General features: G+C 40.9%; 1 protein-coding gene across 1 annotated transcript; it reads left to right on the top strand.

The window, feature by feature from the left end:
- The first annotated feature begins 508 nt into the window (after positions 1-508).
- mrpl23 (mitochondrial ribosomal protein L23) lies at positions 509-52,537 on the top strand. The gene is made up of 5 exons (XM_086298172.1): positions 509-654; positions 2,311-2,433; positions 14,353-14,435; positions 22,966-23,039; positions 51,550-52,537. The coding sequence occupies exons 1-5, from the start codon at positions 635-637 to the stop codon at positions 51,712-51,714; spliced, it is 465 nt and encodes a 154-aa protein (XP_086154298.1). The 5' UTR covers positions 509-634; the 3' UTR covers positions 51,715-52,537.
- The last annotated feature ends 69,359 nt before the right edge of the window (positions 52,538-121,896 follow it).

Genomic DNA, 121,896 nt, shown 5'->3' with positions numbered 1-121,896 from the left:
GGTCTTCAATCATCTTTACCCTTGGTGCAGGCACATCGTGTTGTAAGAAGAGACAACAAATGTGGAGTCTGAAGCAAAGATAAGAAGATGCAGAGATGGGAGGAGGTCTCCCTCTGCTGATGCCTAATCATATATGTCCTGAGAATATACTCAAAATCTTCTTCTTCTTCTATCAACTGCTCCCTTTAGGGGTCGCCAGAACAGTCATTTTTTGCACATGAACAAACCATTGCAGGCTTTGTCTTTCTTTCCTTTCTGTCCAAACTGCTCAACCCGACTGTTTCTCTGATATACTAATTTCTCAATATGCTCACAACAATGACATTCTCAAAAATGAAACCGAATGCGTGACAAAGTAATTGAATCTTTTCAGTACTTTTTTTTTTTTTTTTAGCTGCATAACAGTCCGGTATAACATGGGGATCTTTTAGTTTATTATTCAATAAGCTGAAACAAGGAGCACACATATCATACAGCTCACTAACACCCTAGCATCACAGGAAGGTAGTATATCCAATGCGCTTGCGCATTGCCAATGTTCCCGGAAGCACATCCCTGCACGTGTAGGATTTGACAACCTTGAAAAACTATAAAGTAACTATCAGCGTATGTCTGTCAGTAAGAATTTCTAGGGATGCCAGTAACACGACTGCTGTGAGTATCAAGTGTTTTGTTTAAATAAGAAGCCTCAGTTTTACTCGTGGATACATTGCTAGTCATCTTTTCTGGCAGTTTAACCTAAGAAAGCAAGCTATTGCTAGCATGTCTCCCAGCTGACCTGTATGCACTCTGTCCTGAATGCAGTCGGATTAGTCCACGTTGCTGTCAATAACTGTCAGTGTATTTTAGACTGCAAGTTATGTGCTCACTGTGAATTTCAGATAACTAAGCAACAAGAACTTAGCGGGCGCTAGCCTGCTATGCTAAAAACAAACGGCATAACATGATGTTGGAGTTGTTGTGCAGTCACTTTGCAGGTTGGTGAAATTGCAGCAACTAATCTGCCGCAATATTAAATCATCGTAGGGGTAATGTGACTGTTTACGAGGTTTAACCCACGCTTATTAATACAGGGTGCTGTTATTAGTGCACCGTAGACATTGCACGGGAAATGTGTAGCTTGTATTGCTGAGCTACGTAAATACAAACGATCTTGCCTAATGGGGGACCACCGCTAAACAGAAACATCATAAACACATTTTTTCTATTTGCTCAAGATCCAATAAAATGCTACACTGCTAATATTTGATCATTTAGGTTTGGAGACTTGGATTTGTCTGTTTTTCCAAGTTTCATGGAGAAGTTATTATAAAGCGTGGCAGTGCAAAACAAACTCTGTGTGTGTATTTAATAAAAGATTGTTTCAGTGTCTCATATTCCTTTGAGTCTCCCCCATTTACCGGCTGCATTTGTTTGTGTCTGGAGGAAGACACATCTTTGACCTCACATCCTTAGGTATAGACCAGGAGTGCTAAACATAAAGCCCCGATCCTGGCTGCTGGATTAACTGTATTTTTATAAGTTTTACAGCTTTTCCTGCTGATGACAACCTCCCCCATAGCCATTCATACTATACCGAATCAATGTAAGCAATAAAACAGTTAAATGACAGAAAAGCTCCGTTAAAACAAGAAAATTTCAAACATCGACAGTACTTTTTTAAGTTTTATAAATAGGGACAGTTTGGGCAGTGAGCTGCCAGAACTTTTCTGTAATCTTTCACATTTTTCATGTAGAAAAACTGCAATGTGCTGTCGAAAATGCACTTCTTTATTTTATATTAAGATATCTCAGGGATTAAATGTGTAGGGAAATCTGTTTACACTGATAATAAACTGAGTTTTATTCGGCCAGCTTAAGATCAAAGTGGACCTTATGTGGCCCTCGATGTAAAATATATTTGACATCCCCGGTCAAGACCTCTGTAGTTCAATGCTCTTGATTTCAGACAAAGTTATTCTTGCCCATCCTTATTTCTATTTGTTTTTTCAATTTGTCTTAACTAAGTAAAAGGAAAGATGCGCTACCTGCTTATATGGCAGTGAGTAAAATCTCCAAAGAAATTCCGTTCTACGCATTTGTGTGAGCTGAAAGTTTAAGGAACTGTTCCAGATATTTTTAGTAGAAAAGGGAACCCTCTTGGTGCTGGACTGACCTCAGCTGCTTATCTTAAATCAAACAAAGATTAAAGACATAATTTTACTTGATTATCTAGGTAGCAGTTATTGTGCTTTTCTTTTAGACAATATTATAGGATTTATGGGAACGATATCAAGGATAATAAGAGCCAGCCTGTGCATATCTCCTCAGATATCCTCTCTACCAGCTGGGCAATCCCCAGCTGAGGATCTTCAGACCTAGCTGGTTTCTGACCCTGGTGAGGCCGGGAAAAGAGCAGCCTCAAGACACTGTCCAGTTTCGCATCCCAATGGAGTAAGTCTTTGATTATAAACGTTAATATGTATGAGTTCATTACCATACACCTTTATTTATCACACCGTTCTCAGGTAAATTGATTTTGCAGCACATAATACTTGGAGAAACTTTTACTATGCACGGATTAGTGAGTCTGTATTTATTCTCAAGGTTGCCTCAAGTTTAGACATGGTTATTTGTCCATAAAATATAAAAGTGTGGTTTGCAGTCCATTTTTTGTTTAAGCTAATGGATGCCTATTATTCTTTGAGTAGGAAAACATAAAGGTGATTGCTGGAAAACTAAATTACAGTCTCTCGTGTGTTATATTCTTCTCTATTTTAACCTCCTAGGACCTGGCGTCCACTATTTTGGGTTATTTAGACCAAAATACTAAATTTTGCTCTACAGGGCCTGATATCCACTTACGAGGACATTAAACTGCTACTGTCCTATCAAAATTTTAAACGAATTTCCTGATATGTGGCTCTTATTTTTCTTAAAAACAAAAATAAGGTAAAAAAAAAAATCTGGTAATTCTTTTTTTTTACATTCATCGGGCCCCAATATTCCCAAATATCAAAGAGAACTTAAAAATGCATGCCATGGAAGAGTTCAGGTCTTAGGAGGTTAAATGTGTTTGTGACCCAACATCAGTTCACTGAGGCTGAAAATTGTCTTTTAGTTTACATTTAGGTATTATGCTACTCCTTTCCCTGATGTAAATAACAAAGACCTCACAATGTCTCAGCTCACACCCCCCTTTCCCCCAGCCCTAAAAAAAAAATCAACAAAACTCAATATTTTATTTGTCATTCACTTACTGCATGCATACTTGATTCATTTCAGCTCCGTGTGAGACTCAGGGAAACACTGCTAATATGACTCAATGTGTAAAACAGCCAGTAAATCCCACGCTTAACTTCCTGTTAATACTACTTTATTTAAATGCATAGTTACTTTTTCAAGCAAATTGTCTTTTATAATCACCAGCACTGGCCTCTAATCACCTCTTTCTGAACTGTAAATGAAAAGTCTTGAAAAAGTCTTTTGGGAGAGATTTGAGTATTTCCTAACATATTAATTTAACAGATCTCACGATAGAGCTTGTTGTACATAATTATTATAACTTATATATCAGATATAATGCCTCTGATCTAAAATACTTTTACGTCAGTGGAATATTTCATTTATAGTTTTATTGCCACAGTGTTTTTTTTTCCTGTCTTTTTCCACGGCGCCATAAATTACATACTAGTCCATTTGTTTAGTCCTTTCAGGCTGCCGTTGCCCATAAATGCAGGTGCTTATCGTTTGAAGTCTGCGTATTGTTCCAGTTGTAAATTTGTACACACATTAATCAAAAATCACAAATGCTTACTTGTACATACTGGCCCTTTGTAAGCATTCACTCTATCTATCTCTCTCTGTTTAAGTACAAGCTGTTCAGCTCTAGAGCAGATTTCCTTGGATTGAGGATCCTTTTTTCTTTTTTTTCTTTCTCCATATGCGATTGATAATGAACACAAAACAAATGAGTAAGAGTGGTCAAGTGACTAATCCAAGAAGAGAACAAAACAAAACTACACTAAACTTAAAAAAGATATAATGAACATAAAATAAACTTTAAAAAGACCCAATCATTTTTTGCCCTGTATAGGCTGTAAATTTATTTTAGAGTTTAGACTATAGTAGTTTCAGTTGAACGTATGGTACAATGAACATATGTTTTGCATTTAGTCTGCAGTAATTTATTTTTACTGCCACAGTAACGGTCTTGCGGGACCAGTAATATGTCCCTGATGTTTGATATTGTGGCCACCAGGTGGTGTGACAGGCTCAAAAACAGAAAACGGAGGCCTCAGTCTTCCACAGTGTAGATAGTGTGTACCACCTCATGATTATCCTCTAATGAGCTTAGTTGCAACAATGACTTGTGACAGGCCGTCATTTCACTCTCACATGGAGAGTGACGCATGAGGTGAGGTCAAAAGTACTTTTATTTGGCTTTGAACTGGGGCATTTGAATCAGTTTGTACACATCGAGTCTTCACCATTAGTCTCTCAGAGAAACTGCATCAACAGTGAGACAGAAAGGGAAGGCAAAACTAATCTTGTCTGTGTAGATACGATGTTCTTATTTTGTCAAGTTTCTGCTGTATCTACTGCGTCACTAAACGTGACAGGAGGTCCAGTCATCACTTAATAGTGACAAGCTGATTTTGACTACCGCTACAAGCCAAGGTCACTGAGGTTACCAGCACTCCTGAGGCAATGAGAAGCCCAGAACCCACACTGGGGAGAAAAATTGAAGTTTGAGGCAGATCATCTATGTGTCTCTGGTGGGGTTTAGACCATAATCTGTTCATCCAGGTGCCTGGCCTCCCACTCTGATTCTTGCCTCTTCTCTGCCAAACTCCTAGGGTGCTTATGTAATTGTGTGTCTTTGTGTGTGTGTGTGTGTGTGTGTGTGTGTGTGTGTGTGTGTGTGTTTTTCTGTATATACTTGTAAGTGTGAGTCCGTTTGTGCGAATGGTGTGTTTCTTTGTGTATATATGCACAAAACTGGGTAAGTGCAGGGTGCGTGTGTGTTTATAAGGGTGTGTAAGGTGTTCTGTTTTTTTCCTCACAGTCTTTGATGCTTGCGAGAGGTGCATGGCTGATTGATATGCTGCTGGGGCCTCAGTGTGTGCTTGGAAACACTGTTATTTTTTTCACTTTTCTTAACAACATCGTAGTAAATGGACCCACACAGAGAGACAATGACAAATGTCACTCCCACTCCCAGTTTATTGATAAGTCTGAGTCACTGTGGCAGTGAAAGCTGTTGTAGTTATGATTCTCAAGTGTAGGCGGTGTAAGCGTGGGTAAATTTTAGAGCCGAGCAGCTGTTAATGAGAACTGGTAACTGTTGGCGTTCTCAAGAGAATAACACAAGGTGGCCTTTATCTTGCTGACACCTGGGAGCTAGATATCCATAGTTGTTTGTCTTGCTCTCTTTTGCTTTTCTCTAGTTTTCGTACTTTTTGGCAGTATCACTCACTTTCTGGCATGTCTTCCTCCATCCTTTCCCTCTGTCCCACCCTGGGCCTGCTGTTTATTGTGCTTTTCTTAAGCACTTTGCTATGTGTCCAAAATCAATCCTCCTTTGACACTTGTTTTTTGAGACACCTGGGCTGTGTTCTCTGGAAATTCTCTTTCTACCTGCCAGAGGGAGGTATTTGTTGGTCTTTTTGATTGTTCTCAAACCTTTTGTGCTATGTAAGTATTTCCCCTCTGTTCTATAACATCATCAAATTTCTAGGCTCACACCCACGCACACCTTCTTGTACCTCACCTGGCATGGCGAGAGGCCAGTACACTCTCTCTCACACACATGCACACAAAGAAAAGAGCATGCCATTGAACTTTCAGTTGAGTCTGCTACACAGTCACATTTCATGCTATGCAGACTAATAACTATGAAACCAGACCATGCTGTGGTTTCTCACTCTAATCAGACTTGAGCGAACTGACCCTGTAGTACTGCACCTCACGATTTCTTTTGCCAATGGTTCAGTTCCTGGACCTAACAGCGTTGGAGTCACCAATATATCTGGTCACCTCTTCAATGTAATAAGCACACGTTTGAAACTGTGCCATTTTTTTTTCATGCTTGTAAACCCAAGTTAATGTCATATTAAGTCATTTAGCCTGTAGATTTGTGATGTAAACTCTATTGACCTGTTTCTCGGTAAGAACTTTTGTGACTTTCAATGACCGGCTCTTTGATCTATTTTTGTTCTATTGTCAGGCTGCAGGGCAAATAAAAAAACTCTAATCCTTCACATGCTGCTTTTATGCTCTCAACTTCTCAACTGTCTCTTTTCTCCTCAAGTCTCGGGTTCCTTGGCAGCTTTCCCTCTAAACAAAGTCGGCTACTATGATCTTGATACTTAGTGTTTAGCACTTTATGTGTGTGTGTATTGTCTCTGAAGATGGGAGGGTTAAAGTAGAGACTGTACGTATCTCAACCTAAAATTGACAATGGGCAGGTCAACAATGTGGAGCGGCTTTCATTTGCCTTTCATCTGTGCAAAAGATACTCTCCTGTTTCATTCTCACCGCTAAACCATTTTGACGCAGTGCACTTTGATGTTCATGTGTGCATGTATGAGTATGTATGGGCTGTGTAGTGTACCTTCGATGTTTAAACTATTGTGTGTGTATATAAAGGCCTTATTAATTTAAGCTAGTTTAATGTTTCCCTGACATTCACCATAAAAGTGTGCTGTTTGTCTTTATTAAGGCATTTTTCTTCAGTGTATAATCCATGTATTATTTCTTGTAAGACCACCACCCCCCCCAAAAAAAAACCAAAAAAAAAAAAAAAAAACTGTTAGATTCACAGTTGATGCAAGAGCAATTCAGACAGCAAACAACCAGTGCCTGAGATTTCTTTCCCTAACTCGTCAATAATTCTTTCCATTGGGTTCTGGTGCAGAACCAGTTCTCCTTGATTCTGATCCTCTGGACTGAACGTTTAATAGTTTTACTATGTAAAGCTCGGATATTATCAAGTCATGGTGGATGGAGTCTGTGGGCTGTATCGGCTGGTCATTAGTGACTTTCTTGATGTAACCCCTCCCAGAACCATTAACGTCAGTGGTTCGAATAATGTCTCTGTGGTAGCTTTGTTTTTACTACCACCAGTCTTCTTTTTTTGTTTGTTTTGTTTTGTTCTTGGTGAATAAAAATAATGATGAAATACATGAACTGGTTCTACACTGGGTGCCACATCGGGGTCGAGAGGGTTATATGTGATCATAAAAAGCCTAATGGCTCCTGATGAGATCATAAAGGAAGGGCAATTTTTAAACTGTAATGTGTGTCTGTTACTTGTAAGCTGTAAACCAAAAAGACTATGAGCAGCCAAATATTTAATGCAGCTCTTTTTTTCTTTTTTCTTCGTCAAACAAGGGGCCAATTAAATGTCTTTTAGTAGTTTCTGAACAAAGTAATCTTTCTATGGTTGTGACAGCAAAATCAAGCTTATACAAAGTGATGTTTATCTTAAAAAAAAAGGAAATAAAGCACTATAATATACTTTCCTACTCTAACCTTTGTAGGCCACAAGCCTAATTCAACCCTTCACACAGCGCTTTGCTCCTAGACATTTGGGTTTGGTCTCAATCACAGACCTCCAGATTAGCAGATGACCTACTCTTCCTCTTGAGCCAAGAGCAATGCCATATTCTTACAATGTAATGTTTTTAGAGTGGAATCAAAATCAGTTGGTACATTTTTGTGTTCATAATTCCATCAATTTTGGCAAGATCCCCAACTACACTTTGTCTTACGGATGACGATCATTTGAGCCACAAATTTTTATTTTGGATTCATCGTTCTGTAAGACTTTCAGGCATTGATTTGTTTTTGTTTTTTTAAAGATAATTTGGCATGCTTCAGACTTTTCGACCTGTTTTGATATCCTTTAGAATGGCTTCTTGACAGTCACCCTTCCATTTAGACTATGATGATAATGCATCTATTATTACTTAAATTAACAGGTTGCGGATCAATGGAAAGGCCGTTCATCTGCTGTAGACAGAGTATAAGTTGCTAAGTTTGCTAAGTTGTCTGTGTAGACCCAACACTGGCCCATCCCTGACTAAGGTGCCTCTTTTGCGATTGAGTGATTCATATGTAAGTATTAAGTAGCTTAACAAACAACGAATATTCCTCTGAAAAAAATAAAGTACTGGAGTGAAAAAGCAGCCAATGTCCAGAAAAACACTTTGAAAGACTTTGGGAAAGCCTGGAAAACTATTGCTCAAGACTGTTTTAAAAAACTGCAAGATGCTCAGAAACAAAATATAAAGAAATGGGGCTGGTTTAAGACTTTTGCACGGTACTATAGTGGAACTTAATACTTGACATATGAATCACCATGACTAGGGATGGGTACCGGTTAGGGCTGCTCAATTAATCGAATTTTAATCATGATTACGATCTGGGCTTTCAACGATCATTAAAAATGACTGAGCCGATTATTAGCACCTCCCTCGTGCTTTACTCTCGCGCTGCTCCGTGTGGCAAATCGAGCGCACCTCTCCGCATTTCGAACAGCGTCACAACAATTAAGAGGACCCGAGGGAAGCTCGGAAAGCTAAGCAGAAGTTATTTGGAGAGGAGAGTGACTGCCGTTGGTTGAAAAGAGAGGTAAAAAAAAACTTCAGTGGTTTGGAAACATTATGGGTTCGCGGAGTCAGATGTGTCAAGTAGACATAGTTTGTAAACTTTGCTATGGTGTCGTAGCTGCACCACAGAGCAACACTGCAAAGTTCACTAAACTTAGATGTTTACATTTTTCATTTATTTTTTATATTGCAAACATATTATAATTTTTTTAAGTCATTATTCAATACATTGTTATTGTTAACCCTTTAAAGCCTGTCAGAGCAGCACGCTCCGTTTTGTGTAACTATGTTTAAATCCCTGTAGAACCTGAACCATGTAAGCTAGCGCAATAATTATTTTGCATATGAAACTTACATCTCATGCCATCAGCTTGTCCTCGGTCACGGTTTCCTTCCATAAAAAGCGCTTGCAGGAACAAAAACATAATATTCCAGAAACACGCTTTGCCGATCCTATCAGCTGTTCGTAACACTTCCCACAGTGAAACAGACGTCAGCGCAAACTATCGCACGTCACTTCCTGCCCGAAACAGGAAGTGACGTCATTTCGCGGAAAATTTAGTTTTTTACTTGTAGGCCTTAAAAGCCTATACTGGTGTTTTTATAAGTCATGTTTGACTTTTCTGAATAGTTTCTGTGATGCTTAGAACTCGAATTGCACTGCTGGAAATAGTTTATTTTGATGCACATGCTGTTTTCTTTGCATCATAGGATTGTTTTTTTGTTTTTCCTGCAGTATATAAAAATTGCTATATCTCCAAAATAAAACTATGAAGACACTCAAAATAAATTTCCTGCTGTTGTAAACTATTTTTTGCAACTTTTTTGTATTTAAAGTTTTGAGGGATAAACCTCTTAAATTTCTCCAAGTAGAAATATATGTAAAAAAAACCAAAATGATTTTACATTTTTTTGTAGTTTATTGCACTTTTTTGCAATTAATGTAGTTACTGTGGACTTAATGAATACATATTATTAAAATATGGGCTATAACAGTTGTATTGATGTATAGCAACTTGAAATGCTCCCACAAATGGCACTACAACATGTAAAAAAATAATATAAGCTCTGGCGGACTTGGTTCTATAGTAGGTCTTAAAGGGTTAAATATCGTCAAATAATCGAGATCTCAATTTCAGTGAAAATAATCGTGATTATCATTTTTGCCATAATCGAGCAGCCCTAGTACCGGTATCTGGTGCCATGATGGCACCGATTCTGACATAAACGGTAGTAACCAGACCGAAAAACAGCGCACATTTCGGTGCTTTTTTTTCCCTGAGATGTGATACACACAGGCGAAGTGGTCAAAAGTCTGGCTGTACTTCACAGCAAAATATGCAAACTCAGCAGCCTGCAACAAGTGCTTTAAGCTGATACTGTGATACTGTCAAAGGAGGTAACACCTCGAATCCGATGAAACACCTGGCGACGCATAGCGTTTTTTTTTTAAAGCCGAAAAATGCGCCGTATTTGATAGCTTGCTGCGAGACCTCACACCGAGCGCATCTACTGCGGGTGTGGTGCCTGTTATCGGACCCGCAGTTAGCAACATCCCCCAAAAACCCGAAGAGGAGAGTCCTGGCCCCTAGCCCTGCCAGTGTAGCAGAAATGATGACGGATGATGATGCAGCAGCAGCCGTTCTTCTCTGCGTGAGTAGCTTAATGTTGTTCGTGTGTAATTTACGTTGAGTAGACTAACCACGTTATTAAATTAATGCATGTAAGGTGAACTAGCAAACACCGTCATAGTTACATGCGGCTGTCTTCTTGTTTGATGGCAGATACTCCCTTCACCCTGGCCAAAAAGGCTAAAATGACCAAAGAAAAAGTGGAAAACAGTTAAACATGAGAGGTTTTTGGACAAAGTTTGTGTTTTTTCCATTGTTTAAGCACTGCGTCCAGCCAAGAGTGATACCATATATGCCCTATAGCTGCAGAAAAGGCTAACATTGTTATCTTTTTACAAAAAAAAACAGCTGAACATGAGAGGTTTTTGGACCAATTTTGTGTTCTCCATTCTTTAAGCACCGGTTTGAGCACCGTTTAAGCACCGGCACCGTTTCAAAAGTACCGGTTTGGCACCGGTACCGGATAAAACCTAAACGATACCCATCCCTAACCATGACCCTTCAATATAAAGGCAAATTGAAGGGACTCTTATTGTGAATTGATGCTATATAAGTAGAACTGAATTGAATTCAACTTGGGTACCAGGTTGTCATAGCTTATTACAGAAAATTGAGATTTTGTTGACACATTAAGGATAGCAGTTCTAATGGGAGTTTTTCAGTATTGTCATACACTGTCAAAGCCACCTCTTGCTCTTTTTCAAATGTGTCCTTTCACCTACTTCTTTCATGCTTTCAGAGCACAGGTGTAAATTGACTACCTAAAACCAGTGGATGTGATACTGATAATCTTTTTGGCTCTATGCGAGTTAGCCCACATTTCAGAATAGGAACGATCCAGAAGCTTGTAGATTCTTTGCAAGTGAGAGATTACATCTGAAAGCAACTGCAAGTAGGTTAATCTGCAGATTGATGAATCTGCTTTATTGTCGCACATAAACAATCGTGTCACAGCCAGACAGAGCAAAAGCTTCAAAAGCTTTACCTCGTTTATGTCATCCTGCTTCCAGCCCTTCTTTCTTTAACACTGCATGATATTAGATCAAGGTCCCATGTCTCCCTTTACACTCCCCCTTTAACAATGCAGAACAATATAACTTTTTTAAACTGTTTTCTGACAATGAAGCTAGTGTTCCTGAATTAAACCTGCTTGGCAACAACGGACCATAATTGAACCTAATCCATCGTCTGCGTCATCTGATGCCCTTCTAGGTTTTGTGTTTGGAGTTCTTTCATCGTCTTGGCTGAGGAATCTTTGTAGCATGAGTGTTTGCGTATAAATATATACCAGTTGCTGAGGAACGATGCCGTTAGCCTTAGCAGTTGCTGGAGACAGGTTTTCATTCTTCCTGAGAGGCAGAAGTGCGAAAGGTTAGCTTGTGGAGTCAGATGGGTGTTTATACTGGGATGATGATCAGATGCTGCCTGCATCGCTGCTGGAGACGCCACGCCCTTTGTCTAAGTTTAGCCTTGTTTATGTGCACACTTAACTTGACATTTTCTCCTCAGCTTTCAGCCCAAGGCTTTCTTTCAGATTGGGTCCTGGTTTGTAGCTGAGATGGGAGTTATGTATTGACTCAGGTCACAGGAAAAACAGCTATCTCATGCAACCCCTGTCAAGTGTGTGTATGAATTTAGAGTACTGTATAAAAATGCAAAGCAGTTAGATATACAACTAATGCCATAAAGTGATTTTATTTATCAGTTAACTCCACACAATACACAATGAACAGAAAAAACACAACCTCATCAGTTTTTGTCTGCTTGTGGTTACAAATGAGTGCCAAAAACTTGGATAACAGTTTTTCTGTTTGTTTGTTTGTTTGTTTTGGTACATGAAGTGACTAATGTCAAATAAACAAACTCATGTTGGTGCTTGATATGTCACATTTCTGCCGATCAGTCCACATAAACAGGTACCCTCATTACTTCAGCATGGCTGTTTCACAGCGAGCTTCGGTTTCAATTTAGGTTCTGTTCATTTGCTCTTTTCCACAATGGCCAGTTAAAGCATTTTGGGCTTTAAGAAGCAAACACAGAAAAAAATAATAAGAGATGGCCCAAACACATGGTGGGACAACCATTTGTTTACACTAATCACAGCAATTTGTGTATGAATGGTTACAGTTAGCAAAAGGTGATACAACACACAAAGCAACTGAGGTCAAATTAAAGATGTGATTATTAAAAAAGAAAAGAAATGGTAGTGTATAAAAAGTAAACGGAAAAATATCCACCGTTTCACGATTTTACATGTTGTCTTTGCACTAGTTTTAATTAAATATTCAATTTGAATGATTTTCGAGTCATTGCAAATTTTTTTTATTTTTAATATTTCCATTTTACATGTATCACAACTTTTTTGCAAAGAGTTATAGTTTGGAAGACAGTTGTTGCAAAGTACATAACATAATACAAACATGAATCGCGGTTTGTAAATATACACTAGAAGCTCTTGTATCCAGCAGCAGAAACTTTAGCTCTACCCCCCCAAAAACAGAAATTTATATAACCTGGTAATAGAACTCTTTTTTTCTATGATGGATGCCATTGCTGTGTTTGTGGTGGCGGGATAATTTTAGTTGTAAAAGCAGTTGGGATTTAGAAATATTCTCCTCATTAATCAGGATCAGTTCACTGTGCTAATGATCCAGAAGAGACCTCAGTGGCCTCTAAGCCACTTTCTTCTCTTCCAGTTCCACGCAACTGCTTTCTAGGAAAACCCGACTGTGTAATCAGTCTTTCTTCCCCTCCTGATCTGACGTACCCCTGGTCACTTTGCTGTGCTTCACTGCCCTCTGGCACACACACTGTGAGACAGTAGTTATGGTGGAGGGGGGGGAGCGTAAATGGAGCAGAAGACGAATTTGCATGCCACATCTTTTTCCTCTTGACAGTAGAGACAAATGCATCTAGAAATGCTCTCAACGAGATCCTTTTTTGTCACAGTAAAGCAGAAGCCTCTTCACACTAATGCCCCTAGTGGACCAGGACCACGATTGAATGTTGAGAGGATGAAACTCACTGCCAAGTTGGTTCTCACTTTTCATAGCTGGGCAACTCTCTGAAGTTGATGTTTAGTAGAAACCCTGTGATGGTCAAATCACTATATCAAGCCATATATTTTGATTAAATGGTGGATTTGAATGTGGAAATTCTTATTCAAGTATCAAAAAGAGCAAGGCCTCAATGCACAAATCTTAGAGGGTCAAAGAGAAGGTTTTACTTCTGCACCAATGTCAGGTTTGCCAAACTTTAGTCTATTATAGGGGGAAAAGGCAATTGTTTGTATAGCATGGGAACATATATTACATCACTCTTAAGTACAAAGAGTCTTTGTATTCACAGATGGGGTTTTCTCATGCAAATGTTTGCCTCAGCTAATATTGTTACAACAACTCAAGGTATCGGGCCGTCACCTTGGAAAAACGGTGAATATTACATTATCCTGTTCTATTAAAGAAACGTATGAGGTGATAGAAGATGCCATATCCGAGGCACTCATGTCAGACCACAACGTCGCTATTAAGCACTTTGTCAGACGCATTTGGGAAGTGCTTTCTACCAGGCTAATCCAATTGGCTTGATTGATTAGCAGTTAAAAGCCTTTCTTTCCCTAGTCAGAGGAATCTGCTTCAAATGCTGCCCAGCAGGCTAGCTTTAGCTAGGCTGGCCTGCCGGATCAGTTGGTGCCAGGCCCACTTCCTGTGTAGGGTTTCACAGGACGCGATCAATACTTGCAGACAGCTAATTGGATGAACACTGACACTCACATTTCTCCTCTCCACTTTACGGTCCATAGAATAAAAGCTGAATATGGGTTTGTACGAGAGTGTCCTGTCCGTTACATTTGATAATATAACAACAAAGTTTATGGGAATGCAATGTGGAAATGAGCTGCATCATTTCTATGTAGGTGTCAGTTAAGTGAATGTGGCATTATATGATCAACAGTGATCCAGTATGTAAGCCTGCAAGGGCTCGACTTTAACCGCAAAGATTTTTTCTCGGCCTGTTGTGTCTCCAAACACACGTCCAGATTAATCCTTATCATATGCAACGCCTTATTCTTGGAAGCCTCCATAACCTCTGTTCTGTTTTCTATTTTTCTGGGTATATCTGGACAGAATGACCAAGTACGATATAAAGAACTACTTGGAGAAGATCTATAATGTCCCTGTGGGAGTTGTCCGCACCAGGATACAGTTTGGTGAGTCTTCTCATTTCTTTGCACTCAAGCACAGAGGGCCTGTAACTTTTTCAGAATTTGGAGTGATTGTACTGTTTCGCAAAATATCATCATGTTATTGCCAGGGTTGGCCTTATCTCTTTGTTTTTGTTGTTTGGGATGAAAGTGTGTTTGCTCAGCTCTAAATGGGATACAAGCACCATCGTTTTTTTGGGTGTTTCTACTCTTTCTTATTTTCATCTTCATTGTAATCTTCTGCTTTTCTTCTGATAAATGCGGCCATGACAGCTAATTTAAATGGAAAAAAGTTTTTGATTGGGATGTTCTTTACATTTGGTGTTTGAGCCTCAAGTACTATAGTGCTAAAATGGGCTCCTTCTTTATTTATATATATATATATATATATATATATATATATATATATTTGGATGAACTACCAGAAGGCAACATTGCAGACATAGAGGACAGTTACAAGTACCTGGGGATCCCGCAGGCAAATGGGAACCATGAAGAGGCCGCTAGAAAGGCTGCAACCACCAAGTACCTGCAGAGGGTCAGGCAAGTCCTGAGGAGTCAGCTGAATGGTAAGAACAAGATTCGGGCCATCAACACATACGCCCTGCCCGTGATCAGGTACCCTGCTGGGGTAATAAGCTGGCCAAAGGAGGAGATAGAAGCCACTGACATAAAGACAAGAAAGCTCCTGACCATGCATGGAGGGTTTCACCCCAAGTCCAGCACCCTGAGGCTGTACGCTAAGCGGAAGGAAGGGGGCCGGGGACTGGTGAGTGTCAGCACCACAGTCCAGGATGAGACAACGAACATCCAAGAATACATTGGGAAGATGGCCCCAACTGACCGAGTGCTCAGTGAATACCTCAGGCAGCAGAAACCCAAGAAAGAGGAGGGAGACGAGGAACCATCATGGAAGGACAGGCCCCTGCACGGTATGTACCACCGGCAGATAGAGGAGGTGGCTGATATCCAGAAATCCTACCAGTGGCTGGACAAAGCTGGACTGAAAGACAGCACAGAGGCACTAATCATGGCAGCACAAGAACAAGCTCTGAGTACAAGATCCATAGAGGCTGGGGTCTATCACACCAGGCAAGACCCCAGGTGCAGGCTGTGTAAAGATGCCCCAGAGACTATCCAGCACATAACAGCAGGGTGCAAGATGCTAGCAGGCAAGGCATACATGGAACGCCATAACCAAGTGGCCGGCATAGTGTACAGGAACATCTGTGCCGAGTATAACCTGGAAGTCCCGAGGTCAAAATGGGAGATGCCCCCAAGGGTGGTGGAGAATGACCGAGCTAAGATCCTGTGGGACTTCCAGATACAGACGGACAAAATGGTGGTGGCTAACCAACCGGACATAGTGGTGGTAGACAAACAGAAGAAGACGGCCGTAGTGATCGATGTAGCGGTTCCGAATGACAGCAATATCAGGAAGAAGGAACACGAGAAGCTGGAGAAATACCAAGGGCTCAGAGAAGAGCTCGAGAGGATGTGGAGGGTGAAGGTAACGGTGGTCCCCGTGGTAATCGGAGCACTAGGTGCGGTGACTCCCAAGCTAGGCGAGTGGCTCCAGCAGATCCCGGGAAAAACATCGGAGATCTCTGTCCAGAAGAGCGCAGTCCTGGGAACAGCTAAGATACTGCGCAGGACCCTCAAGCTCCCAGGCCTCTGGTAGAGGACCCGAGCTTGAAGGATAAACCGCCCGCAGGGGCGTGCTGGGTGTTTTTTTTTTTTTGTTTTTTATATATATATATAATATATATATATATATATATATATATATATGTGTGTGTGTATATATATGTGTGTGTATATGTATATATATATATGTGTGTGTGTGTGTGTGTGTGTGTGTACTGATTTTTTATTTTATTTTTTATATTCATGTTATATTTATTCGCTTTATTTATTAAACCATTTAATTACGCTCATCATTTAATGTAATCATTTACCTTTATGAGCTATTTTCTTCAGTGTTATTGTATTTTTTTATTGAGCTAAGTTGTTTTTCAAGTGCTTGGTGCTGTAACTCAGTCATTTCCCAGTCTTTTTGGATGAATAAAGTATTTATTTTGAGTTTATAATTGGCTTTCTTTTCCCTCATCACATTTTAATCAGTTTCTATAATGACACTAGTGCATCATAAATATGATGTTGTACGGGCAACACCAACACAGTTGATGCCAGTGGTGGAAAAACATACAAACATCATGACTTTGCATGCGTCTAAAGGCTTAGTCAGTCCAAAACATTGGGAGAGGGTGGTGAAAACACTTGATTCCTGGTATGCAATACCAAGCCACAAATATTTCATCCAAATTAAAATCCTAAAGTTGTAATGCAGCTGTTCTGAGTCAGTGGGGTAGATGCGCTCGCACACACACACGCACACATGCATACGTGGTATAAATATTTTGATTTCAAACCGAATGCATGACTTAAGTACAACATAAAAGATTTGCATATAAGTAATGGACTATGTGCAAACTAAATATGAAACTTTTTTTTTGTGATGTGTAACTCGGTACACAAATCTTGTTACACACTAAACACAGTTCACCCTTACAGTGAAGATGTACCGAAATGGACTGTTCAAAAAAATAAAGTAACAGTTTTTAATCAGAGTATAGCATCAAGTCAGTTAAACGTCTGGAAATATGATCTGATCAGTTAAGTACCACAGGGAGTTGGTAATCAACCCCCAAAACAAGGAATGGTTTTACAGGTGGAGGTCACTGACATTTTTATATCTCTTGGTCTTTTCTGACAGTTGGACATAACCGTAGGTCCTTAACCTGTCAGCAGGACTGGCATTTGGTCCTTTTGTGCAAGGGGGACAGAGTGAGCAGTGTTAAAGCCCTACAAAATGACCTTCAGCAGGCCACTGTTGTGAATGTGTCTGACCAAGCGATCAGACTTCATGAGACTCTGACATCCTCTAGTGTGCCGTGTGCTCACTGTCCAGCACTGTAGAGCTCGATTGGCATTGAACATACAATACCAGAACTGATAGGTCTACCACTGGCGCCCTGTTCTTTTCACAGAGCAGATTCACCCTGAGCACATGTGACAGATGTGAAAGGGTCTGCAGAAGCTGTGGAGAATGCCTGCCACTAATGTTGTTCACCGTGACCGATTTGGTGGTGGAGAGGCATATCCATGGAGGCATGCACAGAACCCTACAGGGTAGCCAACAGCACCCAGACTGCCAGTAGGTATCAGGATGAAATCCTTGGAACTATTGTCAGACTCTACACTGGTGCAGTGGGTCTTGGGTTCCTCTTGGTGCATGACAATGCCCGGTCCCATATAGGGAAAGTAGACAGGCACTGACGCTACCATGTTGCACTTTAGACTGTGTAACTGCTCAGTGATGCCCTGGGCCAGATCCCAGGACAGCACCCGTCGTCTCATTAGCAGCATGCTCCGATGTTGTCAGGCATGCATAAAAGCACTTGGGGCCACACAAATTCCTGTGAAGCATTTTGACTTGTTGCACTGAAATTTCGGCAAAATGGAGACGCCCACGGCATTTTATTTATTTGGATTTTTGTGGTGTCTTTGAATTCAACCCTCTCTAGGTTGATGATTTTCATTAAACTATTCACTTGTCTTTTGTTCCTAACACATTACCCAGTCCATATCAGTGTAGATATCAACATGATTTTTCCCATTGAGTTCTTATGTTTTCAGTGTTGCTTGCAATGTATAAACAAGTCTTGTCTGTAACTAGCAGGATGTTTGATCAAAGCATTGATTGAAACTTGCAAAACTACTTCTGTGTACTTTCTGCCTGGTGCTATCTATCTGTACGGCCCCATATTTGGTTATCTGGTGTAGTGCTTAATGTTATACCAAATTACTGCCATATTAAAAATGTAATGCATTTACTTAATTAAATTATGTAAATGTAATTTCATAATTTTTAATAGGGACAAGCATTTCAAAAACATATACCGTAATTGTCGGGCTATAAGCCGCTACTTTTTGCACAAGCTTTGAACCCTGCGGCTTTTAGTCAGGTGCGGCTTTTCTATGGATTGTCCATGATTTTTGTCATATCGTAAGACGATTTGTTTTGTTTGTTCCGCTGTTGTACGGCACTACGTTGCCTGGCGGAAGGGCATGTGATCAGACACACAGTATCGGGGTTCAAGAGTGGTATGTTGGTCACATGTCCATCCGCCAGACAAAATAGTGCCGTACAAGTAGCGCGAAAAACAAACTTCAAAGTAGCGCTATGCGTTCAGTGGGAGTCGTGGATGACGAGCGGCGATAAACTTGCGAAAAGCAAGTTATGCTCAACTCCACCGGTGGAATCTGACAGCGTGGAAAAGTGTGAAAACATCCATGATCACCAACGGATTTCGAAGGGCTGGACTGCTGCATGATGGAGAGGAGGACTCCGCCACGGCCCTTCTGAGGGTGTTCGACTCTGACACTGACAACGAGGATTTCTTTGGTTTTGAAAGTGACAACGAAGGAAAGGAGCTGAGAGTGTAGACGTAGCCATCCTGAGCCTGTTCGTATCCGACACTGGAGAAGAGGACTTTGGTGGTTTTAGTGCGCAGAAAGATGGTGGTGAATGACTGACTTTTCTTCTTGTTAAAGCCGTGTCACTGCACCTGAGCCTAAAAGGTAGTCCGGATCTATTTTTCTGGTGTGCTGCAGGTTATTGTTATGTACTACATTTGTTACTCATTTATGAAGCACAGTACATGTTTCGTACTTGTAATTACCGCTACTTGTACATATACCTAAAAAGTTATGCAAATGTGTACCCATAACTTGTTTTTCAAAATATTAATAAAAGGGGTGTGTCTCCAAACAGCCATCTCTTTCCTGACAATTCCCTATGTGCATATTCTCTTACATATGATAAGTCAACATTGAAACACCTGCGGCTTTTAGTCAGGTGCGGCTAATGTATGTACAAAACAGGATTTTCCCCTGATTTTAGCTTGTGCGGCTAATATTCAGGTGCGCTTTGTAGTCTGGGAAATACGGTACTTTGATGTTCACTGGAAGTTATTCTTCAGAGATTACCCCCCCCCACCCAAATTGCTCAAATAACTGAGCATATTCATAGCAGACTTGTGACATGCTGGTACTTGTGACATGATGTTACTAGCTCATTACGTCCTACAGGGTAGGCAAAAAATATTTCTATAAAGTATTTAAACACGTCTACATTTCTTTAAATAATTTATCAAACGTCTAAAAATTTAACTTGGCAGCGATTCATTTTTGTTTAATTTATTTTTTTTATTTAATTCACAATAAAAGCCTCAAGAGTTTGCAAAACTTTTCAAAGGAGCTAAAAACCATAATATAAATCTTTTAAAACTGTTTCTGACTTGTGCTGGTTTTACTGGAAATTATTTGTAATCATGAGGTTATATTGTTACTCTTCTTTTCCCCCATGATAATTCTAATTCTCTATTGTGAGAATTGTTTTAATTGTTTTTTTTATATAGCACTGAGGTTCACAGAAGCAGGGTTTTAGGAAACATAAAGTCTAATTGGTTCATTTTTGGAGACTGTCAGCAGTGGTTAGTGGTGATTAGCAATTTAAGCTTACAATGTAGACGGCCTTCCACTGACATGCAGCAGCGGGAGTGTTTTCCAGCGGCTAGTTGCGGTGGTGGTTAGCGTGCCTGGCTCTCCTTTCTCCTTAACACACACAGCTGCTTATCTGACGATCTGCTGCTGCAGCACTCCAGCTGTCCCAGGACACCCCATGCTCCCTCCACATAAACACATGCTATTCACTTATAAACTTGCTGCTTCGTCCCCTCCTCATCCCAACCTCGAATCCCTGAGTCCTGCGCCCCTGTCAGGGATAATTTCAGAGCCAAAACCAGTTTTATCATTGATTTAGTAATCCTATTGGCTTTTTATGGGTGAGTTAATGGCTTAAGTTTTTAGGGGCTCAGTATAATTCTAGGAATCTGCAAGTTCATGATAGAACAGAGGAAAAGGAGAATTGAATTGCTTGAAGATGGAGAGATGCTAAGACCCTTCTTTGCTAGCTCTGAAGGTCCAAGAGGAGAACACCCCTCCACTTCTGGCAGAGAGAGGTGCCAAGCTTAGCCTAGCCTGCAGTCTGAGGAACCAATTAGAACTGTTTATTTGAGTTGTGTCATTAGAAGCGAAGAGAAAAGCTCCTTGGTTGAGAAGAAGGAAAGAAGGGAGATTTTGGGGGATAGAGTCGGTCAGAGAAGTAAGACTAGCTGAGGGCCCCGGTTATCCTTAGGTACGTCAGAGAAGGTATCCCTGTCTGCGTCAGGGGTTCCACTCCATTTGCAGTGTAAAGACGGGAGCAAGCTGAGGAGAGTAAGGGGCGCAAAACAACCCTTTCTTCCCTCCATATGCGGCAGGGGTATTTTGGAAGGAGTTGCCATGGTTACTCCTCTGGTCTGGGATTTGTAACGTGATAGCTGGCTGCCAAACCGCAATCTCAAAGAGGGAGGAATTGTGCTTGCGTTTGCGAGTGTTGTATGAAAGGTCTGTCTGTGTGTCTGTATACGTTGGGAAAGGAAACCAAGGGAAATATACTTTCTTTTATATCTTTTCGAGGTATTATGCACTTGTTTGTGGGTTTTCAAAGACCTTTCGATGTTTTATGACAGAACTGGTCAGGGTCGTACCTTGCTATTTCAAAGGTTGTAGCATTTCCCTGTGGATTTCCTCAGCAACCTAATGGCAAACATATACACACACACACACACACACTTTTTTTTTTTACCTTCATCTCCCACCCACTTAGGGGCCTCCACTTAGCCAGCGTGGTGGAGGTGGTGGTGGGGTGTGTTTTACAACCCTGCTCAGGGAAAGCCCTGAGCAGTGGGCTGCCCGGCTAGTGATTACTAGCTACACATACCACACACACATAGGCATGGACACACACTCACGAATGACTCACTACAGGGGAATGTTTCCCTTGTTTTTGAATGTCATAAACTGTTCCCATGGAAATGGCAGTTACTCAGAGGGCCTGTTGACTTGACCACTGGGGTCTTATTGAGATTAGAGTTCTATGGGAGAGATGGACCATTTGATGCGCTGGTTAGTATCCGTCATCATTGTAGTTTTTGTTGTAATGTAAAGATGTGTATACCTGTATCTAGGGCCTCAAAAAATCTCTTTGATTTATTTGAAGTTAAGTCCCTAGCCTGCCTCCACACACATGTGGTATCCCTACACATGCACACACTCAGCAGTTACCCGGTTCCCTGACTTTCAAACCCAGAGAGGTCTGAAAGGAATGAGGATGATGTCATCATCACCTGCAGTTGTGAAAGAGGTTAACCAGCACTACATGGTAAACAAGATTGGTTTGTCCTTTTCCACACATTTTCAATTATAACTTTGGCTTTTAGCCACTATGAAGAGAAGATAACCCTTTGTTCGTTTTTTGCAATAGTTCACTTTCACCTCGTTTTCAAAGTTCAGACAAACCACTTTAGTTTATCTGAAGCCAAGATTCCAGAAAGGGAACCTTTGGATAGAATCAGAATCAGAATACTTTATTGATCCCTGGGGGAAATTATTTAATTAATTTAAATAATTAATTATAGCAAAGATCCATCCAGAGAAATTGAAAGAACACATAAAATTATTTTGTTCTTTCAATGACTTGAAATTGTGTAATGCTGAAGTTAAGGATCAGCAGTGGTAATGCACTGGAAGTCTCCTGGCAGTCCATGGACAGCTCATCTACCTGTAGAGAGTGTCTGTTGTCGATAGGGACAGCGTACAAAGTATGTGGTAAAACTAGTCTGTGGGAAACTCTTGCTTGTACTGTTGTTGGTCAGTCAGCCAGCTGCTGAAAATATACAAAAAGCTTATTTTTTTTCCCCCATCTCCTTTTTGTGGTGAACTTCACTGTCACTGCTTTCGCCGTTCTGGCTCACTTGTCAACCAATTAGTGTTCAGCTGACACATGTTGTCATCCTCGTCCAGCAACGTGCAGTTGGGATTTTTGAGGACTGCATGGGGAGTACGTTTGCTTTGTTTAAAACCCCTCTCCATACCACTCCCTAGGGAAATGCATACGCAAATGGACATATTTGTGGTAGCACAAATTAAGCTCAAGTCCACTGCTTCCTGGGCTTTTGTCACCCTGTGCTCGTCCCTTGTTGTTTGATGTAGCTAGAGCTTCTTGCTTAAAAAAAAAAAACAAAAAAAGAAAAACACTCACTAGACTCCTTAGTGTTGTTCAGAAAGGAATGGAGCACACTGTTGTAATTTCTGGGCAGATAATTAGTGCTTTACACGTTTTGTTGACTGACTCGTAGTACAGCTAAAAATGTTGCAACACTGCCCACAGAGAATAATACTGGTACCATACTAGAGACTATAAGTCTGTAACTGATAAGCCATAATGATATTCATTTCTTTTAACATTATACTGTTATTTTTGCTTAGTCATGCTCTCACTATATTCATAAATATCATCACTTTGTCCCTATGTTCTCTTTCTAGTTTACCTTCAAAAGTAATACCTGCTGCTCTTTCTCTTTTTCAGGGTCCAACAAGAAAAGAAATCATCTAAACCAGAAGGTTAAGCAACCAGATTATAAAGTAGCCTACGTTCAGCTGGTGAGAAAACATAAACACACACACTTATCCTTCTACTCCTATCTCTTCTGGTTAGTGTGTAGTGTAGCTATAGCTCACAGACTCCTACCCAGTACACAGTGCAAGGCAGAGACCTCACCACAATAACGCTCTCTTTTTTTTCTTGGACGGCCAGCTGTGTGTGTGTGTGTGTGTGCGCGCTCGTGTGTGTGTGTGTGTTTCTTACTGTGGGGGCATTTTGGGGGCATTGAACTTTAATCTTTTTTTCTTGTGGGCTTTTTTTAAGGGAAGAACTGGGGTTGGTTGAGATGGGTATGTTGCATTGTCCTGCAGTTGGCTTTGAAGGCTACATCCTTAATTCACTCTTCCTTATACACATGCTTGAGAAGTACAGTTTCTTTACCTGACATTCTTCCTTTGTTCTTGAGAATAAACCACGCGCATCATATTATCTCATATCTATAATTTGAATCTTTTTCCTGTGCACCTCACCAGGGCTTTGCCATATCCTACTGTACATGGTAATCCTGGAATAAATGTTTACGTGATTGAAATAAGTGTAATTTAAATTATAAAGCTACACCATGAACCGTGAAGAGCGCGCAAAACAGAGCAAGGCCAGATATGTCTGAGAGCGAGAGCAGCATGTCATTTTTTTGAAGAAAATTTACTACCTGAAAGGAGAGATACTTCAGGAGTATGGAAGCCATTTGGCCGCAAGAGGTCAAGCCTCAATCAAAGCAAGGGGCTTTGCAAAATATGCAAGAAAACTGTAGAAATAACAAACTTATAATAATTTTTGAGGCAGAAGCACACCATTGAGTAGATGAAGCTATGATGGCATGTGAGGGGGAGATACTACCAGCTGGTGAAGTAAACAAATGAGTCAACCGAGCATCAGGGGAACACTCGCTGATTGTGCTCCATGTGACAGGAAGAGCAGACGGTGGATGAAAATTACTGATGCAGTTGGTGCATCAGGTGGACAAGGAGGGATTTAAGCAGCTGGGCAAAAAGCTTGACCCAAGTGGCAACATTTTAGTTAGGAAATAATTTTTAATTTCCGTTTTATTATGTGATAATGTTGTGCAGCCTCTTGAAGAGTTACAAGATGAAGTTACTTTAGTTATTGTTAGACTAAAATGTTAAGCCATCATGTTATACGTTTATTTGCAATGTCCAATGAAAAAAAACGATCTATGCTACTTTTGTGCTTGCTTTTGATTTGTGCTTTGTCATGTTATCAATGATGGTAGCTCATTCCAAAAGGATGGATTGCAAGTTGTTATCGCAGATTAAATTTACGGTATTATCACAAACATCCTTGAACAGCTACATCAGCTACAGCTCCCACCCGTACGGCTCACACGCTCGGGCAGCCTTCTTGAAAAATGGGTTGGGGTAAAAGTTAAGCGCAAGACAGTCTCTTTGGTTTCATATGAGACTTTTTACAACAAATATTGAGATATGGTTGGATGGAGCAGTCATGTTCACTTAGAAAGCTGTTGCCTCCAGACCTTTACGTGAGTATTCTTGATCATTTCACTAAAGCTTAAAGTCTGTTAGTATTTGTACATCCCTCACCCACCACTTGCAAAATAAAACATCACTAAAGTCACCTTATTAATGGCCCTTTGATCTGTATGAAAAGCAAGTTTTGTGCAATTTTTGTTTTGTGACTGCTGTTTTGATCTTGCCCAGGTAAATCAACACTGGGGTAGACACTTGTATATACTGCACCGCCCACCCGACCGGGTGCCATCAATCTTGAAATGGATGAATAATGAAAACTGTCTAAACATGACAAAAGAGGATGAAAAAGAGGATACATAATTGAAGCAGCCATGAATCTTTTAAAGGGGAGACTTCCTCTTGTCTAACACTAAGGCAGTGGCTTGTGATTTTGTGTGTGGCAGGAATTCCCAGCACAGTTAGTAGTGACGCTTCTGTCTCACCAGACATGCACCACCATTGTAGGTAGGAGGATGCAGAACACTGCGCACACTTGGGTACACACACCTGTGACATGTGCATCATTCATGCATAATGAGCCCTAGAGGATAGATGTTTTTCTTTGAGTGTCATTTGCTCCCTAGTCACATTCATGTTGCAGGTTTGTCAAGTCGTGCACACTTAACTGCATGCAGAAATGAAGATTTGCTGTCTCTTTGCTGCTAAATGGCTAGATATAAAAACCAAAACCCTGTCTAAATTCTCTGGCTGATTTTTGTAAAAAACATGCTTTCTCCTCACCCTTTCCTATAGTACTTAACTTTCTTAAGTATACACGTACGCACACGTTCACACACTCTCAAACACAAAGGCCCAGAAAACTCTTGTTTCTTTTGCAGCAGTTGGTAGAAAACAAGATTGTGCCTAATTGACTCCACATGTGGAAGAGTTTTCTGTGGGTAGATGCTCACACTGTGGTACCCCCGTTCTACTACCCTCATCCTTGGCTCCCCCCTCCTCCCCCTGCACATCAGCTAATATTGCAGCAGTAATACGTTTGCCCCCTCTCTCATTCCTTACTCTAGGTTTGTGGTTGAGGGGAGGCCTCCCGTTTTGCAGGGTTCCGTGACGGCCATTTTCCTTAGGCTTAGGGGGCACCCCAGTACTGGGGGGGGGGGGGCTGTTTCTGCATGTGTGAAATGTGCATTGTGTGTGGGAAAGTGTGTACAAGTATGAGGGGCTTTAAGGGTGAGCTAGGGAGGTGACCAAGGCCATGATGGAGCCGTGCCAGAACAGGGAGGTCCAGAGACTGGGCAGAGCAATCAGGGGGAGGGGAAAGAGGCTCTATGTGTGTGAAACTGGGTGGTGGGTGCTGGTGGTGAGGTGACAAAAACAGCGGTACAAATCTTCAGTAAATCAGATTGCTTTTAAGCCTGACTGGCTTTCAGTGGGACTAATGTGTTTAAAATCAGACTGCTTTTATGCACCACTTGGCCCAGTTGAAGGCTAACTCAAGCCGATGTGCTCAGGGTAGGGCTGGGCGATATGGCCTAAAATCCATATCACGGTATAATTTGAAGCATGTGTGGTAATGATATATATCGCGATATATTCTTTTCTTCTGTATAACGTATTTTACACACTATAAGGCACACTTAAAATCCTTTAATTTTCTCAAAAATCGACAGTGTGCCTTATGTATGAATTCTGGTTGTGCTTACTGACCTCGAACCGATTTTATGTAGTACACGGCGCGCAGAAATCTGTCAAAAATGTTTTAGTACGACTTTGGTAAGCTATGAAAGCACACCGCTTGATGGATTGCCGGAGCATTACAACTGCCGCAGTCAGGAGCCTCGCGGAGTAAAATGAGTCCAAAACTCTGTCTGCTTCAGGTCCCAAAGTCAAACAAACACTGCGGCATCACTGAGAGTTAAAAACTGTCTAAATTCTTTCATCTTTAATAAAATGATCAGTGTTGCTGCTTTACCAGGTGTAACAATTAAGTTTAACATCCAGGCATCCATGAAAACAGAATTTATTAAATTCAACGGAGTTAGAAGTTAGCAGGAAGTTAGCTCGCTAATTTTCACCTAAACATGATATAGCATGTTCTGACTGAGAGATTTCTGAAAAAAATACAAACGTACAGCTCTGCTATCACTTCCAACATAAACGAAGAGAGAAAACTAAACAGCAGTGACGTTTGCAGGGTTACTGAAGTTGGACTTGCTTGTATATAATGATGTCCTACGTGATTGCTATCAAAACAGCTACGTTAGCATAACATTAGCGCAGTGAAGCTGAAGGATGAACGCTAACTTTTTCCACTCGATGAAATTTAACGTGAGGTTTCTGGTGGTTAGGGACAAATGCAATTGCATTGCATTAACATGAAACTTGTTCTTTGAAATTTTGCGTTTCACTTGTCCATTTAGAAAATTCACTGTAACCATTTTAATAGTTCATCTGTGCTGTTATTTTCCAGCCTAGATTGTATTCTGTAAAATGTTTCTTAGAGATTTATTTAGACATTTAGTTTCGGGGTGTTTAGTGATTTAGTGATGAATGCTGTCATTTTTTTGATTTGCATTTGCCTTCCTAACTCCTATTCATCTTTCCACTGGATTGTAAATCACTTTGTGAAGTTTCTTAAAATAAGTCATCTGTAGCTAAAGCATTGGTCATGATTTGGATATTACAGTGATAGTTTACAGGTACCTGTTAAGAATTACTGGTACAGATGCTATAAATGATGTGTTAACAGTTGTCTGTAATAGTGTCAATGTCAATTTATGGATAATTATGGGGGTGGAAATGAAAACATGCAGATTGATTGAGATTTATAAAAAAACAGATGTAGATTTTATTGAGTGTTTTCAATAACAACACCATATTAACAAACATATTTTTTGTCTCTGAGTCAGATTACAATCCTCAAAGTTGGTATTTAGTTAACATTATAGTGACATTTATAGTGTTTTGGTGAATAACTCTTTAAGTCACTTACTTGTCATACAAGATGCATCTTGCCAGCTTTTTAGGAAATGTTATTCTCTCTTCAATTTGTACTGAGTGGTTGTAAATTTAGTTGCTTTCACACAAAATCTTCAGATGGTTTCGGGGAAATAACACTTGACCTTTCTTACAAGTGATACACAGCAGGAAGTACTCTGCTACGTGGCTGCACAGTAGTGCCTGGAAAAAAATGCAACTGAGGCTAAATGTTGAAATTGCTGTTGAAATTCTTGAGAGAACTGTTTTAGTTCTTTAGCTTTTCTCTGCATTGCTTCACTCTTCCTGGATGCCAAAGGCAGAGGTTAACAAGAAATGCAAGTACAAATTATTATATTTCACTTACATGAGTCATGTATAATGCTTACAGAGATTTGGGAAAAAAAAAATTAATTAATTTTTATGTTCATAGTTGTTTGATTGCATCTCTTATACAGGAGAGGAAATAATTCTTTGATCCCATGCTGAATTTTGAAGTTTGCTCACTTACAAAGAAATTAACAGTCTTGAATTTTTATGGTGGTTTCTTTTTAATTGATATATTAGGCGTGCAACGATACACAAAATTCACGGTTCGGTTCGATACTTTGGTGTCACGGTTCGATATTTTTTCGATACAAAAAAAATGTTCATGCCTTTTTAGTTTGTCATTTATTAAAATTATAAATATATTTTTTAACTCAAAAATACAGTTTTTAAATTTAATGTTGCTGAAAAAAGTAATAAAAAATAAATCTATCTGATTGAGAAATCACTCATCTTTGGAAAAGAGAGTTTATTACAGAGAAATGGCTCTTTCCAAAATAAAAGCTATACTATCCGCTTCTTCTGGGCTATATTCTCAGCAGCATAAGGAGAATCATGTGCTAACAGCTGTCTAAATGACTCGGCTAAAGTTAGTAGCATGCTTGTTGTTTTTGTCTTTGCACTAGGATGATGTCGGCGTAAATGTGCAGTCATATTCGTTGTGTTCCCACTAGTGCTTTCAGGTTAATCTCGTTGAAATGACCTTAACGCCACAACACGGCAAATCTCCGTTAACAAGCTACCGCCGATTGCTCCGTGCATGGGGCTAGACGGCCAACACGTTAACGAGCTAACTGCGCTAACACACTAGTTCACACCAATGTAATTGAGCATTGCATGGCACATCCAACATACTGTTTTACTTTAGTTCATGACTCGCTTACCTTCAGGGTCATACGTCACATGAAAACCAAAATAATTCCAAACACCAGATCTGAATGAGGTTCAATTTGCCTGTTACAAGGAGAGCTTAACTTCTGTCTCGCTAGCTTGCCCTGCGCTCTTCCTTCTGACTATGCTGTCTGTGTTGAGCGCTCAGTGGATCTGCGCTGGACAGTGCAGCCTAGGCGGAGTAGTCGAACACAGATTCACTGAGCGCTCAACACAGACAGCATCGTCAGAAGGAAAATTGATAAAATAAATTACAAATGTTGTATTGTTCGATACATATGCGTACCGAACCGAAAGCACTGTATCGACGGTTCAATATCGATACGAATATCGTTGCACCCCTAATATATATATATATATATATATATATATATATATATATATATATATATATATATATATATATATATGAGAGAGAGAGAGAGAGATCTCAAAGAGCTGTCAAGGATGTCAGCAGGAGTGCCCCCCCCGAAATAAAAACATTTACTTTTTATTTCAGCATGTGCAATTTCTGGCATTTGTTGGTCCCATCATTACTCCCTACCCAGCACTGCCCCCACCCCCAATATGGCCACCCCTGTGAAAAAATTCTGGAGGCACCTCTGGCTACAAGATCAACAGCAAGAGGCTTTGTGAGAACGACCATTAATTGCGCTTGATCATGCCTGGTGGGGTGAGAATCAGGGCCGGCCCGTGGCATAGGCCGTATAGGCAAATGCTAAGGGCGCCGTCCATCAGGGGGCGCCACGCCAGTGCCACAAATGTTGAAAAAAAAAAAAAGTTGGTACTATTATTTCTAAATACAAAAAATAATCCCACGTTAATTAAAATGCAAAGTAAAGCTTATTTAATAGAAATATTATTTGTTACAACATTACACTACACTGCTGATGTAGGGGGGGCGCCACCTAAAATCTTGCCTAGGGCGCCAGATTGGTTAGGGCCGTTTCTGGTGAGAATGATTACAGGAAGGTACGGATCAGCTCAACACTGCACAGAAAGAATTATTAAATGAACTGAAGGCAGTTGGGACCACAGTCTCTAAGAACACCATTTCTTAGCACACTATGTCATAATGGTTTGAAGAATTGCATCACCCACAGTGTCCTCCTGCTCAAGAAGGCACATGTACAGGCCCATCTTAAGTTTGCCAGGGAACATCTAAATTATTTACAGAAGGCTTAGGGGAAAGTAATGTGGTCAGATGTAACCAAAATCAAGCTGTCTGGCATCAACTTGACCTGCTGTGTTTGGAGAAAGAGAAATGCTGAGTATGACGCAAAGAAGACCATCCCTACAATCAAGCACGGACATGGAAACATTATGCTTTGGGTTGTTTTCCTGTTAAGTGTACACTGCACTGAGGGCTCAATGGAAGGGGCATGTACCATAAAATCGTGGATGAGTACTTCCTCTCAGCCAGAACACGGAAGTGAGATTGCGGATGGGTCTTCCAGCATGACAATGACCCAAAGCAATATTGCTAAGAGAACAAAGGAGTGGCTAAAGAAAATGCACATTAAGGTCATGGAGTGGTCTAGCCAGTCTCTGCTGTTTTCCAGTCATTGTAACCTGATAGAATCAAAGATGGCATATCCATGTGCATTAACAGTCATCCAGACTCACTGGCAGGATCTAAGTGTTGATGTAAGTTCATGTTTTTGTTGGGTATGATTGTGCAAATCCCACTCAAGCTCAGAGTTTTATCTGTAGACAAAAGCTCACTTCATACAGTCAGAGATGGTCTGCATAAGGCTGAGAGTAGTGAAAGTAGGTGATGAGCAAAAACTTTGCAGCAGAAGGGAGAGCAGGAACACAGATGGTACAAGGTATTCTCACGATGCCGGCCTTTAGTCGTCATGAAATGAGCAGCTTGTTTTGTTTACACATAAGCCAGTGATTTCACTGTTAGCATAGTAGTGTCAGTGTAATTTTCCATCTGAAAGATTCACTTACACACATGCACATTTTTGTAAAAGTTAAAGGCAGATATCTTTAACCCATACAGTCATCTCATTTAACAGGTGAAAGGTCTCTACTATTGTTTATGTGGCTGCTGGCCAAGATCTCTTTAAAGTAGTAAATAAGCTGTCAAAGTTTCTCTCCTTGGCCCCAGTCGCTGACAGCATTGGAGCAAACCAAAACACTGTCCTGACCCGACGACCACAGAACAAAACAAGATACGGGGTTGGACCAGCACTTGTAGAGTAAGTGGTAGCTTCCTTGAAATCGAAATTGCTCATTTCCCATGTTTCTTTCAGTCGCTTTCTCCACCCCGCTCAATCCACATGGAAGGCATCTCTCAAAGTGAAAAAGCGCAGGGAGAGACACAAACAAACTGAGTTAGACTGAGTAGCAACTATGGAGGAGTTGTGACACAGCTGGAAAAAAAGGAACAAGAAGAGAAGAGGAAAAACAGCTGTATTCAGAGCGATTATGTGAAGGAAGCTATGGCCAAGTATGGCTCTCTTCTCTGTTTGACTGACACTAGATGGCAACGTTTTGCTGTATAGCTTCTCTTACTAGTCTCCCTTTTTTCTTGTATCTGTTATTGACTCCTTGTTGCTTAATAATAGACACAGTATGGTTGTGCATATATGTGCAACTGTGTGTATCTGGCTAGGATAAAGGGTGGTGATGGAGGGGGGGTACAGGATGGGTTGCTGCAAACCCCTCTGACCCCCAGCCCCTCCCCTCCTGTTCTCCACTCTGAGTGAAGCCCTGTTCTATGGGACTGGAGGTGCTGAATCAGGCAGTGAAGCTGAGGGAAATCTTGCTTATCTGTGTGGAATTTTATTATTTTCAACTATTTGGATCATGATAGCTCCCATTCACCTTCCCTCCCTCTTCCTCCTTTTCACCTTGTCACGCAAACACAGGCTTTCCTCACACAGCCTTGCCCGTCTGCCGCTTTGCTTCCTTCCCTTCTCTGTACGGCCTCACCCTTGCTTATCACGCCAATTAACATTTTTAACTTCTGCACTTTTCCCTCCCGAGGCGGTCTCATCTTCCCCCTTTGGGTGGGATGATTTATCAAAAATGCAATTTCAATTCAGTTTGTACCTCTAGTAATTCTTGTGAGAATTTTCTCCTTTATGATAGGCCATGGAGCACAGAAGTTAACTTTAAACGCATACCGAGGCCATAGGTGCTATACTGAATCATGGTTTCTTACCAAATATTCAATTTAAAGAATTGTATTTTATTTATTTTTTTAATGGGCTATTCATTTTTTCACCTTTCTGAGGAGAGTTGACCATTAATTCTCCGATTGACAGCTGAAATAAGAAACCGGATTTGTCCAAGGATTTGTCCACACTTATTTAGAATGGCATTGAGGGTTTAAATTAAAAGCTCACAGTGAGTCATATACAGTGCCACTAGGACTTTTGTCATATTCCTACATATGAAGCACAGATCTGCGCAATTATTCAAAACATAAAGGAATCGACCGTCTGAAAGATTGAATCGAGAATGTCAGATATATCTAATATTTTTAGTGTATCGCAAGAGTGCACTGAGCTATAACAGAGGCTTTTTTTAAGTCTTTATAATAATTAAAAACAAACGCGATAAATTAATTTTCAATTTATCTACAGTCTTGCATCCTTGCGTGTGCATAACTGTATCTGTCAGCATTGTAGGCACATAAATCATCTAAAGGAAGGCATAAGCTTATCCACTAATTAGTGTGTTTACATATATATGTGTGCACAGACATGTGTGTATGCTGGTGGTGAGCATTATGAAAGCAGAAGCTTTTCTTGGCAATCAGGCTTCTCTTTAAGGCCCCCCCATCTCCCTGTATGTCTTGATTTGGAAAATTCTACCCCTAAGCAAAATCTTGTGCGAGAGTGTGTGGCTGTGTGTGTGTGTGTGTGCAGGTTTCATAAGAGCTCAGTAGAGAGAGAACATGAATTATAGAGAGCAGAGCAGGGTCTAGGAATCTCACACGCAAACCTTTTCTTTTTTACTTTTTAATTTTATTGACCGTAGTGGAGGCTCTTAGTTGTGCCTTCACATGTTTGACTCTTATGTCCAATTCATTTTAGATGCTTTAAGTGTTAATGCAGTGACTGTGCTGTAGATGGATTTGCATAGGGCAGGTTTAATTATTATCACGAAAACACAATGGAAACTCTCAAAAGCACAGTGCTATAGTAATTTGGTGTGACAAACAAATCTCACAACAAATCAACGGCTCACTTGAACTATATGAATAGTCTTCAGGGCTCTTACAGCCTCTCTGTCTCCTGTCTTTTCTTTTGTTGTTTTCTATTTACTTTTGCTTTATCTCTCTCTGCAGCATCTTCTCTCCTCACCCTCATTTCCTTCCACATTCTCTCCAGTTTCCCCTTATTTAGATAGCCATGGCAACACAGACATACACACTGACCCATACACAAGCGCGCATGCTCGTAACCTTTTCTTGATTACCCCTGACCTCTAGACCTGTAATGACACAGCTGCCACTTTGATCCGCCAATCAGCACGCGGCGCCACCCGTGTTCTCAGCGGTGCTGCCACCGGCTTGATAACATGTTCTGATAGGCCTGTGCTGATGTATTTCCTGTTTTGGTATGCTTCTTCATTTTTATTTTTTTTTCTCCACCAGCTGGTCCCCACATTCCTCAGAGTGAGGGAGGGGGGCAGGGGCAACGCCGGGATGTTTATGTTCATGTGCATGTAGGGGTGAGTGTGTTGTTTTTTGTGCAAGGGTCTAGCTGTGTTTGTGTTTGGTAGCCTAGATAGTTTGGTCTAGGGCTGGGAGGGTGTGGAGTAGGTGGAAGGGATGCTTGAGAAGGGGTGTGTGTGTGTGGTGGGGTTGTTTACAAGTATTGGCAATCGAAATGGGGTACATTGTAGGGGGTTGTGGGGGTGACTGACATACATGCAGGGGATAATGATGGTGAACAGCTGTTTATGCATATGCTTCTGCGTGTCTGTAATGGGGAACAGTAGAGATAGGCAAACTTTAGGCGTAATATGGCTTTAAGGTATGATGGAGGATGGTGGAAAAACTGAAGAAATCGAACTCAGTTGTTGGTCATTATTGTTAATAATGGACAGATATATTTGTGTGTGTGTGTGTGTGTGTGTGTGTGTGTGTGTGTGTGTGTGTGTGTGTGTGTGTGTGAGCGCACGGTTGTTGCTGCTACTTCTGCTATTATCATCTGAGTGTCCAGTTTGAGATCAGATTGATGTGAACGTCTTTGTGGGTGGCTGGATGTGTATTTAGGTAGTGATGATATTTTCCTGAGAGCTCTGTTACCAGGCTCCAATGTCTCCAGTAGCAGGCTGGGAGCAGACATGCCCAGGCATGAAACCTATCATGCATGCGCACGTGCACACATGCACTTTCTCACTCACGCCCTCCATTTGTCTCTGGGCAGAAGTATGTGCTTATGTATTACTGGATGTCCTACACTAGTATGTCAGAGGGTTTCAGCGATAAATCTTAAAGTATTTTCAGTTGGACACTAGAGGCGATGTTCACCAACGTTCTTTACTCCTGGTCCACAAAGTCAAGTATACACAAGGGTTTTAGATCTCTTCTTATCCAACAAATGAATTTGACATTTTCTGTATGGTTGAATTAAATGGTAAATGGTAAATGGCCTGTATTTATATAGTGCCTACATTGTAACCACAGCCACCCTGGGGCACACTGACTTTAACAGTCTTGCATCCTTGCGTGTGCATAACTGTATCTGTCAGCATTGTAGGCAGTAGAGGTAGGACATAATATTAGTAGGACTGACAATGAGGCACGCAAGGACATATACTACTGCTTGCCAAAGCTGACCAAGTTATTTGGCCATTACAGGGCTGTGGAGGAGATGTTATTGTAATTGGAGGGAGGCTGAGGGTCATAACCCTAAATTAAGCCATAGCAAAGTACTCTTGGTTTCTACACTTCATCTGTTTTTTAACTTAATTTTGTTTGTATGTTTTCACACAAAATCATTTTAATTTCGCTGTCTTTCCTGGGTGCTATTTAATTTGTCTTTTAATACGTACTTCTTTTACATCCCCACTCTCCTTACTTAATATTACTGTTCCTGGAACTGTTCATTGCCAAGACATTTGGACAGAAGAGTGTGTATGTGCGCGCGTGTGTGTGTGCGCGTGTGTGTGTGTGTGTGTGTGTGTGCGCACGCGTGTGTGTGTGCGCGCGTGTGTGTGTGTGTGTGTCAATGAGATAAAGTGAGAGTGAATGTGTGGCACACCCAGGAGCCAGGCAGCAGGAGCCATTTACAATCATCTGGCTACATCTCTTCTCCTGCCCTGTTCCATTGCCTTTCCTGCCTCGCCTAGTTTGCTTTGACCATTTACTCTCTGTAATTGCAGATGAAAATGCACTGTTCATCTTGTGTTTTATACATGAACTGTGGAATTATGTCCGAAATGTTTGAAGTTGCCATTTCTTACATGTAGAAGAAATATACCAGTAGAACTGTGATATTCTTGATACCCAAATTGATACCATGATGGTGGCAGACTGTTTATTTGGAATGATAACATTATATTTTCACAAGTTAAAGACACAGAAAATGTTAGGGTGGTTGCAGAATATCTCATTAACATTGCCACAACGTCTAAAGTATCTATTTTTACATTAGCTGTTGCAAACATTTTATCTCTTAGAGCATAGCTGATTTCACAATGACAGTGCCAATTGTCGAAAAAAAAAAAAAAAAAAGTCATGTCACCATAACCCAAAATATGCCTTTATTGCACTAGTTGTATTTACCATGTGTAGTTTTTCACCTGTGGTATTAAAGAAAACAACAACAAGAGAGAGACAACATTTTTTTGGCGATTTTGGTATTGAAAGGTATTGTAACTAGTACTTCAGGTGATTTCCCCTGTTCATCTTAGTAGAAATGCTTTTTATGCTAATGATGCTGCCTTGGACGTTGCACTAAAACACTAACAGTTGAACCATTTAAACCATACTGTGCACGTGGGAAAACATACTTAGATAACACATTGACCTACTATAGACCGACCTACTGTATTTAGGCACAGCCAAACACAAAGAAAATATTTGCAACACTATAGATGTCTTGAAGGCTTTCCAAGTTGGTGTCATTACTGTTGGTCTATTACAAATGAGTTTCGTTTTAAGTGTGTGGGGTTTTTTGTTTGTTTGGTTTTTACAACCTGACAGTGTTGTTCTTTTATATAAAACAATAGGAAAAGTATGAAGCGTTATTATGAGAAGGGCTATGTCAAATCATATCATCTGCGATCATCCATCCATCGTCTTCCGCTTATCAAGTTCAGGGTCGCAGGGCAGCTAGAACCTATACCAGCTACCACACGGCGAAAATTGGTACACCCAGGACAGGTTGCCAGTCTTTCGCAGAGCTAATGCATAGACAGACACGGGCAATCTAGAATCTCTAATTAACCTAAGCTGAGAGTACCTGGAAAGAACCCATACATGCATGGGGAGGCGCCGGACACATTCAAACCCTGGACCTTCTTAATGTGAGGCAACAGTGATAACCACCATGCTACCATATCTATGATAGCACAGAATGTAAATTCCAGGTACCGTAATTGTCGGGCTATAAGCCGCTACTTTTTGCACAAGCTTTGAACCCTGCGGCTTTTAGTCAGGTGCGGCTTTTCTATGGATTGTCCATGATTTTTGTCATATCGTAAGACGATTTGTTTTGTTTGTTCCGCTGTTGTACGGCACTACGTTGCCTGGCGGAAGGGCATGTGATCAGACACACAGTATCGGGGTTCAAGAGTGGTATGTTTGTCACATGTCCATCCGCCAGGCAACATAGTGCTGTACAAGTAGCGCGAAAAACAAACTTCAAAGTAGCGCTATGCGTTCAGCGGGAGTCGTGGATGACGAGCGGCGATAAACTTGCGAAAAGCAAGTTATACTCAACTCCACCGGTGGAATTGACAGCGTGGAAAAGTCCATGATCACCACATTTTAGCTTGTGCGGCTAATATTCAGGTGCGCTTTGTAGTCCGGGAAATACGGTATTTACATTCCCAAGGACACATGTCCAGGCATGTCTAAAAGCAAGAGCCATGTGATGGCCTCAAATGACCATTTGGCAAAAATGGACCTATTTCAACTCCCTCTAACAAAGCAGAGTACTTTTCAAAAAGCTGGAAACAACAAAGCACTTGAGGTAAAAAATAAAAAATAAAAACCCCACCAATGACTTCAACCAGGCTTCAAAGGAGGAGATTCTAACAGCTGGTGATCTGCAACCCAAATGTAAACAGATGACTCCACCGAGCATTGCTAGCTGCACTCCATATGACAGGAAGAGCAAATGGTGCATGTTATTCATTACTGATGCAATGACTTTAAGCAGCTGGTTGAAAAGTCTTACCAAAGATACAACTTCACAAGTAGAAAATATTTTTTCCGTTTCATTATTTGATGATATCAAGAAATCATTAAACAGCAGTCATGGTATACCTTTACTTTTAGGTGGTTAACACTGTGGCAGTGGATATGTCGCTAATACTACAGTATAATGCTTCTGCTGGTATCTCATTTCAATAGTGACAGTATTGTTTGTTTTTTCCATAGTCAGAAATTAAACTATAATTATTATCAATTATACTTTTTTTACTTAGTCTAAATTTTGTTTAAAAGCCCCTTTTCACTTGTATTTATGAAGTGGGAATTATATCGGCTGTATTTAAGATGAAAGAAAACAGGCTCACAACTCTTAAATTCCACCTTAAAAATCACTGTCAGCCTGTTTGGATAGTGTCTCTTAAACGCCTTCTGCGCACATGTACACACACAACTATTAGAGATGTCTGTCCTTTGCTACAGTTTACCTCATCATGGTATGTGGTTTACCTCACATCACCACATTGTTTTCTAGCCACATAAGCCACTGCCTCTCACCGTGTTGTCAGCACCTCTCCGCCTCTTCATGGCCCAGATTTCTCTCTCACTTTATTAGCATCTGTCTACATGTGTTTGATTTTTGATTAGCTCAATATCAACAAGCTGCAACATTAAATTGCATCTGTGGTACATGGCAACATAAAAGCGACATGCCCTGGTCTAGGGTTTCTCAGCATTGTAATTAGATGATCCATGTTATTCTTTTCACTTGTAAGTGATTTTGTAGCTTATCGGTTTATCTTTGTGTCCCCTATCAAATGAGGGGATTGTTTTTCTGGCAGTGTATAAGAGCTGGCGTTAATGGCTCAGTTTCGATTTTCAGACCATTTAAAGCCCTCTGAGGCTGTATAACCACCTGAAGAACTCCTTTTTCTTTAACTCGGTCAAGTGTGGTCATCCAAGAAGTTGGTGTACTTGACCCCCACCTCGCAGTCACAACTTATTTAGCTCCATAATAACTCTTGGTGCTTGATGTTTTGAGAGAGCACAAAAGAAATGCTGATCTCAGGCTGTAAAAGAGTGGTTAGAAGGTCTTTTCACATGGATTTTATTGAGATTATCTGAATGGAAGTCACTATTTGACCTGGAGAGTAGTTTTACAGCTGTTAAACAGTCTTTAAAGTAATAAAATGTTGCTCCATGCTTCTTTCATTTCAGAGGACATAAAATGTGATATGAAAAAGGCTATTTTGTGGATTTGTGATATTGGAAAATGAAATCAAACTTACCTCAATGGAGTTTAGTAATCAAACCTCTTTATTATTATTATTATTATTATTATTATTATTATTATTATTATTAGTCTTGGAATAGTTCTTATTCTATCCTTAGCAGTCAGCGGGATCTAGATCTTAATATATCATCTTTCACATCATGAAGTCTGGTCACAGTCCAGAGAAGCAGGTTGAATTAGCCTTCGCTGCCTTCAGTGTGCGACTGTGCCATAATGTTCTATTCAGCTCCAGGCTGGTAAAGTGTCACTTTACTGACCTGGCACTTTCCTGTTTTCATCAGACACTTGAACATATCCACCCAGAGCAACTGTGACTTTCATATTTTATAGTTAAATATAACAGCCATCGTTTTTTCTTGAATTAATTTTAGTTTTTTTCTCCCCCTCTTCTTACAGGACACTTACTCCAACTGTTTTAATAATGCACCCATAAGGAGTCAATTTTAAAAACAAAAAAAATTCTTAGAGCTGTTTTTAAGCTATGACTGCATGCTCAGTTTGTCATAGATCAGTGGGAAAGGTCGATCGAACTGAATAATTGTCCTTTATGAGTTTCTTTTTGTCTCTCGCCTAGTCTTCTGTTTTCCCATCTCTGGGGTCAGCAAAGAGGGTTACTTAGGTCGTGTGCATGACTTTGTGTATGTGTACGAGCACACATATGGATTCAACAAACTCAGGTTTCAGATGGGGTCATTTCACTCGAGTACAGTGTTGCCTGGGAGGCTTACACGAACTACATGCAAGCAGTTCAGTTCCTCCTCAATGTAGCGGTTAAGAAAACATGTTCACACCAGTTGTTTTCCTAATTTGACAGCTGCCCCCACCAACTGGTTAAATCTCTGACAGTGGTCCCGAAATGTGACACTGGCCAGACTGACAGTCTAAATGCACATTTCCTGGGGCAAAACAAGGCACTGAATTAGAGCTTAATAAAGAAGTATACATGTACCTACAGATGGGAAAAGTGAAACGGTGTGGTAATGAGTCAATGACAACATTTACCCCCCCACCACCCATTTCTTTCTTTTCCCCATTGAGAGGAAAACTGTGTTGTAATGGATTGTTCATGTGCGTAAGAGGAGTATGTTTACATTGCATGGCAGTACGGGATCGCTTCCCAATATTCCTGGATGGCAGCTTGAGTCAACTGGGAGCACGTTGAAGATGGCAAAGATGTAGGGAGAGGGAAAATACGCCTCCTTCAGTTTGTCATCTAGGAACAAAACGAGTACCAGAAATAAAAGCCTTAGAGGAACAAATGTGGAAGAGAAATACACATAATAATATTGCCTCTTTCTCCACTTTTGTCCTTTTTGGCCAGGACTGGGTCATCACCATAAATCACTCAATATGCAGTCATACACACACTCCCTCTCTCACTCAGATACACAGAAAGTCAGACAGACACCCAGGACAGATCATTGTAGCTCAGCGCCAGGAGATGGATGAGACTGGGGTTTGCCTCTGCTGTGGTGCGATGTATACATTTCAAACAAAAGTATGAATCCTCTCTGCCAACACTTTCTCTCACTGCGAAAATGTGTCCAGCAGACGGTTGACATACATGCACGCACACACTCAGGGCGCGGCCTGCTGCCAACAATAAGACTTGTTTAACGAGTCTCAGCTCTTTGTTGATTTCAGTCTTGCTGCTTTGTTGTTTTTGTGAATCGCGCTCTCCGAGGCTGGTATTAATCTTCACTGTCTGTATACATAAGGTACCCAGAACTGCTCTGTATAACTGGGAATTGTCATGCGACAATGTTTGGTTCAGGTCGGGTGAAGTCTTGTTTCATTCACTGCTTCATTGTTCATGTTGTTGTGAGCTCTTGTGTTTATAGGACTGGGGTAGACCCCTTCCTTCGTCACCTCCTACTTTCATCTTTCCTGTCACGTTTACTTCCTCGCATACTCTAGCCCCATTTTTCTCCCTTTGACCTCCTTTCTCCTTCTCTTACTCCTGGCCTCATCCAGTGTTTGCGTTCTGGATTCTGGATTCCTCGATGGCAGTGTGCGAGAGTGCAGCGAGACACTGAAGACCTTGGCGTTTTCCAGGTGTTTCTCTGGTGTTTGGCAGTTCTCTGCCTGTGCCTGACTTATTTTGCACAGTCATCTCTTACTGTTATACTGCACTCACTAGAAAACCTCCTGTAGTTTGAAATTGAAACAGAAGAACAGGGTAGCTTTTGACTGAAGGTTGTGCATGTTTTTCTCCAGGCACTCCTCAAATCTGGTATCAGAATTCAGACCCAACTGGCCACATGTTGAGAGTAACATGAATTCAGGCCTGTGTGAAGTATCCTACCAAAATAGCAGTTTCCATAATGTGTTTTGGATAGTTGGATGGAGTTACTCAGGCTTTTCCAAATACCATTTTCTGGGGTTTGGTGCCTGAGTGTTAATCAAAAACAGGGGTAATGACTTGGGCAAGACACGCCAGAATTTAATCTTGTGACACTGACAAAATTACCATATACACAAAGAAAGACCACAGCTGTGCTTTTGCTGTTTCAGCTGTAACTCTACACATAACACAATCACTGCAAACTCAAGATGCAGGAATTTGAACAAATTTGGTAATTTTTTATGTCCAGTGTTCTGCAGTTGAAATCGTTTTTGATTTACTAGTCTGACTCATTAAAACAATTCATTTAATACAGAATTGTTGGTACCGCTTTACTTTTTGTTGCGTTAAGCATCATAAGTTTGTATCTATTATTGTACGATCTACTGTACATTATAAAGCACCTTGAGGCGACTGTTATTGTGATTTGGCACTATCTAAATAAAATTGAATTGAATTAAGCAGTGTAAGGAGTTGTACACGGACACTTGGAAATCCAGGGTTTTGTCAGGTAATGCCACGGAGAACTCCACAGGTTCCCAAAGTGTGGGGCCCGCCCCCTAGGGGGGGGGCGCAGAACCATTGCTGGGGGGCACATATGAAAAGAAAAAAAAAAAGAATGCTTGGACACTGCTAGCATAATTGACAGGTTTTTGGCGGGATTCCCACACAAACGCAAAGCAGGAGATGAAGCATCGCCAAATATGTTTCCAAACCAACTTCCTTCCAAGCCAAAGACTATAAAATATGGTGAAGCATATCTTCCCTTTGGCTTCACCTGCACAAGTGCCAAGGTAGGTCTCTGCGACAGAATTACTTTCCCCTGCAGATAGAGACAAAATACTGTTAATCTATCTGCCATTATAGAAATTCATCTCATGTAATGTTGATCCAACATGGCGGCGCGTGCACACGCAGCGGCTTCTCTCTCTCCCAAACAAACTACTTTTTCGTGTTTTTCGTCCTGTAAGTTGCAGTGTTTTTGTAAGTCTTTGTCGCGTCTATCTGTGTGCAAGCGAGGATATGCCCGAACACTTCTTCTCGACATCGGCAGAAACAAACTTTTTAAGTTAAACTCTGTGGACACCGAGAAGCTGAAAGATCTGGGTCTGCTCCGAAGGCCTACTCAATCACCGACCCCCACTCCCGCACTTCGCCCACAATGGATGCGCCTCAAGCGGTGTGAGAGGAAGCAGAAGAGGGGTAAGCGCGGTGGCATCCGAGCTAGGCTAGCGGCTAGCCCACACAAACCCGCCATCCCCTCTATCGTTCTGGCCAACGTACGCTCGCTAGAAAATAAACTGGACGACATCCGACTGCTACGTTCATCTCAAAGGAATGTAAAGGACTGCTGTGCTTTTGTGTTCACGGAAACATGGCTCAGCGACAGTGTCCCGGACCGCGCCATTCAGCTCGACCAGCTAACATGCTACCGTGCTGACAGAGTCATCGTCGCGGGAGGTAAGACCCGCGGGGGAGGACTTTGTGTTTACATCAATGATGCCTGGTGTCGCGATGCTGTTGCGGTCTGCAAACACTGCTCACCAGTGCTGGAGTTAATGGTTATTAAGTGCCGGCCATTCTATCTACCGAGGGAATATACAGCCATACTCCTGTGCGCTGTGTACATCCCTCCCTCCTCCAATGTCAACAACAGGAATGAGGCACTGAATGAACTGTACCAGCACATCAGTGAGCAGCAGACAGCCCATCCTGATGCTTTTCTCATCCTGGCTGGGGATTTCAATCATGCAGACTTAAAGTGCGTGTTTCCAAAAATACAACAACACATAGACTTTCCAACAAGGGGAAATAACACACTGGACTTTGTTTACACCACCCAGAGAGGAGCTTACAAAGCTTTTCCCCTCCCCTACCTCGGCGCCTCAGACCATATCACTGTCATGCTAATGCCTGCTTACAGACCGCTCGTTAAAGTGACCAAACCGGTTCGTAAGCGGATACAAGTGTGGCCAGAGGGGTCTTCAGAGGCTCTACAGGACTGCTTTAATACTACAGACTGGAACATGTTTAAGCAGGCTGCCACCTATAACAACACCACTGACCTCCAGGAGTACGCAGAGACTGTTACTGCCTACATCAACAAGTGTATTGAGGATGTAACAGTCACGAAAACCATAACTGTCCGGGCCAATCAAAAACCATGGATGACAGGAGAGGTCTACAGGCTGCTGTAAGCTCGGAATGTTGCCTTCAGAGATGGAGACGAGGCAAGCCTGAGGACAGCTAGGGCCAACCTTTCCCGTGGCATCAGAGAGGCTAAGAGACAGTACTCCAGGAAAATATCTCATCACTTCAAAGACAGCAGAGACTCACGGAGCCTGTGGCGGGGCATTCAGACCATCACAGATTACAAGCCCCCACCACAGACCTGTGATAGCACTATCCCCCTGCTGAACGAGCTGAACACTTTCTTTGCTCGCTTTGAAGTCCAAAACAGCACCACTGCACAGAAGACCCCACCCCCTCCTGGTGACCAGGTGATGACTCTGTCACCGGACAGCGTGAGGAGATCCCTCAGCAGGATCAATGCACGTAAAGCTCCGGGTCCTGACAACATTCCTGGTCGTGCACTGAGAGACTGTGCAGTGGAACTCACTGATGTCTTCACAGACATCTTCAACATATCACTCATCCAGGCTGTCGACCCCACATGTTTTAAAGCCACCACAATCATTCCGGTTCCAAAAAAGTCATCTCCCTCCTGCTTTAATGACTACCGTCCTGTTGCACTTACTCCCATCCTGATGAAGTGCTTCGAACGACTAGTCATGCAACACATCAAGACTGTCCTGCCCCCCTCCCTGGATCCCTTCCAGTTTGCGTATCGGCCCAACCGCTCAACCGATGATGCCATCTCCACTGCACTCCACTCGGCACTCACACACCTGGACAAAAAAGACTCATATGTTCGAATGCTGTTCATAGATTTCAGTTCAGCATTCAACACTATAATCCCCCAACAGCTCATTCAAAAACTGGTCCAGCTGGGGCTCAACACCTCACTGTGCAACTGGCTGTTGGATTTCCTCACCGGAAGACCTCAAGCAGTACGGGTTGGCAGTAATACATCCAGCACCATCATTTTAAACACAGGGGCCCCGCAGGGATGTGTGCTGAGCCCCCTCCTCTTCACTCTGCTGACCCATGACTGCACTCCATCATACAGCTCCAACCTCTTCATCAAGTTTGCGGACGACACAACGGTGGTGGGTCTCATTAGCAACAGGGATGAGACCGACTACAGAAGTGAGGTGAGACGCCTGGCCACGTGGTGTGCTGACAACAATCTCTCTCTGAATGTGGAGAAGACGAAGGAGATTGTTGTGGACTTCAGGAGAATGCACACCCAACATGCTCCTCTGACCATTGACGGAGCGTCTGTGGAGAGAGTGAGCAGCACCAAGTTCTTGGGTGTGCACATCACAGAGGATCTCTCCTGGACGTACAACACCACAGCACTGGCCAAGAAATCACAGCAGCGTCTCTTCTTTCTCCGCAAACTAAGAAGAGCAGGAGCACCAGCCCCCATCATGTACACTTTCTACAGAGGCACCATCGAGAGCATCCTGTCGAGCTGCATCACTGTGTGGTTTGGAGCCTGCAATGCGTCCTGTCACAGAACCCTCCAACGCATAGTGAGAGCTGCAGAGAGGATCATTGGTGTCTCTCTCCCCTCCCTCCAGGACATTTACAGCACCCGTCTCACTAAAAAAGCCCTTTGCATAGCGGCTGATCCCACGCACCCAATGCAAAGCTTCTTCAAGCTGCTGCCGTCGGGGAGGAGACTGCGGAGTCTCCAGGCCAGGACCAGCAGGCTGAAGGACAGCTTCATCCATCAGGCTGTCAGGAAGCTTAACTCCCTCCCGATTCTGCCCCCTCTCCCCTCTCTCCTCCACGGTCTCACTGAACTCTGTCACACACACACAAACACACACACACACTCTCTGACTCACTCACTGGCCTGCACCAGTTACCAGTCACTTTGTGGAGCATTGGACTGCCATTACCTCATAAGACTTTGTTGTTACACTTTCTCTTACCGTACATTACTAAATCTCCATTTGCACTATTTGCCTATTTGCACTACTCTGCCTGGTTTACACTCAATGTCACTTACCCATTATATTGTATATTGTATAGCTTTCTTGTTATATGTAAAATTGTATTTATTTAAATTTTTACTTTTTAATTATTTTACTTGCATTTTTAATCACTTTTATATTTAAATATATTTAAATGTTCATTTGCTATTTATCTAGGGATTGAGAGTAACGCAATTTCTATTCTCTGTATGTCCTGTACATGTGGCAGAATCGACAAATAAAGTTGACTTTGACTTTGACTTTGACAATAACGTGGCGCACAGCGTGACGTGAAAAAAGGCACATAGCTTTGACGTTGCGTGACGAACTCTGTATTCCTCGTCCACACGTAAACGCAAATACGGAGTTTTAAAAAATCCTCCCTTTTCGGTGTTTCGAAACGCCGTTTATGTGTGGATGAAAGGCCCAAACGCATAGAAACAGTTGCATTTTCAAATATACCCGCGTAGGTGTGGACGTAGCGTAAAAGAGTTAGTAGTTTATTTCATTGCTACCTGTAAATTTATTGCAGTTTATTCATGTAGTTGTCTACTAAATGTTTGAGGTGTGAAATAAACCACAATAGAGTTTGAAAACAAAATATGGGTGCGTGTGTGTGGTTGGAGGATGTGTTTGTGCGGTTGGGGGGGTGCGAAGATTTTTCTTGTAAAACAGAAGGGGGCCTAACGAAAAAAGTTTGGGAACCACTGATACAGTCCAAGTCGAGTGCAGCAGAACAAAGACCATTGTGGAGGGTCTATTCTCATGTCCAACAGTATTATGAACTAATAAACTTACTGGAGCTTGTACTTGGTAAGCTTGTTGTTTGTTGCTAGTTTTTCACACCACTGTGCAGACTCTGAGATCTATCAGCAGTTACCAGTTGCTGGACTATGTCAAATTTTAGCATATTGCCCAAAATGCTATAGGCTGTCCTTATTCGCAGCTATTTTTACAGTAGACACAGTCTGATTCATTCTGCATCTTTAGCTTCATGTTGCCTCTCCCTCTGGGAATTAAACTATGCTTTGCAGTAGGGCTGCTCGATTATGGCAAAAATGATAATCACGATTATTTTCACTGAAAATGAGATCACGATTATTTGACGATATTTATTTAACCCTTTAAGATCTACCATAGAACCAAGTCCGCCAGAGCTTATAATATTTTTTTTACATGCTGTAGTGCCATTTGTGGGAGCATTTCAAGTTGCTATACATCAATACAACTGTTATAGCCCATATTTTTAAAATGTGTATGTATTAAGTCCATAGTAACTACATTAATTGCAAAAAAGTGCAATAAACTACAAAAAAATTGAAAATCGTTTTTGTTTTTTTTACATATATTTCTACTTGGAGAAATTTAAGAGGCTTATCCCTCAAAACTTTAAATACAAAAAAGTTGCAAAAAATAGTTTACAACAACAGGAAATTTATTTTGAGTGTCTTCATAGTTTTATTTTTGGAGATACAGCAATTTTTATATACACTGCAGGAAAAACAAAAAAACAATCCTATGATGCAAATTTGCAAAGAATGTGCATGTGCATCAAAATAAACTATTTCCAGCAGTGCAATTCGAGTTCTAAGGCCTACAAGTAAAAAACTACATTTTCCGCGAAAATGACGTCACTTGCGATAGTTCGCGTTGACGTCTTTTTCAATGTGGGAAGTGTTAAGAACAGCTGATCGGATCGGCAAAGCGTGTTTCTGGAATATTATGTTTTTGTTCCTGCAAGCGCTTTTTATGCAATTTTTGCAAAGCTATATGTGGAAGGAAACCGTGACCTAGGACAAGCTGATGGCATAAGATGTAAGTACAACTCCTCTGGTTTCATATGGAAAAAAATTTATTGTGCTAGCTTAGCGGTTCAGGTTCTACAGGGATTTAAAAATAGTTATACAAAACGAGCATGCTGCTCTGACCGGCTTTAAAGGGTTAACAATAACAATGTATTGAATAATGACTTTAAAAAATAATATAAAATAGTGTGCAAATACTGATAACAGTGCAAATGTTTGCAATAAAAGAAATAAATGAAAAATGTAAACTTTGCAGTGTTGCTCTGTGGTGCAGCTACGACACCATAGCAAAGTTTACACACTGTGTCTACTTGATCCACGTCTGACTCCGCGAAGCCATAATGTTTCCACACCACTGAAGTTTTTTTTTTTTTTTTTACCTCTCTTTTCAACCAACGGCAGTCCACTCCTCTCCAAATAACTTCTGCTTAGCTTTCCGAGCTTCCCTCGGGTCCTCTTAATTGTTGTGACGCGTGTTCGAAATGCAGAGCAGTGCGCTTGATTTGCCACACGGAGCAGCGCGAGAGTAAAGCATGAGGGAGGGGCTAATAATCGGCTCAGTCATTTTTAATGATCGTTGAAAGCCCAGATCGTAATCATGATTAAAATTCGATTAATTGAGCAGCCCTACTTTGCAGCAATTATATGCATGTTTCTCTTGGTATTTTGGGGGTTGGAGACAGACAAAGTAACATTCACATCAGAGCCAGACCATTCCTTAACGCCTACACACTGACCCCATACAGAATGTTTCACATATTTAGTTGATTGACAATTGTGTTCATTGAAACAATTTATTTTTATTGTAGCAGGCCTCTACACATAATAATTGATCAATCGGAGTCATTTAAGTGGATTTTATTATGAAGAGGAAGCTGATAGTGTAAACTACAGTTTTAATGATCCTTATTTTCATTTTTTTGGAAACCCCAAACAGCATATCATAAAGATACATGAGACTTACAGAATAATCTATTAGTATAAATATTTACAAGTGTGCATAAACTCTGCCTGGGTTTGGTGTGCGTGCTCTGTGGTCATCTAGAAATAAGCACTTGTAAAGATGGGACAACAATGTTATCTGTATAATTACATGATTTTCTTCATAATTTCATGGTGTTAAAAGAGCAAATATGGAAGAATAATATACATCAGGTGGGGAAAAAAGGTAGACGGCAAGTGGTAATGTAGATTTCTGCAAAAAATTTTTTAACTGGATCCAATTAAACCGTTTGTTTCACTGTTTTACTGTCACACTTGCTCAGCTTTTATGTGCAAGTAGATTTGGTTAATTTGATGACAACAGCAGCTGCAGTCACAGTAGCAATAGTGATGGATAGTACCAGTAATTAAAGTAGTAAACACAGTAACAGCAGCAACAGTAATAGCAGTGGTGGCAGGAGTAGTAAATTCTTGTATGGCTGAGATGTTTCTCCTGCTTTGGCACTAATCCTGTCACACCTCCGCCACTCCTAGAATGTCAGTTGCAGGGTCATCAGCTGGAGGCAGGAGGACATATAGGTGATGTTTCCTTGCCATCCCCTATAGCTGCCTTTTGGTTTTTACCCAAACTGCTATCCTTCCTCTGGAGCCACAACCAAAAACTTGATTTCTCAGCCACCTCCTAGCTCCCTCAAAGCTATCCACAGGTTTGGGCTACCACAGAGTAGTTGGATAACAAATGACCTTTTATAGCAAAACACTTTAAGATCGTCTGTCTACAGCTTGTTGAAGCATTACATCATAACAGTATCTTTGAAAAGGTTAGGTTTTATGTAGCATCAAAGAAGTGATGTCGTGCTTATTAGGATTACAAATGATATCTTAACTGCTGATAGTAGTGAATGTTCTGTTCTAGTACTACTCAGTGCAGCAGTTGATACAGTGTTTTGTTTTATCACTCCTCTGCAGCAGTTTTGGCAAGCAGAACCATTGTCTGAATGTATCGTTGTGCCAAACACATTTTTTGTTTTCATTGGTGACCACAGCTCTCAATACTGTGCACTGAACTGTGGAATCCCCCAGGGGTCTATACTGGGACCTGTCTTTTTGTGTGTGTGGCCGCTGTGTCACATTAGACAGGGAGACAATATTACATTCCACTGCTATGCCGATGACGTGCAGCTCTAAGTTCTACTACGTTTTTAAAGTTTTAAAACGTATATAATGTCGAACGGTTATTAAGAAATGGATGAGTGAGTTTCAGACAAAACAAGAATTTGAGTAATTGGCACAGACGAGCTGCATCCAGGTATCGTGTCTTCTTGCCCGGATGCAGGGGTGGGTACAGTGCTGGCTGTAGCTCAGGAGGTAGAGCAGGTCATTTACACAGGTTGCTGCTTCAATATTGCCGTATGAATGTCTGTGAATGTTAGATAGAAAGGCACTTGCTTAGAAAAAGCACAAAAAAGTGCTTGTATGAATGGGTGAATGAGGTAAGTTGTTTAAAGCTTTGAGGGCTCAGGTAGAGTAGAAATGCCTTTCCTGGGAAATTGTCTTTATGAAGAAATGCTCCTGCTTCACCCAGACGGCATCATCTACCACCATGGTTTTCTGCTGTTTCTGGCTAGCTTTAAAACAGAACTGTCACAGTGCTCCCAGATCAAACATTTAGTTTGATCTGTATGTACTAGGGCTGCCACAAACGATTATTTTGATAGTCGACTAGTCACCGATTATTTTTGCGATTAGTCAACTAATCAGATCATGCATCCATTGGACATAAAACGTACAGCTTATTGCACAAGCATGCATCTGCTCTTATATAACTATCATTAGCTTACAGCTTTAAGTGTTTAAGGTATGTGCTAACTAAAAATAGAGACAAGATGATAGTTTATGAAATTTGCCGATTGTTTCGGTGAAATTTAATAAACTCCTTGCTATCTAAAATATAACAGGACACTCGAGTATATTCTCGAGCATCTCACACTTCTGATAATCAGAAATGTGAAAACTATAACTTTAATCTCAGCCAAACCGATTTACTCAGGAACAAATAAAATACTAAAAAAAGCCAAAAATAAAATTTTTAAGTTATCTAAGTGACTTATATATATTTAACCTGAGTAGCGAAAGACGGCGGTGGGTTTGAAAACAATTTGCCGGGAGTCCGGTGTTCTCACGGGCTCTAGTGAGCCTTGCCCCCGGCTAGCTATCGAGCTAGTGGGTAACAGACGTCTCCGAAAATGTCGGAGCGCTTTTGAAAATATGTGGTGTCTTGATAAACTGAGCAGATATTTGAGGTTTACACAGCTACATTCTCGCCTGAAAATATGTTAAACGTTTATTTTGTGACCCAGAAAGAATAATAAGAGTAATATTAAAACTAACTAGTTGCCATTGTTGGCAACGGAGCTGGGCTGCGCTATGAATTCTGGGACACAGCTTCTTCTTCTTCGGGGTTTAACGGCAGCTGGCATCCTTGTACATGCAGTGCTGCCATCTTCTGTTTCAGTCCGTTATTACACTCTTAAATCCTACTACTTATTCCTGCATCGACTATTAAATTAGTCGTCGACGATTTTGATAGTCGATGTAATCATGACTAGTCGACTAATCGTGGCAGCCCTGGTATGTACTGTAGTCATGTTCTAACCTATAATTTAGGTTTGTATGCACTGTTTGAGGTTAGTGAAAAGCACCTTTTCGCTAGATTTTAATTATTTTTTTATCAATTGTAGTTACAGCAGTGGCAATACAGTCAACCACCTGCCTATTCGCGGTTCAGTATTTGTGGATTCGCGGATTTCTATAGCGCTAAAATATTTTTTATTTTCATTTTATTTTAGTGACTAAATACATTTCTTATGATTAAAAAAAATTGACTAATTTTCAAATATTAACATTAATGTAAAAACACCAAAATATCAGTAAATTGTTTTGTTTTGTTTTTTTTCTTAAAAAAGATTTGCCAAACAACGCGCAGATTCCTAACACAAAGCTCACGGGAAAATTAAAATAGGCATTTTTAGAGGTATTTGCAGATTTCAGCAATTCGTGGGCAGTTGTGGTCCCTAATCCCCGCGAATTCCGGGGGTCGACTGTAGTGGTGTGGCCTTAGCCCGAGGTGTCTGGGTTCAACTAAGAAGAGTTAAGAATGGGTTTCAGATGTAACTAAGCACAGATGTATAACTCTTGTGGGTGAAGGTTATTTTCTCTGTGATTCACTGTAATTTGATTCTATGAGAGAATTGATCATGTAGGTTCTTTTAGTGTTTTAGATGTATTGACAAATATATTGAGGATTGGGTTTTTATATTTCTCTGGTAGATGTTCTACTGTTGTTGGGGAAACTACTAAGTTATAGCACTTTGCTTAACATGTAAATGCCCTGTGATAAAAATGACATGTTCTTGCATTTTCCCCTCATTTGATCCTTTGACTCTATTGTTATCAGTCTCAACTGAATTCTTGTTGCCAGGTGTCCACGAGGGACGCTCAGAGAGACAGGCTGTAGATATGTTTGCATGTCTGCATGCATGACCTGTCTCTGTGTGTGAACGCACTTGTGTGCAAGTGAGTGTGCATGCATGCATATGTGTGCTGTCTGTACTGTACTCTATGTCAACATGACACAGGCTACATTTTGCCAGAGATGCATTAGTTATGGCTAGAAATGGGTTAGTATGGAATAAATAATGGATACCATCTTTTCCCTCTGAATAAATCAAGACCAGAGAAATGGACAGGAGAGGAGAGCTAAAAAAACTAAAGACAAGAGAGTGAGTGAGCATCTGTGTCATATGAAGAGTAACAGAGCAAGAATGGTGACACACTCGCCTTCATTTTTGCAAAGAACTGTGATTTATTTTAGGAAGGTGCAGTTTGACATATTTGTTACACAGAAAGTGATTTACAAGATTGATGGTTTTTGAGTCTTAACAAACAACAGATTTCTCTCATTAAGTAAGAACACAGTGTTTTTTAAGCTAAAACTTTTCTCTGTGCTTTCTGTCTTTGCCTCCTCATCAGGCGCTGGGCCAGACATTTACTTTTCCTGACATCTTCCCAGAAAAAGAGCGGGCACCGGCTGAGGGCTCTATGGAGGAGATGCAGGAGAAGTTCATGGAGGACGAAAAGCAGAGGCAGAAACTCGACCCCAGGAGAGGAGGGGTCACCGAGTGGTTTGGACTCTGAGACAGACTGACAGACTATGCGTGTATGTGTGCATTTCATAGGGATCAACATGCATTGACTTACAATATTTTGATGATACTTCTGTTTCTGTAAGAAACACTTATAAGTGTGCATGAAAGAAGAACGAGCATGTGCGTGGGAGACTGCAGCCATGTGTTTCGTGTGTGTGTGTTTGTGTTTGTGTTTGCGAGGCGTCAACTGAGTAACCCGAGCCAGAACAGAATCCGAGGAGGAGGAGAGTGGCCAAGCTCCATCTTTGATGAACCCAACTCACCAAATTTCTATCACCTCAGATGACCTCTTCTCTTCCTCCTCACACTCTACTTTTCCCACCTCCTCTCCTTTTTACCACCATCTCTTTGGCAACAGTGTAATTGCACCTCCTCGCTTTGTTTCTCTCTCTCTTTTTTTTTGTTTCAGAGGTTTTCTCCCTGCACCCCTACTGTGTTTTTCCTATTATGCTCATCCCTCCACTATGATCTTCTTCTTTCCCACCAATGACTGTGATGTCCCTAGTAGCCATTATTCTTAGGCTAGTTGGATCTGACTATCTGGGCAGCCCACAGCCTTCTCTCTTTTATGAGTTTGCCTTGGATTAATTGACCACTTAAGGTAAACAACAATTAAAATGTTTGAGCAAAGCGAGCACATGGAAATTACAGGAGGGTTATATTGCAGCATTTTGTGGTAGCCCATCTTGCCGTAACTCTGGAAAAAGATTGTACTCTGTGTGTGTATCTTTGCCTACCGCGCAAGACTTACCAGTGAATCTGTCCTATTGTACATGCTGTTGGAATAAGACCTAATAAACAGTCACTTGCTCTGCTTTGTCTTGTGTTGTCCTTTCTTCATCTCCCACGACTGCTGTGTTGAAAAACAGCCACCTTGAGATTCTGTTTGCTGCACAAGTTTGCCTGCGCAAGTGCCAATGTGGTCTGGTAGCTGTTTTGACAAAGTAATGATCTGTGTTTGAATCGGGCCAGTGGAGGATGGAGCTCCGTTACGGTAATAAAGCCCATAAAAGGGAGGGACTTCTCCTGGGCACCCTCAGACCCTCCATTATACTGAAAGGCCAAGGTTACTGTAAGTGTCCCCCAGCCGTGACCACTAATGCTCTCTGGCTAATACAAAGGTCCAGTCCCTGACCTCACCCAGCCAACTCATCTATCACTAAGGAGAATGTCAATATTGATCCTGTTGGCCCTTTGTCTGCTGCCTGGAACCACTCACCCCCTGTGTTACTATAAAGCAATCTGATTTGGAATGAAACAAGCCTCCAGTTACACAGCCCCTCCGTTTCTCACTCTTTCCCTTGTTCTCACTTTTTCACTTTTTTATTTTCTTCTTTCTTTACTCTGCTCTCTTGTTGCCCAACCTGAACCTCCAGAGAAACAGCTGCTTAACCAACTGAGAGAGAGTCCAAATTCCTTTTCTCGCTCTCCCCCTGGCCTGAACAGACCCCACATGAAAGTTGGGAAATCAAGTTGTGGTGTTTTCCAAGTAATTATCTGTTCCTGTTGTCCTCTTGTTCTTTGTCACGGGGAAGCCCTGTTTGTTCTAAAGTCACATACATGCATTGGTACATTAACAGCAACTGTCAACAATAATCTGACAGTGAGCCGCTAACATTAAATCTCTGTTTAAGGCCTGCTGACAGTGGTGGTTATGTAGTGTTGGGGATACATTTTTATTTTTTTAACTGCAGAGACATTGCACATTAGAATAGAATAGAATAGAATTCAACTTTATTGTCATTGCACATGCACAGGTACAGGGCAACGAAATACAGTTTGCATCCATCCAGAAGTGCTTTAGTGATATAGATATATTACAATATATATTAGCAATAATATAGATATGTGAGTATATTACAGAAATGGTAGATGAGCAGCGGTTATCCAGCCGGACATGTTGGGGGCGGTTGGTCAGGAAGTCCAGTAACCATTTGCAGATGAGGGAACTGATACCCAGGTCTGTCAGTTTCCTGATGAGTTGTGAGGGGTGGATTGTATTGAATGCTGAACTGAAGTCTATAAACAGCATTCTGGCGTAGGTGTTGTTGTTGTCCAGGTGTGAGAGGACAGAGTGCATTGCGATGGAGACTGCATCCTCTGTGCTCCTGTTCCGGCGGTATGCGAATTGGTGGGGGTCCAGGGTGGGGGGGAGACAGGATTTGAAGTGTGCTAGGACCAGTCGCTCTAAGCACTTAGTGATGATGGGGGTGAGTGCTACTGGGCGGTAATCATTGAGGCAAGATGGGTTGGAGTTTTTGGGTATCGGGACGATGGAGGTGGATTTGAAGCAGGCCGGTACCACAGCGTGGGCCAAGGACAGATTGAATATGTCTGTGAGCACTCCTGCAAGCTCCCCAGAACACGCTCTGAGAATACGCCCGGGGATGCCATCAGGGCCTGCAGCCTTGTGGACATTGAGACACACTCGGTTAATGAGCTCATCTCTTGCTCACACACTTAAATGTCTCTGAGTCATTTCAGCTCTTTAAAAAAGACAAGTAAACAGGAACAACTCATTAACTGATAAACAGAAAAAGACAAAGTCATATGCTAGAAGGAGTGGGTTATTGATGTAGCGTCCTCTGAACAGTTCCACCATGACTTACATTTTTAGGGCCAGATTTCCTGAGGGCAAAACCCTATGTCATATTTCCTAAAGAGGTCTGTCAATTTTGTAACTGAAAACACTGACAGTTATTTTTTTATACTGGGCTTATTGCATATGTGGGCCTGTTTGTAGTTTACGTTTCAGAGTGCACACATTTTTCTGCAGGCAGTTTAATGCAAAATTCCACTATATTTAACACTGAAAGAAGCACGCTTCAATTTGTGATTCTGTGACACTAAGAGTGTTCCTTCGTTTGAAACAAATGCATAATTAGTGTGCATGGATCGCTCAAAGGTGTAAGCATAGTGCCAAAGCTGTAGCCCTCTCCTGTGGCTCGTCACCTCACACCGCACGTTTAGAGCCGAGCTCCACATATTTCTACTTCTCAATAATGCTTTGATGAAAGAGAGCAGACCTGAATTGATATCCAGGTGGAGCAACAGAGACAGATATACATATAAGGATGCCTCTTTTATTGGGTATCACAATTAAATTTTAGAAGTGAGCAAAATGTTTATAGTGGTCCACAATATAAAGAGTGGTTCAAACTGAAATGGGATTTAGAAAATAAAATTGATGAGTGCATTTACGTGCATGGCACAGTGACAGCAAATCCACTCACGCACGGTCGGATCAGGATCTGATGGTAAATGATGATTTTTGTTCTTCCGCACGTCCTGCAGGTCAGCTGTTAGATTTCAGGTTCTACGGTTGAATAGTTTGATATAAAGCAGGTCTCTTCTGCATGGATCCCCTGAGCTGACACGTTTGGGGATTGCAAACATTTGTCCACATGGTTGCCAGCAATTTCTAACTAGCATTTAAGAGTTTTCCGTTACATCAAAGACATAGATTCTCAGTCAGCGGAGAGACAGAAACACGTGCATAAAACCTTTGCTCACCTGGTCTCATATGCACAATTTGTGCAGTTGCAGCTTCACTATTGCTGCTGAGTAAATATGTACCCTAGGTTGGTAATGTATTTAGCACTACAATGCAAGCACACTACAATTGAAAATGAATATCTGTATGGCACCCACATTGCTGCATTACAGACACCACAGAGTCTCTATTTAAAAAAAAATTCATAGCTACATACATCTGTATTGTAAATAGACACTTCCTTCACCTTTTGGTGCCTGAGATACAGTGTGTATATAACCCTAGCACCACCACCTCCCTCCTTTCACCCTTCTACTTCACATGCAATAAAAACCTACACGCGTTCCCCCATCTGGTTGTGTCTATGCTATCCCTTGTTTGTTTGTTTGTTTGTTTGGTGTTCTCGTTGTGTGTCAGCTGCCGCAAGGTGGCTGTGGTGTAAGGAAAGGGGAATATGGAAGTGTGCAGGCAAGCTAGCTCTGCACTTGGGTGCAGCTGAACTTGGGATGACTATAAGCAGCTCCAGATTTATAAGGATCTTGGTGTGCTTAAACATGATGCTTTATGTATTGTAATGCACCTCACGTTGTGTAATTGCGGCGGAAGGGAAGATGAACATGTGTGCGCAAGACACGGAAAGTTCAGTAAGGGTGGAGGGAGAGAGCAGATGGAGGTGAAGGAGAAAGCAAAGTGAGAGTGAAAAAGAGATGACATCATCAAGAAAATGCTGAGCTGGATTTAAAGGCAACTGGATAAAAGAGGTCTGATCCCACATTGCACCATCTCTCTTCCTTCTTTTTCCCCTCTCTCTTCCACTCTCTCTCTCTCTCGAGATGTACAGTGCAGGTCGTGTTGCCATCCCTACACGGTTAGTTAATGGAAGGAGGATTGAATATTTTAAGCAGCACATCACTCTCTTCCTTTCCCTCCTTACCCCTCTCTCCTTTTTTCTTGTGCGGTTGTGCATTAGTCAAGTGCACACATGACCCTGTTTCTTCTACTGCAGTCCACAATTGGAATCTGCATGACATCATGCTGTATTTTTGGCATGAGTGGTGGTATAGTGAGTGTCCTCTCTGACTCTGTAGCCTCTCTAGGGACCTAGATCTCCTTCTTGCTGGTTGTAGTAACTGCCCATTTGCAAGTGAAATCTTTGCCTGCAGATGCTTCACTGCATCCTGTAAATGCTAAGGAATTTAGATGAAGCATCCCACAATAACACTGCAGATAACTTTATCTCATCAGTGTGTTGTCACTGGGGTTGTCTTGTGAGGAGAGCCTGTGCCTGACTGCGTGCGCTGATTGACAGTGAGTAAGAACTTCTCATATACTGTAATGTGACAAAACTGACAAAAACAATACAAACTTTGAGCTGAAAGTGTTTTCCCATACATATGTAAAGGCAATCCATTCCAAACTGTCTGTAAAATTATACATACTCATATAGTTCTACAGTTACTACACCTACCACCTTCTTGTGCAGATGCACAGACTTTCACACACTCACACTTGTGTTCGCTAAGACAACCGGGGTTGCCTGCTGAGGATTCTGACGGCCTCTCTTGGACCAGCGCCATGCACATTCCTCCTTCCCCAGGTTGCCATTGGTTCATCTGAGCTCAGCCAGTGCACTCTGTCACCCCATAAGTGTGGGCTTATGTGTGTGTGTGTGTCTGTTTCAGTGCGAGTCCATGAACCATAAGACGCTTACATAAAAAAACATCTTCCGTTTGAATGTAGGACACACACAGTCAATATAGGCGCCTAATGCTTGTGTTCATGGCTCCTCGTGAACTCCTCACATGCAGAAAACGTACCCTGATATGGCCCCTCGCTGTATATATACAGTCATACTGTAGTCACATTGATACACGTGTTGGCTTAGTGCCATGAGTAACAATTTAAGGAATACACTGGAGAAAGAACAGGCTCTTCATTGTTGTTTAGATTGCTTTTTAGTAAGTATAAAACATTAAACTCATATATTCTAATAACATTTTCTAATATCAGGAGGTTTTGGTTGATGGGCTTGTTTAGGAAACCCTAAATGAAAAGTCTCAATTTTTTTTACCAAGTTAAAAATTGAAAATAGCACATTGTCAAAATATTGGTTATACTAAAAAATAGTGATTTGTAGTGTTTTCCCATCATTCGTCTTATAATTCCTTTGAACTCACAATCTAAATTTGCCACGAGATGATAAATGAGATGACGGTGAGTACCGTTTCTACCCATATGTAAATGTCACTAGATAATTAATATAGACATGGATAAAATGAAGATAAAGCAATTTTTATTACTTTTTCAAGCATCCTTTGCAGGTGATGGTTACTTGAAATCTGGGCATCACTAAAGCCATAAAGATGGGTCTTTACTGTAGATGTCTTTAGTTGTTTGTGGGTCTCTCTACCTCCCATTAGTTTGAGCTGAAATACAGCTTGGTGGGGTGATAGTCATATGACTCACTGACTCTCCACTTCTTTACCTTCAAAAACTTTTGGGTCGCTTTCACATGTCATTGTCCATCGCTACCGTGAGGTGCTGGCCAGTCAACTGAACGAATCTGAGCAGAAAATATAACTTCATCAGGCTAGTTTTGTCTTCTGTCAAATCACCAGTAAACAAGAGTGATCCATTACCAGTGGAAATCATGAGTGCCTATGCATCACACTGCCGCCACTGTGTTTTACAAGTGATGTGGTACTCTCCACAGTCGTTACAAGGCTTCTCCATACATCTTTTCCTCCCACTTTGATAAGTCATATAAAGTTACAAGGCAAGATGAGGTAGTGGCTGTTCTTTCTGCCGAAATGCAGTTTAATAGCAGGGTTTTAATAGTTTTGCAATTTTCATTAGTTTTTATTTTTATTTAGTTTTGACTTCAGATTTTCAATTTTATATCATTTTTAATTCGTTTTTACCATTTGTTTGCTAGTTTAGTTTAGTTTTTATTTTTATTTTTTGAAAATCCTTAGTTTCAGTTTAGTTTTGATTAGTTTCAGTTATAGTTTTACTTGTGTTTGCAATAATTATGTGTAACAAAATATCCTTGGGTATGTTGCTATTCCAGCTACCATACCCTGCACCCTGGACAGGTCGCCAGTCTGTCGCAGGGCTAACACGCAGAGACAGACAACTCACATTCCCACCTATGGGGAACCTATGAAACCTATCAACCACTGATACCAGGTACCTATAAAAGATAAATCTTGGCCCCAATGAGACTATTAACTCTTGCAGCACCGGGTGTTCATAATTTTAGTTCAAGTGAATTGCTAAACTTTTTAAGGCAATTGGCTCACATAGTTGTGTAGATATCCCAGTCTCAATAAACATATTCGCCAACGCTTCCTTTCGCTTGTGATGTTCCTGTGAATTGACAAACCAGTAGCCATCAGGTCGCTGTTGGAAGCACTGCATTAATGTTTTTCGTGGAGTTGTCTTGGGATGCATCACGCTGCCTTGCCTGGGGTTAGCTTCTGTTTCTGGGGATGAGGGTTGGGCGTGCTCCCTTACCTTCTCAAGGTAAGCTAGGTTAGTTACAAGACACTTGCTTTATCTAAAACACAATCATATTCAAAGTAATCCGAAATTGGACCCTGGTGATTTCTCCCGACTTTTGCTGACATGACACTACGCGTGGATGGAGCGGCGACACACATGACTCGACTAACGTACTTGCCACCCGCTGGCATAATGAGACACAGCAAGAAAAAAACCTGGAAACTACACTCCATTTTCACCCCAGACTATTGTATGACACACACACGTCAATGAAAACTCAATGAATTCAGTTAATTTTAGTTAGTTTTGTGAACACTCATTACAGTTTTAGTTAGTTTTCCTGTTTTTGCAAAGTCTTGTTTTTATTTTTATTTCCGTTAACGAAAATGTTTTTTCACTTCTAGTTTTCGTTATTTCGTTTTCGTTAACGATAATGACCTTGTTTAACAGTAATTTGATTTATTTATTTACTGGATATTGTTAGCTTAGCAGCATATCTGCTAGGCTTATGCATATTTATATTATGCATATTAATATTTATTTATATCTGCTTAATTTTTGTTGTTTGGTACCATACTTTTAGGTAGTTTAGACTTGCGGTTTGTTAAAAGTACACGAAAAGAAACTCCTTTTTGTTGTTTATTTACAATTATATTTGATTATGATTTTTTTTTTAATATTTTGATTATATGCAATATTGCCTTATATAGTAAAGATAGTTGGACTGGATGGTCCATGCTCCTGCCCACTGTTCAACACATTTATTTAGATTTTAAACTTTGCAAAAATAGCGATGCCTAAATATGAAGAGCCATGGAAGATAAGGGAGTTGGTTCAATGCATCTGGTATGCGTGTGTTTCAAAAATCATAACAATGAGAAAAAGAAGGGTTCAAATAGGTTCAGTTCAACAGAAATCAACTGGGGTCTGGCCACCCATCTGGAGTACAGAGCACTGAGCTCTGGTTTGCACACATACCCACATGTGCACTGGTCAGTGAACCCCTAGCTGGTGGAATCATATTGGCTGGAGGCTTTGCCAAGTCAATAACACAGCCTGATCCCTGATGCTGAACTTCCTGGAAGTCCCGACTCGTCTCAGCACTTCATACCTGCTCACGGCTCCAGCTGCTGCTTGGCTGCACAGTGGGCTGAATGGAGATCAGGGAGTCTATCACTCCTTTGCGCCTGCCTGCAGGTCATTCTGAAACACCAGTTTAGAGGAGAGCAGAGGAGAGGACAAACCATAGGAACATTGAGCCATGGAGATTGGATTGATTTGTTTCTACTGACAATAAGATCCTATGCATATTAGCAGGGGTATCTTCCCATGATGCACAATTAGACTGCAGTCAAAAAACTCCTTGCAGCACCCATGTATATGTCTGAGAATGATCAGAAACTATTGTAGAAGAGACACATGAGAGGAGGGTGAAAAGTGTGGTTACAACGAGCGGTTAGGAAAATATTTGTGAAGGTGAACTGTCGAGAGACAGATGGACAAGAAGAAAAACAGAGTGAGGTTTAGAAGCTATTGGTCTTGGTTTGGGGGATTAGAAGGGATGCATGGCGTAAGAGAATTTGTGTCAGACATCTCTGGTCTAAATGGCTGTTGGCTACTTGCTCTTATTTACAACATCTTCACTTTCTTACACTACTGTTTCATTTCCAGCTGCGTCGGTCTTACGTCAGAAAATGCCACTGTTAGCTATTACGTTAGCCAACATAATGACAGAACTGCTCCCGCAGCCAAAGACGGCTCAGCGACCTCTGGCTTGATTTCAGCCAGCATGGCTTGCACTTTTGTGGCCTGGATTCATACAGCAGGGTATGACTTACCAGGTTTGTCCACCAGGAGCTGATTACGGTTGCTTGGGCTCAGCAGACAATGAGTTTGATGACCTCGCTGGCACTGTTTCAACAAGGGGTACTCAACTATTGCGACCTGAATTTGACTGTCTGGCTGCCACTGATGTGGTCTGGGTTCAGTAGACAGAGCTTGACTTGCATGGCCTGAGTTCATCAGATGGAGTCCAACTTTTCTGGCTTGAGCTTGTCAGACAGGGCTCAACTGGTGTGGCCTTGGCGGATACAGAGCCTCGCGGTGATTGAGGATGTGTTTGTTTCCCAGGCAGCGAGCAGGCAAGGTGGCGGCATTGCTTCTGCACAGCTGAGAACTTGGTGTGGGGGAGAGGGAGCCAAAACAAACTACTGTGATTGCCTCCCATATGCCCTCCTGACCTCAGTGTTTCAATTGCCAGGCAAAGAAGAGGAACAGGGTGAAGGGAAAGGAAAGAGGTGGTTTTTGAGAGGTTGTTATTGAGGTTAGAGCTGAGGTGGCTCTTGGTAGTGGGAGAGGTCACTTGAGTATTCAGCAGAATTCTGGTTCAGGACCCTTAATTTAGATCTATAAACAATATTATTTTGTGTATGTGCATAAAGTAGGCATCAATTACAATCTCTGCTCCCCCTCTTCTATCTATCTATCTATCTATCTATCTATCTATCTATCTATCTATCTATCTATCTATCTATCTATCTATCTATCTATCTATCTATCTATCTATCTATCTATCTATCTATCTATCTATCTATCTATCTATTGACCAAATGATGATTTTACAGTTAATAGTCCATAGAGAGAAGTGATGAAGAACAACAAAAGTTAAAGGAAGGAATAAAGGGGGTAATGGACAGGGAGTGAGAGAAAGGGAGACTTGTCGTCTGAGAGGCTGTGTGGTTCGGGTTAGGTTGTGGTTTAAGCCTTGAGAGAGCGGGAGGGGAGAGAGTGGGAGGCGCAGGGGGCGAGCAAGGCAGCGCATACCCGCAGCATTCAAATGGAGCTCCCATTGGGAGGTTTTACGCTTCAAAATGGTTTCCTGTGACGTGGATTGTGTGTTTGATTTGAGCTTTGAGGGGTTTGTGTTATTCTCGGGAGGGGAGAATCTAGCACGCTCTCATTTCCGCACTACCAACAGCCAGCAGAAAGTTGGCAAGCCGAAACAGGGGGATTGTAAAGACAGATTTTTCTTTCCCTCTTCGTACGAACCACATTTTTTCTGCTTTTACTTTTTTCGCCATGTTTTTTTGCTGAGCCTGCTTCAGGACTTAGCCTGCATATTGATGGATTGTTCTTAATAATTGGACCTGCTCAGACCTGTGTCTTTCCCTGGTTTTCCCAGGCTGCCTGATTTTCTGCTGATCTTAACATTTGTGAACAAAAAAAAGTGTATTATTTAGATGTGTGGACACATTTGCTCCCTGACACAAATGCATGCCTGCAAAAATGTACAAGCCAGTTTGCACGTAAACTGCGCAAGCTGTCAAACACATACTTTGGAACTAATTGCAAACAATGGATGCCAGCTGGGCAGTAGGTGCAAGCAGTACAAATGGGTCCAGGTTTATTCTTTTTAAACTAGCTTTGAGGAGAAAGAACGAGAAAAAATACAGTCAAATGGGGCAAAAAACACCCCCCAGAAGATAAAGTTTGTAGATAGAATAGAGGCAAGGGTCACCAAAAAGAGATGGTAAATGGCCTGTATTTATATAGCGCTTTTCTAGTCCCTAAGGACCCCAAAGCGCTTTACACAACCTGTCATCCACACATTCACACACTGGTGATGGCAAGCTACAATGTAGCCACAGCCACCCTGGGGCGCACTGACAGAGGCGAGGCTGCCGGACACTGGCGCCACCGGGCCCTCTGACCACCACCAGTAGGCAACGGGTGAAGTGTCTTGCCCAAGGACACAATGACCAAGACTGTCCAAGCCGGGGCTCGAACCGGCAACCTTCCGATTACAAGGCGAACTCCCAACTCTTGAGCCACGATCGCCCCATTGCGCCAGCTGGAGGTTCAGCCGAGCTCGTCCAGCCACCTTCTGCTTCTGCTTCGCCTGGTCCAGCTTCAGCCTGTGCTTCGCCTGGTCCGGCTTCGTCAGAGTCTTCAACTTCGCCTGGTCCGGCTTCGTCAGAGTCTTCATCTTCGCCTGGTCCGGCTTCGTCAGAGTCTTCATCTACGCCTGGTCCGGCTTCGGCCTCTGCTCCTGCTTCTGCCTCACCTGGTCCGGCCTCAGCTTCTGCCTCGCCTGGTTCGGCCTCATCCGAGTCTTCCTCGGCTTCTGCTTCTGCCTCGCCTGGTCTGGCCTCATCCGAGTCTTCCTCGGCTTCTGCTTCTGCCTCGCCTGGTCCGGCCTCTGCTACGCCTGGTCCAGCCTCTGCTTCAGCGTTGCCTGGTCCTACGGCTGTTATGCCGCCGCCCAAGCCTCGCTCTGCACCTGGGAATCTTCGGCCACCTGCTGGACGTCACCGCCGTCGAGGTCGGCCACCTGAACTGTTTCTACGCCGTTGCCGTCCGCACGGTCGGCCCCCTGAACGGTTTCCATGTCGCCACCATTGCCGTCCGCACGGACGGCCCCCGGAACTGTTCGACCATGGACTTCTGTGCCGTCGGCCTCCGGGCTGGCCCCCTGATCACATGAACTATGATTTTCTGGACCGTCACCCTCCGGGTCGGCCCCCTGAGGAGTCATGAACTGTTCCCTGCGCTCCTGTGATTTTGATGGACATTTTGGTTTTTTTGGCCTTGTTTCTGGCCCTCCGTCCTGGACCCCCACCGCCCGCCCTTGGTGGGTTGTTTTTGGTTTTGTTTTTCGAGGTTTTGGGCGTCTGGAATCCGCCCTTGAGGGGGGGGGCTCTGTCACAGGCTGGGTCTCTGACCCAGCGCTCTGAGTTCATGTTTGTATTTGTCTCATTTTGACAGACATTACCAAAAAGAGAGGGAAGGGGCTTACACCATGGCAGCAGGAAGCCACCTCTAAGACCATAAGGAGTCATACAAACCATCAGAGCGCTTACTGTTCTGCCAACTACTGTACTTCACAGAGCCAAGAAAATGCCAGAAATCAACACTGAATGTGTTTGTGTTGGGGGAATATCCGTAGAACCCCACTCTCTTTCCTGATCAGCAGTTTTCTTTCTCTCGTCTCTCTCTTTCACGTTCCCTCTCTCTACCTTTTTCCTCTCTCCTGCCCGCCATCCCACCAGTCTTTATTTTCTTTCTGTAAATACCGTACCGTATATGCACTCCGCTTTTGTAAGAGGACAATTACTGTAACAGAGTTTCTACTGTGTGGTGTGCATGGAAAACTCCTAGAGGCCAATTTTCTCCACGAAGTTATGAAAATAGTTTTGATAGAATGACTGGGCTTTCCCCAGTATGTGGTGGCCGAGTATCTCTGGGGTTCCACTGCCATCCTGGTCCCCACCCTCTGCTTCAGTATCCCAGTTGTATTCTTCTAGTTATCTAAGCGTTATCCATTCATGAAATACCAGCCAGCAGTACACAGCCAACAAATACATGTGTCAAGGACCGGTAAGTGTCTTCAAGAACCTCTTGATATCTGTGTTTCCTTTACAGCACTGGAAATTTTATACAACTTTTGAAGGTCTCCAAATAGCTTTGATCCTAAAGTGCAAAATACATATAGCATTGCGCCATTTAATATATATCACTTTATGGTGATAGCTAGCAGCCACGTTATAGTTTGGATATCCAGATGCAGGTTAAAAATTCGGAAAATAATTCTCTTATTAACTGGGTATTCCACTGGTGTTGCTGTTATCTTATAAAAAACAGAAAAATGGTTGAACTCATATGTTCTTCCATATGAACGTACTTTAAGTTGTATACGTATAAAGTATTAACCTTATTCACCACTGCTGGTAACTCCACATGTCTGATTTGACGTTGGATTCAGATTATGATAGACTTTTGCATTTGATTCCCTTTCTGATGCGGTTCCAGAAGGGCTTTGAGTCTTCTCCTGGGATTGAACAAGAGAGCTTTTTAGGCAAATGAACACCGCACCATTAATAACCATTTATAAGGAAAAGTGAGTTTGCGTGTTCTCCTCATACCTGCACGAGGTTGTCTCCAGAAAATCTGCCAATCATGTAAGGTTAATGCTGCCTATGTAGCCTGAGATGGTAAAGCCTGAAAATGAGCTCTCCACAGTCTGTAAAATACATGGGCACTTTTAGTATGCACATATGGTGTTTGTGTGTCTGTCTCATCTGTTTAGTCTGCTCATTGTGTTTTGCCCCTTGCACATTTTCATTGTTGGATCTGAGGTGCTCCACAGTGTTCTTGTGTTCATGTTAGATAATCTAAAACATCTTCAAATGACCTTTTGTGGTTATAGGTGACACGCAAAAGGAAGTGAACAAAAGCTGGCTGTCAGTGACAGAAATTCACCATTTGAGGAGACAAAGAAAAGGAACACTCTCTGGCTGATCTCTCATCCCACCTCTTAGCAAATTGCTTGTTGATTGTGTACAGACATTGTTGATGGTGCTCTCCTGTACCAATAAAGCCTAGTGTAGAGCAGAGCAGGGGCCCTCTAGGTCTTTTTATTGTAACGAGAGTACATTTTGGCCGGGGCTCCAATTCTCAGCACGAAAAACAATAATAACAACATCAGCACACAACCCCGAGATCTGGACCTCAGGCAGAGGCAGGCCCAGGGAGAACTGATATGCTGCTAATGTTGCGGGCCGCTGGTACCGTCCAACACATAATGCACTTCTGAAGCGACTGGAACTGCTGTTGGCAGCTCAAATGTACAGTTAGTGAAACAGTTTTAGGACTCAAACGTGCAGCTGTTTAGAATACATGTGAGCCCAGGCCTTAGTGCTAGCCCACCCCCTTCCCTCTTTCCTGTACACACATTGGTATAGAGAGAGATTCCTAGGTCTCCTGAAGACAAACGAAAGAGAAGGAATCCATGTCCAAATAGTAGGGAGTTTACACAGAGACCACACAACAGCATCACAGCGGTCTAATCTATTTGTAATTAAAAAGTTCGCTCTGCAATGTCCTCACCCAGACAACAACATATCCATCTTGCCTTGGCCTTGTTATGATCATGGCCTGTTTTTTTTTCTTGTTCTCCTTTCCCCTTCTGTTCTCAGTTGTTGTTCCTGTAACATAATATTTGTTTATGCTTGTGTGTATCTGTGAAAGATCTCTCTGTTGTGTTGGTGACATCTTGAGAAGGCAACCCATGACCCACTAAATGACTCACAAAAGAGGGACTTTATTATGTTTATTTTTTAACCCACTCTCCGCCAGTCTCCAAACCTTTAAAACATCTACCATATACCACCAAACAGGCAAAATTACATTAGGAGCTGGACTGTATTTCAATAAATATATATCTACTACACACATCCCATCCCCACTTAATGCAGTGCAGTGCGTGAAATCAGATTCTTACAGTTAGTACATTTGGAGTAAAATGTTCTCATTCCTTCTTGGACGACTTTCTTCTACTTTATGGTAAGTCCAACGGCAAAAAGAAGAGATGGGGAGAACGGAGGAAAAAGGAAAGAAAGATGAAAAGATATATTGAGAGATTTAAAGGGCAGAGGAGGGCTCAGGTGACTCAGCTTTCCCCCTGGAAGCAGAATGAGGGGAGCTGTGGGTTTGAACCCCCCAAAGTTTTACTAGAACACAGACTTTTTAACAGGAGGGAAAAACAATGTTATAGCTGCTTCCTGCACCACTGAGTGTTCCCCACCAGTAAACATAACAGGGATTGGGTCATAATGTTATGGTCTGGCATCAGGTGAATACAACGTTTTTTTGTTGTTTTTTTTTTTTCTCCCTTTCTAGCTAGCCAGACACCACCCCTCCTGTTCTTCTGCTCTTTTCCATGTGGAGGAATAGGCTCCAGTGTTAAAGAAATATCAGTCATCAGCCTTGTTATTGCGCACTCACTTGCTCCATCTGCAATGCTGGCACTCAAACACACTCTTTGTGTGAGTGGACACGGTGGCTGCTCTCCCTCTCTCCTTCTCCCTTTTCACTCTCTCTTTCTCTCTGTTTCTCTTTTACTGTTAAATGCTACTTATTATTTCCCAACAAGGCAGGCTGGGGGAAACTCTGATGTAAAGGAACGTACTTACCTACTTACTGTCAGCAGCGTGTGCTCTTTAATTGGGTGTGTGTTTGCGCGCGCACATGTCTGTGAATAGATGTGTTTGCTATCTGTAATTAGTGCATGGCAATATACATTATCATAACTGGCAGCTGAAGGTATGTGTGTGTGTGTGTGTGCGCGGGCACGACGCGTGTGCAATGTAAAGTGTGTGTGCCAATTTTATGATACAAAGAGCTCTGTCAGGTTCAGCACTATGAATCAGGTTGCAGGGCAGCTGTGTGTGTGACAGTAGCAGTAAAAACAAACAGAAGTTCTCCACTCTGGAAAAATGTAATGCTATGAAAATGGCAACTATAGCAATGATGGGAAACGATCCATGTTGAGTTTCCAAACTGTGTTGCATTTGGAAAGAAGCACAGGAGTAAAATAACATGAATACACTATATCGGTTATGGGATACTTATAGGTGGGATTTATATAGTAAGTGCGTGATTGGTGGAAAACGTGAGCCTTACATCATATCATGGGTCGTGCAATTAATCTTCCCAAGGGGGCGCATGAAGAAACTGGGACTATTGTGGAGGGCTGCATCAATAAGCTGAACTCACTCAGTTTTAATTTGATCTCTTCTGCTGTTAAGAGAAGGTGATACAATTATCCAAGCATGCAGTTACCTCTGTCAACAAATCATTCACACTCCTTTTCATTCAGCGCATTGCCGCCAGCATCTCTGTGATCTCAAGTGCTTTTTGTATCCCACATACAAAGATGAGCAACCGGGCGGTGTCATGGACATCACAGGTCTCTTCCAAGCCAAGGGAAGAAAGTCAAAATTGGCTGCTGTGTTCCAGATTTTCTTCAATGTCATCAATCTGTTTTATTACAGTTCACTCGGAAAGGCCGCATTCTCAAATGTTTCTTTATCTCAGGGCACATTAGTGCAGAGACTCCACCAAAAACTCTCCATCAGAGAATGGCTTGACTGCTCTGTCACTGGATGTGTAAAGCTTGGTCAAATGTCCCCTTATTGCTTTTACAGCTTTTCTAGCAAAGTTCCAGGTATTTTCCTACTCTGCACGAACAAATTTGCAAACAACAAAATTGTATTGTGATTTCCTGCAAAACGGAAAAAAACTTTAAGAACGTATTTGATGGGGGAGGTTATCAGAGTAGCTGAAATGGGATAAACTGCATGATGTATACTTATTTACATTTGAATCCTAATTTACCATTGATCTCATGCAGGCAGTTAATGGAAAATCAACCAGAAAAAAAGGTTATTAAGTGACTTTAAACATAACATAGTTTGCTGATTTTCTTACTAAACCATTTCTGGGGTTTACAGACAATGGAATGAAAAGAAGAAACCAAACAAAAAAAGCAAAAAAAAAATTAAATCCAGTAAGCGGTAGTTCTCTGGGCAAAAATGTTCAGTTGACAGAATAGCAACATTTCAATGAAGCTACGCAGAAGAGCATCTCTATCAAACCTTAAAGCAGATGGGTTACAGCAGCAGATGACCACACATGGTGGACCTCCTGTCAGCTAAGAACAGGAAACTGAGGCAGTAATTTTGCACAGGCCCACCAGAATTGGACAGCAAAAGATTATAAAAATGCTTTGAAGATGGCAGCAGCAGAATTTGGTATAAATGACATGAAAGCAAGTATGCAGCGTAACTCGTATCAGTACTGTTGGATATCCATCTTCCTATGGATAACGTACCATGCCACAAAGCTCAAGTCCTCTCAAACTGGTTTGTGGATGACAGATTTTGCATCATTGATGCGCAGCTGACAAATCTTCAACAACTGTGTGATGCTGTCATGTCAACAAGCACCAAAATCTTTGAGGAATTTTTGCAGCATGCTGTTAAAGCTATGCCATGGAGAATTAAGGCAGTTCTATCTGGATACCTACATGCTTTTTCTCTTGTGCATTGATTAAAAATAGCTTTTTATTAAGTGCTGTACAGTGAAAGGCTTTTATTCCTGCACTCATAGCCTAAGGTTCCTGTGTGCTTCTTATGCCTTTCAGTTTTAAAACCTTTATCTATGCATCTGTTGGAGCAGACATTAAACATTGCACAACACAGGGCTACCCATTAGCCTGCAGATGTATGACTTGTTTTGCAGTTGGGTGACAGGATGTAGTATCCTGATTAATCATTGATAAACAGCTAAGTAAATGAATGGATAGAGTGTGTAAATTTCCTGTCTACCATATGCAACAGATCACCCGCACACCGCCTGATGTAATTGTTGGGGATTAGGGATTGGACAATGCCATGGATCTGGCTGGGGGTTGTTTGTATGCATCTGTTTTTGTGTCAGTTGCATGTGCGCACATGTGTGTGCACTGTGAAGTAGGAAAGAGGATTCAGCCCAGGGGGTCATTTTCCTTTGGTCAGACAGACAGTCAGCATAGGATCCCCGTTATCTCATGTCTGGAGTTTCCAGATGAGAGCTGAGAAGGCAGCAAACACATTTGGCTGGCCTTAGTCATACTGTGTGTGCGCTGTGTATTTCTATCTTTGTGAGATCCAGTGTGAGTTTTAGGTATGTTTGGATAAAGAGGACAGTTTAAGGGTTAACACTTCATTTTAGGTTTGAGGTTAGAGGGTCAGATGAATACCTCGGATTAATGAGACTCTATCAAAGACCAAAATGTCAGTGTAAGAGTGTGTGTGCTTGCATGTGTGTGTGTGTTTATTTCAGTTTGTAAAATACCCAGCATATCCCTTGCCTTAAACACACTGACCTCATCCATGGAGGAGTCTAATAAATTCACTGCAGGTGACGAGTGCAGAACTGGCTTTAAAACAGCAACACTTGAAAACAACTTTGCCATTTGGTTTCATTGCATAGGTATGCTGTTAAGACTGGTGGATTAACTGGTAGATCTTCTATATCAAGGATAATCGCCCTCTCAGGGACCTTGTATAGTTCAAATCTTAATAATACTTTAAACCAAAACAGCCTCTGAAGTTTAGCAAATGCTATCTGGTTTGAGTTACATCAGCAAAAAACCTCTGAAGTTGACAAAAGCTCTGGGGCAGAGGTGTGAAGATTGAGGAGTTTTCGTAACAGCAGTCTCCTCTCTCAACAGAGCAGTACAATCTTCCCACAGCCTCCCATAAATTTTTTTAAACTCTTAATCGTGGTCTAAGTCTGCACTTTGGTTGTTGTAATTGCAAAACATGACAGAACGATCTGGCCAGCTACTAGACCCAGCAGACTTAGCTGCATTAGAGGAGTAGCCGTATCTCACTAGGGGGCAGTTCTCGGGGAGCAGTTCAGTCTATCCACTCCAGGCTTTCTTCACCTCCAGTTTCTCAAGCTCCAGCTCAGGCTAGCACTGTGGCTCTGTTTTGCAACCCACCGGCTGTGATCCGGCTTCCACCTCGGCCGGTCATTTCGGGGTCGAGCTACGTCGCTGCGGGGAGTTCCTTCTCGTGCACTTAGGCATTTTCTGATGATTACACTGAAATATCACATCTCACTGGGTTGTTTGATGGATCGAGGCCTACCTACTCACTCATCCTACTAAATTGGTTACCTGTGCCCCAATTCATTGCTGACTTTAAGGCAGTTTTTGACTATCCTTTGTGCAAAACAGAGGCAGAATTTTCAATCTCTATCAAGGCAACAGGTCACCTGTAGAATTTTCTATTGAATTTTCTGTGTTAGCAGCAGAGACTGGTTTTAAGGAAAGGGCTCTAGGAGGGGCATTTTATAACTCTTTAAATGAACAAATGAAAGATGAGCTGCCAACCTGCGATGAACCCGAATCCTTAGATGAACCGATGAACATAGCCGTTATAACTGGGTTATTACTAGGATATTACTTTGGTAATTAAATAGTAATGATCTGCTGTTTCTGCATTTTACTTGTTTCCACTTATTACTAATCTATAATAGAAAGTACCAATATCAAGTTAATTACTTCTCTCATCTCTTATATCAGGATATTCACACTGAACTAAACTCACCCGCCATGAGTCCTGAGTTTAACAGGAGAGTAGAGTTGACTGATACACATTGAGGATGTTAACAACAGATTCACAATTTGAAAGATTTTCAGAATACACATGCTCATCTGAATGAATAGCTACAAATGGAATACTGAACCATAATAGTGATGATGAAACACTGACTACAGAAACAAATTACAGTCCGCTCCTCCAGCTCTCTTACACCATGGCACCAGGTTGTATTCTGTTTGAACTTGAATGTGTGGTTTTTACTGATGTTAGCTGTTACCTAAAACTGTTTACACAGTCATATAATAGGAGCTTGTCATCATTATGTGGGATAAATACCTATATTGTAAACTATTACATTTTTAGGTTAAGGTGTTGAAAAGTTAGGGTTTACGCTAAGATTTAGGCAACTGGTAGTTATGGTTAGTGGTAGTAATGTGCTCTGAAGCTGTTGAAACATAAATGTGTGTGCGTGTTTGTGTTTACATGAGATGGAGTATGTTTGTGCCTGTTGCGGGAAGCCCTGACAGAGAAGAGTTGAATATTTAGGAAGTTGCCATGAAGACACAAAGCAGAGACATGCAAAGGGGGCTGCTGACCTTACATGGCAGATTTTTTCCAAAATGTGCATACACACAAACATCAGATCTCTGACAGGTTTTATAGTGGAGTTGGGAGACTCGCTGGAGTTTTAGTGTTTGATGTTAGACCTTGGTCACTCTCTTTCCTCATCTTCGCTTGATTTTGCTGTGAGCTACCACTGTGTGGCTTCCATTTATCAAGTTGAATACTAACAAAATGTACAGAGAGCATTTTTAATCTACGTAGTGAAGCACATTAAGTTGCAAGGTTGCAATAAATTGAGAAGTTGACAAAAATATTTGGCAGAATTTTTGACATATTGATAATCCTGATGAATGTAGCCCATTACATGAGTATGCTCTTAGCTTATGTTTTGGTATGTTTTGTATGACAGTGAATGCGTTTGTGTGATATAGAACAAATGGTTTGTTTAGCTGTTATTTTGTATCTCAGCTTTCATTGTTCATCCTGCAAGTGTCGTGTATCAGTGGTGGCTGACTATACCTGCATTCATTTGATTCTCTGCCAATTTGCCATTCATACATATGTGTTTACTTGCAGTTTTACAGTTGCTTTTTATAAGTCATCACGAGGTAGGTACTGCTATTTTTTTGTGGTTCACTAATTCAGGATGCTACCTGATGATGCTTCACAGGTCAAAAGGTGAGCAGGATGAGTTTCCTTGCTTTACTGTGTTTTTGCCTTTGCTGCTTCGATGCAGTTGTCTCTTTATAATAAACAAGGAAGCATGGCCTTTTTTTCTGTTGTCAGTCTGAAAGAGTTCTTCTTGCATGCACATTATTAAGGAGGATTTCCGCTTTGCTGACATCTCTTTGGTTTAATGTAGCCCAGGGGTTAGAGGCCCACCTTGAACCCAGCTGTGTCCGCTCTCTCCCTTTCTCTCTTCCTGGGCATGCTCTGCAGGATGCCAGCCCTGACACAAACCTGCCTGTTATTCTGGATATATTTTTATCACCCACTGGGTCACTGAGGTTTAACTATCAGACAGGAAGTGTTTTTGTCCTCATATTTCAAGCTTGATGTGTTTTTCAGAAACATATCAAGCTTTTTTTTCTTTTTTTTCTGAGATGGTGGCAGTGGTGGGTGGGAGGTGCAGACTGTTTTTCTGGCTTTCCAGGAACATAGATATATTGCTCTACTATGTATATATATATATATATATATATATATATATATATATATATATATATATATGCATGTATGTATGTATGGTGTCTGTCATGTCACCATGTTTCCTGTTGGAAACAGTGCAATAGGGTCAGTGGACAAACACAGGCATGAAACTTGCTGAGTTAATGTTGCTACTATTAGGTATTTGTTGTCGTCTTCCTTTCGGAAACCTGGTCATATTACTCTAGCCTTGACATATTCACCTTCGTGAGTCCCTAACTCTTGAAATTACTTCAAAAATATTAAATAACTTTTAAAACAGCTACACCTTTCCTTCAAGCAAAAATAACCTGAAGCATCATTTTAGTAACACAGAGTACCAATAGCATTCTAGTTTCTTTTGCATTTTACCTATCCTAGTCATTTTTTGATTAAAATAAATACAATTTTACCAGGTAGAGTATATGACCATGGTCATATTTCACAAAATATCCCTTGTGTTTATTTGTATTCGTATTAATTGTATTTTAATGTTTCTTTGTATCAAATGCATTTTCACATAGAAAATGCTATACATACCATACAAGACCATGCAAATACAAAAAATGGCAGCAAATTTGTGTTTTTTTAAAATCATTCAGCAGAGATGATAGTTTTAATGTATATGATTAGTATGTAAAGGTCAAATAAATGCATGCTCGTTTTTAGTCAGTTGTATAACTTGAAAAAAGTTGTTCAAAGAGATAAGAGATAAAGAAGTACAAACTGGAGTACAATATGCTCCTTGCAATACTTTCAGTGAAGAGGCTGAAGTTAAATCCCTGTTTTATTAGAGCATCAGCTAAGAGACAACGATAAAAATATTTATTAAGTGATCATGCTGGTGGGTCTTTTAGCCAAGAGCCTCCTGTGTAGGACCTTGACGCATGCTGCCCCCCGTACTTCCATTCATCCCTGTGTTTCCATTGGGGATCTAGAGCACATCTGCATGAAGCAAAACCATATTGTAAATGATTACACTTTTCCACGTGATCACAGGAATACTGAATGTGACTGCCACAAAACCCTGTCTGTGAAACAGTACCACTCACTAACTAAGTCTCATAGAAATCAGTGCCAGTTGCTTTGCTGTAGTGCTGACATTTGTGCCAAAATGTTTAACACCCCTCATTTTACACAGCCACACTCACGCACGTATCATACCCAAGAGGGACACCCTCAGGAAAAAACATATCTCTATTCCTGTCAGTTGGAGAGTGGATGGTAGCAGGGGTTCCTGAGGGTAGGGGGGTTGGTGGGTTGTTTTTACAGGAACCACATGTTTTGGGGCTGAATAGTAACTGCTGAGTATCTGTTAACATAGCTCCCTTCTGACAGCAGCCTCCAGTTCCACATCAGAACCCAGTGACTTGTGCTTTCCCTGATAAAGTCCTGCTTGTTTTTCCCAGGAAGCTCAAGGAATCCAGGCATTTTTTTTCTCTCCAGAAAGCTGAGCTGTGAGAGCCAAGCTGTACCTTTCACTCTTCTTCATATAAGTTCCCAATACTCATAAATACTTTCATGGGATCCCATAAGCCAAGCATTACAAGTAGATTTTACACAACAGCGTAAACATGTGTATAAAGTTGTGGGAATTTTAAAGGCACTGTTTCACTCTTTATTGAGTTTTTTGTTTGTGTAATATAAATTAGCACACATAATGGCTTTTGTTCAGCTGTTGTCAAGTAATTTGATGCAATGAAAATAAGAAAAAAGCATGATTCACCAGGCACAACGTGCACGCGGTAATTCAGTTTTATTTGATATTGTCCAGATTCCCATATCCTACAGCATTGAAGTTTTTCTTTTCAAGAGTGGATATGTAGAAGAAAGAACAGTGTGATCTTTGCACATTTAATTACATGATATAAATAAATGTTGGCTGCCTGTACCTTAAATATCATCGTATTATTTTTTGGTTTAAATCGTTTTGTTCTAGAGCTCTTAAATACAAAAATAAAGTAAATGGTATCCACATAAATTCAACCTATTGTTTTACTGGTTATAAACAGTCTATTTGTCTTTCCATGGATCTCTAGATAGAGCTGCAGTGGTTATCATGCAAGAACGCTCGGTACCTCTCTGTTTTATCACCCGTATCACCCCATACCCAGCAGGCTTTCCCTCAGCTCTTTGCCTTCCCCGGGGGCTTGCCCCTAGGCACTGGTGGGCTACTGTTGGTGGATACCGTATCTATGGATGGCAGACTTTGGAAAACATGTCTGAGTGAGACAGATGAGGATAGGATGATGAGACAGAGAAGAAAAAAAACCAAACTCACAGGAATGAGAAAGAGGTGAAACAGACAGCGAGAGAAAAAAAGAGGGAAAAATCACAAGAGGAAGAGAGAAAAGAGAGAGGCTCATTCAGGGGGGAAGACAGAGTTCCCCCTTTTTTCCCTCTTGTTTTTGACGGGCCAATTCATGTTTTTTTCTTTCCTCCTCTTTCTTTTTTTGACACAGGTAGTCGAGACTGGCTCACCCGAGTGAAGCCACCTGGTGTGTCGCCCTCCCTTTCCTTTCCTCCCATATTTGCAGTCAGTGACCATCTTCCTGTCAGCATGCCAGGTCACCTTGGCAACTCCACTCCATTAGAACGTGCAAGGAAATATTTTACCGTTTTTTATTATCTCTTTATTTGACACTGTGCTTTTTACTGTGTGTGTGCATGTGGTTGTGTGCGTGTGTGTGTGTGTGTGTGTGTGTGCGTGTGTGTGCATGTATTTTTCTAATCTCTCCTTGTATCCCATACCACATATCCCCTTCTCAGTGCAGTGCGGGATTGTGAAGAGAATGTGCAGCTTGCTTTAAGTGGAACTTTAAGAGTCGCACAACATGCAGCTGGTCTTTATTACTTCCCCTTTGGTTCACTGAAGCATAATTACATTCTGACTTCATCCCAACCTTAGTATGACCTCTGCTCTCCTGTCAGACGTATTGGCAACACACACACACACACACACACACACACACACACACACACACACACACACACACACACACACACACACACACACACACAGACATAAGATACAGACACACACGTGCAAAACTTTCAAATATATGGATGTTAACATGAATATCGCGAATGTACATTTTTCTTGCATGCACTTAAAGTGCAGTCACTTGTACACAGACACACACAGACACACAATCCCACCTACAAACAGGCAGACAGAGACATTTAGACTCAGTCTGAGCTGAGATCATGCTGGACCAATATAATAGTGTAAGTGAGCCCAAACACAAATTGAGCTCCTGCTGGAAAACTCTGCTCCATACGAGTTCTTGTTTGTGTGTGTGTGTGTGTGTGTGTGTGTGTGCGTGTGTCTGTTTGAGGTTTGCCGGATGGAAATGAACCCCACTGACCTCGTCCCTCCCTCCCTCTGGTTTTCCTGTCCTCTGCTGTTTTAATTGGAAACGGTTGCAAATCAGTCACAAATTATGACTTTTTACTGTCACTTTTCCATCCTCGTCGTCTTCTTCCTATTTTTCTCCGCTTGGCTCTTTCTCGAAGGTGTGTCCACTTTCTCTTTTTCTCACTTTTGAAGTGGTGATGTTATGGGTTTTCCAGTCTGAAGTTTTTTTCTTTTCTTTTCTAATTATGTCCTTCAATCGGTCAACATCAAAAAGCTTTTCTTTTGCAAATGAATCAAGGTGAGAACATCTAAATGGGGCCACGCATCAGTTTTTGTTACCTTAAAAAACATGGAGACTAGCCAGGTTAAATGGGTGTTGGGTTCTATTGTGCTCCAAAGTAGTTGGACAGGGGACTAAGGGTATATCGGGGTTGTTTATGGGGTGATGCTGGACTGGGTGGGCTTGTTAAACATCATTAGGGCCTCCTGACGTCACCGGCCTGATGTTTGGGAAACACAAAATGTCCCTCTGATGTGCCGATGCCATGCTACTCAACTCACAGCAAATATTTACCAGCAGAAAAGCCACACTTCTGGCAAAGCCAAGATAATATAGAGCCAAGTAATCTTCTTGATTACTCTTGGTTTATTCCACGACAGCCATTACAAAGATACCCCCTCTCTTCAGCATTTAGCTTGAGTAAAAACTGCCACAAGACATCAATATTGTACTGTACATGTAGTGATACATATGTGTTGTGATTAGAGCTGCATACAATGAAGTCCTTTTGCTCAGATCTATCAATGTTATGTGATTAGTGGACTCACTGGCACCAAAAAAGAGGCATAGAGTTAGAAGCTGACATCATGTTGTTTCCCCCTTTTGCCAAATCATATCACTCAGTGTTATGAAGATTATTATCACAAGTGACAGGGACACTGGGGTGCCCTGCCACTGTAATGTGTTCCAAAGTATCCATCAGGGTTTTCCCTCAATTTGGAAATGAGGTAATTTTCATATGGCAATGCAGTTCTAACTTTAAACCAGGTTTGGTCCACTGTTTCCCACTCCACCCTTCAACCACAACAGAAATATCACTCACTCAGCTTGTCTGAGAGCACTTGTATGTGTGTGTGCAGCATGGCGAAAAAGGCAGCGTGTGTGAAAGTAAAATAAAGTGTGAGACTCTCACATCCTCACAATAAGAACAATATAATGTGAGATGGAAATGCTTCAGTGGGAGTGATGTCAGATAGATTTTACACAGGATGCAGCTGTAAGGGTTCACTGCTTCAGTCGTGGAACAGAGCTCAGCTCAAAGCCATTTTAGAGGTTCTTCTACCCGCCTCGTATTTTATCACCACATTAATAACACTGAAGCATTGACTGTAAATCAATATTCACATCGTTTTTGTCATCTGCCATGTGAGTGTTTTGTGAGGTCCATAGTGGTATTCTGAAGATTTGTATTCATTAAGTTCGCTGCTTCTCTCCTCTACCTGCTCTCTCCGTGAAGACAGTTCTCATTGTGCACTCTCATTGTCCACTGCACGCACGTCCAAATTTAGCCACCTGCTACGGTTGGCTGATCATTTTTGATGGTGCTTGGTTCCTGATGGTGTGCTGCTATTAGCGTGAAGCAAAGCTACCTTGGGTTGGCAAATGCATGAGTTTTGTATCTCTGCCTGGACCTATTGCTCCTCTTCTTCATTTCTTTTCTTTCCCTCTTCTATTTCGAGAAGATTACCACAGCCTGGGCCCATTACAGGGGGAGAATGTCTGGATTCATATGTCTGTGTCAGGGTGGTGTGAAGGACTGCTGCAGCTGGTGTAGATGACAACTCTACTTCAAAAATATAATCATACATAGCGGCTGCCGAAGTGACATGGTCAAGAGCATTTGCCTAATGATGATTATATGCACCAGGGAGTCCCAAAGAGGATGGTTTAAAATCGAGCGGTAGATATCAGGTGGTGGAAGTAAAGCTGGTACTGAAAGAAGGCAACCTACCAATATATATATATATACCTACCAGCATATACACCTACCAATATATGCTGACCCCCCGGTGGCCCCATATCTGCCAAGACTGTCCTGTGTTGGAAATCATTCTAATAAACAAGAGCACAAGAGAGAGGAAAACACCCTACAATGAGCTGAAACATTAACTTGTTCCTGCTTAAAACTGATTATTATAGAATTTCAACTTTAATAGCATGAACTAGGCATATAACTCTTTTCGCTCTGTCATTTTTGCCATATTTTTCAAGTGAGCTATATTTGAAAATAACATAATAAAACTGGAAATTCTGTTTTTGTTGTGCCACCCAATATTTTTATTGGGCCCTGTATGGCCACCCCTGTGAAAAAATTCTGGAGGCGCTACTGCAACCTCATAAAGCAAATCATCATAAGATCAAAAATGACTTTGAAATAGTTGATTTTGAGTTTAGGGATGGCTAGTATATTTTATTTTCTGAACTATGCTACTCGTATTCCAAGATCTATCTTCACCTTGATGATCACTCTAAAATAGCAACAGTTACTCCTTTTGAGCTTTTTTCGCTCACTGGGCTATGTTGTTTTGTGTAATTCTGGGAAATTCTCAAAGTTCATTGTTCCCACTGTTCCTCTCTCATTAAAAAGGAACAGAAACGTGTGGGCACTCCAAAACCAAGCCAGCACAATGGGCATGGCTTCCACTGCATTTCAGTATGGCACATTTGCCAACAAATGTGATGTAAGATGACCTTAACTGATAGTTTTGTGCCAGATGTAAACAAAATGTCATGTGTAGCGGTAAAATGGAAAACAAAACTGACAGAAATAGAAATTCCTACAATGTCTGTGTTTGGCATTTAAAAACAGTGCCTGCTTTTTAAAAATATTTTCCTGCTTTCACCTTCTGCTCATTGTCACATCAGTCATGTGTTCATGTCATGTGGTGGTGCCAAAGCTTTTAACAAAATCCTGAAAATAATCACTGAATCATACACTGAATATAATCATTTACAGCAGTCTTTTACAGCTATTCCATCAATTTCCCCTTTTATACGCATTTTAATTTGTGCATGTGCTGGGTTTATGCATATGTGTGGGTGTGTGGTCAAATGTGTAAGTGACCTGTGCAGTGACGACTGCTAATTTGAAAGGGAATGACATCATCATATGGGAGTACACAATCTAAACTATACTTGCTGAAATAGTTGCCACAACTAAATTACACTTTGGCATACATGCTCTTGGCTAAGCTCAGCAACATGAATCTACAGTACGTCACATGATCCACAATATGCGTACATCTCATATATAGTGATTTTGTTTTCAAGCCATTTCTTGCATATTTTCTCAACTTAAAAGATAAACTGCACCATTACTTATTTTTTTGTGTTCACCCTCCAAATATTGTTTTTTTAAATGAACATTTCCTCTCTCACTGTACTCTTCATGTGAATATGTGAAAATCTGGGTGTGTATCCTGTAGTCTGCAGGTCCAGGGGCCTTAAAGGGAGCTGCAGTTCGATCCAAATGAATGGGGGCATTATGTAAGTGGTTACACCATGGAGAAATTATGTAAATGGATCCGTTGCTACACAACAATGCTGCTCCTGTCAAAACATAAACAACAATGTACAAATGGCCAAATGTTCACAATGTTGAAAAATGATGGAATATGCCCTAGAGGTGGTACACATGATTATATGTACACACATAAGGGAAGTTTGCACCAGTTTACAAATGCTCGTCTTGAATTTATGAATCATAGTCTGCTCCCCTAAATGCTGACTTTCAGTGAAATTAACTTTTTGGCCAGCACCCACGGCCCTTAATGGAACACGTTCAGAGTTATGTGTTACGAAGATTTATAAAGAGCTCAAGTTGTTCTTACGTGTTTGAAAAAAAAAAAGGATTTGATATAGGATTATGACTGTTTGGTCTTCCTAGTTCATCCCTAATGCTGAAGGTGACGCGGGGAGGTCCAGCTGCGAACCATCATGGAACACAGTGCTGTCCCTCCACATACACCCTTTATGCGTCACTACTTGTTTGAACTCGCCTGGCTGTTTTTATTTGGTTATGCGTCTAAATCATCGGGGGTCAAGTAAACAGCTCTGGTGGAGGTAAACAGCCTGAGGGATATGCTTTCCTCTGGGGCCTTTCGCAGCTGATCTTCGCTCACAGACAAACGCACAAGCACATGTCTACAAATACACTCTTGAATTGAGAGTGCAGATAAAACTGCTTACGTCTATTTTGCACTTACCATTGCGTGCCTAGCTCAAGGCTTTACTTGGCACTGCCAGATCTTGTGGTGCTATATGGGCGCCAATGGCTGTTGCAGTCAGTGAGATGATGTTTTCAAGGATTCACGATGACCTCTCTCAGACACACAAACATGCAACCACCTCCTTACCGAACCTGGTTAAGCAAGAGAGAAAGAGGGGCAGAGAGTGAGGATCAAAGCCAGTGAGTGGGATGGATTCTCTGAAATGAATAGTGCTGGGGGATATTGCTTTAACCTTTGTCCAAAGCACTGTGCTTAGGGACCTCCCTGTTTATTTTAACGGCTCTGAGTTAGCAAAGGGTCTCTGTAGCCACAGAAAGAATCTCGTCTAACAAGACATATTCACTACATTTATGCGGGTGTTTCGTGTCACGAAAGGTTGTTCATCTACGAGATTTTCCATCTGCTTTTTCCACTATGGATAACACGGGGTCCTATGATAATGCATTTTTGTGGCCAGCATGATATTTTGACATTTAGTCATCATCACGGGGTTTGATCATTCACAGAGTCAGATGTACAGTAGTGTTTTCATTCCGGGGATGGAGATCAAAACTCTCTTCATGCTGTGTTTAACCACAACTAGGATTATATTAAGATTTATTTGTTTTGGGCCTAACTGCTTCACAAAAAGCCTAGGCCATCGACTTCTCTGCCACTCCCTGTCAGGACTTTAGATGAATCTGGATACACATCAAAATGCTCATGTATGTTCATACGCAGTGGGTGCAGCTCCGCTCTCATTTTGGCGCTGAAGTGTCCCAAGGTGCTGCTGAAGCAGAGATGATGATGTTGGGGTGAAATGACAGGACCCCTCCTCTCCACTCATCGCTGCCTGTGTCATTATCCTCCCCTCCCCTGAAGGATTCAGCTCATGGATGTTTTTCACATACATACACACACAGTGTAAGGTGCCTGCTATCGTCCAGTTGATCGTATGAGCTATACGAGACTGTGTGTGGTACAGCATTGTCGAGGTTTTGCATGCTGAAATGACTCACTGAGTAAGAGTTTGCAATATTTCAACTCCTTTTGACTAATTCACTACTTTCAGCCTTGAAGGATCATCTGCTGGCATGCTATGATAATCATCATTATAAAACATAAGGTCTTATTAAATATTTCCCCACATGTGTGGCCTCCGGTGGAGCTTAAACTTCTTTTCTTGAATATAACCGTCTTGTTTCATGTCGTATACAGCAGCTGGCCCCTTTAGGGTAAAATAATTGAGGTGGGGATGGATATGGTGTCTATAAAGGAGCATAAGGAGGGCATGAAGATGCTAGTGGGAGCGGGTGGTTAGAATAACAATCTGTAAATGCAGTGAATGCAAACACTCTCTCCTTGTGGCAGACTAAATTGGCTCCTCTAACTCCCCTGTCCCACTTGAAATGCTGTGGGACATATTGAAACCCTTAGTTCTTTCTTCTTACTAATAATCAGCCCCTCTCCTCTGGGCCTCTCTCGATCCCTCCATCTTTCCCGTTACCCCTGCTCACCCACAGCTGCACTGCAGCACTCAGAATACGAAGAAACAGGGCAGAGTTGATATGGAGAGTTTACTGTTCTTATGCAGTTTCTCTGACTTCCTCGCTCTTATCTTCAACCCTTGGAGGATACTGCTCATGCCTGTGGTCATGGCTTTGGTGACTTTGGTTTTTGACTGCTAGACAGTACATTGATTTGCCCTGTGTAAATCTGCCTGGGTGGGAAACAATTTGTGGCTGATGACATGTTTCCCGCATCCATTTGCGCATATTCAGCACACGCCCGATGGATTTACATATCAGATTCATTTTACCCCATAACATCTCTATCCGGTGAGCATCTCAAAGCTCTTTTATGTGCTTTAATACAGGAACATGAAAAACGTTCGACTCAGAGGTTGGAAGGAGACCTGTTTATAACTCACAAAGGTCTCACACTACTCTGAAAACAGCACAACAAGCCCCACATCAAGGGAGCTTTGAGAGGGAAATGAGCGACGAAAGAAAAGCACACAGCAGGAGCCAGAGAAGCCACATTTCCCAATTATTAATATTGTTTTTCAAAGAAACCTAAATACTCACAGGGGATAGGAGAAGGGAGCAGAGGAAGAGAAGGAAGCAGGTAGATTATCTGTCCCCAATTTTTTGCTTCGGCTCAACTGTCAACATGTGAGAGGAACAGGGGGAAAAAAGTAGTGGCCTTGATTATATAAAGACTGAAAGCTGAATGAAACACTATCTTTATGGTGGTGTTAAAGCAAGAACTGGAACTGGTGCTTTGGCTGCAGCTAAAAAAAACATCCTCAGCTCTGAGCTTGTCGTTTTCATTCAGACTCTTGTTTTCTTTCAGCTGAAAGCAAGCTCCCCTGCCCAGAGAGCTGGCTAGTTCTGGACACACAGTCACACAATGGGTTCTTCACTCTCCCACTGCCAAGCCAGAACCGGACACATGCCCCTACGGTACGGTTCCAATAGCCATAACCTTACCCAATGAAAAAGTCAAACACGATGCAAGTAATGTAACGCAGAAGGAGAGGTTGATGTGGTAGTAAATAGCAGTCTGGAGTTGTTTCAACAATAACAGTCCTCTGAAATCAGAGACATATTAACAAACCCCTTAGATTCCCTCACTGAAGGGATGTTTTTCTCTCCGGTCCGTTGGGAAACACTGTTGTAGTGATGGGATAAGTTGTCACATTTAGCCAGTTGTGTACAACGTGGAGGTCCAGCTTGCTTCAATTAAAAACTCCAACGCGTCTGGTTTTGATTAGGGGGTCCTGGCAAAACAAAGGTGATTCCTTTCTTAATGAAAACCACCAGAGCGATTGAGCAGTGCTAAAAACTGGTTAACAAAGAATAATAGTTGAGCAGGGAAGGTATTTCACTCTCATCTTCCTTCCCCTGCCGTTTCCTTCCTTCCTTCTCCTTCTTTTCTACAAGCCAGATGGACGGACCTAACCTTGGAGGGCTGCACATGGGGTGATTGGGTAGGGGGTAAAGAGTTTATGAAATCAGTCCCTTTCCTGGTAACGTGTCTTTATCCATTTTATTCCTGCATATTTTCCTCACTCCCTGTTACTTTTTCTCTGCACTCTTTCCCATCCCTTTGCTCCATGAGGATTTCTGTGAATCCATGGTGCCTCAGCAGAAGGAGACTCAGGTTTCTGCTTCACGGAGCTGAAGATTTACTCCAGAGCAAATGACTGTTTACTGTGATTTGACATTGAACCATTGCTTCCCCCCCTTGGCCACACTGTCACCTCATCCCTCATCTGGAGACCAATGGTATTTGTTATTTACAAGCACACTACATCTTATCTTACGACCTTGTCACTCTCAAATTCCGGATAGGCTCTAACCACAGATGCTGACTTGAAACAATTAGGCTTGATGCACACACTGACTGTGACAAAGCTCTTTCAGTGCGAAGTGTCTGGAATAGGGAGGAAGGAACAGGGTGACTGACAGCAAGTGACAGCATAATGTATGCCCCTCTACTATCATGTACGTCACAGAATACTCAAGCAGCCACAAGTGTGCCTGTGATGCTGTGACTTGGCCTCTACGAAGCTCATGGAAATGTGCTGGTCACCGAGAGTGCAAGGATGCGACTAGTGAGCGGTGCCAAATGCAGAGAGAAAAGTTGGATGGGAAAAGATACACGCCACCCTGTCTCTTCATAACGCTGGGCGTTTCTCAGAATGCGGTCTGATCTAATGAGCAATTCAGCTGATGACGCAGCGATTACCTTCTTTCATCTTGTCATCTCTTTTATTTTCTTATCTTTGATTGTCTCTCAATCTTTCATCTCTGTGATCAGGTCATCTACGGGGCGGTCTGTCTGTGTCTCACTCCCATCCACCTCAAAGGAGAGGAAGTTTGACGAATACACAGACGATCCCCATCTGATTCTCTGATTATTAAAGAGTACTTGACGTGGATATGTTTTGTGAAAGAAGTGGAAAGTTAAACCAGGTTGTTTGTTGAAAACTGCATCTTAAGAAAGTAAGAAATGTAAAATAAATAAATAAAAATAAATAAATACACATAGAGAAAAATATGCTTTTATTATGAAATAAGCTTTTAAATGGTAAAATGGTAAATGGCCTGTATTTATATAGCGCTTTATTAGTCCCTAAGGACCCCAAAGCGCTTTACATATCCAGTCATCCACCCATTCACGCACACATTCACACACTGGTGATGGCAGCTACATTGTAGCCACAGCCACCCTGGGGCGCACTGACAGAGGCGAGGCTGCCGGACACTGGCGCCACCGGGCCCTCTGACCACCACCAGTAGGCAACGGGTGAAGTGTCTTGCCCAAGGACACAACGACCAAGACTGTCCAAGCCGGGGCTCGAACCGGCAACCTTCCAATTACAAGGCGAACTCCCAACTCTTGAGCCACAATTTTAATTACGTTATCCCTTAGTAACTACACAGGGATAAAGCCGATTAAGCTATACACCATTAAGCTTTTTGAAAGAGTTGTTGAAGTTAGGTTAACAAGAGCGGTAATGATCAGTGAGCAGCAGTATGGCTTTGTATAGTATAGAAAAGTGTATAGAGAGTGCCAGAAGTGGATCTAGAGAAGGCATATGATAGGGGTCCAAGACAGAGAAGTATGTGAAGGTGCTGCAGGACATGTATGAGGATAGCAAGATGGTGATGAGGTGTGTGGCAGGGATGACAGGTGTGTTCAAGGGATCAGCTCTGAGCCCCTTCTTATTAGCAGTGATGATGGACGGGTTGATAGATGAGGTCAGGCATGAGTCTCTGTGGTCAATAATGTTTGCAGATGACATTTTGATCTGTAGTGAGAGCAGGGAGAGGTGGAGGCATCCACTGGAGAGAAGAGGAATAAAAATAAAACAAGATGTATTACATGTGAGGGAATAAGATGGAGGCAGGTGTAACAGTAAAGATACAAGGAGTAGAGGCAGTGAAGGTGGACACGTTGAAATAGCTGGGATTAACCACCTAAAGCAATGGACAGTGCACAAGAGAGGTGAAGAATAGAGTCCAGGTAGAGTGCGGTTGTGGAAACGAGTGTAAGGGGTGATTTGTGATATTAGGATAGCAGCAAGAGTGAAAGAAAAAGTTCATAAGTAGTTGAAAGAAACTCTTTCTGCAGGTACTGGTTCCTCCTGTTGTAAGGGAATATTTCCTCACCACTCTTGCCAAATGCTTCCTTAAAGGGAATTGTTGGATTTTTCTCTTCAATTTAATAGTGTCTTCACCTTACAATATAAAGTGTCCTGAGATGGCTGCACTTGTGAAATGGTGCCAAATAAATTAGGTGGACTCAATCCTTAAATGCATTGCTCAGGTCACTAGCAACCTGGGTACAATTTATACGTGTCTCACTGAGAGACTCAAGACGTCCTTTTAGCATCATTATCGTGATGCAGCTGTTCACGGGAATCGTGAGACAGGTCCAGCTTGTACTGAGAATTTAACAAGGAGATCACCAAACATGCGACTGTATCAGCTCAGCTTTGAAATAATATAGCACTCTCACTGTATGTCTGTTAATCACAATCACAAGTCTTATATATGTCATAAACCCTTTCTTGTTGAAATACCTTATTAATTTGACTTGCAACACAAAAGATTATGTTACAGTATAATGTAATAATCCTTTCTGTCATCGTTGTATTTTTACTCAGTTGTATATAGTATTTGTATTTGTATTCTATTTTTATCTTATTGTATATTTATTTTATTTTATTCTACTGTATATAGTATTTTATTTTATTCTATTCTGTACAGTTGTGTACTGTATTTATTCTTATTGTATTCTAATTTTTGCCTCATAACTTTTGCACTGTCCACTTCCTGCTGTGACAAAACAAATTTCCCACGTGTGGGACTAATAAAGGTTATCTTATCTTATCTTATCTTATCTTATCTTAATGTATGCCTTCTACTATCATGTACTACAATATTCCTGGGACAAATGATGTAGAGTTTTAAAAAGTGGTGAAATTAACAATTGACACAAAGGAGGTAAACTATTGTCTTTTAGAAATTTCTTGTGAAATTCAAAGTGTTCTATAACATTTAAAGAAATATTTACAAATCAGAAAATGTGTATACTCAAAAACTAAAAATTATTCAGCGCCTATATTATCCACCAGAGAGCAACTGACCTTGAAACACGTAAGAGACAGGGGTGGTTTGACCCGGTTTTATAGCACACTTATTACAAGCTAAAAGGATAACTCTGTTTCATATCTATCTACAGAGAGGAACAACCCCCAGATGAAAATCTCTAGAGATGAATGGAATAAAGCATGTCTGTTGGCTCGAATTCAGTCTATTAACAAAAGAACAAAATGATTTGAGTACGTATAGTTGGTGAGACTATATATTACTCATGTTAAATTGCACAGTTTTAATCAGAATATTGCGTAAAATGTAAATTATTAGCCTTTTCCATTGTATAGGAGGGAGCACAGGAAGACCCAAGTGTACAGGAAGGAGCTTTAAAAATCAAATTCTGAATTGACAGGGAACAAAGTCCCACTGGACCCAAAGCTGTGCTTGCAGCATATATATCCCCCAGTTCCTGAACTAAATTTGAACACTGTAAATTACAATGATCAAAAGAAATTATGGGAAGACCCAATCATCACAGAATAACATCAAGTCAGTTAAACTTCAGGGATATCAATCTGTCCAATTGGGAAGCATTTTTTTTGCCAGAGTCCTTATAAGTAGTGGTACTCCTCCTTTGTGCAAGCAGGACCCGAAAAGCACTGCCACGAGCCCGACAAAATGACTTCCCTGTTCTAATTCAGAGTGCATAAAGCAACGAATCTCACATTTTAGAATTAGAATAGAATAGAATTCAACTTTATTGTCATTGCACATGTCACAGGTACAAGGCAACGAAATGCAGTTTGCATCGATCCAGAGGTGCTTTAGCCATGATATAGATATATTACAAATATATATTAGCAATAATATAGATATGTAAGTATATTACAGAAATGGGTCTATTATGGTATGTTATAATGTACACGGTATGAAGGTATGTTATGAATATGCTATAAATATAAGTATGTACAGGCTGTAGTGAGTACAAGTTATGTAGAGGATATAAATATGAAAAACTATTCAGAAATATGAAATAAAAAAAACTATACAGAAATATGAGATAAAAAAAATATACAGAAATATGAGATATACAGCTACTGGGCGGTAGTCATTGAGGCTAGATGGGTTGGAGTTTTTGGGTATCGGGACGATGGAGGTGGATTTGAAGCAGGCCGGCACTGTGGGAATTTTCTGGCCAACAATTGCTCAAAGGCAAAAGATTAAATATGACGACTTTATCCGACCTCTATGAAAACAGCACACATAACACTGTGGGAAGCCCAGAGGAAATGAATGATCAGGGCAAATAGTTTAGTAAAAGTATACAAAGGGGTTTTTGGACCTTGCTTTATATCCTGTTGGGAGACAAGTGACAGCTGTTTGCAGTTCAGGAATAAAGAATTGATGCTGCATGCATAGGAAGGCTGCTGGGCATCAAGAGACAGGAGAGAGGCTCTTTATGAAATATTGAAGAAGACTGGAGATGGGACTAATAGCCTTCTTCCTCAACTCCTCTATCAGCCAGTTCATTGCTCTGGAGGAGAGCCTGTGGAGCCCACAAGTAGCTGTAAGCCATTTGTGAGACCGATGAAGTGATGGACCGATGATGTTCACAGCTAGCAAGTGCTGTGTTATACCCTGCCTCCAGCACACTTTGATCAGGTGGAGTATTTCCAGTAGTGAGAATGCATCTGATACAAGCTCTACTGTGAGGGAGATGTGACATGTTCTGAAGGACAACTTAGATCATCAACATGATGCAAGTCATCTGTGGAAACAGCTATTCAAAGAAAAACAAAATCTGATATTTTGATTACATCATGGTTTTTGGATTTATTTGTGCAAATAGCATAGGTCTATATACAACGAGCCATTATACTGCACTTGGTTCTTCCCAGAGAACAATAACTTACAGGGAAATTTTAAAACACAAACAGTGTTTTGCAAAGTTAATGCAAGAGATGCAGTTTTTCTTTTTACTTTTCTTTTTTTTCTTTTCATAGTGGTAAAACACCTGTCAGTAAAATGTAGATAAACCTTGTTGTGGCAGCTGTTGACCCAACAGCCAAGTAGTAATTCCTGTTATGCTTCTTTGAAGTCTGCTTGAAGTCCAACCCCTGGGGCGCATCTGTAATAGGTGCATTGCAATGTAAATTCTCCACGGAGGAGTTGATGCAATCACATAAAACAGGCAGGTATGCAGACATCCATACAGGCCTTTGCGCTCACCATCTGATGACAAAATTTATGTCACTGGGACTCAAGTGCACACTAACAGACTCGCGAACATAGAAAATATAGGAATGTCAATGCACCACAAGATGTGTTACAACATTCCCTATTTTAGAAACAAGCTTGAGCAGAGAATTTGTAGCACTGGCCACTTGATCCCTAGAACCTGCTGCTTCTTTTTCACAAATGTAAGTTCTGTGACTTCTAAGTCTGTTTTAGTTATCATTTGAAAACAGCTGCCATAAAGGACATATATCATATTGTGAAATCCTTAATGGACCAGTCATGCTAGAAAAATGCTAGCAATTTATAGACAGTATCAGTTTCCCTGTAAGGAAAAACAAATGACATTATTATGATGCGATAAAAGTTCTGTTTTGTTTTGTTTTTTCTACATGAAATCGATCCTGTATTTGCGAAAAGTAAATCTAAATATATTTTGGTTTTTTTTCACCTGTTTTTTTGGTCTAGAAGTTGGTGTAAATAATTATTTTCACCATTTAGCTTCAGTCACTCTTCACTCGGGATTATTTTGTGATTGCCCCCTGCTGTTTAACCAGCAGAACTGATTTATCTACAGAGGAATTAATCGAAAGTGGGAAGGCACTCCTTGATTGGTTGCAATGATTTCTAAAGCTGTCTGACTTTACTGAGCAGAGAGAGAGAGAGAGAGCACGAGAAAGACAGAGCCTTCCAGATTTTTCTTACACAGAATGCTTCTGCTGGAATTTTCTTTGTTGTGAATAATTAAAGCCACTTCATTCTGACAGTTTAAAAATTACAGCGTTTAATTTGAGAATTATTACTAAACTCTACATTAAGATGTTTTATTATTATCATTTAACTTCAAAGGCAAAATCTCTTATTTCAAAACACCGTGCTTCCAGCTCCCCTCTGTTTTCTCTGGTCACTATGTTCGAGTGCCACAGCCAGTCATTTTACGACAAAAGCCTTCTCATGCTTGGGTGCTAGCACAAACACAATTAAAAAACCATCCTCATGCAAATAAAGCAAACTCAACGGCCGTAATTGTTGTTAATTACTCATAAACATCCCCTATCAACTGGCACATGCAATGGCACGAACTGGGGGAGCCGAATCAATGGCAGAAAATCCCGGCAGATGAAGCACAGAGGGATAGAGAATGCATTTGTTCGGGTCATTAGGAGCTCATCATGACCCAGTGAGCCAAGGCATTAAAGCAGTGACAAGGCAAAGGCTCTTTCTTGCACTGTGTATGTGTAGGGCCAATTGGCCCACACTGATACCTCCCTAGTTCCTAGAAACCATTGTTTGCATGCCTTCAAACACCAAACTTGAGCCAGTGTTAGAGCAGTTTTGGCCATTTGCCATTGGGTAATTTGATGTGTCTCTTGTGTAAAATGTGTAATGAATGGTTATAAACCAAGATAAACTTGATACTTTTGTAAACTTATCATGTCTCTGCTGTTAGTCATCTTTCAGTGATAGTGGGCAGATAATAAATGTTTCCACAGGTTTTGTAGTTCTTGTTTGTTTACAAGGTCATGGGGGCATCTATAGGGTGAATAACAGCTTCATTGTACTTTACAGCCAAGGGGCCTTTGTGCAGATATTAACTGTGGTGTTAATTTGTGCCAACAAAAACATTCTCTCAGACTAAGAGCTCCCTATTCCCAAAAGCTCTCTTTTTTGCATGCCACTTTCATGTGACCTCAAATTAGTCACAAGGCATTCCTTATGTTTATTCTAAAGTATGTATATGCCATTTGAGAGCTTTGCGGTGAGCTTTGATGCCAGAGAGACATGTTAGGCCTTTCATTTCAAGGTAAGGTCATTGGAGCATTCGAGGTTAGTCTGGAAGGCCCATCTCCCTCGTTGCCAAATCCTCGAAAGAGCAGAAGAATTAAACAGCCAAGCTGAGTGGGCGGATGGAGAATAAGCACACTGTTTTGCAATCCTGTTGCACAGTGTTGAACTGATACATCAACCCTTCGCAGCTGCTGTGCGTTTAAAACATGTGCGCTGTTGTTTTCAGGTACCTCGCTGTTGTTGACTAGTAACGTTGCTTTGCAGCATTAACGCTTTAAATGAAAGTACAAGACCTTAATTATAGTGTGAAAATGGAGTATCGAGAGACAGCCAAGCTGACAGAAACCCAACACCTCCAGCCCAGCAGCAGCACTTTGACCAAAGAGGTCAGTGTGGAGTCAGAAAAAGGTTTTCTATTACTCACTTTTATCAATGTCCGCAGCACACAGCTAGTATCCCTGCATTGCTTATTTACTCAAAGTTCTACCTCTGAACAGCTCTCATTCAGTGCTTAATGTCTACACCGTTGGTAATTGTTGTTTTCCTCTGCCCCTGAACTCTCATCACCTTAAAAGAATGAGCCCCTCTGTCCTCTTGTTTATTTTCAAAGGCCTCACCTGGGACATGCACCCAAAGGTCGGCTTCAATGGGCTAACAGCCTCAAAGGTGCCCTGTAAATCTGTTGAGTTGACATGAATTTGTTCTAGTTGCTTAAAAGAGCAGGAAGAATGTGGATGCGTATGAGAGAGGCCTGTTGGTGGGACTCACTCAGGTCTTGCCCAGACTGGGGCTTACAGCAGGGATCACTCAGCTTCAGTCAGCTCTTCCCTTCTTCAAAGGCAGGGAGGAGAGTTTCTATGAAATCATGCAATAACATTGAATCTGACCACCCTTTCAAAACACAACTGGACTAAACTGGATAGGTGGGAACGAGACAGGAGGAAGAGATGGAGTTTCACTGCCGATACAATTTAAGATAAGAAAACACTTGCTTCTGTGCTGTGGGAACATACTCTATGTAGAAATTCTCACTGACATATTAAAAGTACATTAAAAAAATATTTGTCTGAGATGAATGAGCTGATCGTGCACAGTCTGCGCTGGCAACACCCTGCTGTAGGTCTACACTGTGGTGTGTATTCACACAGATGAGCTTTACTGTTTAACTGCTTGTGAATTTGCTGCCCCATTTCAGAACATATAAACTGAGGTTATTACTAAAGAGTGCCTCAGTGTGGCTGCCGCATTCAAATTTCAACTTAAGGATGCATCATTTTCGTGGTCACGGTGATACATTTTGTTTTTATTTTATAAATACAGGAACACCTCAGCCATTTCCATTACATCTCGCGCAAACTGTGACCTGACCTGATTAGTGTTTTAGAGGTCAAAGGTCACAGTCACTGTGACCTCACAAAACCTTTTTGCCCATGGTTCAAGAATCCATCTGTTAATTATTACTAATTCTGACACATATGTTAAATAGGTTAAAAATAATGACATTTCATATCTGAAAGATCAAAGGTCAACTTTATATTGACCTCATAATGTTCTTCAAATGCATGTTTGGCCTTTAATACACTCCATAACAACGGAAGAGAAAAAGAGCATGGGTTAAATTGTGTTTGAGCGATCCAGAAGGGCATTCTATTATCTTCACTTAATGATTAATCTGATGCAGTTTATTTTGGCATTTTTGCCTTTATTGGATAGTGAAACAATGATGATAAACAGGAAGTGAGGGAACACGTGCAGCAAACGGGGTCGGACTCAAACCTGGGGTGCTGATATCACTCACTGAGCTAAACTGGCACCCCGACTACCCAGTTATCCACTTCAGGATGAACCAGTTTGTATTATTCAATTCAGGTTTATTTACAAAGAGCCACCTCAGAACAACAGCTCAAGGAACGTTATGCTGTAAGGTAAAGGCCCTGACAGTCAACAATCATATGATAGTTTGATTGTTGGGGTTTTGTGTGAAGTTTGAGTTTCTATTATTGTGGTTAAGTTTACAGAGGTGGAATACTAAATAGGTGCAGAGCAGGCTCAGTGTTTAATTAGATGATAATAATTAGTTTAATTCAGCAAATTCTACATTTTAAACTTGCCTTTATTCTGGCTTGGCGTTGAGTGATGTAACATTAATATCTATCTTGTTGAATTCAGTTAGCTCAATCCACTAAGAGCAGTGAAACCCCAGAGCAGAGGAACAGGTCAGCTGACCACAGCCAGTCCACGACGAAGTCAAATCTACTGGAGCTCACAACAGAAATGATTATGTGACTTATTTCTAAGTAATTCTTTTCCTCGTGATGCACAGCTAAGCAAATACCACTTAAACTGCAGATTGTGAACATATTTCACATTCGCTTAGATATTGAATTAGTGACACTAATCTTTAGAGCTCGCCTAATAAATTCCTATTAAATTAAAAGTATATTCAATTCCGTTTTCTTAACCGCTAATCCAGTTCAGGATTGTGGGGGCCTTGGAGCATGTCCCAGCAGCTTTGACTGGCTAATAAATTTGCCAAATATCCTTGGGCAAGATACTAACCCCAAGTTGCTCTCCAGTGCATCCATCTGAGTATGAATGTGTGTGAATGTTAGAAAGACAGCTCTTAAGCATGGAAAAAAGTGCTTGTATGAATGGGTGAATGAGGCAAGTCATATAAAGCGCTTTAAGTACTCAGGTAGAATAGAAAAGCGCTCCTGCTTCTCTATCATAGCCTTACCACAACAGGACAGACAGCCATTATACCTACACCCAGCGCCTATTTAGAACCATCAGCTACTGTCTGTCTGTATTGTCCTCTCAGTATTGGTAGTTTGGTGAAGTATGAACATGGTTTGTGATTTTTAAAAGATAATGGTATGCTGGACATCAGTGACAAAGTAATAGAGGAGCAAAACATTCTTTCCTTTCTTGGTTAAAAAAAAAAAGAGTGTGATAATAAGTTTTGCACTGTTTGTGGACCGATAACTAAAATACCAGGGCCACTGCTGAAGCCAGTCTATATGCAAATTTGAATGAGTTTAGGAGTAAAAGAGAGATTTTCTTTTCTTTTTCTTTTCAGTTTAATCCAAATTCTCCCTGCTGGGTCTCAAAACATATGTCATAATATCAGCCTCATCAGCCAAAAATTTGAAAAGTCAAACTGAGATAAAGTGTGCAACCAGTTCTGCAAAGTGTCAATGAGTGACAGATGACTAGCAGAATAACGCATTATTGTAAAGTGAAATAAGTCTTTTACTTTGAAAAGTGAATTTAGTTTTTGGGTGCCCCCCTAGGTGGCCTATTAAAAAAAACAACAACCCCAAAACAGCTCAGATGAATGCTGAAATTCAGACAGTTGCATGATTCATTGACCACAACACCGTGTTTACCCCTTGGGTATCCCCTACAAAAAACATGTATAACATCATCTAACTAAATAGTTTGTGATTTATTTAGATTTCTCTCTCAGAGGGAGGCCTTTTGGAGGATGCCACTGTGTCGGGTGGCCTTTCTTCCATGGAAAAGGTAAATTCCACCATTGATAGGCAACACATGGAAGCCATCATCACTGGAAGCTTGTGGTGTGGCGCCTGAAGACTCATAGAAAATATATCCATATATAGTATATGGATATATAAAACACTTAAATAACAGTGTGTGTTTGTGGGGCGTGAATATGTGCGTCACTGGTATTTGAAGTGTGTTTGATGTGTGTAAGCTCCTGTTATTCTCTCTTTGACAGCTAAATCACACCCCCTCCCTTCCCTGTATGTAACCTCAGAAGAAGATTAGTTCATATTTTCCCCCCAACTCTATGGACTGGTCCCTGGTGATGGGGCTGTAGTGTGTTTTATAGATATGCTACAAGTCACCCTGTAAATAGGTCAGCTGTCTGAAGTGTGATGTGTCATGTGCTCTTTTCCAGCTCTGAAATGTCTTCTCTAATGAGCCCTAGTGATTTTGGAGAGGAAAACACCACAGCCCTTTTTCCAATAAAGCCTCTCTCTGCTTCTCTGAGCCTTGCATGACAGAAACAAAAGCTGTTTGTCCTTTTGGGGATTGGTGTGTGTGCGTTTGTGTGTGTGCGTTTGTGTGTGTGTGTGCGTGGCTGTGTACTTCATGTGCACGTGTCTGTCTCTGCCATTCTTTCAATTTGTGTTCTTCTATCATGCTCTGTGTTGCTCAGTCTTTGCTCATGACATGGCACTTTTGCTGCATGACACTGACTGCATGTATCGTACGCATCATTTACAAAAAGCAAGATGAAAACATTTACGCAATTTTAAATGTCCAATATTCTATGCAAAATACAATTTTGAGCAGATTTGTGCCACTGCATTACCATATCAACCAATCGTCTGTTCTTATTTGGAAGGCCAGTGGTAAGCCGAATTACAAAGTAGCGTAGACTGATTAAGAGTATATTAAATAAAGCCAAAAAGGGCAGAAATTGCATCTCTTTGGTCAAATACTGATTCAAGACAAATGCTTCATATAGTGTGGCTCAGGGAGCATTGTTACCGTACATTAAGGCTGATGATCTTGCAGAGAAAAATAGGCATTAAAGGCAGTATAATGTAACCATGCCCACCAAGGCCACCTAGAAGTATACTCCATGTATGCAACAGCATGCTATTCTTAGTGTCATCAGTCAGACTCAAATGTAATTAAAGCCCAGCCCTGATATCACTGTGCTTTCTCTGTTGATGGATAACATATGCTTGAGTCAAGGTCCGCCCCCTTCTTTTCACATTTCGTGCCCTAGTGCTATGGATTCACAGGGCTCCATTCCCTATCTGTGCACCCAATACTGCCTTTAGTGCACAAAGGGGGCGCAGTATGACTCCTCCATCGCTATATCAGGGGCAATATATTTCCCACCATTTCTTTGACTGTTCTATCTCTTCCTTTTATGAACAGCACTATCAGTATTAAAGCATACCTTCATTATCACCCCCGCTTACGCACAGGTGTCTGATAGTAAATGACATTCCTGGTGCCACTGATGCTTCTGTATCAGACAGGCAGTTGGCCAAGGAACTGTGACTACCAGCTTTACGGCTACTTCCCAGAATTTTCACCAGCAGCTGTGACACAGGGGAAGATGATGATGGGAAATCTGTGTTTTCCTTTTGATAGTCGGTGTTTTCTTTTTTCCTCTGCCTCACATTTTTTGGGAAAGCCTGTTGTATTAATCAGTGACACACATGTGCGCAGGGCTCCCTGGAGCCTTTAGTTCAACAGACTGAGCAAAGAATTTCCAGATTTTATTCTGATTTGCATGGAAATTTAGAAGAAAACAATCTATTACGGTTACCAGATTCTTAGTCAGACCTATCCTTTGTGTAGTCTTCCTTTTGACTGCAAGACTTCTGAATCCTTGAGTGCCCCCCTGGGAATACTCCTTTCACTTACATAATGTAACAAAAGGTTAAAAATGATGCAAACATATTATTAAGTTATGAGTCACAAATTCTCAGATAAAGAAGGCATTATTACTTACATTTTTTCAAGCTGAAATAATACTCATTACCTATAACTTTATACGTGTGATCAAACAAAGAATCTGAATTTGGCAGTTGCATAAACACATTAGCCTGATGTGCTCTGATGTGAGTGTTCTTAATAATCAACATCAAACCCAAGTCAAAGCAAAGATGACTGTGTAGCCTTCTTCTCTTTGATTAGAGGATTTATCATTAGTCAGCACTCTGTCAGGTGTAAGAACCTATTCACGATTCACTACCAAGAAAAAAAAAGCATGTCAGAAGCAATGGAAATCTAGGAATGGACCTGAATAGGACTTGGTTCTGCATGATCGACCCGTCGACTTAGAGGAACGTCTTTGAAGTTCATGTTGGAAGATAATAGAAATCTTGCCTCTGTCATAATGACCCCTTGGATGTATGGGCACATAAAGCTTTACTGCCAGGGAGGAATGTAGCTATTAAGCTCTGCCCATGACATGAAGTGGGTGCCAGGCTAGTGAAGCAGCACCCTGCTGTTGGCCTCTGTAAAATGTAAAGAACAGAGATAACTGGAACTGAGCAACTTTGTATGGAATAGCCTTAAGGTCACAAAGGCAGTGAATGTGGGCCCCCATGGTCTGCACATTAACACAGAGGGTACAGCTATAGTTCAGTAATTCTTTCATCTGGTCATCTCATTATCTCCATTCTGCTTCTGTCATATATTCATCTGATGTGAAACAATTCTTGAATTTTGATCTCAGTCTATCATTCTTTATCAGAGTGCACAAGAGTGTAATGCTCCTCTAAGTAGTGAAAGAACTTGGAACTGACTTTGAAGGTATGCCCTGTCAGATTTTACCTCACAGCACCATAGCGTGTGCACATTAAGTTCATTACCTGACACATTAACCTCTAAATTAGGCTCTGCTGGGTGACTCGTAATCTGTCTTTGGCCACACAGACACTTTAATTCCCTCACACGTGTTCACAACAAATACATTTACACACACACACTGAAAGGCACCAGAGGGGTCAAGGGGCAGGATTTGACTGTTAGTTGTGCTGCCACTGAACTCCTTTAACTCTCTTCTGAATTATGTGTTCATTGTATGTTTGTGATTGTATGTTTGCTGGATGGAGAGGAGAGGAGAGGAGAGGAGAAGGAAGGAGGAGGAATTCACATGTATAAGATTCTGGGAGCTCCCATAGTGTCGCAGTCAATAGAATTTTTGGTTAATCCTCATTGAAACTGGGAGCTCCTTTCATGTTAGGACGCCAAAGTGACCCACGGTGACCTTTTGTGCTCTCTCTTTGAGGCCTTGCTCTAACGATTAGCCCATGCTCACAATGCTGACGCATGGAGAGGCAGAGACCAATGTTCCGAGGGCTCCAATGCCCCTTCAGGGTTTGGGGAGCTCTACCACCCAAACTGGCACATCCTGAATCAAAACAGGCCACAAGAAGAAGAAAAGAAAAGAAAGTGAGAGGGAAAGCAAGGAAAAGGGGAGAAAAACGTGAATAATAGAGGAAATCCTCACGACTGGTGATGGAGGGAAAAGAGGAGGAAGGAGGGAGGGAAAGAAAGAATGAGAAACAGAAAAATACCAGAGCAGCAGTCAGCATGGCGGATGAAAGCCACTCTTAAGATAAGGTTGGCACAAATATGTTTTTGATCGTGTCGCAGGGTCCAGAGCAAACGTTAGAGAGATTGCCAAGTCACAATCACAGACATGCACAGATGTTTGCGATATTAATGTTCACAAAGCACACGTCCAGGATGGGTGAATTACCTTACATGGTTGTGTCTTTGGCAGAAGACTGCAACAATGTGGGACAGAAAACCACGCACAGACAGACACGCACACTCACATCCAAAACCCCATTCGCGCAAATGATGTAGATAGACAATATCAGCGCCCCGATCGACCAATCAGAACGGTTTGACCTTTTTGTTCAAAGATTACAAAATCAAGACAAATTGCCCTTAGTGTCTGTGTTTATTTGTTGGGTTTCGTGTGTGACTAGGTACGTGTAAGGCTCACAAAGAGGGAAAGTGTGTGTGTTTGCGTGTCATTGTGTGTGGAGGTTAACACACATGCATTCATTATTCATGAATGTGTGTGAATGCTTGCCAAAAACATATCGTTCAAACAAAGGCAATTTCTCTGTGTGTGGGTGTCTGTGTGTGTGTACACCTCAAAAACACATACTCGCTGAACTCCTGTCATACCCTTCCAACATATGCTATGAATTTGGCCTGTGTCCCGAGGAGCACTGCCATATGACTGAAAGCCCAGACAGCCCCAAACAATCAAACTATCCAAATGCTGAATTGCTCTGAAGCACTGGAGGCTTTTGCATTGTGATATGGGAAGTGTAGAAATCAACCATATAGGTGCAGATATTTTATGTAAATTAGCCCCCTGGTCCCAAAGCTTTTCATCCTCATGGCTCGAATGCCGCGAGCATATTTCAGACCTCAGTGAAAGAAACCTCAAGTTCTCCCCGGTATCGCTCACATTTTCTCTCTGTGCTAAATCTTTCCATGAGGCCTCAGGATGTTTCCGAGTAGTAGTGCACAGGGTTACATTATTTAACACTTTCAGATGAATAAACAGTGTTCAAGCACTGTTTTCTCTTCTTGCCGCTGGTGAGTTGGTGATAAGAGACACTGACACACAGGCAGGGTTACACAGTATGAGTATGCTCATATGCAGCATGAAGGCTGGAATAAATAGTCGCCATAGTATTGAAGTCGTTTTCTGAAGTCCAGATTTTGCTGTTGAGATTAGATCCAGTTTCACTTTATTTTCAGTAAAACTGCTTTTACAAAATTATGGGATTTTCTCAGCGTCTTAACACGAGGCTAACCACAAGTGAGATTCCACTCATATAAAGAAAACGAGCAAATACTGCTGTGCAGCAGCTAGAATGATCTCAGTCCAGTGGCAAATGAATGTCAAGATTTGTGAACAAAATTGTGGATTGACTCGATACAGTGTATATTCTGTGGCAATGAGCTCACATTGGAGTAAACTAACGAGGCAGGTCTCAGAGCATTGTCTCTTTGCACTCCCGGCTGCGATACTTGATACTTGTTTTCAGCAGGAGAAACAATGAAAGTATTTAGTCAGATGTCACGCAGAGTGAGTTTGTCTCTTTCGCAATTCAAACCTTGGTTCATCAGGGCTTTCAATGCATTGCACAGACACACACACACACTCATAAACACATGGTCTCACACACACAGACATACACACACCTTCCCTTGGTAGCTGGGTTCTCTGAGTCAGTACTCTTTGTGTGTTTTCAATTACTCGCCCTCTGATCACCCTCTCCTCCACTGCAGATTCCTCTCCGTCTGTAGCCTCGCTAACGGATATGCAGGCATATTATAGGTGGAGAAAGGAATGGCAGGATTAGAGAGGGGCTATATGGTAATAAGTTCTGTCAAAAGCGCTCTCCCGTCTCTCTTGCTTGCGTAAACACACAAAGGAACTGTTGTTTCCATATAGTGCTGTGAAGCAGGTTCCGATAATGCTGCTGCCTGTACATCTGGGAGCACCTCACATTATTCTGACATAACATTGAACAGGCACAAAACTCCACATATTCCACACAGATGGAAGGAATAATATGAATGGGAATGTGCCTTATGTGTTCCTGTGGGCATCCGCGGCATAAACCTCCCCATTCACCATTTATACCTCATTGCTTTTTTTTTCGATTGCTCATGAATCAGTGTGTTGGTGTCTCACTTGCGTTGAGATGTTCCAGTGTTTCATTTGAGACTTCAAAGATCCTGGCGCACCAAATCTCCTTTAATCTTAAGGAGCCATTGTGTTGATGATATGGTTATGACATTATGCCTTTATGATAAATCTCATCAACGCCAAAGACAGTTAAGGCTGATCCACTGAGCACACACGCTCAACAGCATTACTTAACTCCCTCAGCAGCTTAACAAAGCATGGCCTGTCTCCTCACTATGCTTGTGTTTTCTAGTCTTAATGAAGGGTTACCGATGCATCAAGGAACCCCTCTTCCATGTGTGTTTGTGTATGTACACACATAGAGACAAGCATGCGCACAAGTTACGATCTGCAGTTCTGTGAATGAATTTGATAAATGCGCTTTGTTCAACTGTTGGATGTTAATCAACAGCTATTATCTGAGTCAGTACAGTTTGTCTGAGAAGGACAAAAAATCTTTAAGTGTTGACTTAGCCACTTAACGCCATTTAGAAAAGTAATCTTCTTAGTCACGTTAAATATCTCTGTTCACATATTCAGACAGTTATGAGACGCTAGAAATACACAGGCAGGAAAACATGTTGTTTTCATCGGTCCTTCTGTTGATTCCTGTGAGCACTTATCTGTGCAGCACCCACCCTGGCTGACTCAATTGTATTCTATTGTTCCCCCTAATCCTCAAAGACAAAGTTGAGGAGTTGTAATCTAGAAGAACAGCTCATTCCCTCTCATTCAAAGTGAGGCAGAATGAAACCCACTTTGATGAATAAGTCGATAAGAAACCTCTATTTATGGTAAGTTATTCAAACGGAGCTTAGATGGTTGGAGGGATGAGTTGTTCTGAAAAGCACGCACTGTACTGGCTGTTTAATTGTCAGGTCTCCTCCTGTTTCCCTCTTTTTCCCCCCTTTCTTTCCTCATGTTTCTTCCTGTATCAGTGATTCAATTCATCTGTCTTCATGAGCTCAAACAGCCTCTCTGTCTTCTCTCCATCCGTGTCCTCTTCTTATCTAATTCTCGCATGACTACATTGCTAAGCAAGAGGTCCAGAACTGATTTATGCAGTGGCCATCACAAGACAGCAACCATTCTCGGCTGTGGCCAGAGAGATAAAACCACACCATAAAGACGGCATTGTTCCCAGTCCTGAAAACAGCCACAAGTGGGATAAATACTGCTGCCTTTTTTCATCGCCTTCTCAAGGACTTGCATCTGCGTGGGCTTGTGACTGATCTTCTCCAGATCTCATGGAAGCAGCTGACTGAAGTAGCATCTCTATTATGGGGTTGTATTCGTTACCTCCAACATCAAAAGGAGAGCTGGGAGAACCAGCATAGGGCTAAATACAATGAAATGTGAGCTCTTATTAGTGAAAGCTTGAACATGCGCAGTAAGCACTAAAATTTTCCCAGAAGGAAGCGTCTCCGTCTCTTATCAGTCATCTCGCTAAGGCCTCCTTTCAATTTCAGACTAAGAAGACCGAGCGTCTGTCTAAATAAATTTTGAAGAGATCTATAGCTTTAATTTTAATTGTCATTCAGATACAAGAACTGCTTTTGTAAAGTCAACTGTGATATCTGATTAAAATATCTTATTTAAAAGAAATGCTTACTTTGTATTAATGTTTTCCTGCAAGTTATGTGTCTACTATGCATGCTCAAAGTTCGATGACATTCATGTTGCTATAGATACAATGTGCCAAAATAAACAACAAGCACAAGTTTTTGGTCTTCCGGCGCCGCTCCGAGCTGGCAGCCAGTATCAGCAGCTCCGACCTGACCGAGTCCTTTTTTCTCTTTGATGTAAATATGTAAAAATTGTGTATGTTTCTGTTCTGCGTCTTGTGTACTGTTTGTTTGTATATGTGTCTTTCTTGCTGCTGTTACACCCAAATTCCCCCTTGTGGGACAATTAAAGGATTATTCTATTCTATTCTATTACCAATGTCTTTACTGCAATAAGGTGTAGATGTGGATACCATTGCACAGTTGAGATTCATGACATAACTTGCTTCAATGCAGTGTCTTAATTGGGCAATATGCTTTGGGTTTTGACTGTTAAGTGGCAAATGACTGTCTGCAGTGTCCTGTTCTATTCTTTCTGAATACTGAAAAACCATTCAGTTCAAACAATCCCACAAATCCATCCAAACTGCATTCATAACCGTACACTCTCTTAAGTCACAACCCAAAATGCATCTGTTCAAACTGACTTATTCGCTTTAGTGCTGATTTTATCTGTTGTCAAGTTCTGTTTTGCAATTTTAACTTATTGTATGTATTTTATGACTATTGCTTCTTTTATTAACTTTGTTCTTTTGAAAGGCGCCCTCAAATAAAATGTATTATTATTATTATTATTACTTTTGGTCATTACTCTGATTTCATGACCGTAGGTGAGGGCTCACCCACATTACTGCTGATGCCACACCAGACTTCCCATCTATCTTGAATAAGATACTTAGCTCCCTCGCTTGGGACATCCCCTCTCCACCAACTAATGGGGAGCAACTTACTAGGGTTGGGTTTTGATTATCGATTTTCCGATTAAAATCGATTCTAGCTTGAATAACACAATATCGATTCATTAAAATCCTGAGTCGATTTTTAAATATAAATTAATTTTGCCGTAAGCGCCAGAATCTGAGGTTAAACCTCACAAAATTTCAACAAAATGTAAACACAAAGCGCGGACCCGCCGAAGGATCAGAATCAGTGAGATGTCGGCGTTCTCACCTGACTGCACGTGCCGCGCTTTGTGTTTGCGTCTCTCTCTTTTTTTTGCGCTAGATTCTGAAGCTGTAGGCTTTGTCTTTCTCCAAACAAATTTGACTGAACCATCAGCAAAAGAAGATCCAATCTACCCTTCACATTTCGCTTCACATAAACATTGTCATGAATTCTCTCTTACTTTTGCTGTTTTGCTTCCACCACGATAAAATGACACTTCAAGCACAGCTCTCTCTCTCTCAGTGCACTCCATGAACAGTTTTCCATCTAAAAATCTGTTTTCTGCATTATTCGCTTGCTTATTACGCACAAATCTACCGTTATGCACAGTGCTGTCCAGAGGTGTGGACTCGAGTCACATGACTTGGACTCGAGTCAGACTCGAGTCATTAATTTTATGACTTTAGACTTGACTTGAAAAAATGTTCTAAGACTTGTGACTTGACTTGGACTTTTACACCAATGACTTGGGACTTGAATTGGACTTGAACCGGTTTACTTGAAAAGACTTGATATTTTACCCCAAATATAAAATTTAACATGCATATTATATAGAGATTGAAAATGTGACGTCATTCACGGGTAGAACCGCAAAGGATTCTGGGAACTCATGGCAAGCGGTACTAGCGCACGCAGGCTTTCAATTAAAATCAGTTATACAGCGATAAAAAGAAACACAAAAATGTCAAGAAGCTGTTGTATTATTAACTGCAATAGCCGGTCGCATGACAGCCACGGGAAGCCGACGGGTAAAGAGATCGGTTGTTATCGGATTACGTCGTTGAAGAGAAATTGTTCGAGCCATGTTTCCGAAGTAACAAAGACGCGACGGATGGCCTGGATTGCAGCCATTCAAAGATCAAATATAACGTCCCAGAACACTCCAGCTCACAGGTTAGTCTGCTCCAAGCATTTACACGAAGGTCAGTGTTTTTTAGTAGTTAATACGTCATTTTCATAACATAATTGTTAGGTGTGGCTGTGTGCAGGCAGGAATAGGACCCAAGGTGCAGACTCCAGAGACAGGTGTAAACTCAAAAACCGTTTTAATGTTAAACTCAAATATAACATAACTGGAAACGATCAAAAAAAATAAACTAATGCCGGAGGACAGACAGAACACACAGCTTGGTAAACGGTAGATCGCGACACGGACACAGAGAAACACAGGGCTTAAATACACAGAGGGAGCAATCAGGGAATGGGTAACAGGAGGGAAACACAGCTGGGGCAAATCAGAACTGACGAGACCAAAGAAGCATAAACTGAACACACTGAGAAAAGACAGAGACCTTCAAAGTAAAACAGGAAACACATAACACAGACTGAACAAAGACACAGACTCACATGCAGGCACTACAAAGGGAACAGAGACGTGGGAACAGGGCAGACACAAACACTGACTGAACACGGGGATATAGGAACTTAAGATACACATAGACGCGAACTAGACAAGGGGATGCAGGTGATAGGGGAGACAGAGCAACTAAAGACGACAGAGACATAAGCCATCAGACAGAACTCAAAGAAACCAAAAACTAGGAAGTATAAATAATATCAAAAACTCAAAAACCCTGGGTCGACGACCCAGGCATCCTAACAATAATTGGTGATATAGGTTACAAGCAAGTCTGGCGCTGAACAGAAATTGTCGCGCTATGCTCCTTTGTTTATTGTGCATAAATAGTAAATTGTCCTGACACAATATTGCGTTTCGCCTCTGTTATTATGGTACATTGACAAAAACATATACTTTTATTCACAGGATAAAACAGGTTTTTTGTATCACTAATTGTCCAGTACGATTACAGCATATATTACTGTCACTGCTACATTTCTGTGATGCTACCAGAAATTATTTCCACTACTAATTAATTACCGTTGAGCTCAAAGGTCCTATTAATAAACGGTTAACGAATGTGTATTTATGAAGACGATTTGTGAGACTGGTAAACTTAACCTTTGTTCGTACGATGGTCTTTCGTTCTACACGGTGCATTTCATGGTCCCTGTACCCATCCGTCGGTAAACTGTACCTGGGCTTGTTGCAGTGACCTGAAGTTACTAAACTTCATGAGTGTGTGCACTCACTCCAAGAACCGTATGATTATAAATATGCATATAAATATGCTACGATGAGATAGCTGACTTCATCTAACTAGCAAATGTTGTCCAGGCTACGTTGGTGATACAGTTTTTTTTAATGTGTATGATATTTTTGTCATGCGATTTTAAAGCCGGTCCTACAACCGCATCCAAGAATAACATGCAGCTTATCTCAGAACTGTGAACTGTGAAAATTATTCTTGGAGCTAGGTTTAATTGAGCTGCATTTTAAAGAGGTGCAATTTCACAATTTGTGTATATTTTCTAAGTTCACTATTTTGTCATGTGTTGAGAAAAACAGATTTTAAAATTACATGGTCTAATATTTACATTTAGCATAACTGCAACATTATTTTTTTCGTTTTTTTTTTAAAGACTCGAAAGGACTTGAAATTCAAAGTTTCAGACTTGTGACTTGACTCGGACTTTTACACCAGTGACTTGAGACTCGACTCTGACTTGCCTGACATTACTTGAGACTTGACTTGAGACTTGAGGATAAAGACTTGAGACTTACTTGAGACTTGCAAAACAATGACTTGGTCCCACCTCTGGCGCTGTCGACAGCTGTGGGGTTTTTATTTTAAACTGACTTCCGACAAGAAAGCCTCATTTCTGCTGTTCAATACTGAAGAAACTTAAACTTTTTAAAATTATGCGAAATTGCAAAACACTTAGCTGTGTCTCTAATTCAACCCCTGTAACTTTGCTCTGCTTCACTTCAGCAGCATCAGGTAATGCTTATATGTTGATTTATGGTTTTCTTCTGTTTTTGTTCTACTGCAGAATATTTTAAGGTTATCTGCTATAAAAAGACGTTCCAGGAAAATCTCCTTCATGTTTTTCTGTGTTTTATGCACTGTTAATTTGACACAAAGGCATCTGCTGTGATGCTTACACCTCTAAAAGAAGTCTCACAAGTGTCAGCTTTCTTTTTATAGATATAAAAATATGGATATGTACTGATAAATGATTAGAATTATAATATTTCTGAGGCAAAATTTTCCCGGTTCAAATCGAATCAATCAAATTGAATCGAATTGTGGATCAAATCGAATCAGGACCTTGTGAATTGGAATCGAATCGATTCTATAAATCAGTGACGATACCCAGCCCTACAACTTACCATTTTTCAGAGAACATGATGGCCACAGATTTGAAAGAGCTGACACTCATCCTCTCTGTTTCATACTTGGCTGCAAAGAGCAAGGTCACGCTCCATTGAAGCCAACAAAACCGCATCATCTGCAAAAAGCAGGGATTCGTGCCTAAGTTTCCCTAAATGGACACCCAAAACACAGGCAGAACTATGAAAAATTATAGTAAGTTCTCCTAAATATGTAAATACTATGAAGGGCAAGGCTCTTGTTTTAAAATGAGGATACAATTGCTCCATAATAAACAGATTGTGGAAGAAATGTGCCACAGTTTTTTGTGTCTTTTGCTGATCACTTATATTAAAGTGTGAAATGTTTATGTAACACCCCCCCCCCACACACACACACACACACACACAAAAAAGAAAAAAAAGAAAGAAAAGCTTGTCTGTTGATCCTGAGATAATCTTCAACAACTGCTGGCTGGATTTAACAAATAAAAAACAGCTCCAAAAAAGTACACGGTAAACAGGAAAAAATGACTGTCTTGGCTGGAGGATCATTTTAGTATAATGAGCTGCTTATTTCCACAGTACTAATTCCATCAGTGCAATGCATTCACAAGCTTCTTTTTTGACAGAAAATGATTTTCTCTCCAGTTCATTCATTACTACTTCACTGTGCCTTTCGGGATGTGTCATTTTTGGTAAGATGTAGGTGATAAAACTGAAGATATTTCACAATAAAAGCACTCTGGGGAAGCAAAGCAATTATGTGTACTAACCACGGGAAGGTTTTTAATGTTAAACAGATGAAGGAAGTGTTGAGTTTGTCTTAATAGCAAACCACAGCAACAATCAGAACAAAGGCAGGCTTTTATTAAGTTAAAACACAAAACAAAATGAGTGCTATTTCAAAAGGTGTGCCTCTAACACAATAACTTTGTTCTCTTTTTAGCTGACGTATACATAGGTGCTGTTTGTATAAGTCTTTGACTATTTAGAGAGCTTTGAAAGATTCAGTACACTTGAAAGTAGCTATTTTGTATGACATTAATTAACTGCTATCTCCGTCCTGGCTAGTTTTCTCTGCACAACAAGTAAAAATTGTGTAAATGATAAGGCTGCACTTACTCATAAAGGCACTGTTTGGTCAAACACAGGAAATGATGGAATTGTTGCATGAAGAATGAAAAAGAGACTTGAGAGAGAACCCTGCCTCATGCTACATACCTGCCTGATGTGCTGCATAAAGTAGATCTGACTGCTGAAGTAAAAAAAAAAGTTGAAACACAGGTCAGAGCTAGCCAATTTATTTTAAGCTTACCTCAACCATTAAGTGACAAATACGGCAGTTTCAGTGAAATGACTTTTTCAGTTTAGAGACTGGACAAACATATTTTTCCTTTGCCTCTTGAGAGAGGTATTCTGGGAATAGTAAATTAGAACAATAAAATCTTAGTATTTCACAGTGATTATTGATATAACCTAAGAATTCTCTCCACTGTGAATATGAGCAAATAAAGAGTAGCTTTCAAGATTAAGATGAACTCTGTCTTCATGTCTAGCTCTGCAGTTACGGTTTATCACGGTGACACTTCTGAGATCGGTCATAAATATATTACTGCAAAAACAGATGGCACATTGTTTTGGTCAGTTAAAAATATTTTGTCTCTGATGTTTGTTATTTGTAGCAGGGATGATTGCTTCCCCTGTTTTGGTTTCGTGTTGTCTCTGGTGTATTTCTGAAGGTGTGGTCAGATTGGGTCAGGCCTTGTCAGTTCTGGGTTGGGTCAGCTGTGTGGTGTTAATCGGACCTCTCAGAGACTGCAGAGGTAGACAACACATGCTGGCAGGAGTGATTCACTCAGTCCTGAATATACCACATGTCTGGAATACAATGACCACTAGGGCCAGACACAATACCCACACATAAACACCGAAAATGTGCCAACTCACTGGCGACACTGACATAAAACATACTCTGGTATATGATCAAACACACACACACGCCTACACATACATGTGCGCAAACAAACAACAGAAGGAAAAACAGAGGGGTTGCCCCGTCATCTAATCATGATTATGACATTCACAATTGGTTTCTATGAATCATCTTTCCAATGCCAACTATGTCATTCCTTCTCTCTTTTTCTATCTGTTGTTCTCTTGTGTTCCTGGAAGCTAATTTGGAATAGCAGCCAGACGGCAGTGAATCACTTAAGCACGATGCCATATGATAAATGCCAACCCGTAGCTTTTGTTGGGCGAATCATGCTCGTGCTGGAGGTGTAGGAGTGTTGAGTCGTCAGAGGGTGGTTACTGTGATGTCTGCCGACACCGACCAGTTTACTGACACCTCGGTCATTTCCAGCCCTGCAAGGAATATTTCACACATAGGTTAAAAAGGGCATTTAGTCACTCTAATACAGACACACGCACACAACTGCTGACATCTTGCGTCTTACCCCACCACCCCCAACCCCTAGACAGCACACACACGGTAACAGGCACACATACACACAAACAGACACATATGGTGCACTCACAGAAGACAGCCTAATTATACACAGAAGTTGCTAAGGCCATTTCCAAGAGGATATTTACACTTGTATTTATTTGTCTTTTTTCAAATATTCGATTTATGTCTCAGACTTACTGGAAGCACATGCTAGAAACTGCCAGGGAAAGCATTTGGGTCCACTTTAAAAATGATATGAGGCCAGACAGACTGGGAGATGAAAGGAGTCACGGTGAAACAAACAAAACACAATGAAATACCATATTACAGATCAGAATGGGAAGGGAATACGGGGGGAAGAAGAGATGAAGAAAAAAAGGAGAGGAAGGAACAATTTGCTGTAAACGTCTGTGGTAGTAAATCGCAACCAAATGGCTGAGAGAATGAGTGGTGCAATGGTGAAAGTGCTGAGAGATCTTTTGCTGTGATGACTGTAAGGATGGATGAGAGGGAGCTGCGCGAGATAATAAACTGTAAAGAGCCTGCCCATCACTTTCCAGGAATTACAGCATTCAACAGTCGGTACTGTTAACATGATCCCTGCCAGGGGTGGCTGGCAAGAAAGGACTGTAATTTAATAGCCTTGAATTTGGTACAGTATGTTGAAAGTGAATGAGTGCGTATGTGTGTGTGTGTTTGTGCATTTTATCCCCAGTTTGCTGTTTAAACCTCTACTGACTGTGTACTGGTGTGTGGCGTCTACTGCAGTGAGTTGGGTGAGTCCCGTGGCAAGGACTCTCCTTCTGAACTTCACACATACACACACACTCACAGGGGAGGTTCAACAGTGGCTAGAGGAGGGCAAAATCCAGCATCATTTTCTTATTTATGGCCTATAAAATCCCATGTAATTTGGTGGTTAACTTTAATGGGTAATGGGTGAAATCCCTCTTTGTCTTCCTCTTTAATCGTTTCCACATTAAATGGGGCAACTGTCAAAATAAGATGATGTCATCATGTTAGGTCACCACTTGTTGCCACCGTCCAGCACTTGACTTTATGCACTTAAGATAGAACTTTATTAATCCCTCGGGTGGGTTCCTCTGGGAAATTCGACTTATACATCGTGCTTTAATTTTAGGTGGAAAAAAGACCGATTATGCCTGTTCTAATATGTTTCTTGTACGTACAGTAAGCTGGGGGAAGGAAATAGCAAGGAATGTTTGCGTCACCCTTTGAGGGGTGTTTTACAATGCAGGTAGTTTTCACTGTATGGCTTTAATGATCACTGCCAAACTGAACAAAAGAACTTTAATGTTTCTAGCTGTGGTACTGTAAAATGAAGACTGACATGCAGAGCCTACAGTAGCCTGTCTACTGTGGCATTGTGGCCACAGTTCATGTTATTTTTCTCCATCAAACGAGGATGAGAGAGATCCTTGGCTCTATAATAGTAACTTTATGTGGCCAGAATTCCACTGCTTGCAAGTCTACTGCAATATGGTGGGCGACTTTATTCATAGAGACATTCAGGAAATACTCATGCACAGCTGAATTTAGTTTTCCATCTGCAAATGGGCTTTAGTATGCTAATACTGCAAGCCCCATAAAAACATCTGAGTGCTCTCTCTCTCCAGTTCACCATAACCCCATTACATGGATCAAATGTCTAATATGTAGACACATCTATTCCTGATGCTTGTGTGGACAGGGCTATTGTGTTATACTATTGCCACATACACCGTTTAGTTTGGCAGTATTATGTTAAGATGTCAAGGTGACCTTTAAGAACAATATATGCAAGGTTTGAATGTGTTAAAACCATTTATACAAGCATCAGTGTTGGAGTTTAAAAAAACTAAAACAAATTACATCATGTGTGTTCCTATGGTAAGCATCATGATTGCCATGCCTCTCTTTTTAAAGCCTCTTTTTAAAAATCGTTACTTTGTTTCTATTTCATTTTTTTTCTAGCTGACTCTAGTCTTTCTTAGTACAACATAACACCTAATAAGGTAAGATAGCATTAATATGCTGATTATGCACAAATATAATCAGGTGACAAAACAGGAAAAAAAAAATCTGTCAAATAACTAAAACTGAAGTTAAACATTTTTTATGGCTGACCTTTTTAACTTTGCCTTATTTACTGTAGATGTGCGTACAGACTGCAGCAGATAAGGTTTTCTGGTTTGGTCGCCTACGGGGCTTGTTTAGTCACAACTGAGTGGTTATGTACACAGTGTCCCACACCATGGTTTACTGTTGGGCAAGCCCGCATATCAGCATTTTTCCTTGTGACGGAAATATTATCAACAACAACAGAAGTGATGAGTTAGACTAAGAAAGTTATGGAAGAAACAGAAGTTTCTAGTATCTTTTCCACTGAATAAATTTACTTAACTTTTTGTGGGTTACAGCCCCCTGTTCTTACCTATTAAATCTTTTTGTAGGAGTAAAGTAACTGTGGTAGCATTTATATTGAGGTCGGAAAGCTTGACGTAACCTACACCTGACCTTTGTGGGAGCGACGATGAGGCATACATGACCACGCCTGGTTGTGTTTGTGTTCAATGTTCCAGGCCATGTGAGTATAGTATATCTTTTCTTCTTCTTCCACTACTCTCAGGTCTGCCCCTAAGAAAGACTTTCAATTCTTGTTTGTCTATCAGATAGGGATAGCTTCTTGTGAATCATTATATTGACCTATTAAAGTTGCATTCCAAACTGTGGACGCTTGATGTGGCCTGAGGGCAATCAGGCTGGGCAACAGCTCTCTGCTCACTATTCATTGACCATTCACAAGGGACAAGACACTTCGGAACAACATCCTTCCATGAGGAAAAACGTGCCAAAGTTCAACAGTTTAGTGATTTAAATTTTACATTTTGTTGCATTATATGTTCAGTGTTTGATGACATATAGAGACATTACATGAATCGTTTGATAACTGAGCATATTATAGAATCATCACAAGGATCGAGAGATACTCAACAGTTCTTGGTATAAACAAGAAGGGACAGTAAGGATTTCTACAAATATATATCTACAGTTTGAAAAAGTGAAGAATGAGTACAGAAACCAACATATCTCAGAGTTAGTAGAGTGAAAAAATGAATGTTGGCCAGAGGGGCCGATGGCGCGATATGGCAGCCTCGCTTCTGTCAGTCTGCCCCAGGGTAGCTTTGGCTACAACCGTAGCTTGCCTCCACCAGTGTGTGAATGTGAGAGTGAATGAATAGTGGCATTGTAAAGCGCTATATAAATCCAATCCATTATTATCATTGCCTAATTTGCATAATTGGTCATGCTAATGTAATTGTAACCTACGTTGTTGGAGAGAGAAATAACATCATGGAAGAGACATAAAGTCAGTAAAAAACGTCCTAAATGCATTTAGAATTTATTTAGAACTACAAATTAAATTTCTTTTAGCAATTATTGTTTTTTTATGTCACAATTCCAACTCTGCTCCTTTCCGGGCTTGGACCGGCAAAAGTGACCCGAAATAGGCACTCTGGTGGAGTTACTTTGTGTGTGTGTGTGTTTATAAGTAGTTTTAAACCTTGTGGTCCACAAAAAAAAGACATAACAGTAAAAGAAGAACTGACTGCGTTACAGTCAGTGCTGGAGCAGCGGCTTCGTTCATGCGCGATTTATTTGCAGTTTGGACGCATGGGGGTGAACATCTCCTGTCCTGATAGCAGCTGGAGGAGGACTATCCTCCCCCTGTGAGCGCTTTGGCATGGACGAGGTGCCCACCGCAGCACCCGCTGCTTGTTAAGAGTAAGAGCGATATGCGCTTTCACGTCAAAAAGTCATCATAAATAAGTCTCCAGTAACACCAGAAAAAGTCGCCAGATTTGTCACTAGTCACTTTTTAGAAAAAAAGTCGCTAAGGGGGTCTGAAAACTCGCTAAATATAGCGACAAAGTTGCTAAATTGGCAATACTGATTGTTGGAGCATTATGGCTACCGTAGTCAGGAGCCTCGCGGAGTAATACGTACTGTGCTTCAATGTAATATTACCATATTGTGTGTGTATAAAGACCACAAATGGCACCTGTTAAGAGACATGATTGCAAATGAGGATTTCCAACTCCAGGCTGTCAGTCACGCAGTAGAACTTGGGAACAGAGCAGCTGCGAAATCTGTCTGTCTTTGTTATTATGCTCAGCATCTGTTAGTTTACATTTTGACTGCACAATTGTGAGCTTTTTGTTATGCACAAAAACAACATTGTTTAATTTTATTTATGGAGCATTATTATTTAATAAATGCTGATAATTTATTTCTGAGTAATTTTTCCATGTACATCTACGCTGTATGTTAATAAAAGTGAGAGTCTGTGTGGGATCTGGGACACAGCTTTGACTAAGAACTCTCTTTTTGTTCTTATTTTATGGCTTAAAATATATATATTGTATATCGCCATCCAGATAAAGAATATCGAGATATGAATTTTGGGTCATATCACTCAATCCTAGCAGTAAATACTCTTTCTCATTTCTCACAGAGCTGAATCTAAATTCTGATGTAACACTTCAGCAATGAGTTTCTATAAATTACATGTCAGTTAAGATTAAATGTCACAAATAAGTCAGGTCCACATAACCTCATATGAAGGTAGAAGTACATATACATGTGCAAAAAAATTTAAAGTACTGATTCAACTTCTTTGTGCAAGTTTTTTTCTTGCCAAGCTAACTGATAAGAAAACATCTACACAAAGCAATACAATACCTTACTTCAACTTAAATTATAATCCTAATTCTGAATGTACTCACTGTGAGTATCTCTTATGTAAACGACAAAAAGAGAAAGACAAATGGGGAAAAAATAGCTCTATTTAACATTCGCTGAATTGTAAATGAGTGACTGTCTTCGCATCTAAACAAATAAATTAGTACACTGAGGAGTTAAAAGTGGGACTCAGCAGGTGTGGGAACCCTAAAATTGGTTGTAGTGGTGCAGCGTGGGAAAAAAAATCACTTGTACATAGGGCTGTTTGATTATGGCAAAAATGATAATCACGATTATTTTCACTGAAATTGAGATCTCGATTATTTTTTAACGATATTTATTTAACAATAACAATCCATTGAATAATGGCTTAAAAGATTGTCAAAAAATAATATAAAATAGTGTGCAAATACTGATAACAGTGCAAATGTTTGCAATATAAAAAATAAATGAAAAATGTAAACATCTATGTTTAGTGAACTTTGCAGTGTTGCTCTGTGGTGCAGCTACGACACCGTAGCAAAGTTTACACACTATGTCTACTTGATCCACGTCTGACTCCGCGAACCCACAATGTTTCCACACCACTGAAGGTTTTTTTTACCTCTCTTTTCAACCAACGGCAGTCACTCTCCTCTCCAAATAACTTCTGCTTAGCTTTCCGAGCTTCCCTCGGATCCTCTTAATTGTTGTGATGTGTGTTCGAAACGCAGAGAGGTGCGCTCGATTTGCCACACGGAGCAGCGCGAGAGTAAAGCACGAGGGAGGTGCTAATAATCGGCTCAGTCATTTTTAATGATCGTTGAAAGCCCAGATCGTAATTTAGATTAAAATTCGATTAATTGAGCAGCCTTACTTGTACATGTCACAGTAATTTTTATGGGGAATATACATAGACTTTTTGTAGGAGCTATGATCAGCTGAGCTGTGCTGCTGCTCTTTGTGGATAGTCAACTAAATTCAACAAGACATGAGCACATGTTACATGAGCCATCATGGCTGATTTCCCACCCCTTGACAGTATAAAGCTAATATAAGAGTGGAATTCAGTGAGTGAATTTAATCACCATGATTTACCATGAACACCACAGCCGCTCTGCACCAGTCCAACAGAGTGCATCACTGTAAACTTCACCACAGTACTTTAGGGCAATTTAGCTGCACTAAATTGCCTAGTATTTTCATGTAACCTTTGAATAACACAAAGCTAGTATATTTAACTCGAATTATCACAATAAGCACTGTTGATATTGTCAGAAAAATAAATACTCAAGCAAAGTACCGATACCTCAAAACTCTACCTAACTATTTTAAGTAAGTATTTGTTCTTCATATGAGTTTTGAATCTACATAAATAATTTAGCATATTTTATGATCATTTGATGTGTGTGTGTCAATAAAATACATCTGACATTAAAACAAGCATTTTGGTCGAGAGCAGCTGTATCGTTTATTCACTAGACTTTAAAAAGGTAGACTACAATGTTTTTCCTTACCAGGCATGCGATGTAACTGTGCATCTATAAAACACAGATAAAACACAGATAAAATCAGTTACATTTTTGTGTTTCAAAAATACAAAATCACACACATGTGGAAATTTACAAAAGCACACGAACAAGGAGATAGAAAGAGAGTGCTGTATCCCATGCACACAACTGCAGATGGCAGCATACCACTACGGCCTTTGAAATCAAGGAGGCCTTTTCCCAAATGTATTTAATTACACATCAACAGGAATGCCATTAATGACCATTAATGAATTTCTACTGTTCCACTCTGACAGAAAAAAGCAGTTACACAATAAAACTGCTGCTGCCACTAGTAAACTGCAAACTCCCTTTAACTCCCACAAGACTTCGGGTCACTGTGACCCAGACAAAATCCCCAGAGACAGTCAAGAAAGAAGAGCGTGCATAGAAATCCTTTAGCAGTAGTGTTAGAGCATTTTGTCTCATTTCTCACATGCTTAACAGTGCAGAATGTTTTTGGTATGCTGATGACAATACTGATTATTGTCTACTCTGCAGTGAACAGCCTCAGGAATGTCTGGGCATCATCCAGGTGATAGCAATTATGTCATCTGAGCAGCTTGAGGTCATATGTTACGTCACGATGAAAGAATGAGGGCATTCTTTCATCGTGAACACCACAAATCTTCCCTAGAAACATGTTTTTTTCTTCTCACTTTCATACCACTGGAGACCTTTTCATGATTGTTTTACATTTTTTGGCCATTTTAGTTTATTGTAAAAAATACAGTAAGTATGATCTGATTGAAAGTGTAACGTTACCAATAGCTTCATTTTTTAAAAATTTATTTTAGTTTTAAATTGGAATTTTGTTTATATACTCTTGTCACTTTATTTGGTGTTCATGTTTTCAGCTGCTCATTATAACAAATATATAATCAGCCAATTGTGTGGCTTCCACTGTATTTATGCATGTAGACCTGGTCAAGCCGACCTGCTTGACCAGGTAAATTTCAAACTGAGAATGGGACAGAAAGGTGATTTAAGTGACTTTAATTGTGTTATGGTTTTACTGCCAGATGGGCGGGTCTCAGTATTTCAGTTTGTGATCTGCCGGGATTTTCCCACGCAGCCATCTTTAGGGTTTATAGCGAACGATCCAAAACAGAGAAAATATCCAGCGAGCAGCAGATCTCTGAGCAAAAATTCCTTATTGACACCAGAGGTCAGAGAAGAAGACTGCTTCCAGACTCCTTTGGAAGAGAAGGAATAGGAAGGGTTCAGTTAACTCCGATGACCGTTTATCACAACCAAGATATGTAGAAGAACATTTCTAAATGGAAAACATGACAAATTAGACCGTTTAAGCTCATCAGGTGCCTCTTCTGTCACCTACTGAGGCTACATTTCCCACTGGCCTACCAAAATTAGACTGGTTTCTTTAACATCTCAGTGAGTTCACTGTACTCAAATGGACACAGATCTCAATAAAACAGAGCACCTTTGGGATGTGGTAGACAGCAAGTGTGTGATGTTCTTGCTGTCTCACATCCTGGGTTTGAATCCACCAGCCAGCTGGGACCTTTCTGGGAACTTTCCACATTCTCCCTTGCCTGTGTGGGTACTCCGAAGTCTGCTCCCACAGTCCATGCTAGGTTAATTGGTGATGCTAAATTAGCATCACCAATTCATTCATGTCACTGTGAATGACAGTATTCTGCCTGTTAGTGTTAGCCTCGCAATAAACTGGCTACCTGTCCAGGGTGTACCTTGCCCAGGATAGGCTTGAGCCCAACTATAGACTTGAACTGAATATATAGAAGATAATATGAAGAATGTTTCCAGAATCTTGATTAATCTATCCCATGAAGAGTTAAATTAGGTCTGAAGGCAAAATGGGGTCCAACCGGGTACTATCCCACGTACCTTATAAAGTAGCCAGTGATTGTATGTTTACAGCAGCAATTTGCTTTATGTTGTGAGTTCACCTCTCTCGCTAATACAATATTAGCGAGAGAGCCACAGAGATACACTGTGAGTTCTCAGCAATGGTGGAAGCAAATGGCAAAGAGTAGTGAGAACACAGGAGCATTAAGAGATAAAAGAGAACAGGAGAAAAGACAAGCTACACAAGAGGATAGAGAAAGGATGACATTATGCATTAGCTGCATAAAAAATGTTTTAAGAGTGAAAAAGACAGGAGTGGAAGAGTAGTGATCAGTGCTTCATGAGGGCAACATAACTGAGGGATGATTCAGGGTCACCTAATTCAGTCCTAACTACAAGTTTCAGGTTTAACTTTAAAATGAACCTTTAGCACTCATTAAGCGCACAGTGCTTGTAAATGATTTCATGACAAAGCCCGCTGCTTGTTACTCTGTTGATCCACGTGACATGAGAACATTTATTTCCCAGGGCATCGCTGAACATAAAGTCCAAAATCTAGCAAACCAAACATAGTTATCTGCTCAAGGGCAAACTGTGGTTAGCAAAGTTTTTTGCTCCCTGCTTGGAAGTATAGTTCACATGAAAGTGACTTACCAGTGTGTGCATGAGCTTGTGCATGTATGTGTGTACATTGTGTGCTTATGTCTTCATGGTGATTTTGTGTAGGTATGCACGTACGTGGCTTATTGTCAAAAAAGTATGCAAAAAGAGAAGGATTTAAGTTAAGATTTACTTTGCAACAAAATCAGTTCAGTTACACGATTTTTAATATCTCTTAGTGTTAACAAACAAAGAAGTATAAAGACTCATGAAGGCTGTAATTTTGATTAAAAAGATCCTGTTTTCTCTCTTTTAAAAATTTGCATCCATATTTGAGAACGTATGAATGAGACTGGTGTTTATTTTCATTTCATTTCATTCATATTCATTTATTGTCACAGCAGATGCATGGTGGCATCGATGCCAAGGGGCGGTTTGTTAAAAATCCACAGTAAAGTTTAGTAAATAACAGATTTCTTATTATTCATTAAGAAATACATAATCTGGAATATTAAAAAATATATATATATCAATACAATTGGTCAGCATGTGCCCTAATCCTTCTGTCATTTCAGCACAGATAAACTGACTCCTAATTTAACAGTAGTTATGGATATATGCAGTTGTTATTAGAAACAGTTTACTCACTACTTTTGAAAATGTTTGTGGTCTAGTTTTGCTGAACTTCAAAATTGACAAAATTATAGTACAAACACAGATGGTACAGAAAATAAAATTTTATTAGATATTTTTTTCTTTATCAACAAACTTTCATTTATGAATGAAGGCTTTCATTGAACCAATCAAAGAGCTAATTCTGTACACGTGGGAGGGAGTGCAGGATGGTTTCGTGTGAGCAGTTGGAGTTGAGTTTTTGCAGTGGGTAGAGTTGGATGTTAGGAGACTGATTGCCTGGACTTTCAAACCACACTATCTACTCAGGGTTAGTGTTTGTCTTCTTCATTTTCTAGTTGATTTTCTGTTAATCATAAGCCCCAAATACATTATTGCGGTGCCTGAGCTTCCTATGTCGAAATACCCAGCCACAAGTGCAATTCCCAGGAATAAGGGTCCACCTTCTGTCGTCTGGCTCAGAGAGTTGGACACCATCCTACAAATGTCTACTCTGAACTGTAAGAGCAAATAAAGTCAAATTAAGATACTAGGAAACAGGTATGATGATAAGGTTCCACGTTAAGTTTAAACTGCATAGACACACTGTTTTGTTATTCCAAATGAGTCTCAAATGTGTGTGGATTGATATAATTATGTTTTGTGGTTGCCTCCAGAGAATCCGAATTATGTAGTGGTCATGGTGCTATTCATAGTTTAGTGGGATTAGTTGAGGTCCACATTTTCTCAAGTCAAAAACATTCTCTAAACAGCAGCTGGAGTTTAATGAGAATCTTCAGTAGTCTGTGTCTATAAAGGGTTTTTAGCAGGTATTCAGGCAAAATACTGCCTTCTGTTAAGACATGGACACGGTTGGAGGGACGGTGTTGTTTTAGGTACTGCTTACATGTAAAATATGATGTAGAAACTCTGGTATGAGGAACAGATTGGGCGTTTTAAGACGTACTAGAGAAGAGCATTGCACATTGGTTTTTAACACACAAAATTACAAATCTAATCTCTGATGATCACAGAGATGGAAAAAGCAGAAATACAGTATTTGCATTTAAAAGTAATGCATCAGGAATGTACGCTTGCATGTGTATATATGAGTGACTAATGCAGTGCCTTGCCAGATGGCATTCAGTTAGGGTGCAGCAAAAGTTGAGCCTGATTCAATTTTCTTGCCTGAAGACTCTGCTGTTATTTTGCAGGACCTCCCTTTGCACAACTGTAGTTAAAAACTTAATGCTGTGGGACTGGCTGCATTGAAATTGAAGAGATGTGGGTATTTGTTTTACTGGCTTAAATCAGTCCAAATACGGTCTCATTCGTGTGTAATTTCCTCTTATGTTTCCACAGAGAGTGCTTCCTCACTAGCCGCTGTGGTGGGGTAATTCAGTACAGAAAAGACTTTGGATGATGCCAGTTTAATTTAGAGCTTGAAATTAGTTTCAGCCAAACTTTGGACTGGGTGGATGTTTGCAAAGTATGATGAATGCTGAGCTGGACCCTGTTTAACTTAGATTGAAATTTAGTTGGATTTAAATGAGTTTCAAGTTATTTTAAGACAGTCTTGACTAAAATGTGAATCTCTCCTTTTTTTTTACAACACCATCCCATTCATCACAAGAAAGGGACATGACAATCCTGCATGTTCATAGAAATCCAAGTGCAATGTAACCATCATGGATGATATGATGACTACAAACTACTCCACTCACTGCAGAAAACAATTTGCTACACTAGACATTTTATCCCCTTCCTACAAAATTGTGTGAGGATTGTAGGGATTGTCACATAATTGGGTTATATCATGTTTACAACACTGGACCTGGTCACAGTTTGCATTTTACCATGATATTCTTGTATCTTGACACAATAAAGTCTAAATAGTAAGCCGTATAAAGTCACATGATTCTTGTGCTAGCATGCATAGAAATTAGCATGCATGTTTGACTACTTTATTCATTGTCTTCCAGTTATGCTGAAAATTAAAGAAGAAATGCAACACAAGAAACAAAACAATTGTTTGATTGCTGATTATAAGGTTATCACTGAATTTTAAAACATTATTGTGCTACATGACAGAAATTTCTAGTCAATGAAAGAAAGATTAGGGGCTCAGAAGGGCAGGGCTTGAATGCAGCAAGAGGCAGACACCAAATCAATCTTTCAACCCTCAGTTTCTCCGAAAAGACAGGTTCCTACTAAAGCATGCGTTTCATAATGGAGAACGAATGTCAATGATCTTCTCTTGTGTTTGACATGCGGAAATTTATCAGCTCAGCCAATAAATCCTATCAAAACTCTGGTTGATCATTAACTGGCCAGCTGGCAAGTTGGAACTTATGGTATTGGAAGGGTCAGTGCTGAGGACTTCTGTCTCCCATTATGTTCACAAAGGTTTGTGAACATCAGCTGAATTCAGAGAGGAATTTAAATGCTCCAGGTTAAGAGCAGGTGTTTGGTTTCTCCAATGAAAATCATGTTGGTGTGTGTACAGTATGTGCCTTCAAGTTAGTGGTCAAGCAGAATGAAGTGGTCTTAAATGTAAACAACTGAAAATGTATACTTGCAGTCATGTGTTCAGTGAATGTGCATGTATAGAAGTGGTGCATTTGAAATGCAATAGGAGAAATAGACACAAGATGGAAGACGCTTAACAGTATATTTTAAGGAATACATTGGCCTCTTGTCTTCATCTATGCTATCTTTATTAGTACAGATAGGTAGATACAGTTATGGATAAACCTTTCAGTGACTGACAAGAAGAACAGTGCAGAATAAAGATAAGGTTTATCATAGATTACTGATTTGTTTTACCTGAATAATGTACAAATAATGTATAATGTACAAATTACCTACGTTTTCGGTCTCCTGTATATGTATATGTACTAACTGTAAAACATGGGTGCAGCATCTAGGCCCTGTACTACAAAGTGAGTTCAACGTGCTTCGAGTACATTCACTTACCCTATAACTTTGGTAATTTAGATAAGTGGTCACACAAACGTGGTTATAAACTTGTTAACCCAGGGTTTCTCTGTACATTGACACGAAAGGGGTAGCGCTGATAGCATCTAACCAATGACCACTATTAATAAATAGGCATACTGGCAGTAGAGTGGCTGATTTCTCTAAGGAAGATAAAATGTTATCACTACAAAAATATGAAAAGGTTAAATAAACAACACAGAGTGAACACAACAAAGCTATTGCAGACAAAGCAGCATTGTGAGTGTGTGGGGGAATAAATGCACTGTACAGAAGTTTAGTATTAAGCCCCCTGTATGAAGTTGTGAGGGCTTCAAGTGCTTTGGTTAGTAAGACTGGAGAAGAACTACTGTATTAGTAAAGTTTAGCATATTTGAAGACAGGAATGAAAAACAACCAAAATGCCGAATGTGTTAGTTAAAAGACTTCTCTGTATAACAGCTTTGTCATTTTGCCTATTTTAGAATCATGTATTAATACTTAGCTTATAGGTCAATAGAATTGTTGTCAATTTGTTTTCAACCAGCAATAAATTTTAATTTGGAAATATTTAATACTGTTGCACATTAAGGAAACACAAAGACATCAAATGTAAAATACTTCAGAGACTTTTACTCTCCCAGGAATGGTGGCACTGGAGAACTGGTTAATCGGTTGGCAGTGATTTAATACCTGTTGATCTCTACGGTTAAATTCCACAGGGTAACCCTTAAGTTTGCTGGATAGCTGGATCCTGCTTCATAGTATCGGTCTGAAGAAAACTGAAAACCTACATTCTGTCTAGAGGCCAGCAGAGGGTGACCCCCTCTAGCTGGAAAACAAAGTTTATTTAATAGATGTTTGTGAGAATTTAAATCCAAGACTTTCTTTATCACCTTGGCAAATATTTTCCTCATGACCAACCTTTGCATTATAGCTCACTCCAGATTGATTTCCTGTCATCCAGGTGTCTGTAGATTCACATACATACTTGCTTTCAGACAGTGGAAGAGTACTGATGATGCAGTCACCAGTATCATTCACCTGATTGTTAAGCACCTGGAAAATCCCAAGCACCATGTCTGTATTTTGTCAGTTGAGTTTAGCTCTACCTTTAACACAATGCAGCCATACTTAGCCAACCACAAGAACACAGATCACAAACTGTTCTTCACTGAGATAAATATTCTTGTCATTAATTTGGATTAATTTGGCTCCATCTATTACTGTTCTTATTGTCTTGGAGCAACTGTAACCACATCATTTCCTTAGGGATTAATAAAGTATTCTGATTCTGCCAGACCCATTATATATCCTCCATTATGACTATGAGCTCTTGTCATCTGGCAGATAATATAGAGTCCTACAATGCAGGCTAAATAAGTAAAAAAAACAAAACACCCTCATTTATTACCACATCAATCAAGCTTTTAAATAACAGTTTTTAAAGGTAACTGTGCAGTATGGGCATTGTTGAGTGTTTTTTGTTCTAGGTTGTACTAATGTTGGACTACCATATTGTATCGTATCATACCTCAGTGTATGAGTATTTGGTCTTGGTCACTAATTTAATTTATTATTAAATATTTTATGTTCACTACATATATTTTGTCACATTTAGAGTAAAATAACAATAAAGTGACTCTCTCCATAGTGGCTACCCTATGACTAACTAATATGAGTGCACAGAGTTTTCACTTTTTCCACAGAGTTTCAACAAAAACAGGTCATGACCAAAATACTCAGCTAAAGACTTACAAACTGGAATCCAAAAACCAATCATGTTAGCCACAACTATCTTTTATACAGTTGTGGTTGGACGTTTACATA

The sequence above is a fragment of the Aulonocara sp. 'chitande type north' Nkhata Bay genome, linkage group LG7 (assembly GCF_057382095.1).
Source record: "Aulonocara sp. 'chitande type north' Nkhata Bay isolate Kocher_YH1m ecotype deep benthic linkage group LG7, A_spYH_male_GT1.1, whole genome shotgun sequence".
In the NCBI taxonomy this organism is placed as follows: domain Eukaryota; kingdom Metazoa; phylum Chordata; class Actinopteri; order Cichliformes; family Cichlidae; genus Aulonocara; species Aulonocara sp. 'chitande type north' Nkhata Bay.
This window is presented reverse-complemented; position numbering and strand designations above follow the sequence as displayed.

Bases quoted from the DNA above. Each gene is read 5' to 3' on its own strand.
- mrpl23 (XM_086298172.1), top strand. From the start codon at position 635: ATGCCAGTAACACGACTGCT. The intron at 14,436-22,965 runs GTGAGTCTTCTC...TCTCTTTTTCAG, and splicing joins CCGCACCAGGATACAGTTTG to GGTCCAACAAGAAAAGAAAT. The intron at 23,040-51,549 runs GTGAGAAAACAT...CCTCCTCATCAG, and splicing joins AAGTAGCCTACGTTCAGCTG to GCGCTGGGCCAGACATTTAC.